The sequence below is a fragment of the Urocitellus parryii genome, chromosome 8 (assembly GCF_045843805.1).
Source record: "Urocitellus parryii isolate mUroPar1 chromosome 8, mUroPar1.hap1, whole genome shotgun sequence".
In the NCBI taxonomy this organism is placed as follows: Eukaryota; Metazoa; Chordata; class Mammalia; order Rodentia; family Sciuridae; genus Urocitellus; species Urocitellus parryii.
The window spans coordinates 52,765,805-52,870,884 of NC_135538.1; the positions used below are offsets into that span (position 1 = coordinate 52,765,805).

A 105,080-nucleotide genomic window follows, 5' to 3' on the forward strand; every position below is an offset into this window, starting at 1 on the left:
TTCAGCTTCAAAATCATGAAGGCTGTAGATGGCATGCTGGAGATCTGGAAGTGGAGGGGAAAATAAATAAGCAATTCGGTATTAATAAAGCATGAATCAAGAGGGAAAATGCTGAAATAAATCATTGGAAGAGGGGGTGGAAATGGACTTGAGCTGTGCTTATATCAAGAGCTTAAGCTTTATATCAAGAGCTTAAGCTTTATCCAGAGGGCATATGGGAGCCACAGTGGAATCTAAAGGGGGGTGTGACTCTTGTTTCTGCCTGTGATTTATACTTGGAGACACCTCCCAAATGCCTGTGTCTTACAGGGAACCACACTGCAACCAAGACTATGTAGAAACCTTTAACAGTCTACTGAAGAGAGATGATGAAAGTTCAAATAATAATGATATTTTTAGTCTCAGCAACCGTGAATTAAACCAGGCTTTTACTGAGCCCACTATATACTTGTTCTTGCTAACATCATGCCAATCCTACCAACAGGGCACTAGTGTTAATATCTCCATTTTAAGAAAACAAGAGTGTGAGGACAAGTAACTTGTCCAGGTCTCTCAGAACCCAGGTCTGTTGGACTAGAGTGCGATCTTCGCTGCCTTGGACTACAGAGTTGGAAGTGGGGAGGAAAGGGAGGCAGATGTGAAAAACATCTAGCAGGTAAATAATAGCTATAATATAGAATTAGATGATGATGATGATGATGACGATGACGATGACGATGACGACGACGACAGGAATGAAAGGTAGAGGCGATTTCGGTCGTTTATCACACATTCGCGCCCTTAATGCCAGATTCAGCGTCTGGGAAGAGGCAAAATTGATTACCGCAATGGTGAGGAGCTAACGGTCCAAAACCATGAGAAACTCCGCAAAGCACAATTACAACACCTGCCTGGCTTTCTGGGCGGTGCCGCCCGCCCCGCCCGAAGAGGGGCGTGTCCTGGGCCACGTGGTCTGGCGTCCGCGCGCCGCGCTTCCGGGTTGGCTGCGCCGACGCAGAAGCAGCATCCGCGGCCCAGGAATCCTAGCTGCGGCCTGGGCAAGCCGGGGCCTGGGCGGCCGGCGTGGGGCTGCCCGCCTGGCCTCCAGGTAGGCTGGGCCGCGGCCCGGACCGCGCCGGGCGCCCATAAGAGGTAAGTCCGCTGGGTGCCCGCGGTCCCTGAGCTGCGGAACCCGCGGCTGCGCGGACCCTTAGACGGCTGTCCTCCTGGCGGGCCCGCGGTTCTGGGCCTGGAGGCGGTGGCTGTCACGTGCCGTCGCTCCCGACTCTGCGGGGTTGGGACTGGCGCGGGTAATGGAGCTGGGGTCTCGGCGCCGAGCGCCGTGTGGCTCCAGCCAGGCCCTTCCACGTAGCGGTTCCGTGCAAGACCCCTTGTGGCTTACGTTGTTTTAACTTTGCAGCTTCTCCCAGATTCGCTTTGTACGCGAACATTTTCTTAGCTTTTTTTCATATTTCATAGATGAAAAATAGCTGATAATGTGCAAGATCAGGGCAGGTGTAGTTCTCACTACGATATTTGCGCATCCATAAAAGTTAGTGCGGGGAAGGACTTTACAGATGTTTGATCTTATTCCGTCATTTCCAGAGGCGAATGTGAGAGATTCAAAGGATGTTGGAAATTCACGTAGCAAAATCAGGTGCAACGGGAGTAAGACCCAGGGCTAAGTTTTTAAGTAGACTTAAAAAAATAACAGATTTTTTGAGATAATTAATGTGCCATAAAATTTACCCTTTTTATTCAAATCAGTGATACCTCATACATTTAGAGTTGTACAAACCTCACTACACCACCCTCAAACCTCTTTTTCTAGTAGTACTCAGTTCCCATTCATCCACCCCAACCCCCCACTACTTCCTGGCGGACACTAATATATTTCTATTGATTTCTCTATTCTGGAATGATTATTTCTAAATTTTTAATTAATATATTAGTGGTATTTTGTTGTGGCATATTAGTTCATACATATAACATAGTTTGATCAATTTCACTCCCCTTCCCATTACCATCCCTGTCCCTCTTGTTCCTCTTATCTGAAATACGGGATGTAGATCTATATCTACTTATCTGATAATTTTGGTGCAGTATTTCTGAGATGGAGGCTAAATATCTGTTTCTGTCTACTTATCTGATGTTTTTATGCTATGTATTGAGCATCAATAACTGAATATGATAAAGTGAAATAATGATTATATGTTTAATTGCAAAAAAAAAGTAGTAGTAAAATTCATTAAACAATGTGAGGTTAATGCAGGTTCATACGAACCATTATTAGACAATGCTTCCTCCCTATTAAACATTGTCTTCTTATTTTAAATTTAAGCCTCCTTGACTTCTAAAGAAAATGGCAGAAACATCACCACAGCCTTCTGAACAGCTTGTTGTTCACTCAGATACTCACAGTGACACTGTCCTGGCCAGTTTTGAGGATCAGAGAAAGAAAGGCTTTCTCTGTGACATTACTTTAATTGTGGAGAATGTGCATTTCCGGGCCCACAAAGCCTTACTTGCTGCTAGTAGCGAATATTTCTCAATGATGTTTGCAGAGGAGGGGGAGATTGGCCAGTCCATTTATATGCTGGAAGGCATGGTTGCAGACACCTTTGGCATCCTGCTAGAATTTATCTACACAGGTTATCTCCATGCTAGTGAGAAAAGTACAGAACAAATCCTGGCTACTGCTCAGTTCTTAAAAGTCTACGACTTGATAAAGGCTTATACAGACTTCCAGAATAATCATAACTCCCCAAAGCCAACAACTTTGAACAGAGCTGGTACTCCAGTCGTTGTTATTTCTAATAAGAAAAATGATCCTCCAAAACGGAAACGGGGAAGACCAAGAAAAGTCAATAGTTTGCAGGAAGGGAAATCAGAACAGGCTGCAGAGGAGGAAATCCAGCTAAGAGTGAACAATTCGGTTCAGAATAGACAAAACTTTGCGGTTAAAGAAGGAGACAATGGTGTACTGAATGAACAGATTCCAGTAAAAGAAAAGGAAGGATCTGACCCTGCTTGTGAACCAGGTAGAATGGAGGAGATGCCCACTGAAAAAGATGAGAACTGTGATCCCAAGACCCAGGATGGGCAGGACCACCAGAGTAGATGCAGCAAGCGGAGGATTCGGAGGTCTGTCAAACTTAAAGATTATAAACTTGTTGGGGATGAAGACGACCAGGCTTCAGCCAAGAGGATATATGGAAGGAGAAAGCGCCCCAGTGGTCCTGAGGCCCGCTGTAAAGACTGTGGCAAAGTCTTTAAATACAATCACTTTTTAGCAATCCATCAGAGGAGCCACACAGGTAATTACACTTTTGCAGCTTATTGCAATGCATTTTGGAATTTGGAATAGTAATGATAATAATAGCTTGTATTTACTGTGTGTCTTACATGTGACAGGCATTGTAATATAGCCTTTGTACAAGTTACTACATGTAATTCTCATAGTAATCCTGCTGGATAGGTAATATTATGCTTGTTTTACAGATGAAAAGACTGAGTCCCAGAAAGCTTGAATAACTTGCCGAGGGTCACCCATTTTGTAAGAGAGCTGGGATATGAACCCTGCTAACCTGATTCCAGAACCCCTCTTAATTGGAATAGTTGGTTCAAAGCTTTAGCCTCATCCAGTTATCAAGCTTTGGCCCCACTCGCTCTGCTTTGTGATTCTTAAACATTCTTCATCTTGACCAAAACATTCTTTTGCTCAATTCTGTGTTGGTAACTTTATAATTCAGCCCTCTAGCTATAGATGCTTTCCCCTTTTTGGTCCCTCTGGCCCAGTGATGTCCATTAGACTCTTGTGATGACAAAATGTTCTCTATCTTCACTATGTAGAATAATGGCCACTAGCCTCATGGGATTTTGGGGGGTGGGGTGTAGGGGGGAACTGGGGATTGAACTCAGCGGCACTCAACCACTGAGCCACCTCACCAGCCCTGTTTTGTATTTTATTTAGACTCAGGGTCTCACTGAGTTGCTAGGCACCTTGCTTTTGCTGAGGCTGGCTTTGAACTTGCAATCCTCCTGCCTCAGCCTCCCAGGGTGCTGGGATTGCAGCACCACTGCACCTGGCACCTCATAGGATTTTGAGCACTCAAATTATGGCTAATGTGACTGGGAAACTGAACTTTTAAATTTTTAGTTAATGAAAATTTGAATATCCACTATGCTGTACTGTGCAGTGCTAGCCAGAAATCTCTTCCTCCTTTAAGCCTTCTCTCAGGTGCTTAACTCACTCTGCTTTGGGACAGGTTATAGTTGCCACTTATATATTCCTCACTTTAATTTTAAACTTAAATATAAGGACTGGTACTAAATCTTCTGTCATTTAGCATCTTGCTGTCATCTGATGCTATGGTTCACAATAGCCACATTAGAATTGCCTGAGAGCTTATGTGCCTGACCCCTACCCCTAGAACTTCCTGTTTAATTATCTAGAATCTTGGTATTACAGGTTCTTTTTTGTACTAGGTTGCTTTTGGGGGAGGGTGGGAGTACCCAGGATTGAACTTGAGGTCACTTGACCACTGAGCCACATCCCCAGCCCTATTTTGTATTTTATCTAGAGGCAGAGTCTCACTTAGGTGCTTAGTGCCTTGCTGTTTCTGGCTTTGAACTCTCCATCCTCCTGCCTCAACCTCCTGAGATGCTGGGATTATAGGCATGTGCCACTGCTTGCATTTTGTTTTTTATTTTTTAATCAAAATACATATGTACATAGCTGAGCACAGTGGCGCATGCCTGTAATACCATGGTTTGGGAGGCTAAGGCAGGAGAATTGTAAGTTCAAAGCCAGCCTTAGCAAAAGCGAAGCACTGAGCAACTCAATGAGACCCTGTGTCTAAATAAAATACAAAATAGGGCTGGGGATGTGGATTAGTGGCTAAGTGCTCTGAGTTAAAAAAGATACAGATGTGTCTAATTTAAAGAGTTAAATCACACTCAGAAAAATGAGAAATTATACCCCATCTGATTCAAATGTATGATATGTCAAGATCATTGTACTGTCATGTGTAAATAATTTTTAAAAATACAAATTCTTATTAAAAAAATAAATACAGAGTTAAATCATTCTGTAAGACTTGTTAAGGAAAAAAACAGCATGTAGGATCTTTCCTTTTGCCTTCTGGATTCTGGAACTTTAATGTGGATCTGTTTTCTTCCATTTTGTTGGATAATAGATAGATCCATACAGTTTAGAAACTCCTTTCAGTTTCAGAAAACTTTACTGAATTATTTCATAGATGATTTCCTCCCCTCTATTTTCCCTGTTCTCTCTTTCCAGGTGTGCTGTTTGCATGTTGAACCTCCTGGACCCATCTTCCAATTTTCTCATCATTTTGCTCATATTTTCCATCATTGTGTGCTGTACTTTAGGGAGAGTTCTACTTTATCTTTCAGCCCTTAGAGATTTTTCTGATTCTACTTTTATACTTTTTACTTCTAGAACCTCACCTTTTAAAATATTTTTAAAAAACTTTTTCTTCACTCAGGGCCGTCTGTGTTTTCTGCACATACCTTTTTTCTCTTCTTCTTCTTGTCTTGTTATCTGTCTCTGCTACTAAAGTCTTTCCTTGAATGCCTACTTCATCATATGTTAGAGTAGGTTTCTAAAAGCATACCAACCTTGCAGGTATGGAAAGTGCCTATGAAACAGTAGCCTTACTGGAGAAGTTGTGGCTGGGCCCTACTTTCTTAGAGATGCCTGGTGGGGCATTTGTAGCTCTCTTACCTTAGGCTAGTCACCTTCTAGGAAAAAGGCCTTTACTTTCCTACCTGGAAGCACTAGGCCTAGCTGCTAGTGTCTGAGTAGCCTCTCATTATCCCAAATATATCCTTTAACCTCATCTCACCAGTGCCTGACAATCCTTAATCCAGAAACATTTTCTTTTACTGTCTTAGAAAATAATTTCCATCTTCTCTTGGCAGAGGGCAAGTGTCCTGCCTGTATGGAATAGGAGACTGGGTTTGGGTATCTTAACTACCTTTGAAATCGACTGTTCTTTACCCTCCCTCACTCCTGTGTTTAGAAATTACAGTTATTGAGCCTTTTGGAGGCTCTGTCTTAAAAATTTGGTTGTATCTTGTTGCTCTTCACTGCTTGCTTTGGGATTATCTCTTTCAGCTTCCAAACTTTATTGCCAACATTGTCTCTCCTGTAACACTGGTCTTTGGATATATGTCTTTAAGAGAAACTTCTTTATTATCATTTTAATTTGGGAGGGAACAGAAAGACCTGCAGATTCTTGCTTACACCAAGCTTTTGGGGCTTTTATTCTAGGGGAGCGACCCTTCAAATGTAATGAGTGTGGAAAAGGCTTTGCCCAGAAGCACTCTTTGCAGGTCCACACCAGGATGCACACAGGCGAGCGGCCATACACCTGCACCGTGTGCAGCAAGGCCCTGACCACCAAGCACTCACTGCTGGAGCACATGAGCCTGCACTCAGGTAGCTGGGCTTGTACCAGAGGGCCACATACCACCAGATTCCCATTCCTTGGGGTGGACATTGTTGGGATCTAAATAGTGTTTTCTCAGACTGATACCATTTCCCACATGGTGTCATTGAAAGATTGAATTAGACCTCTGTCATAGTGGAGTTCAGAGTTAAACAGCACTGACCTTCAATTAGAGCTGTAAACTGGCTTAGAATTAGCTTACTTTGAATGTCTTTGGGGAAAATTTGAATTCTCCAATTCTACACCAATCTCCACTTCTCTCTCTTGCCTTTATATACCTTTGCACATTTTAAGTTCCTGCTGAAAACTCTGAAGGCTTTTGGGTGTATAGGCAATCCATTTGTATCATTTACAGAAAATGGGAACCTGGGCCCACTATGTTAGTTACCTTATTAGTGTGTGATTATTCTAGCTCTCTAGTATTTTGCATGGTTCAAGTGTTTTATCTTTTATTTGGCAGGACAGAAGTCTTTCACCTGTGATCAGTGTGGAAAGTATTTCAGCCAGAAAAGACAACTAAAGAGTCATTACCGAGTTCATACAGGTACAATGACATAAAGTGACAGAAAATCTAGATTAATGGAGAAAAAAATGCAAAGACAAATTGTTTCTGAAACATTAGGTTGATATCATAGAAGATAAATGGGTATTTATGGGAAAAGTCTTTAAAAAGGCAATCTAAATTAGAGGTTGTTGTGTTATTCTACACTATGTGTGATTTAAATTTAATTTTTGTATCATAGTTTCGATGCCACACACAGAACCCCTACAGAATTGGTATCTTTTAAAAGTGCCACTTGCCCAAGAGGGCTTCAGTTGATAGGTTGTTAGTGATGCCTAGAGAGATACCACTTATGGCAGTTAGTCCAGGCTTTCTCCAACCTGGTCTAGTCACTCTCCTTTTCTTTTTTTCTGTCAGCTGATAAGAAATGAAGGAGGGGGTAAGAGCATGATGCAAGATCAACTGGCTAGTCACTCTAGTGCTTTGATGGAAAAAGTTTATGCTTAGGAGGACTCAGAGGGTCCAGTTCTTTCAGGGAAACAGTGAGTTGAGGTACATAGGGAAATATTAACTGTTAACCAAATTAATAAAAAATATCTCTTGTTGTTAAAGTCCCATATTTAAAGTGATTATTTTTCAGGGAAGTGCTTTAACACAAATCACTGAAGAAATGCAGGGAGAGCATATATGCACTGACACTTTTTTTATTGTTGCGACAAGGCCACTCATTACCGGAATGCACCCACTGTCAACGCAAATTCATGGATGTGTCTCAGCTAAAGAAACATCTACGAACACACACAGGTAAGACACCTTCTCATTTATCTTCCTTAGTACACTTGATGTTTTTAGCAGAGTGACAAATGAAGTTTCAAGTCCTCTCCTCAGCCTGTATTTGGGAATGTTTGTGTACATTGAATGAGATTTCTAAATAGAACATTTAAAAGCCCAAGGCAGAATATTGTTAGCACTGTTCTGTGGGGACATCCCATCTCTTTGTAGTTAGAAAATGGAAATTACTCGATGGGCATTATGAAAATTCATTTAGTTCCACAGAATAATACAAATCTATTTCTGTGCTTCACTCTTAATTTACTTCAGCATTGAAGATGATCAAGATAAATTGTTTACTAAGTAAAATAGAGGGAAAGTAACAAACACTGAGAATTCACCACTTTCACCTCTGGAACTAGCACTTAACCACTTAAGCATTACCACTTTCTAAAAACACAGCTACAGGAATAAAGAGGAGGCAAATTGATTAGGTCAGGGTAGATTTTTTAAATTTAAGATTAGAAAAGTAAAACTGTGATTCTCTTGTACCTTTTGGTAAGGGGCACATAAGAAAAACTTGTTATTGTGGGGCTTTTTATTTTTTTGTGTTTTTTTCTGTAGGGGGGTACTCAACCACTAAGCCACATTCTCAGCCCTATTTTGTATTTTATTTAGAGACAGGGACTCATTGAGTTGCTTAGCACCTCACTTTTGCTGAAGCTGGCTTTGAACTTGCCATTCTCCTGCCTCAGCTTCCTAAGCCGCTGGTATTACAGGCGTGCACCACAGTTCCAGGCCTGTTGTGGGTTGGTTGATAACATAATGATTCTTGTTAAATTGTACATTGAAATTATGTATCAGAATGGTTTATAGTGCTTTGGACTTTTTTTTTTTTTTTTTTTTTTTTTTTTTTTTTTAGTTGTAGATGGACACTATGACTTTATTTTTATGTGATGGTTAGGATCAAACCCAGTGCCTCACATGTGCTAAGTAAGCACTCTACCACTGAGCCATAACCCCAGCCCCTGGACTTTACTTTTTAAATGCAGGTTGAATATCTCTAATTCAGAATCCAAAATGCTCCAAAATCCAAAACTTTTTGAATATGGATATGATATTTATAAGTAGAAAATTCCACACACAACTTCATGTGATGGATCATAGTCAAAATATAGAGGCACTAGAAATATTGTGCAGAATATTTTCAGACTATGTTAAAGAGGTTTATGTGAAACATAAATGGATTTTCTTTTAGACTTGGGTCCCTTCCCTATAATATCTCATTATATATATACAAATATTTTAAAATTGGGAAAAAGAATCCAAAATTCAAAACACTTCTGGCCCCAGGCATTTCTGAAAATACTCAGCCTGTGTCAGTTTTCTTAAAGTCAATAAATTATCTCATGAGTTGTGAGTTTTATGAAAATGGTGTCTCTATAGTCTTTTCTCAGACACCATTCGTGGTTTCTGCAAAATTTAATTATCTATTCAGCACATATTTACTGAGTAGTTACTGGATACCAGGCACTGTTTTAGGCCCTGAATGAGAGGGACAGAGCCCTGCTGGTAAGGGGCTAACATTCAGAGATAGAGAGTAAAAGAGTGTGTAACATGTTAGGTAGTGGTGAGTGCCATGAAGAAGTAAATGCAGGGTAAGAAGCAGTATGGAATTGCTCTTTTATATAGGGACTGTTCTAGAAAGGTCTCACTGATAGGAGGTCCTTTGGTTGGAGATCAGAATGTGGGTAACAAGCCAGTTGTTGTGGATATCCAGTCAAGAGCATTCTAGGTGGGCACAGGAAAGCAGGTAAAAGCCTTCAGACAGAAGCATTTCTGACATGATGTAGAAATGCCAAGAGGCAGGAGCTAAAGCAGAGCAGAGAATCTGGGAATAGGAGAAAGTGGTATAGCTGGGCATTGGTACAGGGGTTCTCAGTTTAGCTGCATACTTTAGTCACCTGAGAAGCTTTAAAAAAAAGAAAAGGCCTGGGCCAGAGCCTCTGAAGTGCCTCTCTGTGTTTCTTCAGTACTCATAAGCACCTAAAGACCATAAAAGACTTTGAATTTTATTCCAAGTAAGATGCCCTTACCTAAAGGGATGAAATGACATGATTTTGAATTTTGCCCATTTTTGTCCCATTGTCCCATATGTGGAACACCTGTACAAACATATATATACATAAAATATGAAATATAATTATAATAGGATAATTACAATAGTATTAGTATTAGCTAATATTAATACATAAGCTGTAAATTGTTTTCAACCTATTTTACGGCACTTGTGACAGTTTCATTGAAATATTCTCAGAATTGAAAATTTTGACTTTATGGGTTAATAGAATAACTGCATCTGTCATATGGGGTGGGGTGAGTTAAGGCTGGAAGTGAAAACGCATCATAAGGTTGTTGTAATGATGAGGAGGTTGGCCCAGTGGGGCAGCAGTAGAGATGGCAACAACTCTGAGAAGGTGTTTAGCATGTTTTGTTTGTGGTTGGATATGGGAGTGAGATACGGAGGAGGCAAAAACAACTGGAAGGAACAAAATCTGGAGCAGACTGGGAGGAACAGATTACAGGACTTAAGAATTTGTCATGTCAGATCTGAGGGAAGCGATACAGGCAGAGCTATGAATGTGTGCACTTACACATGTGCCTGTAAATAGTGTGTGAAGTTACTATGGACTCCCCAGAGAACCAGATGAAACAGCGCTGAGGTGGCCCAGTCCTGTTGATCAGTGCCAGAGAAGTTTTATCTCCTGAGAATGAACCATAAAGCATCTGGTCACTGTAAGTAGACCAGAAGTGAGGATGTAAAGGAATCGAAGATCTTCCCTTATAATCCCTGTGAGCCCTTCATAGCCTGTCTACTTTGGAGAAGCAAAAGACAGTGGATGGGTAGGTGTGTCATTGGGGCAGGGGGTGGGGTGCACAATATAAAGTGTTTGGTATGACCTTGAAACTAAGCCACTAACAAATTTGGGGCTCTCCGATGGCTGGGACTATGATCCATCTGTCCCTAGCACAGAGAAGCTACTTGATATGGTGTCGAAAAGCACCAGTCAACCTGTTACCTGCGCTGGGCCAGGTTGAGCAGTACAGATCATGTCAGCAGAGCCATGCTCAGTTGGAAAACCTAGATTGACGTTCATATCTTACATCTTTAAGGGCAGACTCTCTCAGGGTTAAATGTTCTGCACCAAGCACTAGATAAGTCAGAGGCAAAATAAATGTATTTTATTCCCTAAGAGGGTATCCTTAGTGAGGGAGATGAACCTATTTGAAAGGGATGTCAGGTGTCTGGCAGATGGCCGGTACTGATGAGCCAAAGGGAGAGGATGCCTAGCTTAGGCTTTTGAGCTTGCATCTGTGCTTGTCTCTGTACCTGGAGCTGTGCAGGCTTATTTGGATTAGTTGAAATCAAACAGATTCACAAAACTGGTAGGCAGTGAATATATGAACAAAGGGGCTACATCTTCCTGACATCAGGGTACACAGAAACCATGATAGTGATCTAAAACTTCTTTGGTTAGCTGGGGGCAAGTCAAGGGAATTTTCCCAAGCAATGGAAAAGCCCGGTGTGAGGCATTTCCAACTCCATAGTGCAGCCCTACTCCTCATGCATCCCTGTCCCTTGGATGGTGTTAGGTAAACACTGGTTCTACACTGCAGGCTCCCACTCACCTGTGGATGGCCCTTCCTAGTCACCCGTAATAAAGTTTATTAAGTCATAGTTTCATTCAGAGCCTCATTTGCTTGGGTTGGATTTGAAGCTACCTCAATCTCCTCAGTTATATGTTAAGATGGTCCATTAATGTTGCTTATTCCCATCTTCCTGAGAGCTGGGGCTTCTCACCACAGCATGTTTTTACAGTGTCTACATGCTATCTATTAAGAATCTAGTTCTTCATACATCATATTTCACAGTTTGATTCAAATGAGTTATGAACTCCCAATTGGATAAAATTGGGAGTTCATAACTCATTTGAATCAAACTGTGAAATATGATGTATGAAGAACTATGTAATGTTTTGAACGACCAACAATAAAAAAATAAATAAATAAATAAATTTAAAAAAAAAAAAAAAAAAGAATCTCAAGACAAGCTGGGTGTAGTGGCACACCCCTATAATTCAAGCTGGTGGGAAGGCTGAAGCAGAAGGATCACAAGTTTGACACCAGCCTAGGCAGCTTAGTGAGACCCTGCCTCAAAAAAATTAAAACGGCTGGGGATGTATTTCAGTGGTAGAGTGCCCCTGGGTTCACTTCCATTACCCAACCCACCCCCCCACACACACACACAAAAAAAAAGGAGAGATGACGAGTATCAGGACAATGCAGTAGAGGTCTGAGCACAGAGGGGATGAGTTACATTCCCCAAAAGATCTGGGAAAGCATCCATAGGAGAAACAGACCAGGAAGCCAGAGCATGTTCTGAGAGCAGAAAGAGGCACCTGCAGACAGGAGCAGGGAATGTAAGCTTGGAGATATGAGAGCCTAGCATCCAAGAGTAGTACAAGAAATTCTGCCGTGCATAGATGGGATGGGACTGCCAGGCAGTGGGCAGACCACCATGATGGCAAGCATGGAGTAGCTTTTAAGCAAGGGAAAAGGGACATTTTTATTTGTGTCTTTAAAAGGACTCAGCAGCCCCAAGAGGGACAGGTCTGGGGATGAGCTGGTTAGCGGGCCCTAAGAGAGATGAAGACTTTCAAGTCAAGAGAGTGGAACGAAGAGACGTATTCAGGAGATTTTTAGTTCCTACGTATATGATAAAGTGTTAATTTACCAAATAAGAAAGAGTGAGTACCTCAGTAAGAAACTGGGCCGGGGATGTGCGTCAGGGAAGACAGTATAGGAATGGCAAGTAAACCACTCTAAAACCCTTTTAATCATCAGAAGAGGAGTGTACGTGGTTTTTGTCCATTAGATTAGCAAATACATGAGGTAATGGACATCTGTATGTATTGTTGGTGGAAATAAAATTTGGAGACTTTCTAGAAAGAAATTGGCAATATTTATCAAAATTTTAACTGTCCAACTGTGAAAAGATGTTTGTATAGAGATATTGATTATAAGCAACATTGACTATAATGTCACAAACTTAAAAACAACCTAAATGTCCATCACTAAAGGATTAAGCAGGTATGTTTTGGATAATATACAGAGAACTACAATACAACCTTTTAAAATGTGATATGGCTTTACTTGAAAGAATAACATTGTACTGGGTGTGAACTTTGTACTTCATGTGCATATGCACCAATGGATTTGCATGTAAAGGTGTTTATCACAGTGTTGATTGGTTATTGAAGAGAGGAGAATGTGGAACACTTTATGCATTCTTTGTACCTCTCAATATCATTTGAATATTTTACAATGAACTTAAGTAATTTTTGTAAGAAAAAACACGACTATGTTCCACATGTGAAGCAGGATTCTCAGGAGGGAAAATGTATAGGACTGAATTGCTGGTTAACATGGAAAAAAGAGAACTGGGAGTATCACTGTGATTGTTGTTTGTGCCTGGCTGGGACAGGGATTGGGTGGTGCTGCCATTAACCAAGAAAGCCATCCAGGTTTGCACTGATGGCAGGGGCAAATCCACTGAGGTCAAATAAATATTGAGGAAAAAATCCTGTATGGAGCCCAGGCATGGGTTTACAAGTCTCCCAGCTGGGTGCAGGGGTGGTGGATTAGCCAGCTGAGAAGAGGCTCTGAAAGGATCCCTGAGCTCCCTCCTTCTAGCAGTGTTCCACTAGAGGAGTGTTTAGTCATACTTGTGTCTCTGCCCTTAATTTTAATCAGTGTTGTCTAGTTCTCCTGTAACAAACTTCCTTCTGGTCCCACTCCCTAAACTTAGGCCCTGTCATCTCATCCTTGTCCCTCTCCATTGGCCTCCTGCCACCTCCTGGCCCAGGCCTCAGCACCTTGTATGTAGAATATAACAAGAAGGTTTGCTTCCAGCTTCCAGTACCCATCATTCCCAGACTTAATTTATAATACTTTTGGCATGTCACCATTCTACTAAAAACCTTCAGAGGCTTAAAGGTCCTTTGCCTGGAATTTATGGCTTCTCATGGTGTGGCCTCATCTTTTAGCTCTACCACTCCCTAGGATGAATTCTTGTCCTTCTTCACCATGTGACTATTTCCAACACAAACATTTTGATCATACCATTGATACCAGTGACCTACTCAGGGCTTCTCTCCAGTTTGGCCTGATCCTGCCTCCACTGACTTCCACTATCCTATCTGGACTCAATATTGTTGATACCGCTCATTTGATCATTCACTCAAATACGCTTTGCCTTGCTTATCTTCTCAAATAGACTATACATCCCTTTTTGAGATAGTGATCATGCTTTTTTTTTTCTGTTTCTTAGCTCTGAACTTTGTTGATGGTCTATTAGTATTTCAAAAATCAATAAAACGGAATTGGTCATTTGTCAAAGGTGGCAGAGCTGTACACAGGGAAATCAGGGAGGCAGAAGACTTTCATCAGTGCTGTGGTTTGAATGTGTCCCCACATTCCCCAGAGTTCATGGGTTGGAAACTTAATGGCTGATGCAATCATTTTAAGAAGTAGGACCTTGTGGATTAATGCCATTATCACAGAAGCAGACTCCTGATAAAAGCATGCATTTGGCTCTTCTCCTTTTTCTCAAGTGTGCTCTTGCCTTTCCACTTATTTTTCTTTTTTGCAGTACTAGGGATTAAAAACCCAAGAGCACACTTACCTCCACCACTGAGCTATATCCTTAGCCCTTTTTTTAATTTTTAATTTTTTGTTAGGATCTTACTAAATTGTGGAGGCTGGACCTGACCTTGATCCTTCGGCCTTAGTCTCCCAAGTTGCTGGGGTTACACCATCTTGCACTTTTCTGCCTTGAATGAGGTAACACATTAAGAAGGTCCTCACTAGCTGCAAGTCTCTTGACCTTAAATTTTTCACCCTCCAGACTGTAAAAAATAATTTTTTTTTTATAAATCACCCAATTCTCAGGTGTTCTGTTATAGCAACACAAAGTGAACTATGACATTCATATTCATACTGGCTAGGAAAATTTGTCTTATTATACTGCTTATTCCCTCAAAGAGCCGTAGCTGCAAAATATTGTTTCTGGAAAAAATTCCCATTAATTCAAATGATTGCTTGCTCTTAAAAATAATGTTTGCTGGGGCTGGGGATGTGGCTCAAGCGGTAGCATGCTCGCCTGGCATGCGTGGGGCGCTAGGTTCGATCCTCAGCACCACATAAAATAAAATAAAGATGTTGTGTCCACCGAAAACTGAAAAATAAATATTAAAAAAAATAATAATAATGTTTGCCAACAAATTTTCTGAGATAGAAACCCAGCTGGAATTGAAGGGTAAAATTAACATTGTTATTTGTGTTTCTGACACAGAACTTTAAAATCACAAGCAAACAGAACAGGTACTCAGTCTTTGAATTTAATTGAGAGGGGGAAAACCAACTAAGATCAAAGTAGACTCCAGCTCTGATTTAGAAAGTGGCCTGGTCTTGATGCAGTTGGGTGTGGTGGTTCCCCCCTGTAATCCCAGGAACTCAGGAAACTGAGTTAGGAGGATCACAAGTTCGAGGCCAACATCAGCAATTTAGGAAGACCCCGTCTCAGAATAAAAAATAAAAAGGGGTGGGAGAGTAGTTAAGTGGTAGAGCACCCCTGGGCTCAATTTCTAGTAGGGGGAGGAGATGGAGTTAATGATGCAAAGATGCAGATTTATCCAGTTAGTTACAGGTGTCTCCTTAAGTGCAACTCGGAGAATTGTCAAGCCTGAAAGGGAAGCTAAGGGACCATCCTCCCTTAAAATTGCACTTACCCTTGCTTTTCTCCAATTGAAGTGGGATTTTGTTGCTTTATGTATATATATGCTTCATACATGTATACTTTGTTGCTTCGTATATGTATATTTTATATCACATAAAATATGTATTTCATCTACATTGGAAACAATTTTGTTTCTTGGGGGCACAGTGTGTTATTATGTTAGTGCAAACTAGCACTGAATAAATATTTGTTGATGTTAATGAAGCAGAGTAGTGTTTGAACAGTCATACTGTCTAATGTGGTTCTTAGTTCACCCATGTAAAATTCAAACATTCATCAGGGATTTCTGAAATAGAGAGAAAGGCCAGATCCTAGGCACTGGGGACTAGGAGTAGATAAGCTCACAGATTTTCTTACATAACAAGGGAAGAGATAGGTAATAAGTACAGTGTACAGTATATGAGATGGTGGTAACATTATGGAAAAACTAAGTCAGGGAGTGGATCAAAGAGTGTACGGTGGTGGTAGTCGTGGAGATTGTGGTGATAAAACCACTGGTAAAGCAGCACATGAGAGATGAGGTGAGTGATCGCTCCCTGGGAGAGATCCTGAAATGAGCTCAGGGAGATTTGGAGCCAGGAAGATGTGTGGGAAGGTACAGATCTGTGACCCCTTTGTAGGCCAATGGTTTTCTTGGCTGTTACCTTGGGATGGTGAGCCATTAGAGCATTTGTAGCCCCAGCTTGGAGTGATCTGACTCTGTACCAGGGATCACTCTGGCTGTTGCATTGACAATAAGTGGCAGAGAAACAAGAGGCCCTTTTGGAGGTTGCCACTGTGATCCAGGAGGGTTGGTGGCAGCACACATCCAGGGTGGCAGCTGAGGAAATGATTCAGGAGGGATGGTATGGCACAGACAAGTGGCAGGTCAGATTCTGGGTATATTTGAAAGGTAGATATGCCTGTGAATAATATATAAGTCACCCTACTGCACAGGAGTCCCTGCAAAGGTTATATGGGCTACCTAAACAGCAGTAAGGTAGGAGTGTAGAAAGCACTATTAGAACTAAGAGTGGAAAATATAGGAGAAAATATAGTGAGTTCCTTTGTTTCCTGTATGTAAACATGACCTCTTCTTTTGGTTTTGAGGTGTTCAAGGGAACAAAGCATGCCTGCTTCCTCTGCCTGCTGTTGACACTCAGCTTCATGTGGGGTGCAGAGCAGTTGTGTTGTTGTGCTTTCTTCCTTCTTGCTGATTGCATTTGTTCTTTTCACATTGTGGAACCATGAAGTGGTTCAGAGTTCTTTTAAATGCCAAATATGTATTTTTATATGTTTCCCTTTTCTTAGGTGAAAAGCCATTTACTTGTGAAATCTGTGGCAAGTCTTTCACAGCAAAGAGTTCTCTTCAGACCCACATCAGAATTCATCGGTAAAGTTCTGCAGATATTTCTATGGTGTTGTTCTTTGGGATGACATATTACCTATATAATCCTGTTCCCCAAATTGTGATTCTGGTAGTTTGTTATTTTGTTTTATCTTTCCTTTCTTCCTTTTTTTTTTTTTTAATTTGCTTGTTTTACCTTCTCAATAATGAAATTCCTCACTTAGGCAAAATTAGCAATACGATGCTGACCAGTAAAAATTTGCATTGTTGATTTCATTTATTTAATTTTTATTTTGAATTGGGGGCTAGTCCAAAGCATGAATCTTTGATTAAAAATAAGCATTAAATTCTAATTTTTTCTGAATGTTTTACTCACAAAATTACATTAATCATGTGTACCTATTTGGATATTACAGTCTAAAAAATGGCTGTAAGAACTAAAACAAAACTATGTATACAGCGTAAATACTTTCTTATCTAAAATATGTACAATGGAATCATAAAATTTTATTACATCTAGCCCAACCCCATCTGCCACCTTACCTCAAGCACCACACCCATCCCTTGTTTATTTTTTTCTCAAACCTTTTTAAATTTTTTTTCAGATTAGAAACTGAAGCCCAAGGAAATGTAACTTGCCCTGCATCCTTAGTGGGAACCCATGGTTTACCTACTCAAAGACTAGGCATAACTAGCCAGGAAGTAATAAATAGGTATTTCTGTTTTAAAATAAAATGTGTGTTTTCTTGTAGAGGAGAAAAGCCATACTCCTGTGGCATCTGTGGCAAATCCTTCTCTGACTCCAGTGCCAAAAGGAGACATTGCATCCTGCACACAGGCAAAAAGCCTTTCTCCTGCCCAGAGTGTAACTTACAGTTTGCTCGCTTAGACAACTTGAAGGCTCACTTGAAAATCCACAGTAAAGAGAAGCATGCATCAGATGCCAGCAGTGTTTCTGGTAGTAGTAGTAGTACAGAAGAGGTCAGAAATATTCTTCAGCTACAGCCATACCAGCTCTCTACCTCTGGAGAGCAGGAGATTCAGCTTCTGGTAACTGATTCTGTACATAACATCAATTTCATGCCTGGTCCTAGTCAGGGAATCAGTATCATGACTGCTGAGAGTTCCCAGAACATGACCGCAGACCAGGCTGCTAATCTCACCCTGCTCACACAGCAGCCAGAGCAACTGCAGAATTTAATTCTTTCAGCTCAGCAGGAGCAAACAGAACACATTCAAAGTCTCAATATGATTGAAAGCCAGATGGAGCCCTCACAGACAGAGCCAGTGCATGTAATTACACTGTCCAAGGAAACTCTGGAACATCTTCATGCCCATCAAGAGCAAACAGAGGAGCTCCATTTAGCAGCAAGTGCTTCAGATCCAGCTCAGCACCTGCACCTGACTCAGGAGCCTGAATCACCACCACCTACTCACCATGTGCCCCAGCCCACTCCACTTGTCCAGGAGCAAAGCTGACCTCTGAACATGTTTGACTGCTCCAGCTATAGCAGGATGGTAAATGCTTGAAATCAGGCTCTCTGAGCTGACAACTTAGGTTCTTAAAGAGATGTGATAGCCATAAGACGTTTATAATGTGCTCTGTCTGGGCAGCTAAACATGTTTTTTTTTTTTTTGTGTGTGTGTGTGTGTGTGTGTGTGTGTGTGTTGTATCATGTTTCCTCTATAGTACCAAATAATGATAAATGGTTTTCATTTTCATTACAACATCTCTTAAAGAATAGGGTAATTTTTCCTTGAGGTGTTGATTTAGGCTTTTTGGTAAGTATTAAAATGTTCACCAGCCAAAGGTTATGGTCTTTCTGACCTTTCCAGTATATTCTTTATTCTTCAGAACAAATGAAGTCATATATAGATTGAATTGGGTAAAGCAGTTGCTTCTACTCCTTTATTTCTCTTAGGCAACACAGTTGCCAGTCCAAGATAAGTCAGGGCTAAATATGACAAATCACAACATTTAGTTGATCCCCTAAGAGTAATTTTTATTTTTTTCTATACTAAGCATTGAACCCAGGGCCTCTCGAATGCTAGGCCAGTACTCTGCCACTGAACTACATCTTGTCCCTTTTTTTTTTTCCTTATTTTAAGATAACATCCTACTGACCTAAACTTGCGGTCCTCCTGCTTCAGCCTTCTTGAGTAGCTGGGACTACAGGCATGTAACCACCATGATGATAACAGTAATTAGACATTTAATCTTTGTGTGGGACAGTGAGCTAACCATGCTTAAGGTATATTCAAGCCCATATAACCTGTATTCATAACTCAAAATCATAACAAGAAAGCCAAAAAAGTATACTTTCTTTAAAATTTTGAATTCACATTTTTTGGAAAATACGGACGTGTGCATTTTTAAAAAGCAAGCTATTAAAATTTTAATTAAAAAGTTAAATATGAAGTTGGATCAAGGCATTCACCCTAAAAATAAACTGAATTTTGTCAGAAATGATAGTTGATTTTCATGATGTGGTTAAAGGTTTTTTAGTTATCCTAGAAAATTTTACTCAAGTGTAATTTGTGTTAAAGTTACTGATTTCACATTGATCTATGAAAGTACTGATCTGTGTGTTGTGTTTGATACCTTTCTGGAGATACAAACTTACGATCTATTTTTATTGCAGACTAGGTTAAGTCCCACAAAATGGCCACATCATTTTTAAAAGTATATCTTTTTCTAATCTTAAAAATAATTTGAGGGTCTGGGGATGTGGCTCAAGCGGTAGTGCATTCACCTGGCATGCGCAGGGTGCTGGGTTCTATCCTCAGCACCACATACAAATAAAATAAAGATGTTGTGTCCACCGAAAACTAAAAAATAAATATTAAAAATAATAATAATAATAATTTGATTCATGGACCCTAAGCCAGCTATGTTTATAGTTGTGTGATTTTTAAAGAATTTTTCAAAAGATAATATTATATTTGAATTAGGTTTTCAAGTTCAGTGTATTTAATTGAAGTCTTAACTGCTTTCTGTCACATAAACTGGTAAGGGATTTTTAAGAAAAGAAGTTGGGTTTTAGTATCTCTAGGTTAACATAATGATGGTAGAAAGAAGACCCAAAATTAATAAGACTTCACATCAGTTGTTTTCTTGTTCTAACATCTTTTATTTTCACCTGAATCCAGTAAGTTCTTTGGAGGTTAAAGTAATTGAGAATTCTTGAGGTTTGAGAGATAATGAAAATATTTTTGTTGCTTACTTGTCAAAGTTATATTTTATTACATATAATTAATAAAAGTTCCAAAATTATATAATATGCTTCAACCAAAATATTAGATTGGGCCTGACTGGAAAAAAGGTATAATTTTTACAAATACTTTCACTACTATTTAAGGTTCTTGATTTCCTCATTTAAACTATTTATTTTGTTCTTAAAGGGGTTTGTTTTGTTTTGTTTTGTGGTTGTGTGGACAGAATACCTTTACTTATTTTTTGTGTGTTGAGGATTGAACCCAATACCTCACACATGCTAGGCAAATGCTCTGCCACTGAACTACAGTCCCTGCCCTGTTCTTAAAGTTTTTAACCAACTTTTCAAAGTCTCCTCATCCATGTTTTTTCCTGGGAATACATAGTTTTAAAGTAGATGAATGTCTGTTTACTCTGGATAGTTAGGTAATTATTCAGAAAATATGATTACATGATTGTTTATTATTTATTTATTTATTTGGTTTTGGTGCTGAGAATTGAACCTATGCTTGAGAGTGCTAAGTATAAGCCCTGAGTAAATTTACATGTTGTTGAGTTACACCCCAAGCCCAGGATTTATTTATTTAATTTTAAGATTTTTTATAGTGCTAGAGATATTACTTAAGACTTTGCACATACTAGGCAAGGTCTCCATCACTGAGCTACATACCCAGCCTTTTTTGTTTGAGACAGTTGTCTCACTGTTGCTGGGCTAGTCTTGAATTCTTGGGCTCAAGTGATCCTCCTGCCTCAGCCTTTCAAGAAGTTTATGGCTGTTTAGTCAAGTTTAACTAGCTTTATAACCACCTACTTCTGCACTAAGCAAAATATAACTGAGCCACATAGGTAATTTTAAATTTTCTAGTAGTCACACTTAAATACAAAGAAATATGTGGAATTCATTTTAATAAAATTTACTTAATCCAGTATTTGCCAAATATTTCAGCAGACAATTAATATAAAAAGGTATATTAGTGAGATATTTTGCATTCTGTTTTTCATGCTGAGTCTTCAAAATCTGGTATTTTATAATTCCTGTACATCTTGATTTGGATGCTAATGTTCAGTGGATAGTACTTGATCTGCATTTAGATTTTATATAATTTACAATGGAAATCCTAGACTCACACACCAAGTAGTTCCAGCAGATTTTTTTTTAGTAACTGAAACAAGTGTCAGTTTATAACTTTCTGTTAAAATTAATTAAAGTTAAAATCCACTTTTCAGTTGCAAGTGCTTGATAGCCACATGTAGCTAGTGGCTCCTATTACGGACAGTACAGGCCTATTTCTAGGTTGGGATTCGGTCCTGGCCATAACTAGATTATCTGACCACCAGTCAAGAAAATGAGAAAGTGACAGCTTTGTCAATCCAACCTCCCTTTGTGTCCCAAATATCCAAATATACATTCTGCCTTTTTGGATGAAATCCCTTTTTTTAAAATTTAGTGACTTCTATACCCAAATTCTATGACCTGTACTACTGTTAATTCAGAAACTGGCAAGGGGCAGTTGTGGGGGGGGGGGTGAGAAAAAAACAGAAAAAGCAGGGACCAAGTGAGACACTGTCCTCTGATGGAGAAACAGTGACCCAGAGCTAGCTCAGCATGTAGATTTTATCATCTAGAGGTTATTTGTGGGAAAATTCCAGTAAAACAGATAGACTTGAAGGTCACAGAATTCTCTATACCCTGGAGGTGGTGCCTGAGCTCAAGGTCCAGACTGATATAACTGTGCACCTTTGCATAGAGCCTCCCCAGGCCGGCCATCACCATAGCAACTAGACCCATCTTGACCTGCACATTTGCACAGGAAGTTTCCAGCACAAACAGCCACGAGGCAGGCAGAGACCATGGTTCAAGTCATTACTCTCCACACCCAAATAAAATGGGTACACAAAAATGCTTTTCATAAGTCCCTGAGTATATGACTAGCATAATGTTTCGCAATTCATTTTACACTACATGTATACAACTTTTTAAAAATTGTTATAACAAGTATAGAAATATAGCATGCATTTCTTAGAAAAGAGAATGTGTTTGGAGGCCACTGAAACACATCCGGCTTTGAAATGAATCTTTGATTTTCTCTTAAGAGAGTTAGTGTTGGAAAGACTCAAGTGCTTACAATGGAAACAAAATTATTCTTGTGCTTGCCTGATGTTTCTCAAAACTTGTTTCTACTTCTACTCCATATATTTTCCACTAATGATTCTTGTGTTGATGTGACCAACAGGTTAAATGATGCTGAGGGATTAAGGGAGATTTACATTATAGCTGCTTACATATGGTATTTATGAATTGGAAAAGTATCTGCTACATGTGGAGTCCTTACTACAGGCCAGGAGTGAAGCCAGGTGTGTTAGGTCTAGATCCTATCTTAGTGTTTCTCAAACCTTTTCCATTTTATGACACACAACATTTTTAAGGCACCTTGTGGTTTGAAGACTCCAGTCCTCTCTGGCCATGACTGACGACGTATTAGTTTCCTAGGGCTGCTATAACAAGTACCACAGACTGAGTAGTGTCAACAATAATTTATATTCTTACAATTCTGTAGTTCAGAAATTTGAGATTAAGGTGTCATCAGGGTTGGTTTCTGTAAGGACTGATGTCCTTGAAAAGGAAAAAATTTGGACACAGGCAGAAGGATGACTATGTGAAGACATCACATGTCTGTTGGATCAGCCCATCCTGATGACCCCATTTGTGACTTAACCTCTGTAAAGGCCCCATCCAAGTATAGTACACTCTGAGGTTCTAGGATTAGAGCTTCAGCATGAATTTTGGGCAGATGAAGGCAGAGACATAATTTGGACCTTACACCAGGTATCTGGGATAAGAAAGGGAGCCATGACTAGGACACACCTATGACCCCTTAAAGCAGGTCTTAATCTTCATGCCATCCATGTGAAGTAAGTAATATTGTTATTGTTATGCCCATTTTACAGATGACAACATTGAGGCCCAAAGAGATGATGTCTGTTGCCCAAGGTCATATAGTAAGTGGTAAAGCCAGGACTGAGGCACAAGCCTGGCTGTTCCCACGACCCTGCTTCATCAGATGGGTTTAAACTAAAAGTGAGGGTCTGTGTCTAAAATTTTATCATGCAGTTAAACTTAGCTAAAACATGAAAATTACAGTCAATGGATCAACTACCATTTTAATAATAATCACATTAATATTTCAATACTATTGACTTAATAAAAATTTACCAAGTGAGTGAAAGTTACTACCAAGGTGAAAATGTCTTATCTAACATGAACCACTATAAGTGAGCCCTTCTTTCAAAGTCTTAGGAAATTTTAAGTTTAGGACAGATTTGTAAAGTATTAAGGTAGATTTTTATTCTATTTCCAAACTTAAGCCCAAATCCTTATGAACTGAAAACACTTTGTCTTTCTTTTGAAAATAGGAATGAAGGAATGACCTCTAAAATATCCCTCTTGCCTGCCCTTGGTACATGGCAGTATAGAGGCATGACCTCTAAAGAAGCTGGGATATCATTGTGATAATTAATCTTGCTTCAGGTTGTTTATACATAATTAAGCAGCAAAGGTTAACTATAATATTCATGTCCTTCTCCCTGGAAAGTTACATTAAGAAAACATTCAGTCATTTTAAACATAAAATGTAGGAACTTCACCACATGTAGGTAACCTTTAGTAAGGAATCTTAACTTTTTAAAAGTTTTCTGAAAAGCGATACTATATTATATGTGAAATGTGGAAGAGGGAAAAATTGGAGCAGGAATCAGAAGCAGTGAGATTCTTGGATCCTGTATTTATTATTTATTTTGAATTCTTAATATCCATAATAAAACATTTTGAGTAAAAATTTGTTCATGATTTCCAAAAGAGTAGTTTGACTTGTTATAGTTAATTCATATTATTATTACCCTTGTTAAATGAAAAACTGAAGTTCCTTAGGCTTAATTAGAGTTAAAACTTTATTTTTTTAAATCCACCTCAGAATTTTCATGTGATTAAGTCGTTTCTGGACAGATGTTTCCTTTATTCTTTGTGTTTGAAGGGTGAGAGCAGTCTCCTAACAAAACATGCAAATATTTAAACTGACCCTCAACCTGTCTTTTGACTCTTTGTAGCCTCTAAAGATAAGGTCCCTTGTGTTATCTTTGAGTCTATTAAATCATATTTTGTTTTTGAAAAAAGACATTGAGTAAAAAGCAGCATTCAGGATACAGGATAAGGTTAGAGGGAAGTGAAGGACCCAAATTTGTAGTTCATCCATTCTAAGCTAAGAGAGAAAGCTGGGAGTCACTGAGTCACTCTTGATAGTCCTCCCTCATCCCCCACCATAAATCCATCATCATCCAATTCTGTCAGTTTTCCCTCAAAAGTTTTGAATCCATCCCCTGCTCCTGTCCTCATTGTACACCATGTTTCTTGCCTGCACTCCGTCCTCCCAAGGATCCTTACTGATCCTTTCTTCCTATGTCTCCCAGCCCCTACTCTACTGGAGTTGGTGGTCCATTGGAACTCACCTTTGTCCCCTTAGCATCAAACAGGATTCCTTGCCAAAGGAATGGGTATTCATTATTAAGGCAAACACTTCTTGACCCTGCTCTGCTTAAAATCCTTCTGTGGTTTCTCACTGCATCTAGAATAAAATCCCCAACCCAGCTTCCCCTTGGGCCCCTCTTGCTCATTCTCACTTCCAGCAAACTCGCTTCCTAGCTATTGCCCAACACATACCCATCTCTCTCTTGCCTCAGGGTTTTGGGGCAAGTGGTTTCTCAGTCTTGAAAGTTTTCTCCCCTTGCTGTCTGACTCATGACTCCTCTCAGAATTAGAGGAGGCCTCTCTTACCCTCTAATCTTAATCAAGCCACCGTATCATAATCTTTCATGGCACAGTCTACACTTTGAATTCAGTTTGTAATTATTTTTACATCAGGAACTGTGTTTCTTCAAGCTCATACTGCTCTTGAACAAGGACCATTGGTTTGGTTGGAGGCACTGACCTGCAGGTACAAGGCTATATTATAAAGTGGATTAGACATGTCATCTGCAGTGCTAGGAATCTAGTTCTGACTCAGCCCAGGACATAAGAGGTTGGGAGGTGGTGGCATTGTGGGAAGACAGAACATGGTGTGAGACAAAGGAAAGGGATTTTTGTTAGTCAGCTTTTCATCGTTGGAACCAAAATCCCTGACATGAGCAACTTAAAGGAGGGAAGATTTATTTTGGCTCTTGATTTCATGATTGCCTATCCTTTGCTTTGGCCTTGAGGTAAGTGGGCATGGCAGCCAGGAAGCAGAAGGGAGAAGAAAAATCCTTCCAGGGCATCACCTTGCTCCTCACCCCCCCCCCCAACTCCCCACACACATACTCTTCCTTCCTCGTACTAGTTCCTGCTTCCCAGTAGTTTATTCAACCATCATTAGATGAGTCCACTGATAAGGTCAGAGTCCTCACAATCCAATCAAAAGCCTACCTCTGAACACATAATACTTTGGGGGGGACATTTCAGATCCAAATCATCAGAAATCCTTTTTTTGTTGTTTTTTTACACTGATACATTATAATTACACATAATAGTGGGTTTTGTTACATATTTGTGCACATAATTTGGTCAATTGGGATCCTATTATGACTCAGGCTTTTAATGTAGGACACTGCTGGCATAATTATTTGCAAAAAAGAAAAAAAATCAGAATGGGATTCTCTTGAAATCCACATCATATTTAAGCTACTTACTTGATCCACTATGAACTGGCCATTGTGATTGTGCCAGTGTTTTTTCTATACAAACACAATGTGGATCATGACTGCAACGAGACTTTAAAGAGGGAAATGCACTCTTTTTTTTTTATCTTTTTTCTTTTGAAGAAGTACTGAAAGTAGACCTTGATTTGTTTCTAGTCTACATTTCATAGGGCCAGCAACATTGAATAATAGACTTTCAGAATTGAAATAGTTGAGGAGGTTGAGTCATTAAAGTGCCTCCATTTTGAGATAAGAAGACTGAAATGTGGTTGTTGTCTTTTTCACACTAGGCCTAGTGTGAAGCAAAGCTGGAATCTGACCAGACCTTCTAGATTCCTGACTAGTGTGTTCCCTGTGGCTATATGCTCCAGTGTATGGTATGTCTTTAATTAGCATAAGGAAAAACTCCAAATCAGCAGGATTTTTGGCACCGATGAACACACTATTGTTCTGTGATCTTGTTAAAACAAATTTTACTATTTGTTCAGAGAGCCATATAACCCTGGTTGGCTGTAACTGAAAGTCACTGAGTCAAGTCAGACCCTATTGGGCCTTTGTAAACAAACAGTTGAAGAAGCTAGCTGCCATTTGCTAATAAAAGTAAAACAAGATCCTTCTAAAAGCTTGGTAACTCACAGTAGGCTTTAGAGTACTTCTATGCTATGTATTTAAATGTGGGTGTGTCTGATATTCTGTAAATTCATTTTAAGCCAAATGATGTGTCACACTCAAGAGCTAGAATGGGCCCAGTTGGGAGGCTGCCCTAGTTTCCAGAGTGACCAAGCTGAATTGGCTAGCCTCTCCTGGCAGGCATTTCCTCCTGCTTCCCTCCAGGGCTTCAGCTGGGAACAATAAGGTGTTAGGTCTTTCTGGATCTGAGGGTCTCCCATCTAAATGCAAAGTGTGAATAAACAGAGCCATATAGCCTCTAGTTCTTTCTGGTCCCTGGATCTCAAGGAGAGGGATTTTGCCATTTATTTCTGTTACGTTAGAGTTTCCAGTGTAGCAGAGTCACTTCCTCTTATATGTCAACCTTTGATTTGTCACGTGTCAACACTGATGATGTGGAGCCCAGAAAGACCTAGATATCAGCTCTGCTGCTTGCTGTGTAACTTGTGCAGGTTATGGAACCTCTGTGACCTTCAGTTCTTTTTAATAAAATGGGACTGTTGTGAACACTGAGATTAAGGTAATATTCATAGAATGACATTCAATAAATGAGAATTGATGTATTAAGTAGCTGGATGGTTTTGGACAAGACCCTTTACTTTGGGTGCTGTTGCCTCACGAGAGAGCCCACTGTTTTTTGCACTGAAAGTTTCTAAAGCATTCTTGAGCGCTGGAGATCTAGCCTCTTTCCCATACACCCCTTCCACTGCTTTTCCCCCAACTCCCGATACACACACCCAAGCCCCCCTTGATTCCCTTACTGCCCATTCGGAAGCTGCAGATAGTTCCCAGGAAATTCAATTTGTGCTCTTTGCCTCTGGTCCGGGCCTAAGGAGCAGACTTGTCGCAGGGGAAGTGTATCCCCAAATTAGATCATCTTCTGGTGGGAAAGGTAAAGAAAATGCAGACGTCCTGGTGCCACTCTGAAACTGCCAGCTTCAACAAACTTATTGCAGAGGTGGAGCACCCTCTCGGACAGGGCTTGGCAGAATCGGTGCCGCAGGGGAGCGGGTGGTTCTTGCCTTGCCGGGGTGGAAGGGAGGCCAGGACTGCCGGCCGTGATCTGGCCGGACTGGCCCCAGGTCCTGGAGCAAAACTGGAGTTTGCAGAGCCACGCCCTTGGGCGCCACCCTGCAGACGTGGGCGGGCCCGGGGCCGTCCCGAGTAGGGGGACTGCGGGGCCGGCTAGATGCTAATGAGGAGCCGATAAAGCCTCGGCGGGGCGCTGTGCCGCGTGCTGCAGTGGGCTCTGCGCTGGACTCCGGGGTCCGGGGCGCGCGGCATCCCGCGTTCGCCCTCCGCGCTTCTTCCGCCCCTTTCCTTAATCCAGGCCCCGGGGCACCAGCGGGCAGGAAGCGGCCCCTCTGGGCTCGAGAGCCTCTGGGTAAGTTGGTCAGCGGCGCCAGCGGAGCGCCTGGCTGCCAGAGGTAGGGGTGGGGGGAGCGCTTCCGGCGAAATGCTGCCCCGGGCGCTGGGGAACCACGCCTGACTGGTCGGCGAGTCCCCCAGCCACGCCCGCCCTACTCAGTCCCTCTCCAGACAACTGTCCAGAGCCTCGGTGAACCTTCACCCCTGCCGCCTGTGGTCCAGCTCTCCATCCCTTAAGGCTGTTCCACCTCTCCCACATCCTTTGTCCTGGCGTTTCCATTCTGGGTCTCTCTTTCTTCCCCTTCGCGGAGGACCTCCTCCCTGCTATCCCCACCCCCAAGAGGGATCTTTGTCCTTTCTGAGGTCCTGTCTACCTTCGTTCGGGTGACTGTGGTGAGCGACTTTAGTCTCTTCCTGCCTTGGGTAGCATCGGAGAGACAGCCGGGAGTGGGACGGGGAACCTGCCCCACTGCTGCACGCAGTCCCCACTCCCTGCAAAGTCCTCTGTGAGCAATCCGTGCCCCACACCCTCTGGTCCTTTTCTGCCTCTGCGTGAGAAAGCCCCTCCAACCTCCACAAGCTGCGTGTGGGCCGGGACGAGGGAGGGGGTACAAAGGGAGGCCTTGTCTCTGGAGATTCCTGGGAAAGCACAATGGGGCAGGGTGTCCATTGGGCTGAGAGGAACCTGGGAGAGGCCAATGTGGCAGCCGTTACTGAAGCTGCGACAAGACCAAGATCAGAGGGGGAAGTGTTTTGACCACAGTGAGTCAGAAATGGGTGTCTGTCACATAGTCAGTAGCAATATCCTCCAGCTGTTTGTGGAGGTAGTTTTGGTGGTGGGAAGTGGAACCTAAGCAGGCAGAGGCTCTCTCTCCTGTCAGGAGGCAAGCAACTGTGCTGTGGAGGAAAACTTTGCCCTGGGCGGGAGACATATTCCACACCCAGCGTATGGCTGAGGCTGAGATGGGACAGTATGGGTCAAACAGCTGTGGTTGCCTATTAGGTCTGTCTCTGTCTACAGGAAGGGGAGAACCTTCTTCCTGATAGCCTGCTGTCTCCAAATCTGAGAAGTTCCCCCACACCCCGTTTCCAGGGCCTGGGGAAAGCAGGCCAAGTTTCTGGTCCCAGGACTCCCAGGGATCCTGAATGCTTCAAGATCCCAGGACACAGAGACAGCTGGAGTCTGTATGGCTTCCCTGTGCCCTCTGTACCCAAGACTGCTGATTTTTCATTTCCAAATTTGGCAAATTTCACTTGGAGTGAAGGATAGCCACTGTCTCTGGAGCAGATCCTGGCAAGGAAGTTGGCTGGGAAGTGCAGAGCCAGTCAGGGGTGGACCCTTGGCTCCCTGTGGACACCAATCTGCTCTTTCCTCCTCCTCTTCCTTTTCCCTTCCTCCCTTCTCCAGCCTCCCCCCTTCTCTTCCCTCTTTTTCTCCAGCAGCCACTCAGCTCTGCTCAGCTTCTTCCCTCCTCAGGGGCCCCACTGGGATTCTATGGCTTCACCTACCTCCACCAACCCAGCACATGGCCACTTTGAGAGCTTCCTACAGGCCCAGTTTTGCAAGGATGTGCTGAGCAGCTTTCAGGGGCTCTGTGAGGCCCTGGGGCTAGAGCCTGGTGGGGGACTACCCCAGTACCACAAGATCAAAGCCCAGCTCAACTACTGGAGTGCCAAGTCTCTGTGGGCTAAGTTGGACAAGCGAGCAGGTCAGCCTGTCTACCAACAGGGCCAGGCTTGTGCCAGCACCAAGGTGAATATATGGAGGAGGGGCAGAGTGGAGAATGGGGGGGCAGTCAGAACAGAAAGGTCAGATGCCAAGCCTACCCTCCCCTGTGTGTTGGCAGTGTCTGGTGGTAGGTGCTGGGCCTTGCGGGCTTCGGGCTGCTGTGGAGCTGGCACTACTGGGAGCCCGTGTGGTGCTGGTTGAAAAGCGCACAAAGTTCTCTCGCCACAATGTGCTCCACCTCTGGCCCTTCACCATCCATGACCTGCGGGCACTTGGTGCCAAGAAGTTCTATGGGCGCTTCTGCACTGGCACCCTGGACCACATCAGTGAGTATGATATAGCGTGGCCTGGAGGGGTGGGTGCACCTGGGCCTAGAGACAGGCCAGTTTGGTTGGGGGACGGGGTGCCACTGAGCCAGCAGCAGAGAGGCAGAGTGCACAGGATCCATTTCAGCCAGGTGACCTTGAAGACCTAGGTTATTCATCTGTAAAATGGAAAACTGGATGGAATGATTTCTAAGATCATTCTTCAGTTCTGACTAAGCACACACCAGTGCTCCGGGAGACTGAGCAGCCCTGAGTCCCTATACCTGATGTCCTCTCCCTTTCAGGCATCCGGCAACTTCAGCTGCTTCTACTAAAGGTGGCATTACTGCTGGGGGTGGAAATTCACTGGGGTGTCACTTTCTCTGGCCTCCAGCCCCCTTCTAGAAAGGGTGAGTACTTCTGTGCTTCCAGAACTCCCACCAAGGAGATCTTGGCCAGTGCATGAGAAAGGGTGGGGCTGGGAGTCAGCTGAGTCTTAAATGGTGAGGCCTGGGCAGACTTCTCAGCCTCAGCTACATTTGCAAAATGGGAACAGCGTTTCCTACCTACCTTCCTTGGCTGCTACAAAGATGTTATATGAGAGACAGTGTGTCACTGGTGCTTTCTAAACCTTGGAGTCCCTTACACATTTATTTCAGCTATTTCACTAGCTTAATAGCAGGAGCCCCTTCTGGCTGCCTTGTGCTTCTCATACACTCTGCCCTAGGGAGTGGCTGGCGTGCCCAGCTCCAGCCCAGTTCCCCAGCCCAACTGGCCAACTATGAATTTGATGTCCTCATCTCAGCTGCAGGAGGTAAATTCGTCCCTGAAGGTGAGTGCTTCCTTCCCTCAGAATAGCCAGCATCTTTGGACTCCTCCTGAGTCTTTCTAGCAGTTATACTCCTGGTCCTCTTGCCATACCAGCCTACCCTTACTGCTAGGCTTCACTGTTCGAGAAATGCGTGGCAAACTGGCTATTGGCATCACAGCCAACTTTGTGAATGGGCGCACAGTGGAGGAGACACAGGTGCCTGAGATCAGCGGTGTGGCCCGAATCTACAATCAGAAATTCTTCCAGAGCCTGCTCAAAGCCACCGGTAAGGGCCCCCTTTCATTGTCTTTCTTTCCCCTTGCCTGACTGGGCCGCCTCCTGCCCTCTCCCTCTCAGACCTGTCCTTCGTCCAAGGAAGCCCACACTTGTCCATCTTTGTGATACAGGTATCAAAAGGGGAAAGAACTGCCCCCACAGGGCCTAAGCAGCCATAGCCCCACTTGGCCATCCAGCATGAAAAGTCTTGGAAATTTCTTACAAAATGCCTAAGTTTTATTTGTGCTCCATTATGCCTTAGTATAAAAATGATATAAATTGAAAACAGAAGTGGCACTTGAAGAGGATGCCTATATTTACTTTGGCTTTATACCACCATGTGGCCATGTAATGCAGGTTTCCCATCTGCTGCCCCACCCTAGTTTCCTTCTTTGTCCCAAGCTGTCAGGCCCTCTGAGCCAGGGACAGATGATCCTTTGTGCCACCAGGACTGTTTGGGCTCTTCGTGGAGCATTCACTACATCTAAACTGTGAGCCCAACTCTCAGAGATTAGCGATGTTTGAGGTGTTTGGAGAGGTATCAGATCATCAGACGAGGACTCATCTCCTGCCCCTGCCCTGTCTCCCCAGGCATTGATCTGGAGAACATTGTGTACTACAAGGATGACACCCACTACTTTGTGATGACAGCCAAGAAGCAGTGTTTGTTGCGACTGGGGGTGCTGCGTCAGGTGCGGCCCTGGGAGACTGAGGCCAGGGCTGGACACAGTCTACCCCTGGGTGTGGAGGTTCCCCATCCTCTCCTGCCTCTTCTCAGCATTAACTCTACCTCCACAAGCTCTGCTCCCCTAGGATTTATATGGCAACAGGAATCATATTCAGACAGGACTAAACTTTATGCCAGTTGTAAACCTTACACCAGCCATACTGTGACAAATGTGAGCTCCACGAGGACAGGGATTTTTGTCTCTTTGCTTCTTGCTTGCTGCTAATTTTCAGTGCTTAGAATGGTGTCTACCATGTGCTAAGTACTGTGTTGAGAGCTTAATTTGCATTTTCTCATCTAATTTTCATGAGTACCTTGTAAGTTAAGTATGTTGTTTCTAAAAGATGGGCTAACAGGCTCTGACAAGTTAAGGGCAAATGAAATGACAGTAATGATATCGGGCTACATGAACAGAGCAGGGCCGAGGACCCCTGAGGCGGGATGAGTGACAGAAGGCAGGCATTGGAATTCTATGCTACCTTTTCAGCTATTATGTGGTCTGGGCAGCCCCTTCCTTCTCAAGGGGACAGGGCTGGCCAAATGACCCATCTCTCAGAGATCTCAGAGGTTCTTATCTGTTGTTCATGTAGGACTTGCCAGAGACTGATCAGCTTTTGGGTAGTGCCAATGTGGTACCCGAGGCTCTGCAGCACTTTGCCCGGGCAGCTGCTGACTTCGCCACACATGGCAAACTCGGGAAACTAGAGTTTGCCCAGGATGCCCATGGGCGGCCTGATGTCTCTGCCTTTGACTTTACAAGCATGTTGCGGGCAGAGAGTTCTGCTCGTGTGCAGGAGAAGCACGGTGCCCGCCTGCTACTGGGACTGGTGGGGGACTGCCTGGTGGAGGTGAGGACTCCAGAGGCATAGGGATCCCAGGTTGGGTGGGGAGCCTGCCTGATAGGAAGGGAGATGGTAAAAAGAGCTTGTTGAAGGGAGGGGCTAATGGCACAGTGGGTGAAAGCTCCCTCCCCCACTTTGACCTTGGGGCATATCTGGGCTTGGGATGCTCCCACGGAATTCTCCTTGAGCTGTTTCCTGTTCCTCTGACCTGCAGCCCTTCTGGCCCCTGGGCACTGGAGTGGCCCGGGGCTTCTTGGCAGCCTTCGATGCAGCCTGGATGGTGAAGCGGTGGGCAGAGGGTGCTGAGCCCCTAGAGGTGTTGGCTGAGCGGTGAGGCCTGAGTTGGGAAAGTAGTGAAGGCAGGGTGGAATATAAGATAAGGTCAGAAAAAGGGGTAGGGGGCACTGAGGGAACAATTGAGGGTATGGGCAGAAGGGAATGCAAGAATGGTTGGCAGTTCTTGAGACTTGGATGCTGACAGATGCCCTCCCCTTCATGCTCCTGCCCCTCCCACCACTCTCACACCCTCAGTGAGAGCCTGTACCAGCTTTTGTCACAGACATCCCCGGAAAACATGCACCGCAATGTGGCCCAATATGGGCTGGACCCAGCCACCCGTTACCCCAACCTGAACCTCCGGGCTGTGATGCCCAACCAGGTCAGATCCCCCAGCACCCCCACCAAACTTCCCAAGTCAGCTTTCTTCTCCCAGGCCAGGCCTTTCCTATCCAGTCATTGTCTCTGGGGGTCTGTCCTACCTCAAGTGGGTCCCTCCCTCATGGGCTGAGGGGCTGTGTGGTCAGCTGCCTTGATACCTGAGGGGGGCTGCCTTAGGTACGAGACCTGTACGATGTGGTGACCAAGGAGCCTGTGCGGAAAAGTGACAAGACAGATGCAGGGAATCCAGCCATGGGTGAGCAGGCCATTTTCCTGGGGAATGTCCAGAATATGTCCCAGCTAGTGTGGTGCAGCAGCAACCTGAGCGCTGCAGCCTCAGGACCAATGAGTGAGATGTGCTGGGATACTCACTGTTTGGTGGGGCAGTTTGGGGCCTCTGAAGAATTAGAGGGGCAGCAGAGCTCTGAGAAACCATTGTTTGCCAGCTGTCTGGAAGTATTTAGGTATATTATCAAGCTGTACTACACTGCTCTTGGCTCTTCTGCCAGCCCCTCCCAGCCTTGCAAACCCCAAAAAACCTTTACTGAGCCTCTGAGCTTCCCTACCCACTCAGCTTGCAGATCTCTGCCCTCTACGTGGCCAGCAGTGATTTCACTTTATTCATCTCCCACTTTATTCCAATAAGGAATGGGAAGGAAGTGCTGCTGGCAGTGAGTGTTAGGCTGGTGGTGCCCCAGGATGGGTGAGGGAGTCCCTGACTCTAGCTCCTATACAGATTGCCACACTCAGTAACTGGGCTATGCACCAGGTGTAGGGCAGAGGGGGCCTTGAGCACAACATAGTTTTCCCTTCCAGGGTCAGCGGGCACCCAGGAGGACCTGCTACGCTGGTGCCAGGAGCAGACAGCTGGGTATCCAGGAGTCCATGTTACTGACTTGTCTTCCTCCTGGACGGATGGTCTAGCTCTGTGTGCCTTGGTGCACCGGCTGCGGCCTAGCCTGCTGTGAGTTGGGAATTGGCATGCCTCTGCCCCTCTCTCTGCCTCTTGGTAGGGAGATCATCATGTGGGAGTTAGTAGCTGAGTCCCAGTTCCACTCCTACACATATACACCCCGCTGTCCATACCCTGCCTCCCTGGAGATAGTATTCCTACCTGACCTGCCTCCCTGCCTGACACAGAACCAAATGTATTAGGTAGAGGTGGGTTTTCAGTGGTAGAGGAGGCCCCCAAGGCCAAAAATGGTTGTCACTGTTGGTGGGAAAGGTAGGTGAGGGAGGAAGTAGAGAGAACCACCTTATGTGCCCTCATCTCCCTTATGGATCCCCTGCCCATCCTGCTGGCCTTAACTCCTCATCCCTCTCCCCCATCAGTGGAACCAGGTTCTTTCCTCCCATTGGCTTCTCTCTTTGACATCCCACAGGGAACCTGAGGAGCTGCAAGGGGTGGGGGCTCTGGAAGCAACTACCTGGGCACTGCACGCAGCAGAGCATGAGCTAGGCATCACACCAGTGTTGTCTGCACAGGCAGTGGTGGCAGACAGTGACCCACTAGGCCTCATTGCCTACCTTAGCCACTTCCACAGTGCCTTCAAGAGCATGTCCCACAATCCAGGTGAGCTGGAGGGTAGATGGTGTCAGGGAATGTGAAAGGGAGAGAGGAGGGGGTGACCTCTGAGGATCCACCTGGGTGGGAGAGTGACTATTTGGAGGTGCAGTATCGACTCCTCATCTACCCTGACACCCAAACTCTGCCTGCAGGTCCTATTGGCCAAGTCTCTCCAGGTACCTCTAGTGCTGTACTATTCCTTGGCAAACTCCAGAGAACCCTGCAACGGACCCGGGCTAAGGTGGAAAACCTGGAGCAGGGTTGGAGCTGGGCTGGGGGTGTCTAGTGAGATCCCTGGGATAATGGAGAGGATGATATTCAGAATGGGAGAAGGGGAGACCTGGGACTAAGGCCTCGTGTTTATAGCTACAGGATTTGTTGCAGGAAAATGGGGAAGATTCTGGTGGCAAGAAGCCTCGCTTGGAGGTAAATGTAAGCAGGGGCGGGATGGTTCCCTTCCCCATATCCTATTTCCCTTCCCTGACCTGTTCCTCCAGGTCTTGCCTTCCACCCCAGATCCTGTAGCCCCCCCGCCCATCCTGTCTCCCTGCCTAGACTCAGTCCCTTCCCTTCCAGCCCTTTCTCTTTCCATGCACACATCCCCTCCCCACCTGATCCTGTCTGAGCACTTAACTCCTTAGGTAGAGGCTGAGATGCCAAGTACTGAGGAGCTACCTGTCCCTGAACCCAGTGTACCTCTGACACCCCCATCTCAACCTGAGGAGGTAAGAGCCAGGGTGGTGTCTACAGGCAGAGGCGTGGGGAGGGCAGGGAAGGAGTGTTGCAGGGAAAGGGAAGAACTTTGTAGCTAAGCCTTGGCTCCAGCTGACTTGTATCCTGGGGAATCTTTGCAGGCCAGTGCTGGGGACCTGTGTGCACTCTGTGGGAAACACCTCTACATTCTGGAACGCTTCTGTGTGGATGGCCATTTCTTCCACCGGAGCTGCTTCTGCTGCCATACTTGTGAGGCCACATTGTGGCCAGGTGACTACGGGCAGCATCCAGAAGATGGTGAGTGGGCCTGGGAGACTGCTAGAAGGACTTTGAGCCTGATGGGGTTGGGGGTGGGTCTGCAGGGGAAGGAGCTTGAGGATGGAGAGGAAAACAGATGGTGGGCAGGAAGTGGAAATAGACTCAACATGGCACTTTCTTCCTCTGAGCTTGGAGACTTCTGTCCTCTCCAAAGCTCCAGATATGGGGTTCTAAGGAATCAGGAAGCTGGCAGAATGGTACCTGCAAACTCCTGTAGCCTCTACCTCCCCTGATAAATTTTTGAACATCTGGGCACTGAGCTCTCTATTCCTGATGCCTCTACTCTTTTCAGGACATTTCTACTGTCTCCAGCATCTGCCCCAGCCAGGCCACAAGGAGGATGAGAGTGAAACAGGACCTGAGAACCCTGTAAAAACTGTGAGTGTGGGTAAAGGGGGTGTCTCAGCCCAAAACTCTGCTGGGGGTTAAGTGAATGCTGTGCTCCACTGGACTGTAAGCTCCTCGAAAGCAGGAATGTTTGTCTGGTTGTATTTAGTGTTGTATTCCAGTATCCAGAGCACTACCAGACAATGTCTACTGGATGGTGTTAAGTAAATGCCAGGGCACACATTGGCTCAAAAGGAGTGGTTTCAACCTCTACACTATACAGATTCCTAACCAGATCACATGGTGGCTTTTCCAGGAGCTTCCCACACCAAGTGAGGACAACCTGCCAGGCCCGTTGACTCACACAACCCCACAGGAGGACGCCAGTCCTGTCCCGAGCCCCATCCAGTCTAACCGCCGGCTGATCCGCCTCTCCAGCCTGGAACGCCAGCGGCTCTCCTCTCTTAACATTAACCCTGAACCTGAAACAGAGCCTCCTCCCAAGCCCCCCCGCAGCTTGGCCCGCCAGGCTCTGGAAGGCAGCTTTATGGGCTGGGGTATGCCAGGCCAGAGTCAGCAAGGTGACTGACTGCTCATTCCACAATTGTGGCAACCTGGGGTGTGGATGGGTTAGGAGTACTGGGATTCCTACAAGGGGATTCTAGGGAATATAAGGGAGGTCATGAGGGTACTAAGCCATGTCTCCCTCTCATCTGCTCAGTTCTTAAGGACATAGAGAAGGAGGAAGAGAGTCCTTCCTCCAGTGAAGAGGAAGAGGAAGATGTGCCTTTGGACTCAGACTTGAAGCAGGTGACTGGCAGGAACTTGGCCACCCACTCTGTCCAAGCCAGCATACAGCCACTAATACTCTCCACTCTCACCACAGGAGAAACTACAGCCGCTTCATCCTCTTGGAATGTCCTCTCACCTAGTCTGACATTTATGCCTCTAGGTCTCCATCTTGTCTAGCAGAACTAAGCCCACTTCCAGCCTCTTTTCTCCCCTTCCCAGTTTTACGCACTCCTACCCCTGACTGGCCCAACTCTCCCACAGGCCCTGCTGACACTGGCCAAGAACTCGGACACCATGAACAAGTACCCTACATGGCGCCGGACTCTGCTGCGCCGGGCTAAGGAGGAGGAGATGAAGAGATTCTGCAAGGCCCAGGTGAGGCCTAGGGGTTCCTAGAAGTTCTCACAGGGGTCACAGTTCTGTGTTTGGATCAGAGCTCCTCCAGCACTGTTGTTGAGTAATCTTGTATCCTCTCAGACAATCCAGCGGCGACTAAATGAGATTGAGGCTGCCCTGAGGGAGCTGGAAGCTGAAGGCGTAGAGCTGGAGCTTGCCTTAAGGAGCCAGAGCAGTGAGTGAAGCTAGGATGCCACTCTGTCTCCTAGAACTTTGTTTAGTCCCCAGCTGAACCCCAGAACCACCAGGCTCTGGTCCAGTCACACAGCTCTATACACACCAATGCCCTTTTTTCTTGTCACCTCCCAAGCCCCTGACTCCTGTTTTCCTAGCTAGAGGCCTTGTGACCATCCCAACCCTTCTTCCTTCTTCCTAGGTTCCCCAGAACAGCAAAAGAAACTCTGGTTAGAACAGCTGCTGCATCTTGTCCAAAAGAAAAACAGCCTAGTGGCTGAAGAGGCTGAGCTCATGATCACGTAAGGCGCACTGATAGTGACATTGGCACAGAGCTAAGCCCAGTCCTGTGGGCACCCTGTATAGCTGTGCCTCTTCAATCCCTGACCCCCACAGGGTGCAGGAGCTGGACCTAGAAGAGAAGCAGTGGCAGCTAGACCAGGAGCTAAGAGGCTATATGAACCGTGAAGGTACGTGGGACCCCTCATGAACTTGGATCAGGCAACTCCTCATGTATCTCTGCAACAATCAGGAGAAAGTCAAGAGATGGGACTTGGAAGCCCCCACACTCTTGAACAATCAGGGCTGCACAGCTGGGTTTTTATACAAAATTTCCTTCAAAAACAGTGCTGCTGAGCTGGGGTTATAACTCAGTGGAAGAGCACTTGCCTAGCATGTATGAGGCACTGAGTTCAATTCTCAGCACCACATACAAATAAATAAAATAAAGGTCCATCATTCAAAAATATCTTTTAAAAAACGGTGCTGCTGCTACTAATACTAGAAAACCACTGGTGTGGAGTAACCTCATTTTGCAGGCTAAGAAGCAAAGCTGAGTTGTAGAAATCACACAGGCTAATTCCTTGTTCTCTAAGTTTCACCTTCTCTTTCAGAAACCCTGAAGACAGCAGCAGATCGGCAGGCTGAGGAGCAGGTCCTGAAAAAGCTAGTAGATGTGGTGAACCAGCGGGATGCCCTCATCCGCTTTCAGGAGGAACGCAGGCTCAGTGAGCTGGCATCAGAGACAGGGGCCCAGGGCTAGAAGATGGAGGGCTACCTACCTTCTTCTCTACAAGGAAGACAACCTCATCCCAGGACAGTGCCACCCCTGCTCATCTAGGCTGTTTGGGAGAGGCCTCACTGTTGACAATAAAAATATTTCTGCTACAGACAGGGTTTGGATACATGCTGATGGGAGCAGGGGAGGTGTGCAGGCAGGGAAGATGTGTCAGAGCCCTAATGTCTACATTGTGACAATCAAACTGATCCTAGGTTCTCATCAATGCCTCTACAAGGAAAAAGGCAGAGCCACTAAAATGTCAAGCTTTATTGATTCTCAGTTCTGTCCCCTCTCTTGCCCCAGGAGCAGAGCTAACTGAGGCTCTGAGCTCAGGTCCTGGGCTTCCCTTTCCCTTCCAAGCACATGCTGGAGTTCAGTCTGGACCCTACACAAGCCTCTGGCCTCCTGCGTGTGGAAGAGGTAGACTGCGCCTGCCCCCAGCACCAGTCCTACATTGGGCGTCCAAAGCAGTATGGCCACTTCCCTGGCCCTTTCTTCTGCTACAAGGAAACAAAGCAACACCAGGAGAAGCAGCCCCACACCAATCACATTGCCAGCGAAGGCAGCCCACCAACGAGCCTGGGCTATACCCAGCCCCAGCTCTGTCCAGGCCTCCCTCAGCACACTGATCAACGGCAACCTCCCTGCTGGTCCTAGAACAAAGCAGGGCAGTGGAGTGAGAAAAGGTCAGAGTGGAGGGGCTGCCTTGAGACAGTGAAGAGCCAAGGGAAAGAGTAGGGTGACTCACCATAGGTAAAGCTGGGATTTTGCTGGAGGGGACTATGTCTCACACAGAGAGTAGCCATGAGGGCCTCATGATCAGAGAGGGGGGTGCCATTGTAGGGGCCATGGCCTGCAGTGGATTTGAGACTCTTACAGGAGATGCAGAATCCAGAAACCGCCTAGGAAAAGTAAGGGTCAGAGAGAATCTTATGTTGGAGGGCCTCCTCCCAGAGAACCAGCTTCTAGTATCCCATTCTCTAGCCATCAGTAATCTAAGACTAGACCAGCTGAACGAAGGATCAGAATAGGCTGGTGACAGTAATAGACACAGTAAGTGAAGGCATGCTGTGGAGAGAGCCTGACCTTGTAAAGCACGTAGTCAATGCGGATGCCACATGGAAATGGCTCCAGATCCTTCTGGCTGACGTAATGGTTCTCAGGTACCATGGTATAGCCTTCTTCAAAGCCCTAGGGAGTAGCTGGTTCATGGTAGGATATGGGGCAGGAAGAGAGAGAAACTGGGAGTATAGGTGAGAAAACAGCTAGGTAGTTTCTCACCTTAAAGTCCTGGGTCTCAAGGTAGGCATCATGCAGTCCTGTCCACTCCCTCAGCAGGCAGCAGCCCAGATCTTTTGGGTGCATGTTGAGGTCCCCACACAAAAGAACCACGTCTGCCTTCTTGGATGTGTGGCTGGTGAGCCAGGTCAGTGAGGAAGGAATTCTTCCCTCGCCCCCATTGCCCTAATCCTAGCCACACCTCAAACCCTGGGTCCCAACCCACTTCCCCTGTCAAGCCTAGGCTCACACACTGGATGAACTGGGCCAGTTCCCAAGCTTGGGCCACACGATGTGCTAGGTAGATGTCCTTCTGTCGGCTGTACTCGGCATGGAGCTGAGTGAGATAGATGAGATTATAGCAGTAAGATTAAGGGTCCCAGGAGCCTGTGTAAATCAAGCTTGTGTCTGTCACTAGTTAAGGTATCTGGAACACAATGGGTAAGTCTTGCCCTATTGCTACCTTAGGAAACCCTTACCCGATAGCTCCTCCTCAGATACATAGCAGAGAAATCCCACTTCAGTCCCAGGATTAGAATGCCTGCCCAAGCCCTAAGCACTGGTAGCTTCACTTACGTGGGTCACATAGGCATTGAGCACAAGTCCACTTAGATGGAACACCAGGAGTCCTACAGCCTTCCCACAGAACCAATCACCATGATGGATCTGCAAGCAGGAGGAGACAGGAACTCATAGCACTGCCATCTTCCATCTGCCCAGCCTCTGTAGCTCCAGGAAGTCTGCCTTCTCTACCTTGTGTTAGTGGGGGTGAGGAGGGAGGCTTACCATGTAGGGGTAGCCATTGAGGGTGTAGACATGCTGGATGATTTCCTGGATTGGGTGTTTGGAGAAGACACAGAGGCCACTGCCAATGATTCCGCTGTAAGCCAAGCCCTGCTTAATAACCAGAAAAGGTGGGAAACACCCAGCCCTCTTCTCTCTCCTTATTTCCCAGCTCTGATGAGCTCCTCTCTCTCTACTGCTGGGACCAGTCTCAGAACAAAGCTCAGGACAACAGCCTCTGCAGGAGGATGAGGGGGCTGCCCGATAATAGGCGGAGATGGGCTGAAAAGATACGATGTTCCCAGTTCACCCTCTCCTGCTCCTTTACCCAGAGAAGGAGGTAGGCAGGTGCAGGGAAAGGGAAGGGTTGGCAGGGTCAAGAACCCTGAGAACAGGTTCAGGCCTGCAGGCTTCTCACCTCCTGAAGTAGTGTGCAGCTGGATAAGTGAAAGACAGTTTCTCTTTCAGGCACTGGAAGTCCTGCTCACTCCACACCTGAGGGAAGGATGAGCATGCCTGCCTGGCCTTTCCCCCAAGGGGTGGGTGTCTCCTCCAGTACCCCTTCCCAGAGCTCCTCCCAGCCTGGGATCCACCTCAGAGATGCACAACCCCACCTCTTCCAGTAGAGCCAAGTCGAAGCTCTCCATATTCAGAAAGTCTCCCAGACGCTTCATGCGGTCAGAACGGTGCTTGCTCACATAGGGAAGACCCCTAAGGAAGGGAAGGGAAAGGCGGGCCAGGGAAGGTGACTGCCAGTACCACTGAAGTTGGGGCCTATACGGCGCCCTGTCGGTTCGAGTTTCCCCTCCACCCGAGATCCCGGAGGCAGGATGGGGTCGTGATCCAGCTGTGAGGAAGGACTCCCTCCTCCCTCTGGCTGTGCGGGTGCGAAAGGGAAGGAGGCCCCCAGGCAGCACTCGGCCGGGGAACTCACCAGCAGTTGAGGTTGAAGACCCTCAGGCGCAGAGAGAAGTTGGGCTTCATGGCGGGGGTGTTCCGGGGCGGGAGTCAGGAGTCAGTTTGCTTCCCGGAGACGGCCCTGGCGGGGGCGAGAACAAGAGCAGTCGAGTGGTGCCTTCTCCCCGGGCGATGCGGACAGGTGGCCAGTCGGGACCCCGCACTCCCAACACCCAAGCAGCTCCGGCCTCGGGCTGATTCCCGTGTTACCAGCACAACCCGCCCGCTGGCCTAGATTAGGCTGCGCGCTAACCCGGAAAAGAGATCTGACAAACCCGGCGTGCGCGGGCTGGAGAAGGATGCGCTCGAGGCCCCTGGGGTACCCGAGAGGGCTCCCGGGCGGGCGGCTCCGTGATCCTTTGCCCAGAGGCTGGTTCCCGGCAGCCGCAGCCCACAAATCCCTCGGTTGGCCCCCTTCTCGGCTAGGGGCCTGGCTCACCAGCAACAGGCTGCAAGTGGAGAGGCCCCGCCCACGCCGCCGGCCCTTTGCTCCACCCTGCCCCGCCCACTGCAGGCGTCGGGGGCGGGGCCGCGCGGTTGCCGTGGCAACGCGTGTTTTTTTTTTTTTTTTTTTTTTTTTTTGTTCAGGGTTAGTCTACTAGCTCCGCCATGGACCGCTTGCAGAAGTTGCGGCCCACTCCCGCCCCATGCAGCTCTAAGTCGCCGCCCGAGCGGCCGCTGCAGGTGAAAGTGGTGGGGATCTTCAAAAGCTCCAGCTTTCAGGTTGCGAAGTCTACTGCTGAGGTAACCGCAGAAAAACCCCCAATGCGGAGACCCTCCAGGCTTCCCGGCCTCGCGGCGTGGATTATGCGCCTCGATGTCTGGTGCAGGCCGGTGGATGTTCTACTGGAGGAAGGGCGGGCTGGCTGGGACCACCCCCACCCCGGGAGCGCAGAAAGGACACATTCGGGTCAGGGGCGGGCATTTGGTTTTGGAGTAGGGCGACGTGTAAAGGGAGATCCCAGTAAAGGAAGTATTCAGAACCTTCCTGGGAAAAATAGTAATTACTACTCCTACATATTTACACATTTTATTCCACATTAATTTTAAAAATTGAATTACAGATTTATTAAAACTCATGAAAGAAAAGTTTAAAGTGTTACTCTAACTCGTGGATTTTTACAAACTCCTTCCCCAAGGGATTTTCGAAAACTATTCACTTGGTAAGATTTTTTTTTTTTAATTGCTATAACAATCACTACATTCCGGCAGAATTAAATGCCTAACGGATTTCTTAACAAATGGCCCCAAGTGTTTGAACAATCCCAAAATTTCTTTGTAAATATGAAAAATGGCACAAAAAGAAACCACTGAAAGAAACTGTAGAATTTGGCCATGTCACTCATATTGCCAGTGTATGAAATGTTGAAATGTAATATTCCACTGGTCTCTGGGGTTTGTTCCAAAAGTACTCTCCAAGCCAAGTTTCTCTTCAAAGCCTCACTAGACCCCACAAACATGTCTTATTGGTATTTTTATCTACCAAAGTATCCTGCTGGATATTGGATAACAAAATGTTATTCCATACAGAATTCATCTTAAGCAGGCCTTCTTGCCTGTTCCAGAATCTACAGAGTAAAATCAAAAAAATAACTTGCAAAATAAGAAAAGTTTAAGTGAAGAAAACAGGTGTTGGGACATCTATGAATATGATACAGATTGATCAAAAGAAGTGGAAATTATGGGCTAATGGGGCCAGTAACATTTTATGTCCAAAATTTTATTTAATGAGAACATTCTTGTTTTTCTTAGCTTCTTTTCTGAAGGCCCATGTTTTCTATGCCTGGTAGTAAATATAAGTGGGCCATAGGGTCTCAGTCACAAGTATTCAACTTTGTCCTGATATTATAAAAGTAGCCACAGATATATAAATGAATGGTGGTGTTCCAATAAAGCTTTATTATGAACACTAAATTTTCACATGACATGAAATATGACTTATCTTTTGATTTTTTCAATCATTTTCAAATCTAAAAATTAATCTTGGCTTTCAAGCCTTACAAAATAGGCAGTGGACCAACCCCTGCTAAGTCAAGAAAACAATATCTTTGATATGTTAATAATGTAATTTCCCCTTTCTTAAGCTTTTGCCTACTGTAACACTATCAAATATGAAAACATATCAGTGTAAATTCAGTTAGTACTGTCTTAATACAGGTTATGTGATTATATTCCTGGCATGATCATTTATGAGCAATCTCAGATCCCTGATTTGCTGTAAAAGATTAAGATTCATAAGGGGTAAGGATAAGTACATATATTTTAATTTGGACGTAGTTGATTCCAGACCAAATACTAAATCATAAAGAAAAGTATGATGTGCTTAATTTGAATACTACTGGGTTTGCTGGTTACTCCAGTTAGTTCCTCAGTTAGAAACAGCAGTCATCCTGTAGGAGTTCATCAAATAGAGCACAGAAAGTGGAACTGAGCTACCAGACATTGTTGTTTTTGTTGGATACAGTAGTCTAAGAAGGAAATGGCCCTACCACTGTTTTCTTCTTCTGCTCTCGTGAGTCCCAAAGTAGGACGCACTTATGTCCTGGATTTCTTGCCCTTGGAATACTCACCCCTGATGAAGTGTGCCAAACTAGTGCCCTTTCAGTCCACAACAGGGTCTCTAAGCACCAGCCTCACTTGACAAGGTGCCTACTCCAGCAGCTGTTACATTTTCCCAGTTGGCCCAACCACTTCTCAGACCTGCTGGGAAAGTGGGACCTAATTGTTGTTGCTTCCACTGCTTTCTCTTGCTTTAGGGAGATACATTAAAATAATATCAAGAACAAAACTTTTTAAAATTATTCATTTGTTTATTTTAACTAGGTATATATGACAGCAGAATGCATTTTGACTCATTGTACACAGCTGCAGCACAACTTTTCATTTCTTTGGTTGTACAGGATGTAGCGTTGCACCATATGTGCAGTCATACACGTACCTAGGGTAATGATGTCCATCTCATTCCACCATCTTTCCTGCCTCCATACCCCTGCCTCACCCCCACTTTGACCAATCATATTTCCTCCATTTTTCCTATGCTCCCTAGCCCCCCTGCTCATTATAGATCAGCATCCACTTATCAGAGAGAACATTTGGCCTTTGGTTTTATGCATTAGCTTCTTTCACTTACCGTGATATTCTCCAACTCCACCCATTTACCTGCAAATGCCATAATTTTATTTTCTTTTAATGCTGAATAATATTCCATTGTGTATATATACCACAGTTTCTTTATCCATTCATCTACTGAAGGGCATCTAGGTTGGTTTCACAGTTTAGCTATTGTGAATTCAGCTGCTATAAATATTGATGTGGCTGCATTACTATAGTATGCTGATTGTAAGACCTTTGGGAATAGACTGAGGAGTGGAATAGCTGGGTAAAAAGGTGGTTCCATCCCAAGTTTTCCAAGTAATCTCCATACTGCTTTCCAGATTGGTTGTACAAATTTGCAGTCCCACCAGCAATGCATGAGTGTGCCTTCCCCCCCACATCCTTGACAACACTTATTGTTGTGGACTGAAAGGGCACTAATTTGGCACACTTCATCAGGGGTGAGTATTCCAAGGGCAAGAAATCCAGGACATAGCTGCCATTCGGATTGGAGATGAAATCTCAGCTTAGATTTGCATTTCTCTAATTACTAGAGATGTTGAACATTTTTTCATATATTTGTTGATCGAATGTATATCATCATCTGAGAAGTGTCTGTTCAGTTCCTTAGCCCATTTATTGATTGGGTTCTTTGCTTTTTTGGTGTTATGTTTTTTGAGTTCTTTATATATCCTGGAGATTAGTGCTCTATTGGACGTGCATGTGGCAAAAATTTGCTCTCAAAATGTAGGCTCTCTCTTCACCTCATTGATTTTTTCTTTTGCTGAGAAGCTTTTTAGTTTGAGTCCATTCCATTTATATATCTTGATTTTATTTCTTTCGCTTTAGGAGTCTTGTTAAGGAAAGTCGGGGCCTACTCAGCACTAAAAAATAACAAGATCATGGCATTTGCAGGGAAATGGATGGCATTAGAGCAGATTATGCTAAGTGAAGTAGGCTCTCTCTTCACCTCATTGATTTTTTCTTTTGCTGAGAAGCTTTTTAGTTTGAGTCCATTCCATTTATATATCTTGATTTTATTTCTTTCGCTTTAGGAGTCTTGTTAAGGAAAGTCGGGGCCTACTCAGCACTAAAAAATAACAAGATCATGGCATTTGCAGGGAAATGGATGGCATTAGAGCAGATTATGCTAAGTGAAGTTAGCCAAGCCCTAAAAAACAAATGTCTTCTCTGATATAAGGGAGGTGACTCAAAATGGGATAGGGAGGAAGAGCATGAGAAGAAGATTACCACTAAATAGGGAAGAGAAGTGGGAGGGAAAAGGAGGGAGAAGGGGAGTTGCACGGAAGATGGAAGGAGACCCTCATCGTTATACAGAATACATGTATGATGTTGTGAAGAGAAAAAAAAAAGTGTGTCACATTAGATTGGATAGAGAGAAATGATGGTAGGGGAGGGGAGGATTAGGGGGGATAGGAAGGGCAGCAGAATAAAATAGACATTATTATTGCTGTATGTATATACGTGACTGCATGACCAATGTGATTCTGCAACCTGTACAAAGAAAAGTGAGAAATTATACCCCATTTGATTCAAATGTATGAATTGTCAAGATCATTGTACTGTCATGTGTAGCTAATAAAAATAAATAAATAAATAAAAAGGAATCAGGGCCTAATCCGACGTGATAAACATTTGGGCCTACTTTTTCCTCTATTAGATGGAGGGTCTCTGGTCTAATTAAAAGGTTTTTTTAAAAAATTTTTTTGTAGTTGTAGATGGACAGAATGCCTTTATTTTATTTGTTTATTTTTATGTGGTACTGAGGATCGAAACCAGTGCCTCAAGCATGCTAGGCAAGCACTCTGCCACTGAGCTACAGAATTGCTAACCTGTAAGAGTTTTCTTTTTTTTAATTTATATATGACAGCGGAATGCATTACAATTTTTATTACACATATAGAGCACAATTTTCATATCTCTGGTTATATACAAAGTATATTCACACCAATTCATGTCTTCATACATGTACTTTAGATAATAATGATCATCACATTCCACCATCATTAATTACCCCATGCCCCCTCCCTTCCCCTCTAACCCCTCTGCCCTATCTAGAGTTCATCTATTCCTCCCATGCTCCCGCTCCCTATCCCACTATGAATCAGCCTTCTTATATCAAAGAAAAACATTTGGCATTTGGTTATTTGTGATTGGCTAACTTCACTTAGCATTAGCTTCTCCAGCTCCATTCATTTACCTGCAAATGCCATGATTTTATTCTTTTATTGCTGAGTAATATTCCATTGTATATATGCCACATTTTTTTAATCCATTCATCTATTGAAGGGCATCTAGGTTGGTTCCACAGTTTAGCTATTGTGAATTGTGCTGGTATAAACATTGATGTGGCTGTGTCCCTGTAGTATGCTGTTTTAAAGTCCTTTGGGTATAGTCAGAGGAAAAGGAATAGCTGGGTCAAATGGTGGTTCTATTCCCAGATTTCCAAGGAATCTCCATACTGCTTTCCATATTGACTGCACCAATTTGAAGTCCCACCAGCAACGTATAAGTGTACCTTTTCCCCCACATCCTCACCAACGCTTACTGTTGTTTGTCTTCATAATAACTGCCATTCTAACTGAAGTGAAATGAAATCTTAGAGTGGTTTTTTTAAAAAATATTTTTATTAATTATAGATGGACACAATACTTCATTTATTTATTTATTTTAAATGTGGTGTGCCTGTGTCCAGCAGTCCATTAAAATCATGTCCTTGAATATTTAATTTTAGCATAGGGCGAGAATCTAAATTTAAAGATAGCATAGCCCAATCTACACCTGTGGAGCCTAATCCCTTGGAACCTCTTTCTACATTACAACTGGAAAATTTATCATGTAGGCTTGGTATTATTAATAACTGTGCTATTCTATCTCCTGATGAAATTACTGATATACCTCTTGGAGAACTAGCTATAATTTTTATTTCACCCTCATAATCGGGATCAATTACCCCCAGGACTTATCATAAGTCCTTTAAGTGTAGAAGAACTGCGTCCTAATAATAAGCCTACTGTTCCCTGGGGAAGAGGTCCTTTTACTCCTGTGGGAATGATTTGAACTCCCATCTCTGGAGTTAATACTGCTCTGGCAGAGGCACAGATGTCCAACCCTGCGCTCCCTCTAGTCTGTCTGATGAGGGATCTAATGGATAATGCGTCCTGGGCACCACCTTGATGGTGCTGTTGGGTTCCTTCATTGCCCCGTATATTTGTGGTTTTGGGCCCCCGGGCATTGGGCCCTCCAATTCGTTTTTTGACAACGGGGCCTGATACCTTTCTCCACGATATCGTGGGTAGACACTTGGTCTTTGTCCATTTTTTGATAACGGAATACCCTCTATGGTGGTTTGAGAATGGCATTCATTAGCCCAATGTCTCCCTCTATGGCATCGTGGGCAAATACCCGGGATTCTACTCTTTTGATACTTAGCTTTGTTAAACCCTCCTCCTATGGGGCAATTTCTTTTAAAATGCCCTTCTTGATTGCAATTATAGCATGTTTTTGGCTTGGTACTTAAAGCCTGTTTTACTTCAGCTGCCATGACTTGTCCTTGTTCATTAATGTCTCTACATAATTTAATATATGTGTTTAAATCTTCCTGTTTCCACGGTCTAATGACCTCTTTGCAGCAACGATTTGCTTGATCGTAAGCCAGTTGTTTTATAAATGGCATTGCCTGTTCTGTGTTTTCAAATGTCTCAGAGGCTGCTTCAATAAGTCTAGCTACAAAGTCAGCGTAGGGCTCATTAACTCCTTGTATTATCTTAGATAGTTGACCTTGAAAATCCCCTTGTCCCTTCAAAGTTTTCCATGCCTTAATTGCATTTATAGCGATCTGAGCGTATACGCCAGGATCATATCTGAGCTGTTGCATCTGCCCTTCAAATTCTTCTTTCCCCAGTAACATTTTCAGGTCTCGTTCAGGGTAACCTGCTTCTGCATTTCGCCTAGCTGTCTCCTTGCAAAATTCCTCATTGGCAATTTTCCATAATAAATATTGTCCTCTATTTAGCACAGAATTACACACGTTAGCCCAATCTGTTGGTGTTAAGTTCCAGCTGGTAATAGATTCGACCATACTGACTGTGAAGGGAGCGGCCGGGCCGTAGGTTGCTACAGCTTCCTTTAATTGCTTTATTATTTTGAAATCTAAGGCACGGTAAGCTCGTTCTCTTTCTTCTCCCTGCTCAACTACAGGGCATGCTAGTTTTTGGGGTCCCGCCTCAGGATTCCGTTCATCATCTATGGAGGCAGGTAAAGCTGTTGGTTGAATTATGCCCTCTGGTGGTGGAACGGAGTTAGTAGCAGCCTCCCTATCTGACGACCGTTTTTTCCCTGAGCTTGCCTTGTTCAAATTTTCTTCTATCTGACTAGCTTGAGAGACCTTTTGTTTTGCTTGACCTAATATGTTTTCTGCCATGGCCTGGACCTCTAACAATTTACTTAACAGTTTTTCGGTTTGTTTTTTACTAGATTCTAATCTACTATAAAGGTAACGTAACCCAATAAGATAGGATAGAAGAAAGCCAAAACAGAATGAAACAGAAACGGAGAGGAGGAAAATGATTATGTCAATTTTCTCTCTCTCAGGGCCGAATAACTTCAAACCTTGAGTTAACCATTTTTCCCAATTCGCTTGAAAAAATTGTAAGGCTAGAGAGCCTGAAATAAAAGCAGAATAAATCAAAACAGAAATACCCATTCTGTCGCCTTTCCTTAGGGGCGAGCGATATTACTCACCTTTAAATTTTGGGCGTTCCCAGTACAGGGCCACCAAAATGCCGCAAACTGCCTGGCCCCGGGCCGGCTGAGTCCCGCTCCTGCTGCCGAGCACTGCCTGCGGCACCCCTGCTGAGCGATTCCCTGCTGAGCTGTCAGTGCACGCGGGCTTGCAATCTTGCAACCCGGTTGGGCACAAAAACACAAGCCAGTCAAACTGAGACAAAGTTTTATTTAGAGAGAGGCCGTGTGCGTCCCCTAACAGGTGGGTCCGCCACGTGTGTGTTCTACCTGAGCCGGGGGGGCTTCCACTTCCCCCTGAACACCCTCCTACCATCCTATTCCAGCCAATGGGAACTCTCCCATTACAAGAGTGACATGAGTAACCTGAGTCCTGAAATGGGCCCAGCTAAACAGCATGAGTCCAATTACCATATGAATGTGAATTGCTGGCTGGCAGTCATTAAATCCAAAGGTGCCTATATCAATATTTTTGCTGTGGCTCCTAACACTCACCAACACTTACTGTTGTTTGTCTTCATAATAACTGCCATTCTAACTGAAGTGAAATGAAATCTTAGAGTGTTTTTTTTAAAAAAATATTTTTATTAATTATAGATGGACACAATACTTCATTTATTTATTTATTTTAAATGTGGTGCTGAGGATCGAACCCAGTGCCTCACGCATGCTAGGCAAGTGCTCCACCACTAAGCCACAATCTCAGCCCTTAGAGTGGTTTTGATTTGCATTTCTCTAAAGCTAGTGATGATGAACATTTTTTTCATATATTTGCTGATTGTATATCATCATCTGAGAAGTGTCTGTCCAGTTCCTTGGTCCATTTATTGATTGGGTTATTGGTTTTTTTGGTGTTTAACTTTTTGAGTTCTTTATATACCCTAAAGATTAGTGCTCTATCTGATGTGTGAGGGGTAAAAATTTGCTCCCAAGATGTAGGCTCTCTATTCACCTCACAGATTGTTTCTTTTGCTGAGAAGAAGGTTTTTAGTTTGAGTCCATTCCATTTATTGTTTCTTGATTTTAATTCTTGTGCCAAAGGAATCTAATTAAGGAAGTTGAGGTCTAATCCCACATGATGGAGATTAGGGCCTACTTTTTCTTCTGGTTTTATTCCTAAATACTTGATCCATTTTGAGTTTTGTGCATGGTGAGAGATAGGGGTTTAATTTCATTTTGTTGCATATGGATTTCCAGTTTTCCCAGCACCATTTGTTGAAAAAGACATCTTTTCTCCAATGCATGTTTTTGTGATTGGCTAACTTTAATATAAGGTAATTGTAATTTTGTGGGTTAGTCTCTGTGTCCTCTATTCTGTACCATTGGTCTACCAGTCTGTTTTGGTGTCAATACCCGTAAGAATTTTCTATAGCCTAAAGTATATAAGGCTCTGAGCATGATCCCCAATACCATCTAAATAAATAAATAATTTTTTTCTGTGATTCATACAAAAAAATTGTATGTTCAACCAAAACATACTCAATACTATACCTAAATTCTACACCTAAATTTATTTAGTATTTACTTCTCTTTTTCCTAAGGGGTATAACCACAGTATCCTTTTGATCTCCTTACATCAATGAATTACAGCAGTAATATTTACTTATTGTCATTCAAGTAAACTATCTAGAACCACTGAGATTTAGCAAGAGTTTAATTTAAGGAAAAATTTGTCCTGAAAGAAGCAGATCACAAAACTATTGGCATAAACTCATTTGTTTATTCAGTTGTCATGAGTGAATGATTTACCATGAGCCAGATTCGATAGTAGAAGGACATACAGGAAGGCCAAGACATAGTTCTTGCCCTCAAGAGCTTATATTCTAGAAGTCAGAGACAAATAAGCCCCATGTCCTAGTGTGGGCAGAGAGCAGAACAGAGCATCTCAGTCAGACTGTGGCCTAGGTATGGGCTGCATAAAACTTTCTGGAGACTCCATAAAAATTTTGGGAAATGATTTTGACTTTAAAAGAGAATTCACTTTAAACTAATTATTTTATTTTGAAACCTAGAGTCTGAAGATGAATTATCCATCCAAATTTGAAGATCCTATAATGGTTCCTCTTCAAGAATTTGCATGGTATCAATATCTGCAGGAGAAAAAAAGGGTAAAGGATATTTGGGACATGGGGCATGTTGACAACAAGCAAAATTTAGTCTGAATTATTTATATGTGCATTGTTTTGGGAACAAAATGAAAGTTTTTTTAATGAAACTAGATTTTTAAAAAATATTTATTTTTTAGTTATATGTGGACACAATATCTTCATGTTATTTTTATGTGGTGCTGAGGATCAAACCCAGTGCCTCACTCATGATAGGCAAGCACTCTACCTCTGAGCCACAGCCCTAGCCCTATGAAACTAGATTTTTTTTCTCTAAATGATTTCAACCATTTTACCAGATGGACTTTTTTTTTTTTAACTAGAATATTTACCAAATTTTCCTTTGGAGAACATGTGATAAAGGTAAGTTTAAAATCCTCGGTGGTGTTATTTATCCCTGCTGATGGTTAACCTTCTCTTCCTGTAATACCCTGGCACTCAAGTTGCTGTGGCCTGGCTCTTACTCTAGAAGGAGCCGGTGTTGTACATCACACAGAATGCTGAGGGTTTGTGTGACACTGTTGCACAGAGGCACTTGTATGACAGCCTGAAGCTCTCACAGGGCATCTTGTCTCAGTTGGTGCTTCTTTTTCCCCATTCTTCTTTCTGCCATTACCCTTGGAAAATCCCAGACTTCGGGGCTAGTGGAGCTTGTCCAGGGATGGTAGATAGGGCTCCTCTTTTGTGCCACCCTGGTCTCTCTATAGTTGTGCCTGGAGCATGTGAAAAAGAGAAAAGAAGGTGGTGATCTGGCTCAGCAATCTCTCATGTTGGGGTGTGTAGAAAGGGTTCTACTTCCTGCTTCTTTTTCCTGGTTTAGTCCTGCACAGGATTCCCAGTCCTGGTTTCTGTGTTCCACCTCGTTTCTCCAGTAGATGATGAAATTTCCATTTCCCTGATCTGAGCAGTTTCAGTCGTTCAATGCTTGGTTGCATAAGGATAGCCTGTGATCCTGTAATTAGGTACAATGTAAATAGTGTTGCTTTATAAGACCACTTCACTCTCTCTTCAGTCACATGAATGGTGCAAGACTGAGTCAAGAATACCAAGAATAGGCTGGGCACCATGGCATATGCCTATAATCCCAGCAGCTCAGGAGGCTGAGCCAGCCTCAGCAAATTATGGAGACCCTAAGCAACTCAGCAAGACCCTGTCTCTAAGTAAAAAATAAAAAAGGGAGGGGGATGTAACCCAGGGGTTAAATGCCCCTGGGTTCAATCTCTAGTACGCTCCCCCAAAAAAAAGAATAGCATTTGTTAAGTCTCATCATACTTTTGTAGCCATTTTCATAAGAATTCACAAAGAACAATGGTAAACACATATATATGTGTATGTGTATACATGTGCGTGCGCGCACACACACACACACACACACACACACACACACCTATTCCTTACACAACTGGGGTTACCAATGGTCCTAGTTTGCCTGAGACTGAGAAGCTTCCTGGAATGTAGCACAGTCACAGGCAAATTGGAACAGTTCATCACCCTAACATAAACAATACTTTTTCTAAATTTTTATTATCAAACATAATACTGCCTTCCAGTCTCATGCCCTCTCCTATAGGAAAACTGTGATGTTATGGTCTGTGGATTGCACCTGGTCCTCTTGTACATTCCCATTGTCCTCTTGAAGACCAGTTAGCCGGACACAGTTGTACATGCCTATAATCCCAGTGATTTAGGGGGCTGAGGCAGGAAGATCACAAGTTCAAGGCCAACCTGGGCAACTTAGTAAGATCCTGTCTCAAAATTAAAAAAAAAAAAAAAAACTAAAGAGGACTGGGGATGTACTCAGTTGTAGAGAACCCCTGGATTCCATCCCATCCCCAGTACTACAAAAAAAAAAAAATGTAAATTTTACTCGCCAGCCTCCTCCCTCTCCAATCTGGACTGCCTGGAGGTGATTTGTGCTCTCCTGCTGTCTTTCTCCTTGAGGCTTCCTAGTTAATCAAGGCTGCTTCTTGCCACCTGTACTTTATTCCTCATCTTTACTTTCTTTCCTCTGCCACACTCATCCTCTGGATATCTGTCACCTTAACCTTTTCTTCCTTTTCAAGTCAGTCTTTTGGTCCTTCTTTAATGAGAGCTTTGTGTCTTATGTTATATGAAGTGCTTCTTAGTGCATGTGATCTTCGTTCATTAGGCCAGCTGGCCTTATGCTTCAGCAGAATTTAATGCCCCTCTCAAGGGATGGCTTCAGGTCTTTGGAAGGGCCTCTCTCTCCCCCCTAAAAAAGGCTGCATCATAGGTCCTGGATGAAAAGTCCTAGAAACTACCAGGTCCAGTCTGCTATCTCGAGACAAGCAAAGAGTCTCCTTATGTACAGAAGAGACAGAGATAAGGCATTTTCATCTTTAGCCTCTAAATAAAATGTACTATCTACTGCATTTCTCCTATAAGGCTAACTAAAATGTTCATGATTAGATTTTTTTCTCCCTTTTTGGGTTTTAGGTCTAGCAAAATATAATACTGATAAATTGAACATTCCAGGAACTATTGACACATAGTTTCTATCAATGATTTATGGTAGAACCTGAAGAAGTTTTTCTCTGCCAGGAAGCAGGTTTTGAGAGGATCATGGGAAACAAGCAGCAGGATATTAAATCTTGTGAGAGAAGCTGGGAATGGCTAAGTTGGCAAGTTGGAGGCAAACTGTTCTCTCAAACTTATTTTTCTAAGTACAGTCTCCAGACCAGCAGCATCAGCATCTCCTTGGATGTTTAGAAACGCAAATTCTAAGGCCCCATCCCACAATCAGAAAGTCAGATGGGCCTTAGGAATCTGTGATTCCAAAGCCCACTACAGTTTGAGAATGGCTGTACAAAGATATTCATGGTTTTCCAGAGCTGGCACTTGGTAATCGGCAGATTTCAGAGGGGATGTAACTCAGTAGCCATGCACTAAGGATTCAGGAGGTTGACCAGCAGCATTTTGTGGATGAAGACACTGACACATTTCATTTTGAGGGGCTTCTTCATTGCCTGACTGGGTTTTGGAAATCCCTGCTGGCCTCCTAGGAGGCATTTTCCTAAAGGTGAGCCCCTCCATTTTTGCCCCCTGTATAGAAAAAAAAAAAAAAACAACATTCTCTTAATACTTTGCATTGAAAAGTCATCCCTTAGCTGGACATCGTGTAATTCCAGCCTATAATTCCAGCAGCTCGGGAGGCAAGATTACAAGTTCAAAGCCATCTTTAGCAACTTAGTGAGGCCCTAAACAACTTAGCAAGACCCTGTCTCAAAATAAAAAAATTAAACAGTGCTGGAAACAGTGGTTAAATTAAACAGTGGTTAAAGCATCCCTGGGTTCAATCCCCAGTGCTAAAAAAAGAAAAGAAAAGAAAGAAAATCATCCCTTACCCAGAATCCTTAACCTTCCCAAGCAGGCACTCAGTAAAATGTGTTTGGTAAATGAAGAGACTGCTCTTTTCTTCTTACCCTCTGGTATTTAACCCAAGGACATTCTACCACTGAGCTACTCACATCCCTATCCCTTTACTTCATTTTGAGAGAAGGTCTCACTAAATTGCAAAGATCACTCTCAAACTTCTGATCCTCCTGCCTCAGCACCCCAAATTGCTGTGATTATAGGTGTATGCCACGGTGCTTGGCCAGAGTTGCACTTTGTTTCTGAGTTAATATAATAAGTATGCTCAGTATATAATGACTTTTATTACCAGAATTACCATCTATCTTCTATGATTATAACATTTTTAAGATTAGTTTTTTAAATCATTCTGTGCTTTCATGATGTTTGATTACTTAAAATGTTTGATTACTTAAAATTCTCTTTCACAGAAGACTTTTGAAAGATGGTAAAAGCATATTTTTAAAATATTCAATCCTAGAGTTGATTCCAAACTCTGGCTTATGGATAGAAGTTGTTTGTTTGTTTTCTTTCCTTCATTATATTTTTTTGTCTTTTCCTATAGGAACTCAGGGATGAAACATGGGAATATTCTTCCAATGTGATGTGTTTTATTAATGATAAATTCCTCGGTGACGCATCTGATCTGCAGAAATGGGCCCACAAGGTGTGGGATATAGTTGATATTAAGCCCCCTGCACTTTATGAGGCACTTACTGTGGATTTTTCCACAAAATTCTTGAGAGACACCAAGGCAAGTTTTATATATATATATATATATATATATATTTTTTTTTAAGGCAAGTTATATTGATTTATTTTTTTTTACAAAGTAAAATAGTGAATTTTTTTGATCATTTATGTTGATTCAGCATTCATTATTCAAATTCTAACAAAAGGAATATAAAAAGTAGGAGCCATGGGTATAAGCCTTTGATGACCATTAAGATTCACTTGCAAAATACTGTAGGAAGGCAAAGTTTGGCTTGGTGCTATAGAGCAAGCGTTATTTCTCAGTAGGTAAGCTGCTTGGGGAGAACTCTCTGCTCAAACATTTCTCCTCCATTTTATAGATTTATTTGCATGAGTTATCCACTTTAAAATATAAAAACCCCTGTCTGTATACACAAAGTGACACATTGCTAGGATCTGAGGTATGCAAAGGCAGAGACCTTGCTTTATGGATGCTCATTTAACTACTACCTTGAACCAAAATAAAACATAGTGGGTGCTCAGTGAATGTTGGGTTGAATAAGCAGTGCAGTTTAAAAATGCTAGAAACTCTGGGGTGTGTGGAGGAATGTTCAAGGGTCAGAAGTCTGAAAGTACATGGTATATTCTGGGAATGATGGGACAACAAAGAAGCCATAATTAGTAGGAAATGAGACAAGGAAATGAGAATGTCAGCCAAGACCGTTGGTGCCAACAGCACCAAGCTACTTAAGGAAAGGAGGGTATGTATAGAAATTATGTTGGTTATCTGACAGTTGACAGGAAAGCTGAAGAACCTGCTTTGAAAAACAGGTAACCAAGGAAGGCTAGATAGGTAACAACATGGCAAGAGTTATGTGGCAGGAATGTGTCACCAGGATGTTGCTGCAGGCAGGTGCTGCTGGCTTTAAATTCACAGAGTCACCATCATTGAGACGTGGACTGCCCTTTTGTCTCTGCACCACTCCTTGGAACTCCAGGGCCCCAGGCAGGAGGACTTGTCTGGCAAGCCCCAGTTTTATTGCCACAACCTGGTTGTCAAAGGCTAGGGGAGAGGGAGAATCTGGCCCCTTTAGGTTCTAGTGAGAGCAGTTGGGCCCTGCAGGGAGTTTCCCACCAGAAAGAGTGTTCAGAAGTTAAGAAAAAGGAGGAAAAAAATAATAGATAAAAAAAGAAATTATAATTTCTCAGCCAGATTATGATTTACTGTCCATTCTGAACCAAGGAGCCAGATTTTATCCAGAAGGAAACGAAGCCAATAGAACTTTTCATAAAAAGAGTATGACATATCCTTTTTCCTCTTTTAGAAAAAAGTTTAGGATCGTGCCAAAGCAGGCCGAGCAGGGTAGGTGTTTGGAAAGTTGCTATAGTAGCATGGGCCAGGAATAATGAAAGCCTGGATTAATTGGTGGCAGTGAGGATGGAGGTCCTTGATTCCAGACAAGAGCCTGAGAAGTAGACTTTTCTTGCTGAGTCAAACCCAGGGACTTGTTTACTTCCAGGTTAGAACCATATGCTAAACAAGTATGTTTATATGTTGGTTGCTGGTGACTAGGAAATTACCTGGTGTTGCATTTATTAGATCTCTTCATCAGCATTTTCAGAATTATATACTCTTGACAACCACTAAAGATAACCTATTGATGAACGTGGAAGTTTAATCATGCCTGAATGAACTTATTTTCTCAATCAATCATGATTTCCATTATAGCCTTTTATTCCTCTTAAACTGTGAAGTTTACTATGTTTCCTATTCTTCATTTATAATATTCTCTTTTATAATTAAGAACTTGTACAGAAACAGAGAAGCCCTACCAAGTTAATTATAGTGACATAAATAACATATTTTAAGATGATATCATTTACGTTTCCCAGATTCTTAATAAAGAGGTTAGGCCAAGTTATGCACCTCATTAAAAAAAAAAGTGGCACTTTGGTATATATGAATATGGTATCGAAGATTTAGAGCACTCCATTAGCTGTGCTGTGGCCCCTAAGTGAATGCTAATTAATGAAGACTAGTGTTTTCAGTTCAGATGCTTCTTTAAAGGATCAGACAAGGTCTCGAAAATAGTCAACTCTACTGGAAAGGGTACTAAGTGAAAACAAGAGCTGGAGGCATTTGTGCATGTAAGAGAATTTTTGAAGATGACTCAGCCTCCTTGTCTTCCCTACCCCTAGTGCCACACCTCCTGTAGATATAGAGGCCTCATTTTTTCCACTTGGAAAGCTAATCTGTGCTGTGCTTGGCTCGGGCTAACTAATCTGTGCTCTCTGAAAATCCAGAACAACTGGTAACCAAATCCATGGCACTCAGGATGGATGTCTTCTCAGAACTAATCAGGAAAGAAAACAGAAGTAGAAAAGAATTCCCAGTCTGTTTCTTTTCCCAGGGGAACTGACCAGTTTCCCTTGCCTTGTGGAATTTGTGATGTAGTGGATAGCTAGGCCATGTGGGCCTGTGATCAGTTAACATTTTTCAAAGCCTCACTACTGAAAGGTTTTAAAAATATATAATGAAAAACAAAGTTTTAAAAATATGTCATGTGAGTTGTAAAGACTTGGTAAAAGAAAAGAAAATGAGCTTTGTCATTCATTTGATTTCTCTGTTGTTATTTATTGGTAATGCTATTAAAGTTTTATCACTGAAAACATGTCTGTTATATTTTTGGTCATTTCTATAACTTTCTTACAAGACATTGACCTGCATTATCTTTTTCTCCCTAATTTTAATAGCATGTTTTTGTATTCTTGGACATTAAGATTAATTTTTATCCAATTGGACGGTTGATTTTTGAGGTAAGAGGATGTTGCCTTTTTAAAAAAAAAGTTGGGAAGCATCTATGATTGTTAAGATGTTAAAATATTTCATCTTTGAAACCTTTCGTCTTTATTTTGTAGCTATATTGTGATGTATGTCCCAAAACATGTAAAAATTTTCAGTTCCTGTGCACAGGAAGAGCAGGGTTTTCTCAAAGTGGCATAAGGTTACATTACAAAGATTCAGTTATTCATCGAGTGGTCCAGAATGGTTGGATACAAGGAGGAGGTAAGTTTAAATTCTTACATACAACTTAATTGCAAACCCAGAATTTTGTTTAGCTACTTTTATAAAATGCATATAGAATTAGATATTCTCTTATTTATTGGTGTATATTAATTACATAAAATAGTGGGTTTCATGGGTCATATTCACATACAAATAACAATAATAGGTATGTGCACATAAAAGAGTTTGGTAACTATTACTCTCTAATAATTAGATAGTCTTAATTTTAAATATGTACTTAAAGGATGTTTATATGGCTAAATGATAAATTAAGATATTTGTATTGCTTTATACAGATCACTAATTATTTTTTAAAAAAACACATTATCAGGAATATTCTAAATTAAAAAGTATGGTAACTTTTTTTAAATAAAAAATAATTTTAAATGCTCAACTAAATACATGAAAATACCTTGAAACACAGTGCTTTTAAGAAATATGTTAAGGGTAGAAATTTGAAAATAAAATAAATGGAAAATAATTCATTTTTTGCCAAACACATTACATTGTTACTAGTGAAAAGTATTATCTGAAGGATTTTGGTCTCCTTTTGTGTTTCTTTTCAGGTCAATCCTTTGGCTTTCCCCAGAATAGGTACCTGATTAACAGCACAAAATTAAATTTTGAAGGGCTTTTGGAAGATATTCCATAAGGAGAAATCAGGCAGCAATTTAAAAATAATTGACTTAGTGTAGAAGGAGATTTGCTTGAACTTGATAACATATGCAGAAGCTTAAATTGATGTTTAATTTTTTAGTATGATCTGTAATATTTTGAGACTGATGAGGGGAGGTTATTTCAAGATTTATTCCAAGTCTTTTGCATGTAAAGCAGGTATTCTTTCCTCAATCTCTGCAAAATGAGATCATATCACAAATACTGTTATCTAACCTTAATTTTTTCCCACTTTATATGAGGTATTTATCTTTCCAAAGAACATAAACACAGAAAATTTTTGGAGTCTTCCCAGTCTTTTAAATATTGTTAAATAATTTTAATTTTCCTACTGGTAAACATTTTGATTATTTTCCATGTTTTGTTTTGTTAGTATGAAACAATTCTTAAGGGAACCAACATCAGGGTTCCTAACACTTTTTTTTCGGGGGGGGGGGGGATACCAGGGATTGAACCCAGGGATGCTTTACCACTGAGGGCTCCTGGTTCTGTGCCTGATAGTGACTCTCCCAGGCCAGGATCTCAGATGCTCAGAAATTTGAAAATAAAATAAATGGAAAATAATTAATTTCTTGCCAAAGACATTACATTGTTACTAGTGAAAAGTACTATCTGAAGGATTTTGGTCTCCATTTGTTTTTGATTAAACTCCCCCAGAGCAAGATTTGGGAAAAGTAGGTCATATTATTTGTTTGGGGTTTTGGCAGTAAAATTTCTAAATAGTAAAGTGCACACATTTTGAGAATTAAGAACAGTTTAGGAAAAAATGAGATTGCTAGATTGAAATCTAAACTTTGATACATATAAGTTGTACCACCTTAGATATGCACTTAGCATCTCTGAATCAGTTCCTTAATCATAAAATGGGGATAATTATAATAATATTAAAGTTTGTGGTAAGTATTCAGTAACATGGAGAACTGAAAGTGTCAAGCTCTGTAACAGTGAATCCTGCTATTACATATAATTATTATGCCCAATAAAAAATATGGAAAAAAAAGTGCAAAGTCTGGACATTATCTTCTCCCTTCAGATGTTGAATTCCCCTAGAGCAATGTAGAATTGGGGAGCATAAGAGCTAAATTTGGTTTTGTGTCATGCCTTAAAATGCTTCTAGGTATTGTTACTTAAGCTTTGGGACCAACAGGCCTCACATTTCCACACTGCCTTCCCCTCCATCCCCGTCTTTTGACATCTCCCTCTTGCTCATTCGGCTCCACATATGGGCTCCCTTGCTATTTCTTAAGCACATCAATTACAAGTTGGCCTTGAAGTCTTTTGTTTTGACTGGGACATACTCCACCCAGCTATATCTCCAGATATCCCCTTGTTTCACAAACTTATTGGATTTTCCCTACAGTGAATCTCAGCAAGGACACCCTATTTAAAACTGCCACTTTCTGGGGCTGAGGTTGTGGCTCAGTGGTAGGGCATTTGCCTAGCATGTATAAGGCACTCAGCTCCACATAGAAATTATATCCATCTACAACTTAAAAAAAAAAAACCCTGCCACTTTCTTTCTTTATAGTGTTTTTCACCATTGGACATATAATAATAGTATGTCCACTATTTCTTGGATATGCAATTATGTGAATTATAAGACATTTGTCTAATGTCTATTTCTTTTCACTAGAATATACATCCCATGAGGGTAGAGATTTTTATCTACTTAGTTCACTCTTGCATCCCATGTTCTAGCTAGAACAGTACCTAGCATAGTCTAGGTAGTTAACATTTGCTGAAAGAAAGAATGAATGAAGAAACACTTGAGTAGGAAGCATACATTGTCTTCATTTCAAAAGTACAAAGTTAAAGAAGATACCAAGTCAATATATCACTTTGGTCAGATTCCCCTCTGTGACTCCCACAAGGCCTGACTTTAGAAGGGTCTTGGGATATAATTTAATACATCTTATTATTATCATCATCATGTTGAACATTATGAAGATGATGATAATAAATGGATGCATTCTATATTCATGGAATTCTACACTGTAGTGGCAGCCACTGATGAATGAGCATACCACCCTGCCAGGTACTGCCCTTCCTCATTTCACTTAATCCTAAGAGCCACCTGTGAGGCAGTTACTGGTATCTCTGTTTATACAGGCAAGGAAGAGGCTTGGGAAAAGTAACTAATGTCAAGATTTCAATCATAATCATCTGACTTCAAATTTACTTTTAGCCACTATTTGGCATCTCTAAATTTGTTGTCAGAGTTACAGACATAATATCATATACAAGGCTGAATTCAAGTGAGTGGGTTATGGCCACCAAAAATAGTAGTAAATACTGATTGAAATGGTGTCAACATAAAACATTCATCTGGGACATCTGATGTGGAGGACAAGAGGAACTTTGGGGAGTGTAAGGTAGATGAGGCAAAGGAGTATGACTGATGTTAGGTAAGTTAGAAGGGGAAAGTATCCAGCTGGGCAGACTTTCCTGAACAAAGTAGACTAGGATCCAAAGGATTGGAAATCAGAAACCTTAACTTCCCCATTTCCAGATTTAGCCTTCAGCCATTACATATCCATGTGGAATTTTAAGCCAAGTAGGGTTTTAGATTTAAGACTTACTGATTAACCTCTGAACCAGTTTTACAAATAGTATAACTTAAATGCTACATTTTCTTTTCCAAATAAATTCTCTCCACGTGCTTGTTGTATCAGATTTCTTTAAAATTAGCAGACTTTTATTAGAGATGATTGCTCTTACTTGGCTAAAATAGTCCTTTTTTGAAAAGGTTTATTTAACACTATTAGAAGAGGAGGGTGGATCAGAATACTGAAAGAATATTGATGAGGAGTCTGGGGTATAGAAGACAGACATGTCTTCCTTTCAACTGTGGATAGATATAAAATAACTTGTGCCTGGAGTCTTTTTATAGTAGGAGCATTGCCTAAGCCAAAATATGCATGCCTTATAAATACCTAAGAGAACCTCATTACATTATAAGGAATTTTATTTCCAAAATATTGGGGAAATGAATGTTATCTCTACAGGGGAACCACAGGAATGAAAATTTGAACATGTATTCTTTTTAGGGCACCTATTTTTAGTTACACTCTAAGAAGAACTTACTCTTCCTATTTTATCCTCCTAGCTTAATCTCCCTGTTTCTCTGAAAAGCAAGGAGGTCTATGGGATAACTTTTGAAGTAAGCAGAATTTATGTGAACACTTTTTAAAATCATGACCAGAATGGTAACTTAATACTTCATTATTTCAAAGGTTTTGCACTGTAGTTTAAGCTACATCAGAGAGTTTTATAAGAATAAAATGGAATCCTGAAAATAAAAATCATTAAAAAATACACATGAAGTTATTATGGTAAAATTTTCATGGTTTAGATATTAAACAGGTGACTTATTCTAGATATTGGTAAAAGTATAATCATAATTTAAAATATCTTTTCCCACCTATCATTACTACACTCTAACTTTTTTAACCTCAAAATTCTGTTTACTTACTGCTATTTCTTAGACATAGTAGCTGGAAGAGGAGATAATGGAGAGTCTATTTATGGACCAACATTTGAAGGTATGTGTTTTAAACATCTAGTTCTCTTAAATTTGAATAATCCACTAATACATTACTGACACATTTAAAGACACGTAAGATTTTTTCACAACTCCAAATAAGATAGTGTTAGGTATATATATATATATATATATATATATATATACACACACACACACACACACATATATATCAGTATATATATGTTAATATGTATATATCATATATTCATATATATTATTATATTTCTACATGTGCATATATATACATATAGTTAAAAATTACGGGGATAAGCCTGGTCCAGAACAGTTTGAGCACATATTTTGTTTTACTTGCCTAATTATATTATTTCTTTATCTAGGATAAATCCCAGTTTATTATCTACCTCATGTTCTAACAGATGACAAGAACACTATAAAAGTTACTAAGGTCATGGCAAAAGGCCCCAGAGGTCAATTTGAAGAGGCTGTCACGGCCAAAGATGGAATAATTTGAACTTCAAAAAGAATAGTAATAGCAATTGACCAAAACTCATCAAATATTTTAATCTATGAGTTCATAATTATATTAAATTATTAAATAAAACCTAATTGGTTACCTTTGGGAAAATGATAGGAAAAGAAAACTGCTAAAAACAGAGGAAAAAAAATCAAACATTTTTCCTGTTTTTCCTATATGGACTGTATGAACTTATAGATAAAGGAAAACATCTATTTTTTTAAATATTCCAATTAATAAATGAAAAGGAAATAATAGAATAGCACCCCCTTTGCTGCCTGCAGTGATATAATGCATGTAGGCATTTGCCGCATCAATATCTATTAATGTCCCAAATCAAAGACAAAAAAATCAGAGACATTCTGTGCCTTCTGTTGAAAGAACACATTAGCGAAGGAACAGAACATGAGCCTGATTCTCTGGACCCAGCCAATGTTCAAGAAATACAGTCAGTTAAGTTATAATGTGATATATATTCCAAAGAAATATTTGCACCATATAACACCATGAAGTAAAAACCACAGGCAAAAATTTATGGTAAAAATGAGGTTACAAAAAGGTCATCAGTGTCACAATAAAAAACAAGACAGTAGGGGCTGGGTTGTGGCTCAGTGGTAGAGTGCTTACCTAGCATGTGTGAATGAAGTACTGGGTTCAGTTCTCAGCACCATATATAAATAAATAATATAAAGGTCCATTCACAGTACATAAACACACACACACACACACACACACACACACACACAGTAATCTAAAAAAAAGTAACACTATTTTACATGTATTAAATGATCAAGAAACAAATACTATAATAAATTTTACCTTGAAAAAGACTTGAAGTTTGTTGTGGAGGTGGGCATGGGAAGAGTTGATGCTTTGATTTGGTCAAAGTGGAAGAAGAGTTTTTGGAGATCAGAACACCAAATGTGGGTGGGTGGGTGTTGAGACCACAGCCCACTTGTGCTAGGGCAGTGGGATAGGTTGCCAAGAGACTAAAAAAAAAAAAAGAAAGAAAGAAAGAAAAACCTGAAAACAGCATATGAGATACAAGGCTTATTGAAAATGCTTACGAAAAAGATTCAGAGGCAATAGGCTGGACCTTGTCACCTCAGTCTCTCATAGTGCTTCACCAAATAGTGCCTTCATCCCTCAAAAATTACTTCAGAAAGTCCACTTGATAGGCTGGACAGAGATCACTTCCAACCCTCATGGTACTTTGTCAAATAGCACCTCTGCCCCTCGTGACACCTTATCCAGTGTTGGGGGGCTCGATGAATGGTACTAATCCTCTCCACAGTGCCCCCAGTTCTATACCAATTATCTCAAGGAGAGGTATTTTGTAAGTTAGGCTACAGAAAAAGTGACATGATTAGTTTGCTTTGTTCCTTGTTTGACCAGCATTCCAAGGAACAGTTTCCTGGAATACATGCAAGAAAGCCATTCCTACAGATAACACTAACTTACCCTATTTGCAGTACACATGAGAAAGAGTCATTGTCCTTCAAGATAGTATTTATCTGGACATTCCAGTCCAGGCCCACTTATGTTGTTTTCTTAACTTGGTTAGGTTGTTGGGAATGGAAAGGGGCATTTCAGGGACACAGGGCTTCACCGCTCTCCTTTACTGTTAAGGATGACATAGTGGGGCTCATGATTCGCCCTGAGTTAGCTGGTAGATGATTGAAATGTGTTTGTTCCATCTGGGTAGAGTTTTTATTCACCTTGTGTTTCTCAAGGAGGAAGCACAGGAAATGGGTGAAATCAAGTTGAAACAATTTTGCATTTTGAAACAAGTGTTATAGCAGAGTTGATAGGACAGAGGACAGAGAAACATTCATCTTTCCACCACTATGAGAGAATATCTGAGATAATCAACTTAAAAGAAAGAAAGTTTATTTTGGCTCATGGTATCAAAGATTTCAGTTCATGGTTGGGGGGACCCATTGCTTTGGGGCCTGTGACAAAGCAAAACATTATGGTGGGAGCACGTGGTGGTGCAAAGCTGCTCAGCTCATGGCAGCAGGAAGTGTGTATGTGTGTAAGAGAGAAATAGAGATATTGGACCTAAGATTCCACTATCCTTCTCAAGGCCATGCTTTCATATCCCCAAAGATCTAAATTTCTCCCACCTCAAAGATCCCACCACCATGGGGGGGGGGGAGGCGGGGACACTCATGAGAGACATTTGAGTTCCAAACTATAGTAATGGTACATTGCTGCACATGTGTGAAATCAGCAAACTAGAGACTTGAAGACATTCTAGGGGTTAGATAGCTCAGGTTCTTTAATAAAGTATAGAGAAATGACAGGATAGAGGTAAAACCTTCAGGTTAATAGAGATTTAAAAGGCATATCAAGTCTTTTTTTTTTCTTCTTCTTCTTCTTATTTCAGTGCTGGGGATCAAACCTTGGGCTTTGTGGATGTTAGATAAATACTCTGTCCCGAGCTACATCCCCAAACTGACAAGTCTTTTAAAATGGGAAAGACCAAACTCTAGTGCACGGGGATGCACATTTGGATGATAAAACTTCTATATAAGGAAATGTTATGGGCTGGGATGTAGCTCAGTGGTAGAGTGCTTGCTGAGCATGCATGAAACCCTAAGTTTGATCCTCAGCACTTATAAAAAAAAAAGCGTGGTGTGGGGGACATTATGTTCATGATTTTACAATGGTCAAGGGAGTGGTTATTTTAGGGGAGAGAGAGGGGTTTAACAAGGCAGTTTGGGGGAGGCTAGCAAAGTTCTTTTCTCTGCCAGAGTGGTAATTAAAAGTGTTTCATAAGTACTCTTTAACTAAACATTAGTTTTCTTTGATCTTTTGTATTTGTATTTTATTAATAAAAAGGTTTTTAAAAAAATCTTGATGAACCAATGGCCACATTAAAAGGGAAAAGTAATAACTAATTTTCTTCAAAATTTGTTCAGAGACACCTTTATGAAATAAAAACATTCAAGAAACACCATTTATACATTCACACAACATTAGACTCCTAGGCCAGTGCCTGTATGATTCTAGAATTTGAGAAAACAAAGTCTATATGACCAAATTTCTTCCCTGAAATGTCCATGTTTTCATGTAGACAGATGTTCAAGCAGATACAGATGTCACCCCCAGGTGCTGTTATGGAGGATAGAACTGAATGCTGTGAGAAAGGAAAGAATAGCTGCCTGGGACTGTCGGAGGCAGCAGCACAGGGAAGCTGGTGGGTTGGGTCTTAAAAGACACTGCAGATGGGAAAGGACCCTTTTGGAAGCTTTCCTGGCCTCCTTAATCCCTGATGAGAATTTACCATACCTCCCAACACCATGCCACAATCAGACCACCCAAACTATGTGCACAGCCTCAGAATGTGGACCTCTTGCTCCATGGGGAAATGGTCTCTGATAATCTCCTCACCTGGCACTCTAGACACTCCATTCTTAGACTGTTTGGTGTGCAGTCCACCCGTGGAGACCTTGCTCTCTTGCTGGCAGCCATGGAGGCTCAGTGTGCTCAGCAAAGCCTTTGTAACTGCAGTTGGTCTGGCAGCACAGAATTAGAAAATGTTCAATAAGCAACCAAATGAAAGGGAGCCATGTTCCAGAGGGAAAGATGAGTGTGAAAAAGAGAGCAAGGCTAATCCTCAAAACAGCTAAAGCTGGGTTTCCTCTCCTTTTACCCCTGAGGAATATTAATATGGTGGACAGCCAGGCTTTCCATTGCTTTTCTCTGATTAGCCCTCTTTCCACAACATGCAGAATTAAGTCCAAAACTTGTTAAAACAACCCCAAGTTTAAAACTTAAGGAGAATTTAAAAACAATGAAATAATATATAATTTCAGTTCATTTTTGTATTAATGGGTTAATCTTTTTAAACTTGGAGAGTCTGTTTGCTTTGTTTGGGTTTTTTTTTTTTTTTTTTCTTTTTGTGGTGCTAGAGATTGAACCCAGGCCCTTGAGCCTGCTAGGCAAGTGCTTTAGCACTGAACTGCATACCCTGTCAGGGTGGCTCCAGGTGAACTGGGATGGCACGAAATAATTACACAAAGACAGAGAGATACCATTTTCTTTGGGTTCTGTGACGGCTCCTCTGACCCAGCTCCCACAAAGGAGGCAAGGCAGGCAAGAAAGAGAGAGGGCACACCTCGAACCCAGTTTTATTGGGGAGAAGCCATTCAAATGAGGCAAAAGGCAGGATTACAAAGGAACAGGTGAGTGTAACTCAACCCTACTGGGTAACCCCTACTCCTGGAGCCTCATTATCCAAGCGGAAGTAAGGCCCAAGTTATAGTGGGGCGCAATTATTGTTCAGTATCTCTTGCTCAGGGGGTGTATTTCCAGAGCAGCTCCCGACAACTTTGTTTTGAAACAAAACTTTAAAGCCCTAAATAAATATCTTCTCTTTTTGCTTAGGCATATTTCATCTATTGGGTTCTCTCTCTCTTTTTTTTTTTTTTTCTATTGGGTTCTCTCTGGTTGTTCCATACATGCTTTATCCTTGGCAGAAACACTCAGGGAGAAAGGACTCAATTCAAACCTACCTAAAGGCCAATGATCTCTCTCCTTACCAAATAGAAGGTAAAATCCCTCTACTTGGGCTGCTGCCCTGTTAATTTAGGTAAGCCTAAAGAGGTTCAGCCCCCTTCAGCAGTGCCATTGATTGATATAAGACCTATTTTTCTTTCTTGAGTGTGTAAAGCAACGTTTAAACGATAAATGAAATTAACTATATTAGGAAAAAGCCCAGGAACTTTACATCAATAAATATATTTTTTTTAAATGTATGAATTTCAAAGTTTAGAGATTCATGGGAGCTTGTAGAAAATTATAAGGAAGCAGAAGGAAAGAAGAGTGGTTGATAAGATCAAAATATACAGAAAAAAAAATAAAAATAAAAACAGAGGGAAAAAAAAGAGATACAGAAAGGTGGGCAGATCAGAGAACCATTAAGAAATGTGGCAAAATAACACTGATCTTTGCATTGTAACACTTGATAGGTCTGTATTTAGGTCTGAACCCTATTTAGAGCAAACAGGGTTCTTATACATAATTTTATTTTTAAAAAACTTTCTAAACAAAAAAAAAAATTTGTTTTGAGACAGAGTCCTGCTATGTTGCCCAGGGTGATTTTTATTTTATTTTGTTTTGTTTTTGGCACCAGGGATTGAACTCTGGGATATTTAACCACTGAGCCACATCCCCAGCCCTTTTTAAATTTTACTTAGAGAACAGTCTCACTGAGTTGCTTATGGTGCCCTAATTTGCTGAGGCTGGCTTTGGACTCTCGATTCTCCTGCCTCAGCCTCTCAAGCTGCTGGGATTATAGGCATGCACCACCTCATCGGGCCCAGAATAGTCTTTAACAAATGGGATCCTCCTGCCTCAGCTTCCCAAATAGCTGGGACTGTAGCCATGCTCACCACACCTGACCCTCACACATTATTTCATTTGATTTAGTCATAGTAATATAAAGTAGACCTGGCTGTGACATGACCACTGGGTAGTGCCTGTAAAGAAACAGCATAGCTTTAAGTCCCTAAGATTCATATAAGCATTTTGTATTAATACAACCCATAAAGTAGTCATATAGTTTCTCACTTTTTTCGGATCTGTACATTTTAACTTTGTAAATCAGGAATTCCCTACATCTTTTAAGAACATACTCTCTCTTGTCTCTTTATAGCAGTGGCTTTCGAATTATCCTCTAAAGAGTTCCATGGGGACCTAAGGAAATGTCTTCAGGCAGTGAGAGGGCTCTAGGCCCTTGTTTTTTGTTTTTTTTAAATCTGTTTTATGCATGGGCTTCCATACAAGTAGCATTTTTTAAAATATATATTATGATTTACTGCTTTAAAACTCCCCATAATCACAGAATTTTTGATAAAATGTTACATCTCTATAAATTTTCTTTCCTGGTACTTACACAATATAAGGAAGATTAATCATAATTTCTGAGAGCAAATGATAAATACCAGTTTTTAAAAACACTCTGAATCTTTGCATTGGACAGATTTTCCATTCCATCTGATTTTCTATTAATGGATGATTTATTCCATTGAAATTAAAATGAGACATTGATGTAATTATATAGACTCACTTGTAAAAACTGTCTTATTTGCATTTCATAAGATTTCGGAAGTCTTTATTCAGTTTAAAATTTAAGAAGCTAATAGTCACCACCACCAACATTGCTGCTTTGCTTAGTCTGCTTTGTTTGGAACTTAAAAATAATAACAGTCAGAAAATGCAGTGTAATTAAATCATATTGATAATTAATATTCATATCCCTCAATTATCCTCAGAACTCTATGTAGTTATTGAGTGAAAACTCTGAATTTATTATGTTACGTCTTTTTGTATATTTGAGCTTGGAGGCAAAGCCGGGAATGGTTCTTCCCCAAAATGGTAGCCTGAAGCCACTGTGCATTCTTTTTACTTGTTAACATTACACTAAAAAAAAAAAAAAAAAAAAAAAAAAAAATCACTTTCCACAAAATCTTATCAATCTATGTAAGGATTGAGATTAAAATTTATTGAAAGAGAAGTAAAAATAAGCCTAAACTAATTTCTGCATCTCAACATTTAGGGTCACACCTAAGCTGATTAATGTGCTAGGGTCCTACAGCAAAAGCTAAAATGAGACAAAGGAAGGTACTACCTTCCCACAGGAGAGAGGAAACACCTGGAAACTAGTGACTATGCAGAGTGTAGCAGGGCCGTCACAGAGATATGGGCAGGATGCCCAGGAGAGACTTCTCAGAAGTGATTCTTTTTCTAAAGTGATGTTTTTAATGACCACATTGGTCATTTGAATGAAATACTGCTGAGAAAACAATACAAGAAATTTTGTTGACCTGTATTTGTAAGCAAATATGTTTCCTCTTACATTATTAATTTCCTTAGCACACTTAGCCATGGTAAAGTTCAAGTAGAACTAAGTGCTCAAATAGTTCTAGTAAGATTTTACAGCTTAACTTTCTTGTCATTTGCATGTTTGAAAATAATATGAAGGGCTGGGGTTGTAGAGCCCTTGCCTCGCATGTGTGAGGCACTGGGTTTGACCCTCGGCACCACATTAATAAATAAATAAATAAATAAACTAAAGGTATTGTGTTCATCTACAACTAAAACAAAACAAAAAAATAGGAAATCTACAATTAAGATTGTCACCAAGGTTATATTTGTACCTTAATAGAAGTATTTTAATGACTTATTATTTTCTTTCCTAGATGAAAATTTTTCAGTTCCTCATAATAGAAGAGGAGTTCTTGGAATGGTCAACCGAGGCCATCACACCAATGGGTCACAATTCTATATCACCCTACAAGCAGCTCCCTATCTGGATAAAAAATATGTGGCTTTTGGGTATGTACATTATAGATGTCTATATAGTATATTTCACACACATATAAAAATGTCATTCCAAAGATTTTGATGTGTATTGTACATAATCTGTGAGTACCTAATACAGGGCTTAAAAGTAAAAGTAATGCAAAGATAGACAAACATGTTTAAAAGTAAATATTTATAAGAAACTTCTACCCATAAAAACACAGAAACCCTTTAGACAAGTCATGGTAATATTCTATTTGTGTGTGTGTATAAATATATATATGGAAGGACATGGAATGCTAAGATATATATACTTTATACTAGGTATTGAACTATTGAACTCAGGGGCACTCAACCACTGAGCCATATCCCCAGCCCTATTTTGTATTTTATCTTTTAATAATTTTTTAGATGTTGATGGACCTTTATATTATTCATTTATTATATATGGTGCTGAGAGTTGAACCCAGTGCCTCACACATGCTAGGCAAATGCTCTGCCACTGAGCCACAACCCCAGAACCCCCTATTTTGTATTTTATTTAGAGACAAGGTCTCATCAAGTTGCTTAGCACCTTACCAGTTGCTGAGGCTGGCTTTGAACTCATAATCCTCCTGCCTCAACCTCCTGAGCCACTGGGATTACAAGCATATACCACTGCACCTGGCAAGAAAGTATATTCTTATCCAAAAGATATCTTTAAAGATGATTTTACATTCATAAATGCATAACCTAAAATAATGAATTGCCTTCAGTTTTCCTTCACACTAAATAAACTGTAGTCTGATTTTGAAAACACATTCTTGGATTAGTTTTGAATCCAAATAACCCTCACTTTTTCTTGGACTGTTGAAATCTTTCTGTCATCTTGCTGACACTCTCTACCCCTTCTACTTAACGTTCCTTTTTCTCTCATTAAAGAGAGAACACGACTACTTTCTTTCTCAACACAAACACGACTACTCTAAAGCTTTTAATGCCTTCATCACCACCCTTCCCACCAATCCTCAGTACCCACAGTCTAGCTTAGCATTCCATGTCCCTCCATCTCTGACCCTATGCCTTTTTCTCAGTCATCACTTCATTACTAGCTTCCTGAATCTTTCAACTAGAATTTTATTAGGCACCTGCCATATGCCAGTCCTGATGCTCAGTGCTGGGCAGAGAGGGATGAGGCACAATTCCTGCTGTTCAGGGAGCTTAGAGTGCATTAGGAAAGACAGATCAAAACACAGGGACTGTATTACAGTGAGACAGGGTTGTACAAGTTCAGTAAAGAGGGCATCGGGAACATTTGAGGCAGGACTGAGATATCACCCCCACTCCTGTAATAAGAGTAAAAGTGATCCTTACAGAATGGCAGTGGAGTGAAATAGTGTTGTTCTTCTTTTCAGGAATTCCTGGTCTTTATGACTGACCTTCCTTTGGGGGAAATCTCTAGTTTTGTTGTCATCACCATTCTGGCCTCAGGGAGGCACTGCATCCCTTTTATTGTTCTGGCTCAAGTCTGCTCTCACTTGATCCCTTACATCTCCGAACCATAGTTGACGCTCGGCTAGAATAGTTAAACCAGAACACTAAAGGAGATGTAGAAAGATAATGATGCAATAGGCAACTGGGTAATCTAGTTAAACTAGATGAAATATGACTCCTCCAGGGACAACTTCCTTCCAAGTCTCTTCTCTAGTGTATCTTAACATCTGGGGTGTACCTCAACTCCTGAAGTCCAGATGTGATTAGCAAAGTTTGGAGAGAGAAAGAAGTTTCTTCTCTATTGGAGACTGGTCTTTCCAAGCTCTAGTTACCCCCCTCCCCTCCCCTCCCCTTCCCTTTTTAGTACCGGAGATTGAACCCATGGGCACTTAACCACTGAGCCACATCCCCAGCCCTTTTTTTTGAGACAGGCTCTTACTAAGTTACTTAGGGCCTCGATAGGTTGCTGAGGCTGGCCTTGAACTTGTAACCCTCCTGCCTCAGCTTCAGGAGCTGCTGGGATCACAAGCATGCACCATCATGCCCAGCTCCAAGCTCTAGTTTCTGGTACTTGAATCTGCTCCTTCTTCAGATGGATGGCACTGAGAATATACTCTTTAGGAGAGACTGCCACACTCCATAGAGTATGACCTTGCCTAGTGGCCTCACAGGGAAAGGATAACAAAATGCAAGCTTGTAAGAACTCCATTCATGCATATGGTTGGAAGAAGGGGGATGGGGTGAGGGGGATTAATTTCATTTTAAGAGGGCATTATGATGGGAAGTGGTCATGGAAAACTCTATGAGAAGGTGAGCTGAGAAGGGAAAGTGAAAGTAATAGAGAAAGATGGAAATCGCAATTAGTCAAATCAGTTTTAGGAAAAATTAAAGAGTCAGGCATGGTGGTGCATGCCTGTAATCCCAGTGGCTCAGTGAAACCCTGTCTCCAAATAAAATATAAAAAAGGGGCTAGGAATGTGGCTCAGAGGTTAAACACCCCTGGATTCAATCTCTGGTATCAAAAAAATTAAAAAAAAAAGAAGAAAAATGAAGGAGCTCTTGCAGAGACCCTAAGGAGTTTCTCTTAACATCTGGAGTGTTCCTAAGGAGTAAGAAGGACATCTTGTCTACAAGTTATCTGGTCTAGCTGGAGCTTCTTGCCCAGGAAATGGAGAGGGTGGAGGCTAGAGAAGAGGAATAGCCAGGGCCCAGGGCTCAAGGTGATGGGGAACATAGAAGAATTTCAATTGTGAGCAGCTTCTCATTTTGAAAAGATCTTTTTAGAAGAAGTGAACAACTAATTGCAAAAGATGAAAATGAAGGAAGAGGGGCCAGTTAAGAAGCTCTGGTCATAGCAGACCATAAATGAAGTCCCAATGTAAGGTACTGGCAGTACAGATGAGCAAGGGTAAGTGGACAAATCCAGGCAACACTGAGATTCATAGGTCTGGATGACTGTTAGATGTTGAAGGGGAGAGCCTGGAAGGAATCCAGATCAGTGCTGACCAATAGAACTTTCTGTGTTGATGAAAATAGTTTATAATCTGTACTTCCCAGGAGTTAGCCACCAGGCACACATAGCCATTGAGTACTTGAAGTTTGGCTCACACAAGTAAGGAACCATATTTTGCTTGATTCTAAATAAGTGTAAATAGTCACGTGAGACTAGAGTCTATTACTGGACAGTGCAGGTCTATAGCAATCCTAGGATTTGCAAATGATGGATGGGGGCTGGGATTGTGGCTCAGTCAGTGGTAGAACACTTGCCTAGCATGTGTGAGGCACTGGGTTCAATTCTCAGCACCACATACAAATAAATAAATAATATGATATGTCAAAAGCTTTGTAATGTTTTGAACAACCAATAAAAAAAGATAAAAAACAATAAAAAACAAATAAATAAAGTTCATCAACAGCTAATAAAAATATTTAAAAAAAGAAAACAAACCCAAACCATGAACAGTTAGTACCATTCACTAAGATAGAGTATATGAAGGAGAAGGATTTGGGAGAGAAGATCAGGAATTCAGGCTGGACAAGTTGTGTTTCAGATCAAGATACCTACAGGAAAACCAGTTGGCAACATCACAGAGGTAGATATTCAAATTAGGTCAGGGCTGAAGATGTGTATTGGCAGGTGATCTATAGCCAGACCATAATACCATCATCCTGGGACAGACTCTAAGCTTTGCTCATCTTATTCCTTTTCGTCCCCCCCTTTCATCTTCCAAAATTCTACTCAAGGGTTAGGTCAGAAACCCCCCTAATTAACAAAATCAGATGGCTTTTTGGTGTTCTCTGGCACACTGTGAACAACTTAAAGCAGAGAACAGGTCTCACTCTTATCCTACTCTTACACATAGCAAGTTCTCAATAATTGTGAAAAATTGACATGGAGAATATACTTCATGCTCTCTTTGAACAGGTGAATCTGTCCATTTATCCTCTGCTCTTAATTTCAGACTATACCTTGTGTTGTCAGTGTCTAGGTCAATTTTCTGTTACTTTAATAGTACACCAAAGACTGGATAGTTTATAAATAACAGATTTTTTTTTTTTTTTTGAGGCTGGGAAGTCCAAGAGAATGGCATCAGCATCAGCTGAGGGCCTTCACACAATGTCGTAATATGGTGGCGGGCATCCCGTGGAAATGCTTATAAAGCATGAGAGAAACAAGAACAAGCTGGGGACAGAAAGGGGGTAGAATTCATCCTTTTATCAGGAGCTTACTCCAGAGCTAACAACCCATTCCTGTTCACTCATGAAGGCAGAGCCCTGGTGACCTAATCAGCTCTTAAAGATTCCACCTCTTAATATCATCACAATGGCAATGAAATTCCAGCATGAGCTTTGAAAGGGGCATTCAAACCCTAGCATGGACTCTGTTCCGGTTTCTGATTGGGATGGCAAAACAGAGCCTAGAGGCAGACTAAGAGAGGAGCATGGTTGGTATTGACACTGACCCCATCCCAGAAAAGGATCATGAAATGGAAATTGCTCCCTTTCCCTCAGCCACTGTTTCAACCCAAGTACTAGTAGAAGGCACTGGTTCTATGTCTAGGCCTTTCTCTCTGCTTCATATTGCTCTATTTTAATTGAAAGAAACATTAAAAGTCTAGGTCTGCTCCTCATGGAGTTCTAGCTCACAGCTGGCAAGTGTCTATAAGAGATGTAAACCAGCATGACTTTAAGCTTTTATTCATGCACTTGATGTTGGTTAGGAGTCTAGAATGTGCCAGGCTTTGTGCTAGGCACTGAGCACTGAGTGAAAGTGGGATCCTTGCCCTTGTGGGAGAATCAGAAGTTAACCAAACAGGATACAAGTCAATAAATGTAATATTTCACCCTGGGAACTCCTCAAAAGGTGAGGGGGAATTTCATAGGGACCTGGGAAACTTCCCCAAGGAAGTGAGGTCTGAGCTGATCTGAAAGAAGGCCAGGAGATGACCAGGTAAGGGGGTGAGGAGGACAGTTGTAGCAGGAAGGAAACATGGGGCTCTTGCAGTAGTGGAAGCCAATTTGGTTGAAGCAGAGAGCAAGAGGGAGACTTCAGCAAGATATCCTTGAGGGCCAGTGGGTGGCAGGCCACATAGCCCCTGGTAGGAAATAGTGGGAACTTTTGTCTATATCATATGATAATGGGAAATTACTGAAGTGTTTTAGCAGGAAGATGACATCAGACTTGTATTTATGAAAGATCCCTGTGACTGCAGTGAAAAGGGATGGGACAGGTACCAGAGCAGATGTAGGGAAGCCAAGGAGGAGCCTCTAGAGCAGGGCAGCCTATACACAGCAGGGGACTGCAGCCTGGGAGGTGGTGCTGGCTGTAGATGTAGATAAATACTTAAGATATTTAAGATAAGCCACTTAAGATATTTATGACCGAAGTGAATTTAATTTGTAGGAAATAGCCTTAGCTATTGTTGGGTACATTTGGCAATGTAAGCTAAATGTGGAAATTTATAACTGACGACATTTTTTTTTCCTCCTACATAGGCAATTGATTGAAGGAACAGAAGTTCTTCAACAACTAGAATCTGTTCCAACAGAGAATGAAAGACCAATATATATATGTAATATTTCTGACAGTGGAGATGCTTTTGTCTGATTTCCATATCATTATTTTCTATGATGATTTATGTCTTTGCATCTAAACAGCTGTTTCTAGGCTTAATTAAACAGTGCTTGATAACACTTAGTTTAAAAGTTGTGGCAGACACAATAAGTTGGCTCATTTAACACCCTATCCCCTCCATTTTTCCCTTTCTTACCTCTACTGTAGACTGTAAAAGAGAAATAGTTTCTCAGCCTCCTTTGCTGTCAGAAGTGGCCATGAGATAGTATTCTGGCTGTGGAGGCAGGAGCAGAATGCCAGGGGTCCAGTCCCCTTCATCTAGTCTTGAACGCAAACAGGATGGAGCTGGAGCTGTCGTCTTGTGGCCACAAAGCAAAGACCAAGAGAGCTGCTGAGATGTCAGCCCCAACCTTCTGAGCTATGGGACCAATATCAGTAACTACCTATCTACCTCTGAACTTCTTACTAGATGAAACAAATAGACCCCTGGTTTCTCTATGTTATTGACAGTTATGTTGTTACTTGTAACCAAAGACATTCTTAATTTGGTTATGTACCTAATGGACTTTGAACCCTAAAACATTTGTAATAGAATTATGTTGTGATTTATATGTACATTTCTACAATGAAAAACTTGGTAAATAACCAGACCGGGTGTCGTGGCGCATGCCTGTAAACCCAGCAGCTCTGGAGGCTGAGGCAGGAGGATCCTGAATTCAAAGCCAGCCACAGCAATGGTGAGGTGCTGAGCAACTCGATGTCTCTAATAAAATACAAAATAGGGCTGGGGATGTGGCTCAGTGGTTTAGTGCCCCTGAGTTCAATCCCCAGTTCAAAAAAAAAAAAAAAGGCTTGGTAAATAACCAAATAGGGATGATGTAATATAAAAATCGAAAAGAACAATTCAGTGTAACACTTCATTATTTCTAAATAGCAAGGCCTTATGAACTTTGGATGTTCTTATATGATGTCAGTGTAACTCATGGCTCTTTGAGCCATCCAACCATATGAAAATCAAGGGTTTGGTGTTTGACCCACATGATGTTAGTTGGAGAGCCACTTTATCAGCTGCTCCTTAATCTAACATTCTCAAACCCAAGTCTCCTAACAATCTTTTTTTTTGGTGTTTGAGGGGCACTGGGGATTGAACCCAGGGCCTTGTGCATGTAAGGCAAGCACTCTACCAACTGAGCTATATCCCTAGTCCAGCCTAAGAAGTTTTTAAATACAGACTGTCCTTGACCTACTCAGTCACAGTCTCTAGGTGAGGATCTCTAAGTGTGGGATAGGGATTCTGTGTTTTTTAGTTCTTTCCCTAGTGGTTCTTTCTTGGACAGTGGGGCAGTAGTCATTTGGGAATCACAGCAAGACAGAAGTATCTGGTTTTGACTCCTTTGGTAACAAAGGACTTGACTTTGTTATTGGTCATCTTGCTCAGCTCCTGTTAACCCAAACTACCCTTGTGTCCCTGCTCTGCCCAGAGCCTTTCTCCACTGCTTGTCCTAAACAGAAGGTGATTTATCTTTCAAGAATGATATTTGATATTTCTTTAAATCAATCTTTTTCTTTTTTTTTTTTTCCCTTTGGTACTGGGGATTGAACCCAGGGGCACTTTACCACTGAGCTACATCCCCAGGCATTTTTGTTTTTTATTTTGAGACAGGGTCTCACTAAGTCACTGAGGGTCTCAATAAATTGTTGAGTCTGGCCCCAAACTTGAGATCCTCCTGCTTCAGCCTCCTGAGTCTGGGATTATAGGTGTCGGTCATCACGTCCAGCAATTTAAGCCAATCTTAAAAAGACAGGTCTTTAATTGATTTTGGGGTTGCTAAAGATGGGTATATGTTTTATTTTTATGTATTTATATTTTAGCTGTAATTGGATACAATACCTTTATTTCACTTATTTATTTTTATGTGGTGCTGAGGATCGAACCCACGATCTTGCACGTGCAAGGCGAGTGCTCTCCCACTGAGCCACAACCCCAGTCCTTGTTTTATTTTTAAATAATTATGGATTTGCAGGAAATTACAAAAGTAGTACAGTGCAGTCCCATGTACCCCCTAGCCAATTTCCCTCACAATGCACACAACTCTAGTGCAAAATCAAAACAAGGCAACCGACATTGGTACAAAAGTGTGTGATGCCATTTTTTTTAAAAAAATTAAGATGCTAGTGGATCTTTATTTTATTCATTTATTTACATGTGGTGCTGAGAATCAAATCCAGTGCCTCACATATGCTGAGCAAGTGCTCAACCACTGAGCCACAAGCCCAGTCCTGTGTGATGTCATTTTATTATGGGAAGATTTGTGTAACCATGCACGATGAAAATACCAAACTTTTCCAGCACCACAGAGACCTCCCTGTGCTACTCCTTAGTCTCACCCATCCCCTGTCCCCAACATCTCTAAATCCTGATACTTGGCATGTGCCCTTTGTGTGTGTGTGGGGGGGGGGGTCAGCTTTATTGCTATGTGCCATATGCTTTATACCAAAATTGGTGGTGGATGAGGAGAAAGCATACTGTCTGTTCCATTTTCAACTGAACCAGAAGCAGAAAATGTTAGGCATGTGTGTTTTAGAGCCAGACACCTGGGTTGGAATCCTGGCTCTGCCCTTTCTAGCTGCATGAACTCAGGCAAAAGCTTCTCGGCCTGTTTTTGTAAGCTTTTTCACTGCTGTGGCCAAAACACCTGACAAGAACAATTAGAGGAGAAAAAGTTTATTTGGGGGCTCACAATTTTAGAGGTCTCAGTCCATAGACAGCTGGCTCTAAATTCTTGGGGCTCAAGGTAATGCAGAATATCGTGGCAGAGGAAAGCAGAGGAAAAGGGTCTAGTCTGCTGTAAGTGCCCATTAGATAGATATTTAGTAAATTAGAAATTATGTATAACCTTTAGGGTGTGGCCTTAGAACCTGTACCTCTTAAAAGCTCTCCAGTGACTGATCAACAGCCAAATTTGGGAAACACTGAGGCAGAGACATCTCCTCTTCCTATACATCGAGTTTTGGGCAACCTGAGAACTCAGGCTACTATATGAAAGCCTCTAGACCTTTTCTCTGGGCCTTTGGCCAGTTCTGAGGTCACACTGGGGACATCTCAAACAAAGGGAGCAGAGCTTGCCACTGAGACTCAACAACTACCAAAGTAATTGGTAAAAGGAAACCGATACTTTGCAGGGATCCCGATGAAAACACTTTACGAGCGCTGGTCATGTAGTAACAAGAAGCAGAGCAATTCTTCCTGGTGACGAAGCTGTATATTAAAGGCCTTAAGCATTTTTATCGGATGTTGTGAAAGAACTGGGATGTTTGCATGGGTGTAAGAAACTGGCTCCAGCTCCCTTGGTCTGTTTAGCACCAACGTAGAACTCTGCCAGTCTTCTCAAGGATGGCAAGTTCCTGGTTTAGAAATAGGAGAGCAAAGGCATTCTGATAATTTATAGAAAATGTGAATTATGTGGCAAACCTTGTCCTAACTGATGATAGGAAAGTATATATACTGTATCTTACATTGGATCATGCAAATAAAGGAGTGTGGTTTCTAAACGTTTTTCTCATTTTGGGAGATCTGAGATAAACATTTAAAAGTCTGTCTAAGGAATCTGTTTGCCCCAACTGTGGACAGTACCATTTGTTAATAGTCTAGCAACCTTAGGATTCCAGACTTTTGAGTTTTTACACTTTGCATATATTTTAAGTTCAGTATATTTGTTTTAGAATTATTATCTAGCAATGTAATGGCTGAATCACTTAACCTGTCACTGTTTTCATTTGTTAAATTAATAGAAATAAATAAGTTTTTAGCTATCTACAAACTCCAAAACTTTAGTGACTCTCTGGGTAAATTTATAAAATTCATTATAATATTATCATTTACTTTGGGGCTTCAATTTCATTAATAAAATGAGAGCACATTATCTCATAGTGTTTTGAGAGGTTAGATGGCAGATGAAGACATTTCTTTTTCTTCTCGGGGGGTGGTACTGGGATTAAACTCAGGGACACTCGACCACTGAGCCACATCCCCAGCCCTATTTTGTATTTTATTTAGAGACAGGGTCTCACTGAGTTGCTTAGCGCCTCACTTTTGCTAAGGCTGGCTTTGAATGATCCTCCTGCCTCAGCCTCATCATTGGGATTACAGGTGTGTGCCACCACACTGGCTAGGTGTGGACATTTCTAATGATGCCTGAACATAGCAACTGCCCAATAAAAATTAATCTCCCTTTTGAAATGCCTCCCTCAAAAAACCAGTGCAACTGCCACTGACAGATCATTTCAAGAAATATCAAGTCCCTATTATGTTTAGTATTAGCAGTTCTCAGTAACACTATTTGAACTTTCAATTGACTGAACTAATTCAAAGGTATACCCCCAATGTTAAAATGGGTCTCTGCTATACTCAGCAACACTCTCACCCTTATGGAAACATTTTTTGTTCTTTTATGGGTTTTTTGTGTGTGCGTCTGTGGGTTGTTTGTGTGTGTGTGTGTGTGTGTGTGTGTGTGTAGCTAGGGATCAAATCCAGGGTCCTTCACATGCTAGCCATGCTCTTTAAAACTGAGCTGTACATGATTCACAATTAAGAACAGCAGCAAGTTAAGAGGACAGAAGAGGCTTTACCACAAAGCTACATCCCTGGCCCTTTATTTTGAGACAGGGGTCTCACCAGGTTTCCCAGGCTGCCCTCAAATCTGCAATCCTCCAACTTCAGCTGAGGAGTCAGAGTCACTGGGATTATAGTTGTGCACCAGTACAAGATTTTGCAATTCTAACAAATTTCAAGATAATAAAAATGGTATTTATGCATGGGCCACACCCTGAGAATGGTGGGAGTATGGTGGGAGTTTTCAACTAGAGCTACAGATTAGAAACACCGGGAAAAGCTTTTAGCTGGGTATGGTGGCTAATGCCTGTAATCCCAGTGGCTCAGAAGGCTGAGGCACAAGGATTGCAAGTTCAAAGCCAGCCTCAGCAACTGGTGAGGCGCTAAGCAACTCAGTGAGAACCCTGTCTCTAAATAAAGTGCAAAAAATAGGGCCAGGATGTGGCTCAGTAGTTGAGTGCCCCTAAGTTCAATCCCTGGTACCAAAAAAAAAAAAAAAGCTTTTAGAAATCCTTACTCCACTGATGAAGTCAATATGCAAACATCATTAGCTTTCAAACCCTTCAATGTGCAGTCAAGGTTGAAAACTAAGTGTAAGAGTAGTCCTAGCACAGTTAACAAAGAAATACCACAAAGTAGAGATCCTCCAAATATCTCTAGTATTTCATCATCAGTCCTAATATAGTCTGAATAGTTCTAGTTCATTATTAATCTGTTACAATCCTTCTCTACTTTGCCAAAACTGATTTAAATACTCAAGGTTTAATACATGTTGTTATAATTGTATTATAGATGCCCATCCTTGCCTCCCACCCATACCTGGCTCTGAATGAATTTGGCTAAACCCACAGCTAAAGAGGGTCTGTTGGTTTGGATGAAGGGAGTTTAGGGGAAACAATTTATTTTTATTTTCTGTTTAAAAAATTAGAGGAAGCTTGTACTACTAGCAGATTCACAAGAGTCAAGCACTTCCTCTCACTGCTTTCAAGAAAAGAATGATAAGATAAAAAAGTGGCTCTAACAAACCAATAATTCAATTGCAGCCAAAATGTACCAGAGGAAATAACCTGGGTGATGGCTGACTTTGCAAACACAATATGATTGAAACAGATGAGACTCTCAACTGAGGATGATTTTACCCCAATATTATCAGAAGGTGTTTCTGGTTGTCACAAATGATGGATGGGGGTGGGTGCTTCTGTTATTTACTGGGCAGAGGCCAGTAGCATCATAGGTCACTGAACAGCAAGTTTGTCAGCCTAAAATCTCATAGTGCCAACGCTGAGAAATATGACAATAAAGACTGCTTCTTCAGGAACTGAAAATAAAGGTTTTTTCCAGAACAGTGAAGACTATTTTGGGCTGGATGCAGTTGCATAGGCCTATAATTCCAGCAGCTTGGGAATCTGAAAGCAACTGAGTGAGATCCTGTCTTAAAATATATAGAAAGGGCTGGGGACATGGCTCAGTGGTAAAGTGCCCCTGGATTCAACCTCTGATACCAAAAAAAAAAAAAAATTACTTTGGAACTCTTCCTTGATCTACTTCTACAGATGCCATGTAAAATAAAATAAGCCATCAGTTTTTGTCTTAAAAATAAGAATGTGAAATGTCCCTTTATCAGAACTAATGGAAATCTGAGGACTAGAGCTAAACATCTAGATGACAAATTGTTAACCAATGGCCTCTACCATGGGGCATGTTCACCCTAGGGTGAAGCAAGAATATCCATTGGGGTATGAGGAGAAAAACAGGATTTTTATATTTTTAATCATGAAAAAAAAAAAAAAAAGTTGCCTATGCTTTCATTTAGTCTTGGGTGTAGTCATGTGCCAAACATGATATGTGAATCCTGGGCGAAGGTTGGACGTTTGTTTGTTTGGAAGTCCTGATGGTGGTTCCTCATTTTCTAAACTGCACTCACACTTCTGGCCTGGCCATAGGTTGGATCAGCTGATGTTAGTTCACAGTCATGAGGGCACACAAGGGCTACACTGATTTGAGATTCCAGGCAGGAATAAAAGCTTCTAACCTTAAGCAGAAAAAAAAAAAAAAAAAAGATTAAATACTTCTCTGCCATCATCGCTCTGGGTGTTTGTGGCACAGCAAAACATACCTCATAAAAGCAATTAATATTATTTTATTAGAATAAATACGCGGAAACAGCGGCATTAAATACAGCTTTTAAAGTCTTAACTTTTACCACTTAATAGAAGCCTATGAAGTACTGCATTTTTTGAGATTCAGCACCAGGTGGCGCTCAAGCTTACTGAAAGATCAGCTCCAGAAAAGGCCCTGCAAAATCCAACTCGGATACCAGGCAACTCTATGTTTAGGCACTGCAAAATCCAGCTTTGATGCCAGGCGATTCCTAAGTCTCAATTTCCTTACCCATGATGTGCGGGTGGAAACCAACCCAATGGCCTTTCAACTCAGACCGCCTGTTTCTGACGACAAAGTGGTGAAGTTGAGGCAGACTTGCCACTGCGTTTACTGACACAGCAATCCTAAAGTCAGGCTGCGAAAGTGAGACAAAGGTCGGCAGGAGGCTGTATTCGGTGCAAAGTGGCTCGCACTACGTGGGCGACAGATTAAAGACTGTTTAACCACGTGGTGCCTTCATTACCGCGGAGAGTCCCCAAACTGGGTTATTCCAGCAAAAATCAATCAAGAAAATAAGCCCGGCTCCTTCTGAGGATACACATTAGCACTCTGGTGACGGGGCAGTACAGAATATAACACAAACTTATCCAAGTTCCACGTGCAAGGGACAAACAACTTCCGCCGGGTAATTCGGATCCCGGAGGCGCGGTCTAGCTGGTCACGTGGGGCCACGGAATGACGCCTCGCAGGACGTTCAGGTGGACGCTGCTCGCCACGTCACGTGGGTTGTTCCATCCAAGCCAGAGTGAAGGACTTCCATACGAGAAACAAACCAATTGCATTCGGTGTGGTAATCTGAAAATAAGGGAGCCGATTTTCTGCGCATGACCGTTTTCACCCTTTAGTACGGTCTCACTGAAGCTTCCATTGAACATCCCTGCTCCCCCCTAGAATTCCCGTTGGTCTCGCCCGCGCCCCGCCTCCGCTGCGGCTCGCCCCTCACGCCGCGGTCTGAAGCTCCCCACGTGACCCCAGCGCACTCCCGAGGGGGGCGAAGTCTTGGAGGCGGCGCCGCAGGGGACTGAGGGACCGACTGCGCGTTGTATGCTGCAGCTTTCTCCAGGACGCCACCGCAGAAGACACGATGTTCGGGTTCTCCAGCCGTCTGTTTTGGGCAGCCACCTGCCTGTTTGTGGTCTGCGTGCTGTCTGCGGAGAACTCGTCCGTGACTCCAACAGAGACTGAATCAAACTCTTCAGCAACCACCAAGGTGGCCCCGACGCCGGCGACGCCTGCCCCGCCGGTCACCACTCTAGGACCAGGTGAGCGCCAGCCCAGTGGGCTTCTCGCTTTCGTCTGCCCCGCGGAGTGAGCCCTCTCCGGGACGCACGGAGCCGGGGCCCGGCGGACAGCGCTCCGGGGGCGGCGGCGGCGACTTAGGCAACATGGCGGCCCGCCCAGGTCCGGTCGCGGTCGGGCGCGGTGTGGCCGGGCGGGTAGGGAACGCCCGGCGGGAAGGAGATCGGAGGGCCCCCGCGGCCGTTGGGCTGCTGTGATTCCCAAGCGTTGCAAGGAGAGGTGCTTTTTAAAAGTGCCTTGTAATCCCCATCCTTACCGTAGGCTCGGAAGAGGGGACGTGGCTTCCTTGCGCGGTGGCAACTGTGGGCTTAATGATGATGGGGCGAAGCGACGCGCCTCCGAAGTTGGCTGGGAGACCGAACTTCTCTTTCCTTGGAACTAGTCGTTTAACCCACCCCCACCAGGGCCTCTCTCCGTAGAGAGATTTGTCCAGAAATTGGTGAAAGGGGGAAGAGAAACTTAAAGGTTAATTAATAAGCGTTCATGTCTCAGACTTGGATCTGCGAAATTGTCTCCTGAAATTTCATCACCTTGATTTTGCAGATAGGTAGGAGACTTAGCTGAGATCTGACCGTGTAACTAATGTAAGTAGGAGATGTAGCTGAGATCTGAGAGAGTAACTTGTGAAAAGTTCACATTCCATACTACATGCAAAGGAAGAAAAGAACCCCACGAGTACTTCGTGTTTCGCATGGATGTCTTTTATTACTTAAGGCGAAGCCAGAAGATGCGTGGTGATACTGAGCTAGATGGAGAAACCGAGATACAGGAACTCTCCGGGACCGAGTTGGATTGGAACCCAATCTGTAGATTTTCTGAAAGCCCCATCAAGGAACAGCTTTCCTTAAAAAGCTGTTTTTGTTAGTGAAGTAGGATTATTTAAGGCATACCCAGAATTTGAACCTGAAGTTGGCATATGACTACACAAAAAAGAGGGAGGAGATAAATTTGAGATAAACAAGGCTGAAAAAATACTAGAGTTTAAAAATCTGTAATCTACTACGTTTGGTTATTCCGGTTAATACGGGAGAAATAGGTAACTTGGCTTCTTAACCGAAGGATTGCTGAAGCAATGACTTACTGTGATGTTGATCATACTATTCTACATTGTCTTCCCTAGTTTTAATATCTTATAAACTTTAATATAATGAAATATGTGATAATATCAATATCTTTTTTGTTGTTAAAGTCAGATTTGGTAAAATACAAAGATTTTTAAATGAGGAAAGTAAATTGCAATGCAGTACTGACAATTCTAACAGCACAATGTTTGAGATGATAGAGCAGATCTTTTTTTTTTTCTTATTGTTCTGCCTACTTGGCAGTTTCACTAGTGTGTGGTTTGTTTTTTGTTTTTTTAAAAAGATGCTTCGAAATAAGTTAATTCTTTTGTGTGATTGAGATACACATGCAAAGGGGATAATTTGTATTTTCTGGAAATCATAGTTGGATAAGCCATAGTCTGAAAGGTAGCACATTCAGTTCATTATATAAATATCATTCACTCTGTTACTCCCACCATTAACCATAAAAGCTTTTTAAACAGTTGGTAAGCAAGTAGCATAGTTGTGAAGAACTTATTTTTACTTTGTGAACACCCCACACCCAGGGCACCTAGTTTTCAATAAATGCAAATAATGTATTGAAAGGCAGTGCCTCTGCAGAGCTGATTTTTAGACAAGGGGGAAAGTAAAAAGGTTGGAGGCATCTAGTTTCTAGATAATAAAGCCCAGTTCTATAATCCATTTGTTTATCTAGACATTAATTGTAATTACCCTTGGAGTTCATTTCTGGACCATTTGACTTAAACTCTTGACAAACATCTTTCTAACTTCTTGAGCTGTTGTTTCCAGTAGTGAAGAACCCTGTGAACAGTGGATTCACATTTTGAATTGTGAATCTCTGGGAAGTTAACTTGTTTTCAGAATGGCACCAGCAGAGTTTCAGTTTAATCTGTAATAAATAATTTGTTAAAAATTCCTGTGTCATTTGATGTTTCAGGGCAGCAATTTCCTTCTGTTTCCTTAATGTTGGTCTCACAGCCTTTTTCCCACATCCCCAGCCCTATTTTGTATTTAATGTGGAGACAAAGCCTCACTGAGTTGCTTAGTGCCTAACCATTGCTGAGGCTGGCTTTGAACTCGAAACACTCTTTCCTACCTCACCCTCCGAGCAACTGGGGTTACAGGCGAGTGCCTTTTTTTTTTTTTTTTAAGGGCTTCTTAAAATGCCTCAAGAAACCCTGAATAAATGTGGGTATCTTTTAAATAGTAGCCCTGTGAAAAAGGATTGTTTGATAGGTACCTCAATAGTGAGCAGGCCCACTAGATTGTGCTTCTTTTGAGTTAACTTAATGGCTTCATTAATGTAATTGAAATTTTTTAGTATACCAGTTTACAAAGTTTTACCGTTTTTCTGAATTATTAATTTGTGGTACTGTATATAATGTTCATTTGGTTTTTTTTAAAGATGATAAGGAACTCAAATTAGATACCAGTTCATTGATTTCATACATTTCTTCTCCTTTCCCCACCCCCAGAAGAAACCTGTGAAAGACAGAACAGCTGTGCTTCCTGTGTAAATGTTAGCATTAACAATACCACCTGCTCTTGGATAGAATGTAAAGAAGGTAAGAAAATGGGTGGGGGGTGGGGGGTTGTTGCTGTAATTTTGAGAATGCAAAATTGTTTTTGTTATATAACATTTTTAAAACCACTACAGTATATTCTTGAACATTTGAAGATCCTGTAGATCATTTATTATAATGTGCACTATTTATTTAGCAAATCCAATACTTGAAAATGCCAGTTGCTTAACACTCCTCTGAAAATCTCTTGTTTTCCATACCTCCGTAGATTTCTTCGACTTGATAATTAAAGCTCAATAGCTTTTAAAGGAAGAGAGATTTTAGGTCTTTGTATATGGTGCCTATTTATGCTGGAATTAGCTGTGAAAATTTTGTAATTTTCTTTGAAACCTGAGATGTATCTGTGTATGTCCTGCAAGGTGACTATAAAGAGACCTTATGAAACTTTGTTGGATGCTTAGATATAAGAGAGTAATAGAGAGTTGATTGTTTCTTGTTCTCTTAAGTTAACTTTATGAACATTTGTGGAATAAAGAGCTAGGTAGCAGTACCTTGAAATGTGGATAAAATTTTTGCTAGAATCATGGATTTATCACATTAATTATTTATTTTATTTTTTAATATAAATGTGGTTGCCATTTATTGTGGGGGGGGTACTGGGGATTGAAATCAGCATCACATGACCACTGAGCCACATCCCCAGACCTATTTTGTATTTTATGTGGAGACAGGGCTTCACTGAGTTGCTTAGTGCCTAACCATTGCTGAGGCTGACTTTGAACTCGAAACCCTCTTTCCTACCTCACCTCTGAGCAGCTGGGATTACAGGCAAGTGCCACTGGACCAGCTTGCATATTTTTATCTTATCGACAAAACAGCCATTTTCTTTTTTTTTTTTTAATGAAAGATCACATGTTACGTTGCTTTATTCTTCAGTGGAAATTTAATAGTTGAAGAATTTATGTCACATAAAGTTCAAAAAGCTATTTTAAACTAAGGTATTGATTTGGGGCTAAATTAACTTTTTTGTTACGTAAATCACTTTAGATTATAACATTAAATTCAAGGTTGTACCTGCTCTCTGTGTGTATGTGACACAGAGAGAAAGAGAAATGCTAGGAATTGAACCCAGGGCCTAGAACATACTAATACGCTCTGATATGCTCTATCACTAAGCTATATCCCCAACATTTAAAAAAAAAAAATCTATTTTGAGACAGGATCTGGCTAAGTTGCTGAAGCTAGGCCCTGATTTACAATCTTTCTGCATCAGCCTTCCAAGTGGGATTATAGGCATTCACAGTGCAATCAGCCCCCTGTTGCTCCAAGTCTGTCGATACAGGAAAGCTATGTTAGGGAGTACAGAAGTGGGGCTGGGATTGTAGCTCAGTGGTAGAATGCTTGCCTCCCAAGTGTGAGACCCTGGGTTCAATCCTCAGCACCACATAAAAATGAATAAGCAAAAATAAAGATATAGTGTCCACCTACAATTAAAAAAATATTTAAAAAAAAAAAGTATAGAAGGGGCTGGGGATGTAACTCACTAAAAGAGCACTTGTCTAGCTTGTCTTGGGCAGGGCCCTTGTTTCAATCTCCAGGACCACCAAAAAAAAAAAAAAAAAGAGAAAGACATTACAAAGGAATAAAGTGGGGAGGGCTGGAACAGAGGTTCCCTTGCTGCTATGGAGCACCTCCTGTTTACTTAATCCTTTATTAAAAGACCTTGACAACGTCTTACCAACTCCATCCTCTTTCGTAGATTTCTGACTGTCTCTATTGATTGTGTAGTAGTTTGTATCACAATTCTGAGATCTAATTGTTTCAGATTTATCTGTATACTCATGAAGATTTTTTAAAAGGGTGTAATTTGGAGGGATCCTGTGTCGTATCTCTAAGAAAATTAGAAATGGAAAATAGTATTTATTAGTCTGTGGACTTTTAAAGTATTTATGTCAGGATTTTGAATTCTTACAGAGCTTAGTAGCAAATTCAAAGATGTGAGTAACTGGTGTTTTTTGTCTCTTTTTTCCATAGCAAATATGAGCCGCTGTTCATATAACCCACCAGTTAGTAATTGTAGCATCGGGAACAACACTGATTTCTGTTCTGGTAAGTCTTCACATTGTCTGCTGGGGCTAATGGCCACAGCGGGATAAATAATTATCTCAAAGCCTTGTTTCAATGTTTTGTTAGCATTGCTATAATTCTAATATTAGAAATTTGGTTATAAATGGCATATTCATATTGATTGATGAAATGGTACTTTGAAGCTTTAATGACATAACTATACTTTGGAGTGATATAAGTGTATAGATATTTTTACTCTTTTTCTTTTGTCCCCTCTCCCCTGGAATTCACTGAAGTTTAGCCACCCCATCTTTATTTGTATTTTATAGGCTCTAGTAATGTCACATTTTAGTCTCCAGCATAGTTTGTATTATGATTAAATAAACTTCTGTGTTCATCTTTTTACAGTTTTACTTTGAAGAACTTGATTTTTCTTTGCCCTGCAAATCATTAAAATTTGTAGTTGAAACAGCTGTTTGTTTTGGGGTTTTTTTTTTTTTTTTTTTTTTTTTTTTTTTTTTTTTTTGTATCAGGGGCACTCTCTCACGGAGCCACTCAACCATTGAGCCACAATCCCCAGCCCTATTTTATATTTTATTTAGAGACAGGGTCTCACTAAGTTGCTTAGCAGCTTGCTTTTTGCTGAGGCTGGCTTTGAACTCACTATCTTCCTGCCTCAGCCTCCTAGCTGCTAGGATTACAGTCGTGCACCACAGTGCCTAACTGAAACAGCTGTTCTTTTAAAAAGAGTATAAATTAATGGGAAAGATTCCTAATTTGGCACATAGATAATTAATTTTGTGGAGTGTGTCAGTAACCTTCACAGACAGTCTTTGACAGGATTTCCCCATCACAACATGAATTTTATAACTGGGGCTTTCATTAGCATTAGGTGTGTTTTACTCTGTAAAATGTAGATTAGGTGGGATGCGGACATACATTTTAATAGTTATTTTAATGTGTATTAGAAAAAACGAATTGTCAAGCCTTTGATTTCATAAATTGCTTGGAGACAAGATTACATAAAATATTTTTTTTCTTAAGTAAAATATTTTTTAAACTATCAATTTAAAGAAAAATTGAAAAGGTAACGTTTATTTGATAATGTAGTAGTTAGAACTATGTTTTGCTCTCTGTGACATAATCCCATCAAATTATAGTGGTTTAAGCAGGGACAGATTTTTTTCTCTGATGTAAAGGAAGTCTGGACTAGAGTGCAGTTAGAGGTCTAGAGTGACAGCCATTAGGGACCCACATTCATTTTAGTTTTCACTCTGTCATTCCTCAAGGTCAATGCTCATATTCTAGCTATCATGTTAATTTTTCTGCTACCAGAAAAGGGGAAGGAAAATGAGAGCCTGTATCTACCTTAATAAAGGTGCTTGGTAGAAGTTGGTTACTTAGTGGCAGGAGAGGCTAAGAAATGGTGGTTCTATTTGTAAAGAAGAGGATAGTGGTATTAGGCGGGGGAAATGGTCATTCTTTTCTATTTGTATTTATATTGTAAAAACATATTTAAATTGCAGATTGTAAAATTGTGTTAAGATTATAATATTTTAGACAACTTTGAAGTATATTGTTTTTTATTTTTATAGTGCCTACTACGACTCCAGTGCCAACTAATTCTACAGGTAATTCAAGATGTTTGATTCTTTTCTGACTTCATCTTTCAGGTTTTTTAAACTCTCTTGATGGGTAACTTTTTAATAATTAAATACCTAAAAGTTGTTAGTATAATTTTAAAGATTTATTTAGTGTTGGACCATAATAGCTACATAAATATGTACTGTTTGTGACAGTAACATTGCTCCAGTGTTCTACATACAGTGAATCTTATTAGATTTGCTATCCATACATTTTATGGATGTTGTAGATATCTTGAAAAATACAGGAATGCAAAGGAAGTTTAAATCTCCACAGTCATCCAGAGATACACCAGAAAATTTTCAGTGATTAATTTCTTCCTATCTTTTCTGTGTGTTTGTTTAAATAAATATACTTGTTATGAAGTGGATGGTATGCTCATATACTTTGGTATTGTTTTCTTTCTTAAAGTTGTGGTACATTATTCATTGTGCTCTCGGTTGGACAGTTGTGTTATTTCATTGTCTATGTCTATTTGCAGTCTGATGGAATTGAGTCAAAATCAATTCCTAGGGCAGAGGGCATGATTAAGGCTCAGTACTGAATTGCTTTTCAGGAATATTTGTGATTCTCATTTCCATTAATAACATTTTCTACCACATCCTCAGTCTGATTTGATAGGAAGAGTAAATACTATATTTTGCCAATATTAAACACATCTATTCCAGAACAAATATTAGGAGATAATAAAAGAAGGCAAAAGTAAGCTAGCATTTTTGTAGAAATGGTGAATAAGGTCAGTAAGCATAGTGTGTTGGAGAGTTTGTAGGAAGGTGATATATGTGTGTTGGGTGGTACAATGGATAAGATGACAGCTTGTGGGAGATGTTGACTGACTGACTGAAATGATGCTGGTAAAACATGGGGAAAGCTTTCCAGACAGAGCAGGGTCGTTAGCACATATTAAGAATATGTGAGTATAGTGAGCTTAAGGAGTGTCTGGTACAAAATGACAGTAAGCTGGACAGTCAACAGTGGGATTGGGAAATGCTTTTATATCCCTTGCTGGTAGATTTAGATGTTATCTTGAAAGATTTCAAGCATGTAGGTCATATGATCAGACTTGCATTTTAATAAAAAGACTTAATTAACTCTGGCCTGTGGAGAGTAGTAGAAGACCACTAAAGTGGATTCATGGAAATTAGGTACTCTGATATAGTAATTTAGAATACCAATAAGGAAGAGCTGTAGATGCATGCAAAAAGGCTTAGAAAGTGCAAGGATTAAGGCTTGATGACTGAGGGTGTGGGAGGTGGAATGGAAAAGATGTTTTACCAAAGTCAGCAAGAAGGAGGAAGCACAATGCATTTGAGGCTATCTTTGGGAATTTTTTTCAGGATACCAATCCTGAAGAGAGTTCTTGGCTAAAATTACAACAATCATAGATAGTAGTAGAGGCTGCTGGAGGAACATATGGAGGGTGGGTTTAAGGATCAAACTCTAGGGGACAGTACTGCCTAAGGGGTGGCAAGAGGACTAGGGTTTGGGAAGAGAACTGGGTAGGGATGGGCATGAAAGTAAGAAATCCCAGAGAAGTGTGTCCAAGAAATTAACAGTGTATGGGTGTAAACGTAGTTTTTCAAAGGAAAAAGTAGTGAAATGCTGTAACAAGGACAAGAACTCATTTTGAAAGACTCGGGCAGTTTGTGTTGGATCTTGATGGACCACCTTTTGCTAACCACGTATACACAGTGTCTCTAACTCTGACTTCAGTGATGTCATTTTGGTAACTCAAAATCAGCTACAATGAAAATTCTTATGCCATAGAAGTATTCTAATGCTGTAACTTACACAATGGTTTGTTCAAAAACCAAGCACTTGTTAGAAATCATCGACGAAAGATGATGTTAAAGGCTGCTAAATTTGGAGTGTTGAGAGGAAGCTAATTTCCCAAAGTTGCAATATAAGCACAGGAAGGAAAATAAGGGAAGACAATTTTCCCCAAAGCACTTGGGTTCATTTAATTTCTCCTATGAATCTGCTCTTAATGTAGTTTCTTTGCAGCTTGCTTCACCCTGGGTCCTCCTGTGAACTGCCATGGGTCTCTTGTTTTTTCTGTCTTTGGTTCTGTAGGATAGGAGGAGGCCAGAGTTTGCTTACAGAAAATGGCCATCAGTTGGTGCTTACTAATTGAAAATCCTTAGGAGGTCTCTTTTCCGTGGTTTTGTGTATATTGCTTCTGCTAAAGGGAGCAAGAGGTAAATTATGAGATAGTTAAGGAAACAGTGCTGCAAAGAAAACTTGATTTTTTTTGTGTGTGTGTGGAAAGTATGCAGTTGGGTTAATTATAATACCCCTCCAGTACAAATAATATCTATTTTAACAATGGAATGACCAGATTATTTTGGAGATATATCTTCATTGTATTTTCTAAATTCTCTTTATCACCACCTATGAAGTTTTTGTTTTATGGTGGTGTTCCCTACCCCAACCCTCCAACCCCAGGTACTGGGATATGAACCCACGGCAGCTCTACCATTCAGCTATATCCCCAACCCAAATTTTTTATTTGAGACAGGATATTACTGAATTGCCTAAAACGATGTAGAATTTTCAATCCTTTTGCCTCAGCCTCTCAGATTTACAGGCATGTGCCACTGTGTCCAGCTTTTGTTGTTTTTAAGAACATATAGTAGATCAATAGATGCGTATTCCCTAAGTATTGCCTTATTTTGTAAATATTGTCAACATAGTACTGTTCTCAAAATTAAAAATGTGTAAATGTTTTGCTTATATACAAAAAAGAATGTTTTACCATGTTCGAGAGCAGATCGTGAAAGTCAAATAGCAAATTTGCTGATTTTTTTTTCCCCTTAACATTGTCAAACAAAATTAGTAAAGGTGTTTTAAGATTGAAAAGTTATAGCATCTTTAATTTGTAAGGCCTTTTATTGTTCATTTGTTTTGGTTATATAAAAGACATACAAATTAACAAAAAGCTTGAAGGATATAATAATTAGCCTTAAAATGACCATACCTTCTAATCTAGGAATCCTATATAAGTATCAGCCCTGTCAGAAATAAGACCAGATATTTCTCTGTAAGATGTTCACAATCAGGAGGCTGACGCAGGAGGATAGCAGGTTCAAAGCCAGCCTCACAACTTAGTGAGGATTTCAACAACTTAATAAGACCCTGTCTCAAAATAAAAAGGGCTTGGGGGGAGAGGTTGTAGCCCAGTGGTTAAGCACCCCTGGGTTCAATTCCCAGGTCCCCCCCCCAAAAAAAAAAATGGAGAAATGAGAGAATTGTTCAGTTAAGAGCAAGTTGGATAAAAGTGTATACAGCATTGCTCCAGGCAAGAACAGAAAGCTACAAGTGTGTATGAACATACCCATCCGTGGGACTAGCAATCATCTACTAGTTTCTCTTAGTATCATTACTAGTGAAAGAAACTTGGCTAGAGCTTTCAGAAACATTAATTAAACTCCCTGTTTACTTGTGGTTCTGTAAAAATTAGAACACGTTAACCTTCTAGGATCCTGTTAACCTTGGGATATGAAAGATCTGCCTGTGTGAGAGACCTGGTCTCTCTACTTCTGTACCTTTTAGTGATATTCTTTGTTTTGAAGCTGTCAAGCCCACTCTTGGTTTATAATTACTCTTCAAGTACAGAGCTTCCTCTTATGGGTGGAATTTGGGAGATAATTATTCCTATTGAGAAATTTTTGGTTGTTTTAAAAAGATAATATAATACAATAAAAAATTGCTTCATTTCTGTTTCATCAACATGTATTTGACACTCCTTTTATGGATTAAGCATATCCCTTTGAAGTCTATTCAGTTAGTGTTCTTTTTTTAAAAAAAAAAAAAGAATATATTTTTAACCGACTTGAAATGTCCGTATTTGTGGGGTATAGTGTGAAATTTCAATGATTCGATAATGATACCCAAGCATTTGTCAACGAAATATACATGTTGCTATCAGGATGCAGTCTTTATGCCCTGAAAGTGTTAAGTGAGAATCATACTTTCTCAGTGCCAAACAGTAGAATATCAGTACCAAAACCAGTTCCAGTATTTATGAACTTTATTCTCTGAGATGGAGAGGGACACATGAATAAAAGATAGGAAAATTCCAAACTGCCATACATCCCAGTTTGTTTATTTATCTTTTCATCCCAGTTTATATATTTTAAAAGAAGGGAGCATTTTGATGTCATATTTTCTTTAGTTGTGAAATCCTTTTCTGAAACAGTGCAAAAACTATAGCCCCTTACATTTTTAAAAAACATAAGCCTCATGTAATGGATCTTCCTCATCTGCCCTCCAGATCATCCTTAGCTGCCCAGCATGTAAGCACATCTTCATCTTGAAGCCCCTATATCATGAAGCCTAACAACATTTCTTGGGACATGATAAGGAACTCTTATTCCTGTAGCCTTTGCCTAGAGTTTTACCTTCTTTCCAAAAAAATGAAATTGAACCCTAACTTTTTAAAGACAACTTCACAAGTGGTCCAGTGAGCTTTGACAACCTTTCGGAGCTCTTGAGTCATTTGACTCTTAAGAAAATGTTAATTTTCATGAATTATGTTCAGTTCTTCCTTTCTAATATTGGTATGTGCACCTTTGTTGATGGTACTTGGTAATAGGCATTAGTAGTTTGAAGTTCACTTAATAGGGTACTTAAGTTCCTGAAACAATTTTATATCCGAACTAATTCTTCTCAGTACATTTTTTTAGAGACGTCATCAAGTAGTATTTTGGTCTCTGGCAGTATGATAGACCAGAGCTTACCCTTGAGCTCTTTCTAAATTTGGGCAACAAGGGCACCTGTTCTTACAAATAAAGCTTTATTGGATCCCAACATGCTCATTGATTTGCATGTTGTCTTAGGCTGTTTTGTGTTACACGGTGCACAAGGATTCAAATATTTACTATCTGCTCCTTGAGAAAGGTTTGTAAACCCCTGAAGTGAAGAGGCAAATCTTGGTACCTGCATAAGAAATACTAGATTGCAGTTATTTCTTACCATGATTAATAGTTTTTGTCGTAGAAGCAAGATTATTTACAAAGAACCTCTTAATCCCCTCTCCTAAGTATTCTTGCCCTTTGTCTTTTTGCAAACTTGATGTATTTTATACTCATACATACATAGGTTTTAACTTAAATACAATTTTATGACTACTGGATGTTTTCAAATTCATTTAAATGCTAGTTTTCTTGGATGGGTAGATTTGTTAGTAAACCTTTAACTGAAATTAGGCTTCTATTGTCAAAGAATTCAAAGCATTTTGAAATTGGTAGCATTACTTTTAAGAGGTAGATGTTAGACAATTGGGAATTTAGAAAAAAGTTTTTTGGTTTTTGTGTGTTTTTTTAATATGTTTTGTTTTCCTTCCAGCTAAAGTCACAACTCTGCCTTCCTCTTCTACATATTCCACCACAGTTACCACATCAGGTAATTGAAGCTTTTTAAACTAATAGTGATGTTAGGTGTGTATACAATGTTGCTTTTCACTTTTTTTGCCATCAGTTTCCAGTTTTATGGATTGAAACTCATCTCTTAACTAAAGGGCCACAGTAATCAGCTGTTTAAGCAATGATGATACCTCTACTGGGAATCCTCTTCAAGTTTCTAAATGATTAATCAACATTTGGCCTGACACTGTAAGAATTAATAATAATGTTTTCCAAAACTTTTCAGTATAACTTAAAAAGTTGTGAAATCTGATTTGTGGCTACCAGTTAATTAAAGGGATTGTTTGTGTGCTATATTAGACCATCACAATTTAAGTGATTATACAGCACTATTATTTTTACCAAGAGTGGTCTAAAAAGCCACAATCACTACTGGTTATGCACCTTGCTGTTTTTTCTTAACCACCTTTTAAACTGCTGTTTTGAACTTTTTTTTTGGTCCTGGGAATTTAACCTAGAGGCACTTTATTACTGAGCTATATCCCCAGCCCATTTTATTTTTTATTTTGAGGCAGGATCTCACTAAGTTACTTAGGGCCTCAGCCTCCCCAGTTGCTGGGATTATAGGCATGCACCCCTCTATCTGGCCTAAACTGCTGTTTTGGTGCTGAGAAATCTTACCTGTTTTTTGTGATACCTCAAGCTTCATGCTTATACTTCCTTTCAGTTTCAGTGAGGGCATTCTGTCTTCACAAGAAATAGAAAACAGTTGTAATCGATTTTGGGTTTGGTTTTGTTTTGGTGCGAGGGATCGAATCCAGTATCTTGTGCATGCTAAGCAAGTACTCTATCAATGAGCTGTGTCCCCAGTTGTGATTAATTTTGAAAGTGGCCAACTTACATAACCACAAGAACCAGTTTTCCTATGATATTTTAAGAAAAAATTAAAGTTTATTTCGAGTATGAAATGCTTTTAATGGATGCTACTTTTTTCAGTTTCCTCTTGAAACATTTTATTCCTTTAAAAGAAATTCTAATTTTCATGTTCTTTTTCCTTATGGCTTGGTAATACTTATATTGCAAAACTGTTATTTAAGATGCTTTTATTCATGAATTATTTTGCTTATTGAAATCATAAATTAGGTTTTCATAACTTGAAGAATCGCAACTGAATTTTGTTTACCTTTGTAATAGGTAGTAAAACTCAAATATCATGAATTTTTAACGAAAACATTAGTATTTACTCAAGCAATTAGCCAAAAAATATTGTCTAACAAAAATTATTGTATATTTTGAAAGTGTTTAAAGTTACCAGGGCATAATTTATATACCAGAAAAATAAATGATTTTATGTTTTTTCATATTTGAAGCATTATATAGCAGCATAACCGCTTGATATCTATGGACAGAATGAATGGAATTGAAAAGTAGTTGTCTTCCTCAGTTAGAGATAAGTTCTAGTGTAAAGATTTGACCTGAAAGGAAATGCTTTATGGAATTTGACATGGCCAAACAGAAGCTCAGGTGGGTCTTGTAATTATGTTAGAGGATCACAAGACTTGCTAAGGATTGTTATTTCTTTTATCATATCAGATGCAACAAATACCACTTTGGCTCCAACCTCACAACCTGCACGGAAGTCTACCTTTGATGCAGCCAGTTTCATCGGAGGAATTGTCCTTGTTTTGGGCGTGCAGGCTGTAATTTTCTTTCTCTATAAGTTCTGCAAATCTAAAGAACGAAATTACCATACTTTGTAAGCAGACCCATTAAATTAACAAGGACTGGGAGTTCATTTGTGTAACTCACTGAAACCAAAATACTATCTTACAAGAAGTCCTACATGGAAGACACTATTCCAGGATCTTTAAATTTCCAAAGGATGCATATAGGATATTTTGGAACATCATCCCTGAAGAAAAATCAGTTAATGTTTTACTTAACAGGAATATTTAAAAAATATTCTGCATGAATCCTTGTGGCTGTCGTCTTTTATTTTCAATGGCTGCTGCTGTGGGATTATGTTTCTGTTCATGCCAAATGTAACTTTCTATAAGTGATGGAGAATATTGTCTGGTGCAGACAACCTCCTGACTCTTGGCAGTTTAAGTTATCTTAAAGCCTGAAAGCTGCATTATTTTTATGCTAATTCAAGATGTAATTTAGTGGCCAGAATTGAGAAGGTGTGCCAAATGAGCATCAAATCAGGTGGATTTTTGGCTATCATTTCAAAGGTGGAATAAATTTATTAATTTAGTAGTACTAAACTGTATCCATAGAGTAAAATTTTGTGCTTGATAAGTTATTTTTTTCTACATTAGAAATAACATGCTACATGGGGAATTACATTCCAGATTTAAAGAAATGAATGGAAAGGATACAGACCATTAATGTTTAACAGGATATTATTCATACTTAAAAAAGCACCTTATATCACTGAGAAAATAAAGAACAGTGCCTTAAAAGTCAGACTGAAAAGTAGGCTGAACTTAAAATCTGTGATTTGTTCTTTGATATTAAGGAAGATAAAAGTCGGTTTGGAGATTGTAACTGTTGATGTAAGCAGTAGTAAATCTGCTTTTAGATATCATACTGTTAATATTTAAATTAAAAGCATACCTATTTTTTTTTCCCCAGAGCTGAGAAACTTATGCTAATTACTATTTTACAAAGTTTAAAAGCTTCACATTGAATTTCGCAACATTTTTCTTTGGGCTGTTGAAAAGAATTATGATAAAATTATATTTCCTTTGTGTTCAAAAAAATATCTTAACACTATGAACCTTGAAAGGATTTATACCAAGCTTACCTGAAAAGTAACTACTTTCATGAAGTAAAAAAGAAAGAATCATTTATTAGCTCTTTAAATAAGACAATCATTTTAAGTTTTCAGATGGCAGATGTGATCAGTATAATTTCGGAAAATCTAAGGATTTTTTATCAGATTACTATAGATTTTTAATGATGCTTGCCCTAGATGTGTAGACTGTACTTCCACTTTTCCCCCTCCTCTTCTCCTTCTTTCTTCGTTTCAACTTCCATAATATAAATAAGCATACATATTTTTGTTTCTACAGTTTCTTAAGCACTAGTCTTCTTACTTTTAGAGGGTTGCTTCTCCCTTTTCTTTGACACATTGGATTAGTTCAGAGGCTTTAATTAGTTTAAAATGGGCTTTTGCTTTTTTAGGTCATTTAAGTGTGTTTGTTTTTAAGCCTTTAGTGGCTGAGTTTAGCACTTGATTTTCAATAGTTTATAGGGAAATGACAAATGCCTTTGTTCATTTCATAAACCAAAACTTGTATTTAGGTCATTATATTAAAGGTTCTTAAAATGAAGAGTTACTGGGCTTTTTTTTTTTTTTTTTTGGTCACTTGTTGGTACAGCTGAAGTTTGTTTTACTTGCACATTTGTACATATACCTAATATTTTCAAGTGCCTTAATTGTTTAAAATCTCTGGTTTCAAAGATTTTTTGGAAAAAGGTAGATTACCTCACATTTTTGTGTTTCCATTAGTAGTAATATTTAGGTACCTCACAAAATTTATTATGGTGCCATGGCTGTTAGTTTTTAGTGAGTGCTGTAGAATTCATTTGAAAAATTCACAGAATCCCATTCCTCACAAGGTGGCAAAAACTAGCTACGGTGTATAATGATCATTTGCCTGGAATAACCTTGCCACACGTTAATTTCAGCATATGTAGCAACTTTGTGAAAATATGACTTGATTTGAAGCTTCTATAATTTTGAGCACTCCTCTAACAACAAAAGCATAATGTTGTTAGATTTTGCAAGTCTACAGATGAGCTCTAGGAACAGAACTCAGCCTTTTCTGACTCTTCCCCCCCCCCCTTCCTTTAGCAATGTAGTATCTTGAGCCATTAATAATTTTTGGGTTTTTTTAATCCAGAAGGTATATTATGAAATCTTCTCAGATTTTTCATCTGATTTGTTCATGCAGATGTAGGTCTATCAAATGCCTTATTTTACTTTATAGATATTTGTTGCACAGGCAGACACTGCTGTATTTAGAAATTTCTATTTCAGTTCATTTTAAACTGCAAAACCAATCTGTATCATGTACCAAACTGATTTAAAATAAATCTACGTGTTTATTGATTTTTGTCTCCTTTTTATTGACTGAAGTGTATTGTTGGATTTTGATTGTGAAATTTAATGCTCAGTTAATTTAATTCAATTTAATGCTGTTAGGGATAGTCTAGTCTGTATTGCTTCTGTGGGCCAGCAGATAACTAAAATGTTAATTGGTCATTGGTGGACAGAGCTTTAAAAATGGTAGTTGGATGATGGGATTGACAGTTAAATTGGTCTTGTACAAATAATAGAAATGAAGCTCCAAGTTTACCAGGAAGTTATGACAAGAATACCATTATGTTTTTTATCTCATAGAATGTTTTTCATTTCAGATATTGTCTTTATTTATAGTTCAATTGGTGTCATTTTAAATCTTCCATGTTTCTCGATTGTTCTGGAGTTTTAAAAGTTTATATAAATTGCCAGTAACAATTTTTAATACCCATATTTGCTAATGTTCACATTTGGGTAAGTTTCTATTAATTGATTTTTCTGCATAGTATGGGTCATTATTTCCTGTTGCTTTGCATACTTGGTAATTTTTTATTGGATGCCAAATGTAAGTTTGGGTGCTGGATATTTTTGTATTCCTATAAATATTCTTGAGCATTGTTCTGTGACAAATAGCTGAAGACAGTTTGGGTCTTTTATGTTTTGTGAGGTGAGAACAAAACAGTGTTTGTTCTAAGAGTGATTATTGTGGTACTGAGTGAGGAAAGACTCTTCTTTCCTCATGTCCAGTGCCTCTTAGATTATGAACTTTCTAGTATGGACTGGTAGGAAACAGCTCTGATCCCAACCTTGTTGAGCCCTGGTTACCATTTCCTCTGAACTTTTTCCTTGGAGAGTTCCTTGTGGATGTGTTAATTACTATTTGAGAGGCCCCCTCTGCAGATTTCTCCAGTTATCTCTGCACCTGCCCTTTGGCCCTCTGCCATGGAACTCTCTACCTTCACCTCCAGTGATTTTCAGCTCCATCTCTTCAACTAAGGAAGTCAACTGGGCCCTGCCTGGGCTCCCTGCCTTATTTTATGACTTAGAGATCACTATTATTTGCCTAATATCCATTGTATTGGGGGCGGAGGAGAGGGAACCTTTCATATATTTAGTTCAGCTTTTTAGTTGCTTCAGAATGTCTAGTCTCACTTCATTTTAGCCAGAAGAAAAATTCTCAAGATGGGATTTTAGTTTGGGGTTGGGGATACTGGGAATTGAACCTAGGGGTACTTTGCTACTGAGCTACATCACCAGTCCTTTTATTTGCAACAATGTCTTGCTAAGTTGTTGAGGCTGGCATAGAACTTGAGAACCTTCTGCCTCAGCTTTCCAAGTTACTTGGATTGCAGGCATGTGCCATTGCACTTGGCTTCAAGACAGGACTTTTTTAATGTCTCATTTTCAGTTATCAAGCTATACATAAATACACTTTAACTTTTTTTCTAAATATTGTAGGTAGTGTAAATCTACTTCAACCATCCCTGGTCCCATCCACTTGCCCTCCTCCATTCTATAGGTAACAAACTAACTGATATATTAACTCTTCTTCCTCCAAAAATTTGTGCATACATAATTATACCTATCTTTACAAAATATATGATGTGAATTTTTATTTTAACATTCTGCAAGTTTTTATTATTTCCAGTAATTCATTGCCACAATATTATTTTCTCTTAGTTGTTTTCAACTTTTTGCTTTTTATATTTGAATTTATTTTTTAGCGGATACATAAATTTATATATTAATGGGATACTATGTGATGTTTCAAAACATGCATTTTGTGTAGATGTTTAAATCAGGGTAAACATCTATGTGAAACACAGTTCTTGATGGTGAAAACATTTATCTGTCTTTTAAGTCATCCTAATATGCAATAGTACACCAGAACTTCTTATTCCTATGTAGCTGAACTTTGTACCATTGATCTCCCCTTCCCCTCCTGTACTCTCCCAGCCTCTTAGCCATCATTCCACACCCAGCTTCTGTGAGATCAACCTTTCTAGATCCTTCATATGAGTGAGATCATATATGGTACTTGTCTTTCTATGTCTGGCTTATTTCACTTAACATAATCACTTCCATCCATGTTGTTGCAAATGAAAAAGACTTCATTCCTAAGTGAATCGTATTCCATTGTGCATATGTACTGCATTTTCTTCATTCCATCAGTTAGACACAGTTGTTTCCATTTCTTGTCTATTGTAAGTCCTCCTACAAGTTTGTTTTTTCACTATGTGTGTGATGTCAAAATGCATTCTACTGCTGCTACTTGGAGGTCTTTTCAAGTTTCCAAATTAGTGTATGTAGCTGTACCAAATACTTAAATTTCTCTGTTGGTATACTGCTGTGGTTTGGATGACTGTCCCCCATGTGTTAAAAGCTTGTGGTGCTATAGAGAGGTTGGAACCTTTAAGAGGTGGGCCCTAGTGGGAAATAGTTCATTCATTGGAACATGCTCTTGAAGGGGATGTTGAGATCCCAGCCTTCCTCTTCTTTGCTTTCTGGCTGCCATGAGGTAAGCAGCTACCTTAGTTATATCCTTCTGCCATGATGTGCTATTTGGCCCAAAAGCAGTGTGGCCAACCAGCCATGGACTGAAATCTCTAAAACCGTGAGCAAGAATAAACCTTTCCTCCTTTAAGTTGATTATCTCAGGTATTTTGTCACAGTAACAAAGTCAACCAACACCCAACATTGGTACCAAGAAGTGGGAGTTTGTATGACTAAACCTGAGAATAATGGAGGAATCTTTGGATTTGGTTTGTGGGGAGTTTGGAGAAGCAGGTTAGAGAAAGCCTAGGATGCTGTATGCAGAACTCAAAGGGCAATTCTGGTGAGGATTAAGACCAGAATGCTGATTAGTAAAGGTTTCTCAAGAGGTTGCAAGTGAAAATAAGGACTCTACAGGGAATTGGACAGGCCATACCTTTTTACACCATGGTAAAGAATTTGATTACATTTTAGACATCCCTGAGACTTGATGGGAAGCTGAACTTAAAGGTGATAGACCAGTTTACCTGGTGAAGGAAATTTCAAGGCAGCTCAATATTCAGGTAGCAGTTCAGGTTTCATTGCTTCCTTTTAGCTAAATTTACTGTGAAAATCAGACGTGAAAAGGGAAAATTTGGAAAACTTGAGTTTGGCTCTCCAAAAAAGAAACATGTTTAAAGGTGCTGCCAAGGATGGTGCAGTTGCCAAAGAGATCTGCGTCATTGAAAAGAAGCCATGTGAGAGCTGGGCATGGTGGCACATGCCTGCAATCCTAGTAACTTTGGAAGCCAAGGCAGGAAGATCACAAGTTTGAGGCCAGCCTCAGCAAATTAGCAAAACCCTGTTTCAAAAAAAAAAAAGGTCTGGGATGTAGTTCAGTGGTAAAGTGTCCATGAATTCTATTCCCAGTACCAAAAACTACAACAAAACTAGGCAGTGGCCACCACCACTATCTTAAGCTTAATTCCAGGCTTCATCAGAGATGATGCAACCCTGGCTGTCTGCATAGTGAAGTTCATAGTAGCTACAAATCCATCTGAGTGGGTGCCAGGGAAGCCATCCATGGAGAGATGTCACACCAGTGGCAATCTGGGAAGTCATTCAAGGGAGTGTAGGGTAGTGACAGGAACATTGAGAGCTAAGAGGTCCATCCCTCTGGCTATTAAGCTTCCATATGTGCCCTTCTGCACATTTCAAAACTTTGCAACAATGAGATAGTCCGACATTTCTTCCTGACCTACATTTTCTTACAAATCAACTTCACTTCCCTTTCTCAAAATAAGAAGATGCCCAGTACTGGCAATCATTTTCATTGTTGATTACATTAGTGACTCCTCCAATTCTGTCACTGTTTCATCAAATATTCTGTAACCTAAAATCTAAATTGTAAATTTAATCTCCCAAAACTTGTATATAAAATTAAAATGAAAGAAGAAAATGAAAATGGTTAGAACATACAAATAAATAAAAGAGGAAAATGGAAAATCCTCAAAGCTATTGCGGTCCCTGTTTTTTTAAACCTGTGACCTCCTTTCCCTACCTCTTTGGTATTTCTTTTGCTCTTGGCCAGAACCTCAGCTGGTTAGGATTCTTTACCTGGTAAAGACCTAAATATTAGAGCCAAAGTTTCTGATTCTTCAAATTGTTCTACCTATTTTGGTTATAGTTTTCATTAATCTTTACTATTGACATGGAACTGCTTAGACGCCCAGGGCATCCTCTATGTTGCAAATATAGTCCTTTTTGCCTCCTTTGTGTACTAGCAATACAATCTTGTATTGGCAATCAGGATTGATCCTTCTAGCCAGTAGAGATACACCTTTTTCTGCCTATTTGTTAGGAACATAAGAAAGTCCAGGTGGCAGTCTCATCTTACATAAGTGGAACCATTGTTGTGTCCCTGGTTGAAGCATCCCCTGAGGACTAAAACCTCCAATTTTTAGCATTCTCCAGATGCTGGGATAAGAAGTATAATCATGAAGGAACTCGCTACTACTCTGTGATTCTTGGACCCATATACTCTGGTTCAAAGCATGTGCTACACTTTCAGGGTGGTGTCCCCAACTGCTGTCATAAATGAGTAGTGGGTGAACCATTTGACCTTATAATTAGATCAGCTACTTCTCGGTGTTGGGCCATGTTGATTTTATGGGCATGAGCTCACTGCAGCATATTTTTTGCTGTGAAATTTATTTCTTGCTTAGAAGCAATGCTATGGAAAAGTGTCATATAAGACCTTCGGTAAGTATATGGATTGGAGGTGCTGCTGGCAGAAGCATTATGGGAAGGAAGGTAATACATATACAGAATATGGATTCATTCTAATGAAGGTGAATCTCTGGCCCTGTCATGATGAGAGAAGTCCAGTCATCAACCTGCTACCAAGTAGATAATGATTAACCATGGGGTTGGCATTATATTGTATAATATAATATTATATTGCAATTAATTATATTCATTAGTGGTCTCAGCTCTGGACAGAATAGACACTTGGCAGTAGTGATGTCGGCT

The 105,080-nt window shown here is 41.0% G+C and overlaps 5 protein-coding genes and 1 non-coding gene across 12 annotated transcripts; 4 read left to right on the forward strand and 2 right to left on the reverse strand.

Annotated features, from left to right (window-relative positions):
* The first annotated feature begins 998 nt into the window (after nucleotides 1-998).
* On the forward strand, nucleotides 999-23,966 carry Zbtb24 (zinc finger and BTB domain containing 24). Of its 4 annotated transcripts, XM_026389615.2 has the most exons (7): nucleotides 999-1,131; nucleotides 2,321-3,296; nucleotides 6,278-6,445; nucleotides 6,916-6,999; nucleotides 7,678-7,761; nucleotides 16,877-16,958; nucleotides 17,666-23,966. In XM_026389615.2, exons 2-7 carry the CDS (start codon nucleotides 2,342-2,344, stop codon nucleotides 18,390-18,392), a joined length of 2,100 nt encoding a protein of 699 aa, XP_026245400.1. In that variant the 5' UTR covers nucleotides 999-1,131; nucleotides 2,321-2,341; the 3' UTR covers nucleotides 18,393-23,966. The 4 variants fall into 4 exon arrangements, 2 of the variants coding, with proteins under 2 accessions (XP_026245400.1, XP_026245401.1); XR_003300858.2 differs by lacking the exons at nucleotides 16,877-16,958; nucleotides 17,666-23,966 and having other exon boundaries at nucleotides 6,921-6,999; XR_003300859.2 differs by lacking the exons at nucleotides 16,877-16,958; nucleotides 17,666-23,966 and having other exon boundaries at nucleotides 6,921-6,999; nucleotides 7,598-7,684.
* A 3,771-nt stretch (nucleotides 23,967-27,737) lies between these two features.
* Nucleotides 27,738-38,684, forward strand: Mical1 (microtubule associated monooxygenase, calponin and LIM domain containing 1). The gene is made up of 25 exons (XM_026389657.2): nucleotides 27,738-27,907; nucleotides 29,300-29,644; nucleotides 29,739-29,946; nucleotides 30,231-30,335; nucleotides 30,653-30,757; nucleotides 30,867-31,022; nucleotides 31,604-31,704; nucleotides 32,330-32,587; nucleotides 32,796-32,911; nucleotides 33,113-33,239; nucleotides 33,416-33,494; nucleotides 34,055-34,202; nucleotides 34,621-34,811; nucleotides 34,958-35,046; nucleotides 35,190-35,237; nucleotides 35,447-35,530; nucleotides 35,660-35,816; nucleotides 36,130-36,215; nucleotides 36,481-36,745; nucleotides 36,886-36,974; nucleotides 37,218-37,331; nucleotides 37,434-37,527; nucleotides 37,729-37,828; nucleotides 37,923-37,996; nucleotides 38,420-38,684. Exons 2-25 carry the CDS (start codon nucleotides 29,387-29,389, stop codon nucleotides 38,566-38,568), a joined length of 3,201 nt encoding a protein of 1,066 aa, XP_026245442.2. The 5' UTR covers nucleotides 27,738-27,907; nucleotides 29,300-29,386; the 3' UTR covers nucleotides 38,569-38,684.
* A 171-nt stretch (nucleotides 38,685-38,855) lies between these two features.
* On the reverse strand, nucleotides 38,856-41,958 carry Smpd2 (sphingomyelin phosphodiesterase 2). Of its 4 annotated transcripts, none has more exons than XM_026389633.2 (11): nucleotides 41,880-41,958; nucleotides 41,582-41,686; nucleotides 41,262-41,358; nucleotides 41,066-41,142; nucleotides 40,651-40,744; nucleotides 40,441-40,530; nucleotides 40,119-40,201; nucleotides 39,868-40,000; nucleotides 39,673-39,777; nucleotides 39,335-39,488; nucleotides 38,856-39,239 (listed from the first exon to the last, which is right to left on the reverse strand). In XM_026389633.2, exons 2-11 carry the CDS (start codon nucleotides 41,629-41,631, stop codon nucleotides 38,863-38,865), a joined length of 1,260 nt encoding a protein of 419 aa, XP_026245418.1. In that variant the 5' UTR covers nucleotides 41,632-41,686; nucleotides 41,880-41,958; the 3' UTR covers nucleotides 38,856-38,862. The 4 variants fall into 4 exon arrangements, with proteins under 4 accessions (XP_026245418.1, XP_026245417.1, XP_026245419.1 ...); XM_026389632.2 differs by having other exon boundaries at nucleotides 41,858-41,891; XM_026389634.2 differs by lacking the exon at nucleotides 41,880-41,958 and adding an exon at nucleotides 41,815-41,863.
* A 255-nt stretch (nucleotides 41,959-42,213) lies between these two features.
* Nucleotides 42,214-76,284, forward strand: Ppil6 (peptidylprolyl isomerase like 6). The gene is made up of 8 exons (XM_026389648.2): nucleotides 42,214-42,348; nucleotides 51,474-51,569; nucleotides 55,504-55,692; nucleotides 58,386-58,448; nucleotides 58,551-58,698; nucleotides 62,859-62,915; nucleotides 70,601-70,736; nucleotides 76,173-76,284. The coding sequence occupies exons 1-8, from the start codon at nucleotides 42,214-42,216 to the stop codon at nucleotides 76,282-76,284; spliced, it is 936 nt and encodes a 311-aa protein (XP_026245433.1).
* Nucleotides 76,285-77,380: 1,096 nt separating this feature from the next.
* Nucleotides 77,381-77,453, reverse strand: Trnav-uac (transfer RNA valine (anticodon UAC)). Its single transcript has one exon. It is a non-coding gene; the product is annotated as a tRNA-Val (tRNA).
* A 5,596-nt stretch (nucleotides 77,454-83,049) lies between these two features.
* Cd164 (CD164 molecule) lies at nucleotides 83,050-100,106 on the forward strand. Its single transcript, XM_077801615.1, has 6 exons — nucleotides 83,050-84,288; nucleotides 86,865-86,954; nucleotides 88,947-89,021; nucleotides 90,575-90,610; nucleotides 95,970-96,026; nucleotides 97,580-100,106. Exons 1-6 carry the CDS (start codon nucleotides 84,111-84,113, stop codon nucleotides 97,744-97,746), a joined length of 603 nt encoding a protein of 200 aa, XP_077657741.1. The 5' UTR covers nucleotides 83,050-84,110; the 3' UTR covers nucleotides 97,747-100,106.
* The last annotated feature ends 4,974 nt before the right edge of the window (nucleotides 100,107-105,080 follow it).

Bases quoted from the DNA above. Each gene is read 5' to 3' on its own strand.
- Zbtb24 (XM_026389615.2), top strand. From the start codon at position 2,342: ATGGCAGAAACATCACCACAGCCTTCTGAACAGCTTGTTGTTCACTCA. The intron at 6,446-6,915 runs GTAGCTGGGCTT...TTTATTTGGCAG, and splicing joins GCACATGAGCCTGCACTCAG to GACAGAAGTCTTTCACCTGT. The intron at 7,762-16,876 runs GTAAGACACCTT...CCCTTTTCTTAG, and splicing joins ACATCTACGAACACACACAG to GTGAAAAGCCATTTACTTGT.
- Mical1 (XM_026389657.2), top strand. From the start codon at position 29,387: ATGGCTTCACCTACCTCCACCAACCCAGCACATGGCCACTTTGAGAGC. The intron at 36,216-36,480 runs GTGAGTGTGGGT...TGGCTTTTCCAG, and splicing joins CTGAGAACCCTGTAAAAACT to GAGCTTCCCACACCAAGTGA. The intron at 37,997-38,419 runs GTACGTGGGACC...CTTCTCTTTCAG, and splicing joins AGGCTATATGAACCGTGAAG to AAACCCTGAAGACAGCAGCA.
- Smpd2 (XM_026389633.2), bottom strand. From the start codon at position 41,631: ATGAAGCCCAACTTCTCTCTGCGCCTGAGGGTCTTCAACCTCAACTGC. The intron at 41,143-41,261 runs GTGGGGTTGTGC...TCCTTCCCTCAG, and splicing joins ACTTGGCTCTACTGGAAGAG to GTGTGGAGTGAGCAGGACTT. The intron at 40,531-40,650 runs GTAAGCCTCCCT...TCCTGCTTGCAG, and splicing joins TCAATGGCTACCCCTACATG to ATCCATCATGGTGATTGGTT.
- Ppil6 (XM_026389648.2), top strand. From the start codon at position 42,214: ATGGACCGCTTGCAGAAGTTGCGGCCCACTCCCGCCCCATGCAGCTCT. The intron at 42,349-51,473 runs GTAACCGCAGAA...TTTGAAACCTAG, and splicing joins TTGCGAAGTCTACTGCTGAG to AGTCTGAAGATGAATTATCC. The intron at 55,693-58,385 runs GCAAGTTTTATA...TAATTTTAATAG, and splicing joins AATTCTTGAGAGACACCAAG to CATGTTTTTGTATTCTTGGA.
- Cd164 (XM_077801615.1), top strand. From the start codon at position 84,111: ATGTTCGGGTTCTCCAGCCGTCTGTTTTGGGCAGCCACCTGCCTGTTT. The intron at 86,955-88,946 runs GTAAGAAAATGG...TTTTTTCCATAG, and splicing joins TTGGATAGAATGTAAAGAAG to CAAATATGAGCCGCTGTTCA. The intron at 89,022-90,574 runs GTAAGTCTTCAC...TTATTTTTATAG, and splicing joins CAACACTGATTTCTGTTCTG to TGCCTACTACGACTCCAGTG.